The sequence below is a fragment of the Dasypus novemcinctus genome, chromosome 30, assembly GCF_030445035.2.
Source record: "Dasypus novemcinctus isolate mDasNov1 chromosome 30, mDasNov1.1.hap2, whole genome shotgun sequence".
Classification (NCBI taxonomy): Eukaryota; Metazoa; Chordata; class Mammalia; order Cingulata; family Dasypodidae; genus Dasypus; species Dasypus novemcinctus.
This window is the reverse complement of record NC_080702.1, coordinates 17,480,992-17,625,170: the sequence shown is the minus strand read 5'-3', so window position 1 is coordinate 17,625,170 and position 144,179 is coordinate 17,480,992. Positions and strand designations below refer to the sequence as shown.

Below are 144,179 nucleotides of genomic sequence, written 5' to 3'. Positions count from 1 at the left end.
GATTTATGACATGGGTTATATTTAGTAGTATTATTTTTACAATATTTTTCATGGTTTGTGACAAATATTTCACAACAATGCAAGGTGGTGGCAGAGTGAAGTTAGGAATCTGTATGATGATGTGCATGTTTTTTGTAAGTTCACAACTTTTATTAAACACGTATTGCACATATATGTATTTTAAACTTTAATAAAATTTTATTTAAAAATGTCGGTAGGAATAAGAAAGAGAGCACTCTGGGGAGGCCAAGTAAACAGTGGCTGAATAGAAAACAATTCTACCTCTCCTGTTCTCTCGCTAACAGATTATTTTTGTCCCTCCATTTCTTTGCCAACTTTATTTTCCAATAAGAAAATGTCTATGAATGTTTGTGATGAAATTTTGTGAGTAAGTGAGGAAACATGTACTGAAATTCAAATTCAGAACACTACCTGTGAATTTCCTCTGCCTTGGAGTGTAGGAACCAGCATGCTTAGAAAAAAACAGATTGTATTTGAGGAATAATCTAGGTTTAAGGATTTGCCTAACACCCTGATTATACAAGTTTCTAGAAAGTTGGTGCTGAGATGGCCATAATTAGAAGATGTAATTAATGAAGAGCAAAATACACTGATTTTTTCCATCAATGAAAATACATCCAAGTGAAAAGCAAACAGAGGATATGCGTGTGATAGTTTGACACTTAGATCCTTCTGACAACCTGAATTTGTAGCCCATTTGAGCCTAGTTCTACAGACGTCAATGTGGAATTCCTCTCTTAAAGTGGCTTGCTCAGAACAGAATTGTCATTTGAAAATTGATTATACCTTGGAAGATTGAAGTACATCATTGACAAAGATCTTCTAGAGAGGGGGTTGTAGGAGTCATTCTTCTAGGGAAAGTGTTTGCAGAAGAGTAGTGTGTGCTTCCTTCTGGTTCATTCAAAGACTAATCTGCATTAGAAAAAGCTGATTATTCTACAGAAAATTTTATTTACATTTTAAGAAGACTGTAACATGGGGTTTTTCATTGTGCTCTCCCCATTGAGTGTGCATTTCTATGTCCAGTAATCTAGTTTTCCATTTGTAACTGCTATGGTCAAGCAAGATCATTAGATGTTTATGCTGAAAACAAGATCTAATTTTTAACAAATATAATACCAATCCTCAGAAAACCAAGTAAAGGATTTTCCTTAATTTTTAATTCTTTAGAACTTCAATATTATTTACCTTTTTGTATGGTCAGTAGAAGCAGCATATAATCGTCATTATTTCTTGTGAATGCTTTAGTGGGCTTACATTTTGGAAAATGAATATAGTAGTGAGAATCTTACTGCATCAATTTATTTCTGAGATAAATTTCTCAGAGAACTGGATAGCCATATCCAAAAGAAAGTCAGAGGACACCTCTATACACAAATTAACTGAAAAAAGATAAGAAGGACCTAAATATAAAAGCAACAAGCATAAAACTCCTAAGAGAAAATGCAGGAAAACTTTCTTCAAAATCTGTGATAAGTGGGAGCTTCTTAAACCTTGCACCCAAAGCAAGAGCAAAAAAAGAAGAAAACAAATACACATCACCTCCTCAAAATTCAACTTTTACATCTCAAAGGGCTTTGTCAAAAGTATCAAAAGGCAGCCAGCTCCATTGGAGAAAGTAATTGGCAATCATATATCTCGTAAGGGTTTAATATCCATGATATATAAAGAGATCATGCAGCAAAACAATAAAAAGACAAACTACTCCATTAAAACAAGGGCAAAAGATTTGAAAAGACAATTTTCTAAAGAAAAAATACAAATGGCAAAAATTTACACATGAAAAACTGTTCAACATCACTAGATTTTAGGGAAATGCAAAATCAAAACTAAAATGAGATCATTTCATACCTGTTAGACTGGCCATTAGTAAAGAGTCAGGAAATTACAAGTGCTAGAGAGGATGTGGAGAATTAGGAGAGCATTTCACTTTTAGTGAGAAGTAAAATGTTATGGAAACTACAGAGTAATGTTTGGCCATTCCTAAGACGTTGATTATAGACTTGACATGGGATGTAACAATACCACTACTAGGTATATACCCAGAAGAACTAAGAGCAATGACAGGAATAGACATCTGCACACTGATGTTTAGCAGTATTATTAACTATCACCAAATTTAGTAAGCAGCACATGAGTATGAGTTCATCAACCAATAATAGATAAATAAATTCTTTTGCATAGTCACATTGGAATATTATGCAGTGGTAAGAAAATATGAAGCTGTGAAACATATGACAACATGGACGAACTAGGAGGACATTACGTTGAGTGAAGCAAATCGGACACAAAAGAAGAAACCCTATATATAAGAAATATAATGAGAAATGATTTGATATGGTTTGCTAAAAAAGGTCACCTAACCATAAATGTGGGAAAAAATAAGGGAAAAGAAAAGTATAAGGCTCATACTACCTGAAAAGCCAAATGGCATAAAAAATTCTCCATTATCAGTAATTACATTTAATATAAACTCATTAAGATCTCCAACTTGAAGGCAAAGATTGAGTGAATGGGTTAAAAATATCAAATTATATATATATATAAAAGATACAAATAAGTTGAAAGAGAAGGAAATGAAAAATATATTCCATAAAAATAGCAACAAAAAGGGAGTTGAGGTGACTATACAAATATCAGTTAGTTAGACTTAAATCTAGACTTGCTACAAGGAGGACTTCTGGTTGATAAAAATGGGAGTATAAGACAGTCAAGATTCACCTACCTTTGCAGAAACTTTGTCTATTTTAACAAATAGACCAAAAAAAACTGGCAAAACAATATTCCCAAAAATGCTAGAAAATTTTCAAGAGATACAGTAACTGGGGGAATGATATATTGTGAAAATGCAAATTAAAGACAGTAGGAAAAAATTGTGGTGTCATTTCTGGCTCATCCCCACCCCATAAGTGGGACAACATTGTCCTGACTTGCATTCCCACTGTGGATCCCTGACCATGTTGAGTACAGAGAAGAGTATCCCCTGAGCATGTACTGCAGTGTCACCACGTCATTGCATTTCTAACAAGTTTTAGTGTGATAGAATGAACCAGGACATTACTTTCAGGTATCCCTGAAGGCAGAAAGAACTTCCTCTGCTAAAGTATTGTAGGAAACAATGGAATCAAAGAGGTCCAGTGAAAAGAATTACCAGATTTAAGAAATTAGTAGAACAGTGGTGAGGCTATTTCATTGGGAGTAAACTGAGCATTCATATTTCTGATAATGGCAGATTTATTAAGGCCAGTAATGCAAGACTACAAAATGGTTCACTCTCAGAGAAGATGGATAAGATCTTATATTTCATCCCTGGCTATTATTATTTATAAGAGGGCTAAACCCTGAATAAAGAGGACCAGCTAACACAGAGCCAATTTGTACAGGGATTGAATGGTGTTTCTTTTTTTTTTTTTTGCATTAGTTTAATTTGTTAGTTCCTGCCACACAAGTAAATCAATGACATAACAGTTACAGAATACAAACATAAATACCACATATGACAAGAAGTAAATAAGAGTTATAACATTGAAAAATTAAAATGCACACTATGAAACAAAAATTTTCAAGACAAATAAAGAAACAGGCCTATACAAAGACATAAGAAAATTCTTCACAAAGGAGATTAGACTTTAGACAAATGAGATAAAAATTTATTTCAGGCTGTGAAGAAAGAAAACATAAAAATAAACTGAATACAGGACTGATAGGACACCATCAAATAGACAATATTTGCATTATGGAACCTACAGAAAGAGAAAAAAGGGAGAAAGGTGCAGAAGGAATATTAAAAGAAATAAAGGCAGAGAATTTCCAAAATTTAATGAAATGCATGAATGCACCCATTAAAGAAGTGTAACAAGACCCAAAGAGGATAAACTCAAAAAGAACCATGCCCAGATACATGGTAGTCAAACTGTCAAATACCAAAGACAAGGAAAGAATTCTATGAACGTAAGAGTATATTAACATTTTAATATGTTTAATATGTTTAATATGTTTAAAATGTTACATTTAAGGGTGCCCCAGTAAAAATAACCACTGATTTCTCAAAAGAAACAATGGAGGCAAGAAGAAATTGGATAAAATATTTTAAGTGCTGAAAGAAATTGTCAACAGAATATTTATATCAGTTAGATAGTCTTTCGAACATCATTGGTCTGAATGGCGTGTTCAACAAATTTTATTGGGAGAAGTGGATATCCACAGCCAAACAAAGAAAGAGGACTCCTAACTCACACCCTATGTAAAAATTAACTCAAAATGAATCAAAGATGTAAATATAAAATTTACAACCATAAAACTAAAAGAATTACTATTCTATTACAGACTTATTATTCTACCAATGGAAGAACTCATCATTGATATAAATGCAGTGTCAACCAAGGTCTGTGAGGGGAGGGTGATGGAAGAATAGTTGTAATATGGGGGCATTTTAAGGACATTATAGTTGTCCTTCATGACATTGCAATGCCAGGTACAGGTCATTATATATTTTGTTATAACCTACAAAATTGTGTCAGATAGATTGTAAATTATAATTTAAACTATTGCACACAGTAGCAATGCTTCGATATATGTTCATCAATTGTAATAAATGTACCACCACAATGAAGAATGTTGTCAATGGGGAGAATGTGGGAGGAAAAGGGGGTGGGACATAGAGGAATCCCCAATATTTTTATTTAACATTTATATAATCTAAAACTTCTTTTAAAAAAATCACAGAAGAGAGTATAGGGAAACAACTTAAAATCTTATGAAAGGCAGTATTTTCCTAAATCTTACACACAAAGCATGTGCAATGAACAACAACAACAAACAGCAACAGATAAATCGGACCTACTCAAACTTAAACACTTTTTTACTTAAAATGACTTTTCCAAGAAAGTGAAGTGGCAACCTCTTCAACAGGACAAAATATTTAGAAACCAAATATTTGACAAAGTTTTGATATACATAATATGTAAAGAGAGTGTATTATGCAATGAAAAGAGACAAGCTACCCAATTAATAAATGGACTAACAGCTTGAATATACATTTCTTTGAGGAGGAAATACAAATGGCCAAATAGCATAAGAAAAACCATCCCACATCATTAGTTATTAGGGGAATTCAGATCAAAACTACAGTGAAGGTTGTGAGCCAATGCCCATATGAGCAAAATCTATAGGGTGGAAATGTGTAATTGTGTACAGGAGGAGCATGACAGTGGTGCAGTGGACACTATAGGGTTGGGAGGTGTTGGTTTGTCAGAGGGATAGGGTGGGGAGTGAGGGTTGGACTTTCCATGGAACTGGAGGGAGGGCTGGCAAAGGGAGCATGTGAACAAAGGAGACTGGCAGGGACATGGTTGAAACTACAATGTTTGCAATACTCTTTTGGCAATATGGCAACTGAGGGTTACTGGATGAAGGCGAGAGCCGGCGGGCCTCGCTGCAGGCAGGGCCTCGCAGCAGGTAAGACCCATGCGAGGGATACTCACGGAGACTGGCTGATGGCGCAGGTCTGCTTTATTGCGGAAGCGATCAGACTTTTATAGAGGGCAAGGCATCATGGGTGTACGCTATTGGAGGATGGGTTAGGGCATCGCGATTGGTGCGAGTAAGACGTTCATTGGCTCAACTACTAGGAGCTTCTGATTGGTTACCACAGGCGGTTGCTAGGGAAAAGTTTGAATTAGGGGGACGGTCTTTAATGGGCGGCTAGCAGGGTTGGTGAGCTGCGGAGATGGGCAGAAGAAGGCTTGAGGGGAGGCGTTGGCCACCTCGACCCTGATGCCTTCCAAGGGAGACGGTTTCCGGTCTCAAACCTTGGATTCTGCCAGGCTTGCCAGCCACACCTGTGCCTGCCGGGGAGTAAATACTCCCTCAATTGGATTATGGTATTAAATATGGAGAGCATTCAAAACAGGGTGCAGGCTTCTAGTGTGTGTGTGTGTGTTTTTCTTGTCATAGTGTGTTATATCAGTGGATGGAGACCCACATAATGAGAGGCAAGTGGTGGACTCCCATCCTGGGGAGGCCTATAATGTTCTCAAATAGAGGGGCAGGAGTCTCTCAAGTGCATGGATAGTGCCTAGTAGGGGAGGGCAGACCTGTGTGTCAAGCTCTCAGTGTTGTTGCAGGTAATTATGAATCTTGTCCTTCAAGGAGTGAAGTCTGGTGATTACTGTGGGTCCTGGGGGGATGGGGAGGGAGGAGTGGAAGAGACAGGACAGGGGGCATTTGGGGAGTGATGGAAGTATTCTACATGATTTTGTTATGATGGATATGGCCATGTTAAATTTCATGAAAATTTATGTGTATGGCCAGAATGTGCACTGTTATGTAAATTATTAACCATGGTTAGTGGCTAGGGTTCAATATTTGTACATCTTTTAACAAATGTACCATCCATAAATATAAAGTTATTAAAAGGGAAAGGGGGAAAAGGGGGAGGAAGTTGAGTTTATGGAAGTCCCCTGAATTTGGTACATAAATAATTTGTAACCTAAATCTTCTTTGAAGACAAAATGAAAATGTAAGATACTGGGAGAATAAACAGAAGAAAATGTCACCGTACATCAGGGACAACAGATCTAGCAGTGATGAAAGATTAAAAAATAACTCTAAAATATTTTGTCATAAATTTTATTAACCCTATTTGCTTTTATTTTTATCTTTTAAATTTTTAATTACCTTTTTAAAGATATGTAGATCATACAAAATGCTACGTTAAAAATTATAAGAAACCTGAAAATGCCCCCACTTAATTTCTCTTCTTCCCTCTTCCTACCCTCAGCAGCTACCATGGCCACTTCCTCCACATCAATACTATATTTCTTCCATTGCTAATCACAATAGTTCCATAGTAGAATATCAGTAAGTCCATTCTAATTCATACTAATCCAGTGGACCCTGGAATGGTTATGCCCAGTTCCCCTCTATATCAAGAGGGGGCTTAGAATGCCCTTTGTGGGGGCATTTTCAGGTCTTGGAGTTGTCCTGGGGGGTCCCGCAGGGATATATGCTGAGCATCATATGTCCTGCCATGGCTCACTGTGTGGGCAGGGGGAGAGTATAAATTATGATGTAAACTACTATCCATGTGGTGCAGCAGTGCTCCAAAATGTATTCAAAAATGTATTCAAAAATGCAATGAATGTGACATGATGATGAAAGAGGTCATCAATGTGGGAGAAGTGGGATGAGGGGGTGGGGGGTATATGGGGACCTCATATTTTTTAATGTAACATTTTTAAAAAGTAAAGAAGAAAAAAAATTATGAAGGTCCCATATATTCCCAGTCCCCAAACCCCAACTCCTTCCACATCAACATTGTCTTTCAACTGTGTGGCATATTCATTGCATTTGATGAATACATTTTGAGGCACTCATACACAGCATGGGTTATAGTTTACATTGTAGTTTACACTCTCTCACAGTCCATTCAGTGGACTGTCCCTCCAATATCAATTAGGGTAATTCCAAGTCATGAAAATGTTCCCAAAATCACACCTCGTCTTCCCTATCCCTGACCTCAGCAACTACTGTGGTCACTCTCTTCACAACCCTGATACAGTTTCTTCCATTGTTAGCATCACAATAATTCTATAGTAGAATACCAGTAAGTCCACTCTAACCTATATTTTATTCCTCCATCCTGACATCACCTGGGATGATGATGTCCACTCCACCTCTAAATCAAGAGGGGGTTTATATTTCACATGGCTGATGGATGGGATTCTCCTGCTTGCAGTTGTAGATGCTCAGTTCCCTGGTGTAGTAGTTGACCATACTCACCTCCCTGGGTAAGTACAATGAAATGGATTGGAGGTGTTATAATTCTGCTGCAGCTCAGGGCCCAGCTGGCACATGGAAAGCTCAGAGATTCAAGTCTCCTAAGCATATACCAACCCCAGTGCCAAACACACGTTCATTAAAAGTGACAGAAGAGGCATGTGTAGAGAGGTCCAACTCCATCATACTCAGGAACATAAATTTCAAAGTAGGGACCCCTGGTAAGGCACTGAACTCTGAAGACATCTGTCATGACTATAGGACCTGGGTGTCTCTGTAGCCCTCAGAAGAACCACTTCCTGGGATTGTATCTACTTTATTTTTTTTTACACTTTTTAAAATTAAAATTAATAGATCACAAAGAATATTATATTAAAAAACATTATAAAAACAAAAAAACACATGAGGTTCCCATATACATCACTCCCACCCCCACTCCATCATTTTTGCAAATTGTATTTTTTGAAGATATATACACCACAAGTAACATGTTACATTAAAAAATATGAGGTTCCTGTATACCCCCAGCTCCCACCCCACTCCTCCCAGGCACCAACAACCACCCCCATCATTGTGGCACACTCATCACACTCAGTGAACACATTCTGGAGCACTGCTGCACCCCATAGATAATAGTTTACCCTGTAGTTCACACTCTGCTCCAGTACATTCAGTAAGTTGAGGTAGGATATATAAAGTCCATAATCTGACCTTGCAATATCATTTAGGGCAACTCAAAGTCCCCAAAATGCCCCCACATCACATCACTTCTTCCCTCTCCCTGCCCTTGCAACCACTGTGGTCACTTTCTCCTCAATGCTACAATTTCTTCTATTACTAGTCACAATCTTTTTTTTTTTTTTTTTTTGTGTTGCAAAGTGTTTTATTTTTTTTTTAATTTTTTTATTTTTTATTGACTTTGTAATAATATTACATTAAAAATATATATGTGAGGTCCCATTCAACCCCATCCCCCCACCCCCCCTCTCCCCCCCCCCAACAACATTCGTTCCCATCATCATGACACATCCATTGGATTTTGTAAGTACATCTTTGGGCACCTCTGCACCTCATATACATTGGTTCACATCATAGCCTATACTCTCCTCCATTCCATCCAGTGGGCCCTGTGAGGATTTACAATCTTTTTATAGTAGAATATCATTAAGTCCTTTCTAATCCATATTGTATTCCTCCATTCTGTGGACCCTGGGATGGTGATGTCCTCTCCACCTCTAGATCAAGAGGAGGCTTAGAGTCCACATGGATGATGGATGTAATTCCTCTGCATGCAGTTGTTGGCCTGGTGTGGTGTTTAACCATCTTCACCTCCCTGTTACCTAACCTGAGTAAGTCCAATGAACCAGAGCATGAGAGTCACAACTCTGCTGAGGCTCAGGGCCCAGCTAGCACATGGGCAGTCCAGAGATTTAAGTCCCCTGAGTATGCTCCATCCCTAACAACAACCACTGGTTCAGGAAAAGAGACAAGAGGCATGTGTAGGAAGGTCACATCTGAGTCCAGCTCCATCACACTCAGGAGCACAAATTCCAAAGTAGGGTCCACTGACATGGCACAGAACTCCAAATCTATCTGCCATGACCATATACCCTGTGGATCTCCATAGCCTTCAGGAGAACCAGCACCTAGGGTTGTATCTACTTTGGCCCTCTCTGGGGTCCTACTGAGGTCTGCATAAGCATGATCTCTCTGATGACCTCCCGACTCTTTTTGGAAGACTATGTCTCAAAATCTGTACATCAGCTGCAGCAAATATAACATGAACATGTAAAAAAGATCATTGCTGGGGAAAGGGGGAAAGAGTTTGATGTTGGATATATTGTGTATGTGAATTACTGTGATCTAAAAATTTTGAAGACAAAATTAAAAATTAGATAAAAAAAGAAAGGATGTAGACTCTGAGGAAGAAATAAAAGAAAGTGCCTTGCCACTGTACATACAAGGCAACACCTATTACAGTGATGAAAGGCAAAATGTTTGAAACAAAGTTTTACAATATTTTTCATTTTATTAATACATCAATTTATTTTTACTACATTTTAGTATTACTAAATTATTATGTATTCTATTTCTAAACTTCAAACCCATCACTATATTTCAATTTCCTTTTTATTGAATTTGGCAATATATTAGGCTTCATTGTTGAAGTTTTGGGCCACAGAGAGGTTCAACTATGGCAGCGGAGGAACACTGGTGTGGGGTTTTATTGATGCAGGCCACACAAGTGGGGTGGGAGTTCTCCAGGGCATGTAAATAGGGGACAGAAAAATGTTCTGATATATGTCATGTATTTTTTAAAAAGATTTATTTATTTATTTATTTCTCTCCCCTTCCCCCCACCCTGGTTGTCTGTTCTCTGTGTCTACTTGCTGCATTTTCTTTGTCCGCTTCTGTTGTTGTCAGTGGCACGGAATCTGTGTTTCTTTTTGTTGCATCATCTTGTTGTGTCAGCTCTCCATGTGTGCGGCACCATTCCTGGGCAGGCTGCACCTTCTTTCGCACTGGGCGGCTCTCCTTACGGGGCATACTCCTTGCGTGTGGGGCTCCCCTATGCGGGGGACACCCCTGTGTGGCATGGCACTCCTTGCGCACATCAGCACTGTGCATGGGTCAGCTGCACATGGGTCAAGGAGGCCCGGGGTTTGAACTGTGGACGTCCCATGTGGTAGACGGACGCCCTAACCACTGGGCCAAGTCCGCTTCCCATTTTGTGTATTTTTATAGTGATTACAGTTACAAACGTCAACCAAGGGAGTGCTGAATTCCTACCCAGGGGAGCTCTGTCACATTCCCCAATGGAACAACAATAATCCTCCAAGTGCAACAGCAAGACTAGCAAGGAAGGATGGTCCAGTAATGAACCCTTGATAATGATGACTATGCTCATGAGCCTGTGTGCCTGAAATATGAACTAGGCCTAGAGGTGCTGGGTGCCTAAGAGTTACCTCCTGAGACCTTCCACGTTGCTCAAATGTGGTCACTCTCTAAGCCAAACTCAGCATGTAAATGCATTATCTTCCCCCCAGCGTGGGACATGACTCCTGGCAATGAGTCTCCCTAACACTGAGGGATTACTACCAATCACTAACTGGCGATGCAACTAGAAAGAGATCTTGAATAAAACAATCAACTCAGACCAGCAAAATATCTCAGCCTACATATTGGATCAAGTGTTAAAAACTGCTTTTTGATCTTGAATAAAAGTGGGAAATGGCAAAAGCAAATGTATCTACTCTAGCTCTCTCTGAGACCCTTCTGAGATGTGCATAATTGTAACCCCTCTGAAGACCTCCGAAATTATTTTGAAGTCTCTTAGTCATATAAACTCATTAGTCATTACCATTACACCCTTTTATTCAAGGTCTTTCCCAGTTGTATCACCAGCTTGTGCTTGGTAGAAATCCCTTGGTGCCAGGGAGATTAATCCCTGGGAGGGATTTCCCACATTGTGGGGAAGGTAATGCATCTACATGCTGGGTTTTGGCTTAGAGAGTGGCCACATCTTAGCAACATGGAGACTCTCAGGAGGTAACTCTTAGGCACCCTGGAGCTCTAGTCCTAGTTAAAATTCCAAGTATAAAGGCTCATAAGCATAGTTATAAGTATCAAGAACCCATCATTGGACCATCCTTCTTCACTGAACTTTGCCCTTGCACTTGTAGGATTGTTGCTGCTCCAGTGGGGAGTGCGACAGAGTCCCCCAGAATGGGAACTCATCACTTCCTTACTTGTGTGAAATTCAACCCACTATGTCAATACCCAATGAACATCTGAACATACCTACATACCCTATATGCATGACCTCTGGAACTCCCTCCCACCCATGCATCCCCCATCAATGACATCCCACATCAGTGCTCCTCACCAGTCATAGAAGTTTAGATCTGTCATCCAAAACTTCTTCAAAAATGAAGTCTAATATATTGCCAAATTCCATTAATAGGAAAAAGAAATAGTAATGGTGATTTTAAAGAATACATAATAATTTAGAAAAACTAAAATAAAGTGAAAATAAGTTTAGGTATTAAAAAATGAAAAATATCCTTTTTTTTAATATATTGCCTTTCATCCACATAATAGTTATTGCAGTGTATGTACAGGGATGAGGCAATCGCTTCCATTACTTCCTCACTGTTTACATCCTTTTTTAAAAATTAGATCTTCAAAATTTTTTAGGTCACAGTATAGTCACATACAGAATATACAAGTATCCTATATACCCAGCATCAAGCCCTTTTCCCCCTTCCTCAGCAATGATCTTTTTACAAGTGGAAGTTACATTAGCAGCACATCAGATACAGATATTGAAACATAGCTACTAAAAATGGTTCCATTATAGTTTATATTATGTTTTACATTTTAGACTGTACATATTTTAAAGTTTTATTTATTTATTTATTTATTTATTTAGCCACACACACACCATGCAAGAATTTTTATAGCAGCACTACTCCTGATAGCTAACACCAGAAAACAACCCCAATGTCCCTCAGCAATAGAAGAAGTAAGTAATTGTGGTGTTTTCTCAGGATGGAATAGTCTACAGCAGGGACTAGCAAACTTTATCTGTAAAGGGTCAGATGATAGTTTAAGCTTCCAGGCCAGGGAATTCTGTGTTGCATATTCTTGTCTGTCATGTTTTACAACCCTTTACAAATGTAAAAACAGTTCTTGGCAACAAGCCAAACAAAAGCAGATTGAAGCGGGCTGTGGTTCATCAGATACTAATAATAATAAATATACCACGACTATGTGAAGTGAAATGAATGAATTCTACAAACATACTTTTGAGCGAGAGAAGCCTAAGCCACAGAAGAGTGCATTCTTATAATTCTAGGCAAAACCACCATCATGACTTCTGGACTGTATACTTTTATAAATATGGTTACATTATCATTTACACTGTGGTTTACATTTTAGACTATACACTTTCATAAATGTTTGGTGAAATTTAACATGGTCTCTATCCATCATTGCAGGATCATGCAGAACACTTCCATTGCCCCCTCTGCCATCTATTCTAATCCTCTCTCCCTCTCCCCTTGGGGCCCACAGTGACAACCAAACTTCACTGCTTGAAGGACAAAATTCATAGGCACTTGCAACAATGTTGAGGGCATGACACACTAGACTGTCTTCCTTAATTGATTGCCACCCACTTTCTTGAGAGACACCCTCCCCTATGTTTGAGAAAATCAGGCCTCCCCAATTTGGGGGTACACCTTTCTGCTTATTGTATGGGTCTCCACCCACTGATATTACACCCTGTGACAAGATGAGCACTCACACACTCCCTAGAAGCCTGCCCAGGTGCACCTTGAGACAGATGCCCTCTATCAAACACCTTAAACCAGTAACCTTCTTTATTATATTTTCTAGAGAGTTTTCTCAACATTATAGTCTCAAGCAATACTTGACAATCTCCCGTGTTTGCCTGCTACCCAATACCATGGACCATCTGACCCACTCTCCCAACTCTAGCTCCCCTCAAGTCTGCAAAGCCCCACCCAATAGTATCCATATGCACCCATCTTATCCCTTTACTGCACAACTACTTACCTCCACTTTATCATAGATTTCTTCAATGTAGGGTTTGGCTCACAACCTTCCTCTTCTCCCATATTTCCTGTAAGTCTATCTTCCAGTGTCTAGCTCTCTAAGACAGCTTGATTTGCTTAATTCATACCAGAGTGATCATGTAGTATTTGTGCCTTAATGCTTGGCTTGCGTCACTCAAGGTCCTCAAGATTCATGCATGTTCTCCCACGTGTTAGCACTGATTTCCTTGTTACAGTTGAATAGTATTCAATTATATGTATATACCACATTTTATTTATCCATCCGTTGATGGGAATTTGAGTTGATTCCAACTTTTGGCAATAGTGAACAATGCTGCCAAAACAAGCAATATAAAAATGTTTGTGCATAAATCAGTTTGTGTCCCTGTTTCCAGTACTTCTGGGTATATACCCAGCAGTGGAATTGCTTGGTCTTTTGGAATATCTATAGCTAGTTTTTTGAAGAACCACCAAATTATCTTCCTTAATGACTGGAATATTTTACATTCCCACCAGCAGTGGATGAATGTTCACATCCTCTCTAACACTTGTAGTCCCCTGTTTTTTTTAAATAGCCACTAGACTAATTGGTGTATGATGGTATCTCATTGTACTAATGATTTGGCTTTTTCTACTAGTTAGTGATGTTGAGCGTCTTTTCATGTGAATTTTAGCCTTTTGTATTTCTTCTTTGAAGAAGCATCTGTTCAAATCTCTTGTCCATTTTTAAATGGGTTGTTTGTCTTTTTATTTTGATATACAGGATTTCTGTATATATGATGGATATTGTTCTCCTATCAGATATATGTTTACCAAATATTTCTCCCATTGGGTTGCCTATCTTTTCACTTTCTTGATAAACTCCTTTGCTGTGCAAAAGGCTTTAATTTTGAGGAATTCCCATTTATCTATCTTTTCCTTTATAGCCTATGGTTTGTGTGTGAATTTCATGATGCCATTTCCTGTTATAATTTCCTGTATATGCCTCACTACATTGTCTCCCAAGGTCTTTATGGTATTGACTCTTATATTTAGATATTTAATTCATTTGAGTTGATTTTTGTATAAGATGTGAGATGGTGTTCCTCTCTCATTGTTTTACATATGGACATGTAGTTCTTCAGGCACCATTTGTTGAAGAGGCCATTCTCACCCAGTTGAGTGGGCTTGGTGGCCTTGTCAAATATCAGATGATTGTATTTGTGAGGATCTATATCTGAACTCTCAATTTGGTTCCATTGGTCAATATGTCTATCCTTGTGCCAATGCCATGCTATTTTTACCACTATAACTTGGTAGTATGTTTTAAAGTCATGTAGCATGATTCCTCCAATTTCATTTTTCTTTTTCAATGTCTTTGGCTCTTCAGGGCCTCTTTCCCTTCAAAATGAATTTCATAGTTCTTTTTTCCACTTCATTAAAGAATGCTGTGTTAAATTTTATTGGGATTCCATTAAATCTGTAGATCAGTTTGGGTAGGGTAGATACCCTAATGGCATTTATTCTTCCTATCCATGAACAGGGAATATTCTGCCATTTTTTTCTCTCTTTATTTTTTTTAAATGTTACATTAAAAAAATATGAATTAAGTCCTCTTTGTTTTCCTTGAACAGTGTTGTGTAGTTTTCTGTGTAGATCTTTTACATCTTTAGTTAAATTTATTCCTAGACTTTTGATTATTTTTTTATTTACTGTTGGAAATGTGTTGGAAACTGAGGCATAGTGGCCTTGCAAAGAGAGACGTGCTGTTTCCATGGCTATACTTTTAACATAGTAATGCAGCAATTAAGCCTTTCGATTCAACAGGATAGCACTGTCCTGGGCTGGGAGAAATAAGAGCGAACACACTTTGTAGTTTGAAAGGAATACTGAATCTTTGTACTCTGAGATAAGTTCTTTAATTTATGAGTATTGTTAATGTGTAGTTACACTGCTTGTTATCTCAATAGCTTGAGTATATATAATGCCACATGTAGAAAATTAAGTTGTATGAGGAGTCATTACTCGCAGACCCCCTGATCCCAGCTCTCTTGCTCTTTCTTTCTCTTTGTTTCCTTCTCCCTTTTCTCTTTCTTTCATTCCTGATACCTTTGGGTCCAAATCTCCAACAGAAATGGTATTTTATTTCTTGGTTTCATCCTCAGATTGTTCATTATTATTGTACATAAATGTTACTGATTTTTGCCCATTGATCTTATAACCTGTGACTTTACTGAACTCATTTATAAGTTCTAGAAGCTTTGTTGTAGATTTCTCAAGGCTTTCTATGTATAGCATCATGTTGTCTAAAAACAGTGAAATTTTGAATTCTTCCTTTCCAAGCTGGATGCCTTTTATATCTGTTTCTTGCCTTAGTGCTCAAGCATGTACCTCTAACACAATGTTAAATAGAAGAGTTTATTGTGGGTATCCTTGTCTTATTCTTGATCTTAGAGGGAAAAAAATAGGATTTCAAAAATGTAAATGTTGTGAGTTGGGGGGTTTTCATATATCCCCTTTATCATGTTAAAAAAGTTTTCTTCTATTCCTATCTTTTGCAATGTTTTTATCAAGAAAGTGTGCTAATGAAACCATTTTCTGTGTCTATAAAGATGATTATGTGATTTTTAAAATTTCGATCTGATTATGAGTTGTATTGCTTTCCTTGAATTTCTTATGTTGAAACATCCTTGTATACCAGGGATGAAACTGACTGGGCCATGGTGAATAATTCATTTGATGTGTTGTTGAATACAAGGAGCAAGTATTTTGTTGACATTTTTAGCATCTAGGCTCATTAGAGAGATTGGTGTGTAATTTTCCTTTCTTGTGATGTCTTCTTTTGGCTTTAGGGTATTAGGGTAATGTTGGCATGATAGAATGAGTTAGGCAATGTTACTTCTATTTCAACTTTTTGGAAGAATTTATGCAAGATTGGTGTTGGTTCTTACCAGAATGTATGGCAGAATTTACCTGTGAAGCTGTCTGGCCCAAGGCTCTTCTTAAAAAGACAGATTCTATCTTTTTACCTGTGATTTATTTGTTGAGATCATCAATTTCTTTTTTTGTCAGTGTAGGCTGCTTATGTATTTCTAGGAATTTGTCTATTTTCTCTAAACTGTCCTCCTTTTTGGCATATAATTTTTCAAAGTATCCTCTTATGATAGTCTTTATTTCTGCAGGATCAGTAGTGATACCCCCTTCCTCTTTTCTTACTTTGTGTTTTTGTATCTTCTCTATTTTTTTCTTTGTAAGTGTAGCTAAGGGTTTGTCTATCTTACTGACTTTTCAAAGAACCAGCTCTTTGTTTTATTTATTTTTTCTAGGGATATATTATTTTCTATTTCATTTTGTTCTGATCTTTGTTCTTTCTCCTTCCAATGGGGTTAGTTTTTCCTTGTTTTTTTTACTAATTCCTCCAAGTGTGCAGTTAGGTCTTTGATTATAGCTCTTTCTTTTTTATTGATATGAATTTATTGCTATGAATTTTCCTCTCACTACAGCTTTTTTCTGCATCCCATAAGTTTTGATATGTTGTATTTTCATTTTCATTAGTTTCAAGATAGTTACTGAGTTCTTTTGAGATTTCCTCCTTGACCCACTGTTTGTCTAAGACTCTGTTCCTTAACTTATATATCTTTGTGCCTAATCAGGTTCTCTGGTTCTTGCAGATTTCCAGCTATATTCCTCTGTAGTCAGAAAAAATTATTTTGAATGATTTCAATCTTTCTGAATTCATTGAGACTTTGTGGCCTAGGATGTGGTCTATCTTGGAAAATGATCCATGTGCACTTAAAAAGAATGTATATCCTGCTGTATTTGGGTGTAGTGTTCTGTATATGTCTGTTAGTTCCAAATCATTTAATTTATTATTCATAGTCTGTTTCTTTATTGATACTCTGTTGAGATGTTCTGCCTAATGGTGATAATGGTGTATTAAAGTCACCCACTACAATTGTAGAGGCATCTATTTCTCCACATAATTTTTCCAGTGTTAGCGCATTTATTTTGAGGTACCCTGGGTATGTGCATAAATGTTTATCATTGTTCTTTCTTCTTGAATGATTACCCCTTTTACTAATATGTAGTGTCCATCTTTGTCTCTCAAAGTAGTTTTGCATTTAAAGTTGATTTTGTCTGATTTTAGGATTGTTACTCCTGTCCTTTTTTGGTTATTTTTTGCTTTGAAGATTGCTTTCCAGCTCTTTGCTTTCAACCTTCTTGAATCCCTGGGTCTAAGGTCTGTTATTGTAGACAGCATGTAGATGGGTTATATTTCCTTTTCCATTTTGCCAATCTGTGTCTCTTGACTGGTGAGTTTAATCCTTTAGTGTTCAGTGTTACTACTCTCAAGGAATTACTTACATTAGCCATATTTTCTTTGGATTTGTGTATGTCACATGTTGTTTTTATTTCTATTTTGTGTTTTTAGTTGTTCTTACACTCTCCTCCAACTCTGTCTCTCATGTTTTGTTTTGTTTTTTCATTCAACCTGCAGATCTTCCTTCAGTATTCCTTGAAGAGCAGTTTCTTATTGGCATATTCTCTTAGTTTCTGTTTATCTGTGAATATTTTGAACTCTCCATCATTTTTGAATGTCAGCTTTGCTTGATAGAGTATACTTGGCTGGAATTTTTGCTTGTCTTTTATTACCTTGACTGTGTCGTATCTCTTCCTTCTTGCCTCCATGGATTCAGATGAGAAATCAGCACTTAATCTTATTGATCTTACATTGTATGTGATGGTTATCTTTTCTCTTCCTGCCTTCATATTTTCTCTTCGTCTTGAGCATTAGATAATTTGACAAGTATATATTTTGGAGTAAGACTGTTGGAATTTATACTCTTTGGGGTGTGCTATACTTCCTGGACATGTATATCCATTTTCCTCAATAGGTTTGGGAAGTTTTTAGCCATTATTTCCTCCATCACCCCTTCTGTTCCCCTTTCCCTTCTCTTCTTCTGGGATGCCTCGAATGCATATGTTTGTGTTGTTTTGCATTGTAATTCAGATCCCTCTGACCGTGCTGGGTTTTTTCTTTCTTTTTATCTATCAATTCTACTATCTTTTTGATTTCAGATGAACTGTCTTCCACAACATTAATTCTTTTCTCTGCCTGTTAAATCTGCTGTTATTTACTGAGAGTGTATTTTTTATTTCTTGGATTGTGCCATTCATCAACATCATATTCATTATCTTCTTGCATATGTTTTCAATTTCTTCAGTGTGCTCTCCAAGTTGTTTCTTCATATCCTTAATCTCTTCCTTCAATTCTTTAAGTTTGTCTATTACATTTGTTGGACAGCTTTGATTAGTTGTTCAATGTTCTGCCCCTCTTCCTGGTTTATAGTATGTTCATTGGACTGGGCCATATCTTCCTGATTATTGGTATGTTTTGCAATTCTTTGTTGCTGACTGGTCATCATTATTTCTTGATGGGTTTGTTCAGTTGATTAGCTTCATCCTTTACTCTCTGGTTTTATTTAGTTGCTGTTTTTGAGTGTGTGCTGTGTTCTGACACTTTGTTCCTCTTATTCTATTTCCTTGTTATTGTCTAAGTTCTACTGGAGCAAAGAAATTAGGGCCAGGGAAAGCAAAAGAGGTAACAAAATAAATAGTATAATAGTAGTATTGATAGCAAAAGGACCATGTAAGTCCTGGGACAATGAGTATTAAATTCATGTAAGCAATGTAGATTAATAGGAATAAAAAAGTGGAGTATCTACAATGAAAAGGGAAACTGAATATGGAAAAAATATATTATGAATTAAAAGGGCAGCATGATAAGGAGAGAGGAAAAGAAAAAGGAAAGGACAGTAACAGAAAGAGTTAAAGAAAAAGATAGGATACAGAATAGAAGTGTTAGAAATTAAAAAGAAAAAGAAAAATTGGGAGCTAAAGAAAGAAATGTGGAATGTAAGAACAACAGAAGTTGAAAGACAGAAAGTTGTAGGATAGAAAAGAGATAGTGTTGGTAGCCAAAATCAGAACATACAGAAAAGTGGAACTCGAGGAAGAAAAACCACAGCATTCATGAAATAAGTCAGCAGTAAGGTTTTAACTTGAGCTATCACTCATTGTTGCTCTCTCTCCAGATTGATGTCCTGAAGCCTCCTGCTTTGTTGGTTACCAGACATCTCACTTAGGCTAGTATTTTGTCTCCACTCAACAGTTTTTTTGTTAGAGAGATAATGTGGGTGCATTTGCTCTAATACCATCTTACCCTGTTCTTTTTCAGGATGTACTTTTGTTAAGAGTCTTACTGTATGCCACAAATTATTTTACTGTACTTATTTTTATGATTCATTCTAAAATGAATCCTAATTTCCTCTAATTTAGTAGCTACTGGCCAAGTTTTGTTTATCTTGTTGTTGATAGCTTTAACAGTATTCAAACTTCCTTCATGCTATAATATTTTTCTAAACACTTAAAATATACTTTTATTGTGTTTGCAGGATTTTATGGGCATATTGTTATCTTAATAAATTATATTATGATCTTATATAAAACTGAAAATGTATTGAATTACAAGTGACTATGAAACATCTTGTAATCCTTCTTGTTTGTTAAGTTTAGCAACCAAAATATTTGCTAATTTTATTCCTAATAAGCACGATTATATATTTAACTAATCTCAAGAGTATACTGAAAATTTCCATATCAATAATGAGTTGAAAGAATATTGGCTTCTCTAGATGGGGGAAATAACCAGTTCTTTAGGATGACTGAAAGATATGACCCATATGTATTCACACTAAATAAAAATCATGTTTATAGAAAAATCTAGACTGCAGTTGTTCCTATGATTATGGGTAAATGTGAATTTCATGGAGAAGTGGCTCACTGAATCTTAATAAGGGAAGAATGAAACAAGATCACAGATCTAATAAAACCTCTGCAATTGTGAAAAATCAATATTCATAATACAAAAGATGAAAGTGTTACTTCATTTCTCAGGTATGTGTGTATGCTTTAATCAAATAGTATCCCTATGCACCCATCTTATCCCTTCACTGCACAACTACTTACTTTCACTTTATCTTAGATTTTAACCACAAAATCTATTATAGATTTGACTCACAACCTTCCTTTGCTACATTTCCTGCTAAGCTGTACAGGTTTAGCTGCATATAAACATTTAGATGTATTGAGTTTGGTTTGAAAATATTTTTGAAATTAATTTTGATTTATTTTCTGTTCAATGAGATATTCATAATTGTGTTCTTTAATTTTCAAATGTTCATGAATTTCCCAAATTGTTTTCTGCTGTAGTTTCTAATTTTATTACATTGTGGTCTAAAAACATTACAAGTGACTTTACCATTTTGATAATTACAGAAACTAGTTTCATACCATATCGTATTTTCAGTTTTGGAGAATGTTTCCTATGTACTAGAGAAGATTGTGTATTCTGCTTTTTTGGTGTGTTAATTGTATCGATGTCACTTAGGCCAAATTGGTTGCTAGTGTTTTTCAAGTAGTCTATATTAATTGGGTTTTTATCAAGTGTCATATTGTTTATTCACAGCAGACTATTAATACCTCCAATTATTTAAAATTATCCAGTTCTCCCTTATGCCAATTTTTGACTCATACATTTAAGCCTGGGGTATTAGATATACATATATTATAATTTTTATATCTTCTTCATGAATTATCAGGCATCATTATAACAAGCCCCTATTTGTTTCTATTATTTTTTTTTCTTAAAGGCTATTTGAACTAACGTTTTTCCACTCTATTTCTTTTTTTTTTTACTATTTTTTAAAATTTTTTAACAAATAAATTTTATTCATGCATATTAAAAACATATAATTCATCCAAAGTGTACAGTCAATGGTATTTGTTATAATCACATAGTTGTGTATTCATTACTTCAATCATTATTAAATCATCTTCATTATTTCAGTAATACTAATAATGAGCAAAAACCAGATAAACAAGAAAATTCCTCATCTCTCAATCTCTCTATGCTTTCCCCACTGTACATAGCTACTGTGTCTGGCTATACTATCCAAAGTGTAGAGTCAATGGCTTTAATTTATTGTCTTTCTTTCTTTTTTCCCATATAACCTACTCCCCACCTCCCCACCACATCATTTTCATAAATTGAATTTTTTGAAGATATATACATCACATAAAAATGTTGCATTAAAAAATATGAGGTTCCCGTGTACCCCCCAACCCCCACACCAACAACCTCCCCCATCATTGTGGCACATTTATTGCACTCAGTGAACACATTCTGGGGCACTGCTGCACTACATAGATAATATTTTACTCTGTAGTTCACACTCTCCCCCAGTACATTTAGTGGGTTATGGCAGGATAGATAAAGCCCAGCATCTGACCCTGCAAAATCATTTAGGACAACTCAAAATCCCAAAAACGCCCCATGTCACATCTCTTCTTCCCTCTCCCTGCCCTCAGCAACTACTGTGGCCACTTTCTCTACCTTGATGTTAAAATTTCTTCTATTACTCATCACAATAGTTTTATAGTAGAATATCAGTAAGTCCACTCTAGTCCATATTTTATTCTTCCATTCTGTGGACCCTGGGATGGTGATGTCCTCTCCACCTCTAGATCAATAGGGGGCATAGATTCCACATGGATGATGGGTGCAATTCCTCTGCTTGCAGTTGCAGGTGCTTTTGATTCTCTGCTATGGTGGTTGACCATTTTCATCACCCTGTTAGTTGACTAAGACGCCATCTTGCCCCACCGCCTCTCTATTTCTTTTGCAGTTACTATCTTTAGCAGTTTGGTAGTGTTTAGGAATTCCAAAAATAGATATTAGATTGTGTTTGTCAACTGGCCTGTTTCTCTGGGCATATAAGATTATATTACATTCAGACTTTTCACTTTCACTTTATTAAATCAAGATTTGGACTTTTATTTCACCACATTATTAGGGTGATTCGGTTTGATTCCCCACCTCCTTGGTGGGGATTAAACACTCTAAGGCAGAAATATATACAGAGAAGCAGATGTGCAGGAAGAAAGTGCTGCATAGACCTGGTTCTAGGAAGAGAGATAAAATTGATAGTCCACAGCTGACCTTGTGAAGAGAACAGTGCAGTTGAGTCCAGAAAGAAATGAGCCTCAGGGAGAGAGACTAGCCTTATGTCAGGCCACAGCTTAGATTGGAAGAATATGGGACCATGGAACCTTAAGAATAGGGAAGAAGATTGAACGCCCCTTCAAGACATCTTACATCAACACATGGCAACAAACTTTGGTGAGAAATTACCTCTTATGGTACCTTGAGTTGGATTCTTTGGGGCATGGTAACACTTTGCTCTAAATAAATATTCTTGATAAAAGCCATCAGAGTTCTGGTACTTTGCATCAGCACCCCTTTGGCTACCACACTATTTGAATGTTGTATATTTTTCTGTCCTTTTAATTTTAACAAATTTGATCTTCAAATCTAATAAAAGTTGGTCATTATGATTGGAAAAAGATGGTAAGAAGCTATTGTAAGAAACTGTATACCAATGATTTAGGCAATCAAGATGAAATGGACAAGTTCCTAGAAATGCACAACCTACATTGACTATACAAGAAATTCGAGAACTCCAAACAATCACAAATAAAGAAATTAAATCAGTCATAAAAAAAATCTTCCAAAACAGTAAAGTTGTGGATGAGATGGATTCATAGGTAAACTCTACCAAATATTTCTAGAGGAAATAATAAAAAGCCTGTCGCCTCTTCCAAATATTGAATAGAAGGGAAAATTACCAAACATATTTTGTGAAGCCAAAATCACTTCAATAACAAAGCCACATTAAGATACTACAAGAAATGTACAGGCCAAGCTCTCTAATGAACATACATGCAAAAATTTTAATGAAATACTGCCTATCAAGTCCAACAGCATATTATAAGAATTATACACCATGATTGAGTAAGTTTTATTCTTGATATACAAGCATTGCTCAACACAAGGAAAACAGTCAATATAATAGACCACATTGGAAAAGTAAATTAAGAAAACTGAATCATCTAGATGGTTGAAGAAAAGACATTTTACAAAATCTGGCATTTCTCCCTTGATTAAAGCTCTGTGAAATATAAGAATAGAAGTCAATCCTCAACACAATAAATGGCATATATGAAAAACCCACAGTTAACATGATACTCAGTAGGGAAAAATTAAAAGTTTTCAATGTAAGATTGAGAATTGGACAATGATGCCTACTGTCACCATTGCCATTCAACATTGTGCTAGAAATTCTAATTTGAGCAAGGAGGCAAGAAAAAGAAGTAAATTATATCCATATTTCCAAAAAACGCAATATTAAACTCTCACTATTAGCAGATGATGTAATTTTATATTTCAACAAATATATCTTTGTTGCAGATAGAATATCTGCAACAAAGCTATTAGAACTAATAAATGAGTTCTGGAAAATTGTCAGAATATAAGATCAACATGCAAAAAGGAATAGTGTTTCTGTATATTAATAATGAACAATCTGAGCAGGAAATAAAAAAATCCATTTAGTGTAGCAATAAATGACTCAGATATCTAGGAATCAATTTATCCAGGGATGTAAAGGAGCTGTAATCAGAGCATTACAAAATTGCAAAAAGAAGACCTAAATAAATGGAAGGATGTTCTATGCTCGTCGATTGGAAGTCTAAATATCATGAAGATGTAAATTATACCCAAACTGATTTATAGATTCAATGCAATTCCAACCAATATTCCAAATGCCTACTATATAAAAATAAGAAAGCCAATTACGAACTTTATTTGGAAAGTAAAGTTGCCCCAAGTAGGCAAAAACAACCTAAAAGAGAAGAGCAAAGTTAGAGACTTCATGCTTCCTGATGATGAAACAAAGAGGATGGTACTCTCACAAAGATAAATAATCAATGCAGTTAAGTTGATAATTCATATATAGACCCTAACTTCTATCATCAACTTAATATTGATAAGCCTACCAAGTACAATTTACTGGACAGAACAGTTTCTTCAAAAAATGGTTCTGGGTGAACTGGCTATCCATAACCAAAAGGATGAAAGAGGATCTTTATTTAACTCCCTATAAAAGAATCAACTCAGAATAGATCAAAGACCTAAAAATAAAACCAAGACCATAAATTTCTTACATAATAATGTAGGGAAACATCTTTAAGATCTTGTGTTAGGTAGGTGTCTCTTAAACCATACACTCAAAGCATGAGCCACAATAACAACAAAATAAATACACGAGACCTCCCCAAAATTAAATAACTTTGTACCACTAAGGACTTTGTGAAGGTCTAAAGACAATCTACTCACTGTGAGAAAATATATGGATTTGCACATCTGACGAGGGTTTAATATCCACGTTACATAAAGAGATCCTAAAGGTCAACCATAGAAAGACAAATGACCTGATTAAAAACTAGGCAAAAGATCTCAGTAGACATTATTCTAAAGAAGAAAATACAAATGGTGAAAGACCATATTAAGAATATTCAACATCACTGGCTGTTAGAGAAACGAAAATCAAAGCTACAATGAAATATCTTTTCACGCCCACTAGAATGACCACTACTAAAAGAAAAGAAACATATAAACAAAAGCAAAAAACTGTAAGTGTTTTGGAGAGTATGTAGAGAGAGAGGTATTCTTAGTCACTCTGATAATGGAGAAATGTACATGCACAGTGGAAGTCTGTTTGGTGGTTCTAAGGAAGATAAATTTAGTTCTGCCATTTAATCCAACAGTAGCTTTACTAGACGTCTATCCAGAGAAGCTGAAAGCAGGACATCAAAAGTCATCTCCACACAAATTTCATAGTGGCCTTATTCATGATGGCCAAAAGATGGAAACAACTCAGGTGTCCATCAACACATGAAGGGATAAACAAATTGTGGTATATACCCAGTATAGCAGTTTGATACTATTGATGAATTCCAAAAAGAAATATTGGATTATGTTTGTAAACTGGTCTTTTCCTTGGACATATGAGATTATATTGGATTCAGAGGTTTACCTGATTACTTAATATTGATAAGAACTCATTTCAGCTAATCAGGAAAACTATGCTAGTAAACACCAAAGATATCCTGTTCTAAAAGGCAGTGTCAAGAAAGGAAGTCATTGAAGGCTTAATCTAGGGAACCAAGAGAAAATTCCCGTTCATGGACAGTGATAAAAACACAGAGTGTTTATATATACATTTGCGTCAGAGACTACCTCATAAAACTTTCAAAGCACACCTTAAAAAGTTAGATTCTGGGGCAAATAACATTATTTTCACAGTCTCTTGGGGTTGTATTGAGCATAGAAAGGGGAGGATGGCATGTCACCCAGGTTCAGATGTGGATGATATGGAACCAGACCCAAATGCTTGCAGAAAACAGAAGCTAGTCTAGTCCACAAACCCTTCTTCTGGGTATGTGACATATGGATAGAAAGAACCAACAAACCTGAATCCTGGATCAATCTTCTCTGATATTCAGCATCTCTAAGCCAGAGTTTCCTACTCCACAGGACAAGGAGCTGGCACAGATGATAGTCAAGGTCATTTCTCATAAATCTGCTTTTAACTTAAATGTTAAGGCAGAGACCACCAATCTGGTATCATATCTTTGGCCATTTAACTGTTCCTACGTTGACAATTTTTTTTAGTTATGTAGAGGAAAAGTGTTATTCTTTTTCCTGCTCTGACAGAGATAAACAAAGTAATTGGGAATAAGTCATTCTAAAATATAAATTTCCCATTGATGTCATTATATCAGTTTAAAACCAGCTTGTCTACATTGTGACTGCTCTGCCCTCACTCTTTCTTTTCTCCATCCATTGAAGTGAATTGCTCTTCACAAAGTAATTTTTCAAATTTTAAACTAGCACTTATTTTCTTCTCCCAGTGGATTGTGTCTGGGAAGCAAGAATAAGTTATAAGGTAACAAGAACCAATTCTGACTGTGTATTTGGCAGTGGCAGGTTTAGCTTTAGGTTGGATGGTCTGAATATGGAGAAAGACATTAAGTCTGGAGGGAAAGAACTGAATGAAGAAATTGCCTCTGTTTGGAAAGGAAATCAAGAAAAAAATTCTTGGAAGATTGCTTAGAACTGGGAAGAGTAAGTGTAAATTGAGAAAAAAAAAATGAGAGATTTAGAAGCCCACACCTGAGTCCTGATAAATTAATAATTAGTAATGGAGGCAAAGACTTTTCTGCATATCTCTGTGATTAGATTTGAACACTTACTGTGCTCATGTTTGTATGTTCCTGATTTCTAAGCAGGCATTAAGCCCAAGTACAGAAGCCTCTGCCTGTTAGGAGAAGGATGAGCCCTTGAGAAATTCAAGTGATGGTCTTCCCTGTAAATCAGGATTTGATCCTGCTAGTCTCACTTCAGCATTCTGTTTCTTCTTTGAGCACATCTTAAGAATCTTCAAACCCATGGAATGATAAAAAGTTCTTTTATTTCTGGAGTAATATGTGTACTGTAGTACATAGTTGCATTGCTCCTTTATGTTTGTTTATTCCTCCCTCTTGAGGATTTTGGGATGATGCCCACTGTTTCTGATTGAGAGGGGCTTAGAAACCATGGGGCAGATAGATGGAACTGTCTTTCTTGCAGTTGTGGATACTCTCTGATTTGGGGGATGGGTGTTGTTTATCACCATCCTGTTAGTTGTCCTGGGTGAGTCCAATTAACTGGAGGTGGCTGCAACTGCAAAGAGATTCAGGGCTAAACTGGCTTGTGAACAGTCAGAAGACTTAAGCTAAGTATGAGTTCAAATAAAAGGAGCAGAAAAGTCAAGTGTAGGGAAATTATGTATGAATAAAGCTGTTAGAGGTGCTTTAAAACAAAATTTCTTTATTTTCTATTCACAATATATTAGGCAATATTTTAAAATGACCTCTTTTTTAAAAAATAATGATACCTTAAATTTATATGAGTCCTCTTTCACAGTTCTGAAAAGACTTCATGGAGGTGTTTACATTTATTATTTGATTTTTAATTATGGCTATTTTCAAATAAATTCATGATAGAGAGAATAGTATACTGAATCCTTATGAACCTGATATCTGGTTTCAGCAATTATCAGCTCATCTACATCTCCCACACATACTCACATTTCTAGTGTACACTTTGATTAGATTATTATGAAAGAAATCCCAACTAATATATGATTTTATCCATAAATATTTCCATATATGTTCCAAATGATGAGGATTCTAAACAATACGCATACCCCTAAATTCATGTAAAACTGTTCTTTAATGTTATAAGATATCCAGTTAGTATTCAAATTTCCCCAATTGATTTTCTTTTTAAAAAATTAAAAACACTTAGATTATATAAATATTACATAGAAAATGTAGAAGGATGGACTGAGGTAGACTTACAGTTATTCCACTATAGACATGACCTCTTACAGCAAATTGTTTCTCAGATCCTTGTCAGTGTGCTCAAGATTCATCACCTCATTCCAAATAAAAGCAAAAACAAAAGATGAATACTAACATAACAATGAAACACATCCATAGTACACAATTTTTTGTCCAGAATTTCCTTATGGCACTGCGTGGCTTCATCCAGTATGTACAATTTATAAAATGGAATTATATATCATTGTTTTTGTCTTAAAGTCTATTCTGAGAGTCAACAAAAATGATGTTCATCATTGCTACTTATCAGCAATTGTTAAATCCCTTCATATATCATTAGAAAATAAACTGAAATCTCCAAAGCATTTTTGGCTTCTTCACTTCCCAATTATTTACTTTTCATTTGTTTCTTGGTAGGCTCTTCTGGTTGTAGCATCTAGTTATTTGCTAAGCATATATGGATCACTGACAGCCTTTCTGGCATTAGACTAGGAAGGAAGGGAGGCTTTCCAAAAAATCAAACACATTCCCAGATGCCATTGATATTAATTACAAGGCCTTAGGCTGGATGGGAATTAATGAACTAGGCTTTTTTTTTTTAGGTTTTGGGATCTTGGAATTGAACCTGGGACCTCATATATGGGAAGCTGGCATTCAAACACTGAGCCACATCATCCACCCTGAATTGTTTTCTTTTTTTCATTTGTTTTGCTTATGTTTTTTTCTGTTCTTTTTTATAGGAGGCACCAGGAAATGAAACTTGGATCTCCCATGTGGAAAGCAGGCACTCAACTGCTTGATCCACATCTGATCCACAAGTACCTAATTTTTCTTTGGTATCAGAGATTGAATCTTTGATCTCATATGTGGGAAGCTGGTGCTCAACTGAGCTTTTAAAAGCATCATGGCAAAATATTGGCTGAAATATGAATGAAGTTAGCCATGAGTCAGCAAATAATTTAGCAATGAAAATTGTTGCATTACAAGATTTGACATTAGGCAAGGGCTGGAGTTGAAAATGAGAGACAAAAGAAAAGAATTCATGAACATCTGCAGAACTTTTTGCTGATGAAATGAAAAGTCTGGAATTGGGGAGATAATTGTCTTCTTTCACATGCACCATTTGGATAACACTTTTGAGGAACTGGATATATTACATTTTTCTCCACCTTGTAGCTGAGGAGCTTAGGTTGAAATGAAGAGGTAATTTACAAATTATAACTCTGATGCCTTTCAAATTTGGATTGGGCATTCTATTCCCCTTTCAGAATGCCACTTAGTTGCTGGGCATCCTAAAGATAAAGATTTTACATAACTATTTTTTTCCTATTTCTGTTGCTTTCACATGTATTTTAATGAGAATTTTGAAAACTGTGTATCAGTGCTGATTTTATTTATGTTGCCTGTAAAAATCCATGATTATCTATGGTTTGGAGGGTTTAAGATGTTTGAGTGGTTTTCATAACACATTAGTGCTAATGCAGGGAAGCATAGCTTTATAAGATGGATAAATACTGGACACTATTTTAAGACATGTCAGTAGGGGCAGATATTCAAGTTTCTTCAGAGACGTCCCCTGCCCCATTTCTGTGGCATCTAAAATGCTGAGCATCAGCTGTTTTATTAGTGACTCAAGACCTTGATGATATATGCAACTTGTGGTTCTGTATTATAATCTAAAACCTATTAGAGTTGGCTGTGTATAGAAATGTGATATAGTTTAACCATGAGAAAAGACACCTTGGAAAAAGAAGGCCCTTAGAAATAACCTGGGTCCATCAACTAATGAGTAGAAATACAAAATGTGATATATACTTATGTAGCAGTTTGATATTGTTTATGAATCCAAAAATAGATATTGGATTATGTTTGTAAATTAGTCTTTTCTTCTGAGTACATTAGACTGCATTGAAATTGGGGATTTCACTCTTACTTGATTAAATTATGATTAAGGCTAAGATAGGGCCACATCAGTAGGAAATCGAGTCACCATCCACCAAGGAAAAAACAAATGACAAGGCAGGGGAGTTAGTTGGAGTTTTGGATGCTGGAACCCTGGGAAGTAAATACACAGAGAAGCAGATATGTGAGGAAAGACAGAAGGCTCCTTTATGTATGGCAAAAGCTCCTGAAAGGGAAGCAAGCTGTTCACCTGAAAGTTTACAGCTGGCCTTTTGGAGAGAGCAGAGCAGCTGAGCCTTAACAGAAATGAGCCCTGGGAAAGAAATAAGACTTATCACAGCCTTTAGCTGTTATTCGAAGAAGCTGGGACCATGGAGCCTCAAGAGGAAGAGGAAGCCTGAACCCTTGCAGATATCAACAGCCAACTTGCTCGATCACATGGCAACAGACTTTGATGAGGGCAGCAATTTATGCTTTATGATCTAGTAACTGTTAGCTTCCACCCCAAATAAATATCATTTATAAAACCCAACAGATTTCTGGTAATTTGCATCAGCAAATCTTTGACTGACTAATGCAATGTACAATGGAATATTATTTAGCTGTAAGAAATGAAATTGGGATTGATATTACTACATGGATGAACCTTGAGGACATTATGTTGAGTGAAAGAATCTGGACACAAAAGAACAAATATGGTATGGTCTCACTAATATAAACTAAAATGATGTGTAAACTCATGGAAACTATAAGTTACTAGGAAATAGAATTTTGGGTTGAGAATGGGAACTGGTGCTAAATGTACGTAGAATTCTAATAAGGTTTATTGTAAACATTTGGAAATGAATAAACTTGATAGTAATACATTATAGTGAATACACTTAAAACTGCTGATTTATAAATGTGACTGTGGCTGAAAGGAGTAATCTGTTGAAATTATATTTCAATTGAAAGGAAGCTAGAGAATAATATAAGGACTTTATAACATAGTGATTTTGATGGTGGATGAAGATTGTAGTTAATTGTATAAGAAAGTTAAGTGTTAAGTATGGTGATACATGGGAAATTTTCAACTAATGTAGCTTATGTATTATAGTTAACAGTTATATTGTAATATTTTTGCAGCAAAGTCAAAGAAGACATTATATCAATTGCAAGGGAAAACAAAGGGAGAAAAAGAAGGTATGGGATTTTTCCTTTTGGAATAATGAAAATGTTCTAAAATTGACTGATGTGGTGATTGCACAATTCTGTGATGAAAATGAGAGCCACTGAGTATAACTTTGAATGGATTGTTCAAAGCATAGAACTGTGTAACACAATGACTACTGTGCTGGAAATGGACTTTGGTTAATAGAAAAAATGAAGAACATTCTCTCATAAACTATAAGAAGTATATAATAGTAATTCAAATGTCATAAATTGGGTGGTTTGGGGGGGAAATATATCAAATGTAAGATATTAGCTATAGTTAGTAATGTTATGACAATGTTCTTTTATAGTTTGTAGCTATTGTTTCACAAAAATGCAGTGTATTCATGGTGGAGTAAATATAGGAGCCCTGTGTAATGATATGCATGTTTGTTTTATAAGTTCACAACTTATGCTATACACTTATTGTTTGTGGATGTTCACATATGAAAGATAAACTTCAATTTAAAAAGTTTAAAAAATTAATATAGATTGTAAAAATATCCGTTGGGATGAACTATGACTAAATGCAACCACACACACACTCACACCCCACTTGATCACCTTCTTAGAGATAAGCAGAGCAAAGTGTACCTGCTTTTTACTTTCATTTTTAAAGGGGAGTTGTCAGAGAAAGGAAGGAGATTTCAAACATCTGCAAGATAGAGTTCCTTAGTTATCCATGGATGACCAGGGCAGATAGTAACTCTCCGTCCTTCACTAAGCTCCTCTCCCCATGTGGATGAATGGAAATGAAGAGTCCAGGGAGGTCACCCGTGATGGTGCCATCCTGTCTTGTTGCTGGAGTTCTCTTCTTCCATTTTGTCATTTCCCATGCAGACTCAGGTAGGTGGGCACTTTTAATTGGTGAATTGATTCTCAGCATTTTACTCATCTTTGAATCTGGGCATTTATTTTCTTGTTGCTTATCTCTTGTATGATACTTCTGTGTGAACTAGTTTCTATGAGACTGAAATTCAGATGTCTATTAAAAACTTCTGGGGAAATTCAATGTTCAAATATGGGATCCAAGGTTCAGAACTCTGCCCAAATTTCCCCTGATTATGCCTGGAAATACTCTGAACATACTTAGCTTTAAACTATTTTGGCACTTGAGGGCATTTCTAAAGGTTCAGAGGTCTACTGAAAGTGACATTCAACTATGGTGTATTTGTCTCTAGTTTCCGTGATTACCAAATATGAAGGCTGGATTCAGCCTTGAGGAGAGTGAGACAGGCGGAAGGACCACATGTATGTTTTCACTGCAGAGTTGAACAAAATGATTATATCTGACTGCTTCTTTCTTCACCTCAAGGGGCTTTGAAGGAGAGGGTATATGAAAATTTTAAGCATAGGATCAATGTCTTTTGATCTCTGGCATATTCTATCACCAGCACTTCAGTTAAAAACTGTTCAAACTGAAATTTAGTGGGTGGGTATTATTAAAGTTAATCATTGTTTCTTTTATTTCTTTATTTTTTAACCTAACCATTTCACTTTGAGTCCTCAGGCTCTATAGATAGTAGAATCTGTAAATCATTTACTTATACACCCAAGGATATTATATGCACACTAACCGATCAGTCTAATGGTGATAGCTTGGGCAAAGTACAGCTGCTTTTTGGTTTCAGTTTTATTTTTTATTTTTTTTATTTTTATTTTTGTCATTTATTTATTTATTTTTTTAATTGACTTTGTAATAATATACATTAAAAATATATATGTGAGGTCCCATTCAACCCCACCCCCCCACCCCCCCTCTCCCCCCCCCAACAACACTCGTTCCCATCATCATGACACATCCATTGGGTTTGGTAAGTACATCTTTGGGCACCTCTGCACCTCATAGACAATGGTTCACATCATGGCCCATACTCTCCTCCATTCCATCCAGTGGGCCCTGTGAGGATTTACAATGTCCGGTGATTACCTCTGAAGCACCATCCAGGGCAGCTCCATGTCCCAAAGACGCCTCCACCTCTCATCTCTTCCTGCCTTTCCCCATACCCATCGTCCACCATGTCCACTTTTCCCAATCCAATGCCACCTCTTCTATGTGGACATTGGTTTCAGTTTTAAAGGAGTGAGTTGACAGCAGGAAGGAAGGAGGTACATTTAAAAAGCTACTAAGTGGGGTTCCTCATATGGTGCCTTGTGCTAAGTAAGCATTTTTCTGTGTCCTTTGCTATCCTTTTATTTCTTCTTTCCATGATAATAAGCTAAATAGCTGCTGTTAAATACCATGGTAATTGGGTCCTTTAAGTCATAATAATTGGCAAGATTATTTCTTTATTTTTAAGTTGGTTGCTAAAGCACCTTAGAGAAAAGTAAATTACATTAATCCTATGGCAAAGTTGGCATCTCCTGTGTTACTGCAGATAGGTAATTACCCAACTGGCTACCAGTAAACCTTTGGTAAATTTCCAATTTGCTCTTATTATACATTGTCTGGGGTGTGGAATGCACAGAGTGCCAGCAGGTCAGACTAGTATGTCTGGATCCCAGTGGATGGAACGCTTATTTTCAGTAATAGAAACCATGGAATCATTTGATTACTTGGATAAAATGTTCCTTTCCATGTCTTAAGATTTTACATTCATGACTTCTAGTGTTTCTGAAAGAATTGTTTCCATGAGGTGTTTTTTTATGCTATTGCCTTTATGAGTTAGGAAATTAATGATAATACTGGTGGGAGAATATTTAGAATCCAGAATACTCCTGACTTAACATGATGAGTTATACATACTATACATACTATATCTCTGGCTGCCTGCAATAACTTGATATTATGCCATCCACTTCTTTTTCTGAAATAGTAAGGTTATTCTTTTTCCTCTCAGTGAACATTACCTCCTTGGATGTCTATTTCTGTGCCTTATTTTTAAGGCACAGAATCATATGTTTTAAAACTAACATTTTGTGGAGAGGGTGTATCTTAGTGGTTGAGCACTTGCTTTATGTGCACAAGGTTCCACTTTATATACCAGTACCTCCTTTAAAAATTAAAAATAAAACTAACCTCTTTAAACTAATATCAATTCATGTTCAAGCTTTCATTGTATAATTATTTTCTGCCTATGGAGCCTGTCCATTTCTATCTGATACCTATTGACTTATCAATATCTGTCAGATTCTGTAGATAGTTTCAAGTAAAAAAAAAATTGGATTAGTTAAGAGAACTTTTCTTCAACTTAATTATTACAGTGGGAGCTAGCCAGATAGCTCCATAGCGCCATATGCCCTTTATATATTTAGGGATCTTCAGAGAGGATAAAAGAAAAAAAATGATAGCAATATGTGCCATTCCAACATACAGTGAGAAAACTCTTTCTCACCCCCCAGTTTACAGGACTGTGCATGGTAAGGTGCTTCTTAACATGGATTTTTGGAAGTCTCATCCCTGAGGCAGATCATTGCTACCCTAAACTTCTACTCTGTTCCTTCTTCCTCCAACCTGCGGCAATGTGTATGATATACCACATGTTTTACAAAGATTCCAGGCTAATTATGCCACAAATTGCCACTTTTCTAACAGATAAGTGCATTCCTCCACTCTCCAACTATTTCTAAACAGATCCATCTTGTCCAGGCCATGGGATACTAACTGTCAAGGTGTCCAGGCTTCAGTTCTTTAAAGGGCATTATAAGAAAGGGTTTTCATGTAAGAAGCTGAGCAGGGTTGAAAAAAAGGAACATCTCTCAGTGGAGAAATTATTACTGATGGAGTGCTGACAGTCAACACAGGGTAGAACCTGTAGAAAAATAATAGAATATTTCCTGGTCTGAGAGTGATAAGGGTGAGGAAAACTTAAGTTAGGGTTATCTGTAAGTATGGATTCAGGCCCCAGGGAAATTTCTGATATTCACAGTTAATGCTGCTCATTCTGGAACATACCAGCTTTCTCTGGAAGATTCTTTTCTTCCAGGTAACAGCTTGCTTTCATCACCTTCCCTAGGCTGTGCCATGAGGATCCATACTGAGGGTGGCTCAGCACTGAAAATCATGATTTATGATTTTGTTTTAGCAAATGAAATTCTTGCCTACCACTTTATTATATTTTATCTAACTTTATTCATAATTCTCATCAAAATATTCATCTGTATATTTAGAAATTGAACTAGACCATCAGTGCCTAGAAAGGAAGGATATTCTTTTACTACTAGAGTAGAGTCTAACAGAATAAGGATGAAATAGTTGTTTGAATTAATGATCAAGATAGAATTGCATCCTTATATTACTATTTGATCAGAGGCTTTGGTTTGCATCACTGTTCCTTTTTGAAAGCAGTGTATGCCTTATATCTTCATAGAAGGTGTTGGAACCACAGAGTCTGAGGCAGAGAATTTCAATTAGTAGAAGTGGAAAATGCATATCACTTAGTAATTTTCCTGCCATATTTTCAAGAAAAGAATATAAATTTGAGGATTGTGCATTGCAAGTTTAAAAAAAATCTATGTACAGGAATTTTTTGCATGTAAAAACATTATAAAGAAAGTATATATACATTCATAAAGCCTATATTCATACATAACCTACAGATTTGCTTAAGAATATGTATGCTATATACATGGATTTGTATACATTTCCTAAATTGGAAAAATGTTATAACTAGTGTTCTATGTTTTCCTTAACATCAATATAATTTTCAATAGCTTCATATTCTATATCAGTAAATGTTATTCTGTATTGAACAGTGCAATATAGTATACTGTATTTGTTTAAGACAAGGAAATATTTGGTTTCCAATACTATCATTTTCATTTTGTGCTTTTCTATTTACTTATTTTTGATCAAGTTACTAAATTTCTTCCTGATTCAAATTAATCATCTTTAAAATGAGGAAAATAATTTGTCATACATAGAGTTTTTATGACACTTATGTAGAATAATTTATAAGAATTTGAATTCCAATCATAGGCAAGTAAGAAAACACAAAATTATTTATAATTATTACCATGGCTCATTGGAATTGTGTTTTATTTTTTTTTATTTTTTATTTTTTTAATTTTTTTATTTTTTATTGACTTTGTAATAATATTACATTAAAAATATATATGTGAGGTCCCATTCAACCCCACCCCCCCACCCCCCCCTTCCCCCCCCCCAACAACACTCGTTCCCATCATCATGACACATCCATTGGATTTGGTAAGTACATCTTTGGGCACCTCTGCACCTCATATACATTGGTTCACATATTATTAAGACTCATACCAATGCTGTAATTGAGTACATTTATTTTAGATGTATTTACTTATGGCCCAGAGATAATTATTTTAATTAAGTTATTCTAAATCTTCTTTTAATAGGTGTTCACAATACTTCCTGCCATAGTCCTAATGCTGAGCTTATCCTTTTCTTAACTTTCCACTAGGGCAATTCCACGTAATAGGACCAAAAGCACCTGTCACTGTTTTGGTAGGAGAAGAGGTTGTATTGCCCTGCCATCTCAGCCCATTGATGGACGCTCAGGACATGGAGGTGAAATGGTACCGTGACAATCCTTTTGGCCTGGTGCATCAGTATGTACACTTAGAGGATCATATGGAACAGCAGATGCCAGAGTACCAAGGGAGGACTGAGTTCCTGAAAGACAATATCACCACAGGTCATGTAGCCCTGAGGATCCATGACATCCGCCCTTCTGATGCAGGGGAATACAGTTGTTACTTTCAAAGCTCCATGTACTTCCATCAAGCAAACTTTCAAGTGTTAGTCACAGGTGAGTCTCTGGAATGCAATCTTTTGGAAATGTTGGAATATATATTCATGTATGTAGACAGGATAGCTGAGTTTTAAAAAAAAACAGCCACCACCATCTTCAGGTTGTAATAGGAATTTTTTTTCTTGTCAACATTTGTGCTTAAAAGAAGGAGATAGCAGAGAATCTTATATATCTTATATCTAATGTTTCCCAGAATCTCATCAAATCTAGAGCGTTTGGTCCGATATCCAAAAAACAGAAGCAGCAAGGCAGATGCAGGAAATCAGAATCTGAATAGATATCCCTTCTGCTCATGTTTCCTGCACCAACAATCTTGTCCACATTGGATGTACTCATGTTCAGTGAAATTTGGTCTTGCCCACTCTTGTTATGACATCTCTTATTACTCAGGGATTGCTACACATATTTGTCCTTTTATGTACTACTCTTGCCCTCAGTTGTTCCTAGAAACATACATATCCTACCAGAGCGAGTGAGTAAGGAAGGCTTCTAGTTTCAACCATACACTGGGCCTCAATCAATCCTCTCCCTACAAACATAGCAGTGCCTACTACTGAGTGCTCATGATATGCTACTTATGTAATTTTACATCAGAGAAGGACTAAGGAGCTATCCCAAATTTTTGTCACTAACTCAGACTAGATCTCTCACTATCTTTCAAAGATTGGCACTGAATGGGAGGTAGCTTTTTTGCACACAGGTCCAGGGAAACATTTTTACAGCTATTGAAAAGTGATATTATTGAAATCTTATGATGGATTGTGTTGGTTTATCTTGAGTTCCTTTGGAAAAATGATGATACATGTAGGCTGTTCTGTTGTGCCATGTTTTGTTGATTTGAGTGGGCAGTCTTATTTTGGTACCTTCATTCTTTCACATTTTATTTCAGAAATAAAATTACTATGCCGGTTCAGTGTTTATTTCTCCCTCCAGGTGAATGCACCCCAGGTGTTCTTATTTGAGACAGCCTCAGGACAAATGCCTGCTCCTCAGGCAAAGGTCCTTTTCCTCTCTGAAATTATCTTGGTTTGATGTTTCTGGCATGTATTTCCTCCTGAATAAGTGACATTTGATCCACAGTCAGAAATTAATTCCTACTGGAGGAACCTTCAGCAAAGTCAAAGGCAGCTTCATTTGCTACCTCACCCCAGAAAGGAATTGCAAGCATTTATTTATGTGGAGTTAGTAGTAATGTCCACATTTTTGCATCTGATTTTTTATTTGCATTTCTTCTGTTTTTTTCTTTGTCAGTCTAGCGCAGGATTTCCCAATTTTCTTTTTCTTCCCTAAGATCCAACTCTTGGTTTTGTTAATTCAAAGAGAATTTTTGTTGTTGCTATTCTTAAATTTATTTATTTCTGTTCTAATGACTGTAGATGCAAAAATCTTCAATAAAATGCTTGCAAACTGAATCCAAAAGCACATTAAAATAATTAAGCACCACAACCATGTGGGTTTTATCTCAGTTGTGCAAAAGGGGATCAATACAAGTAAATCTATTAGTGTAATAAATCACATTGATAAATTGAAGGAAAAAATCACAAGGATCTTTAAATAAATGCACAATAGTCATTTGAAAAAAAAATCAGCACACTTTCTTGATAAAAATACTCAAAAAGGTAGCAATAGAAGGAAATTTTCTCAATATGATAAAGTGCATATACGAAAAACCTACAGTTTGCATTATACTCAATGGTGAAAGACAGAAACCTTTCCACTGAGATCAGGAACAATGGAAGGATGCTCACTTTCACCATTGTTATTCAATATTGTGCTAGATGTTCTAGCTAGAACAATTAGAGTAGATAAAGAAATAAAAGGCACCCAAATAAGAATGGAAGAAGTAAAACTTTCACTATTCACTGATGATATGTTTATATATGTAGAATCTTATGAAAAATCCACAATGAAGCTATAAGAACTAATGGATGAGTTCAACAAAGTGGTGAGATACAAGATTAATATGCAAAAATCAATTGCATTTCTCTACACTACTGATCTGCAATCTGAGAAGGAAATCAGAAAAAAAATCAGTTTAATAGAAAATAAAAAATGAAATATTTAGGAATTAAATAGGCCAAGGACATAAAGACCTGTGTTCAGATAACTACAAAACATTGCTAAAAGAACCTGAAAAAGACTTAAATAAATGAATGGACACTCAAGGTTCATGGATTGGAAGAATAAATATCATTCAGTTGTTAATTCCACCCAAACTGGTTTACAGATTCAAAACAATCCCAATAAAAATCTCAGCAGCCTATTATGGAAAATAGAAAAACCAATTATCAAATATATTTGGAAGGGTTAATTATGCCCCAAATAACCAAAAATATCTTTAAAAAGAAGGATTAATAACTCCTGAATAACCAAAATATCTTAAAAAAGAAGAGTAATAACCTCCGAATAACTAAAAATACCTTGAAAAAGAAGAACAAAGATGGAGCGTTGTCAGTTTCAGAACTTGAAAGCATATTAGTTAGCTACAGTGGTAAAAAAAAAAACCAAAACAGCATGATACTGACATAAAAACAGATAAAAAATGAAACCAAATAAAAAACTCAAAAATAGACCTTTGTATCTACTGTCAAATAATTTTTGACAAGGTTGTCAAGCCATGCCAGATGTGCCAGAAGAGTCTATTCAAGAAATAGTCCTGGGAGAACTGGACAGCGATATCCAAAAGAAAAAAAGAGGACCTTATCTCACACCTTATACAAAAATTAACTCAAAATGAATCAAGGACTTAAATATAAAAGCAACAAATATAAAACTCCTAGAATAAAATGTAGTAAAATATCCTCAAGATCTTATGGTAAACAGTTGTTCCTTAAAACTTACACCCAATGCATGAACAACAAAAGAGAAAATAGAAAAATAACTTCCTCAAAATTAAACAGTTTTGTACCTCAAAGGAGTTTTCCAAAAGGGTGAAAAGGCAGGTGACTCAACGAGAGAGAACATTTGGCAAAAACATATCTGATAAACATTTTATATCCATATATAAGTGGCCGTGGTAGTTGCTGAGGGCAGGAAGAGGGAAGAAGAGATGTGATGTGGGGGCACTTTTGGGACTCGGAATTGTCCTAAATGATATTTCAGGAACAGATGCTGGACATTATATATCCTGCCATAACCCACTGAATGTACTGGGGGAGAGTGTAAATTACAGTTTAAACTATTATCCACGCAGTGCAGCAGTGCTCCAAAATGTAATCACCAAATGAAATGAAGTGCCACAGTGATGAAAAAGGTCATTGATGTGGGAGGAGTGGGGTCAGGGGAGGTACAGGGTATATGAGAACCTCTTATATTTTTTAATGTAACATTTTTTGTGATCTATGTATCATCAAAAAATACAATTTAAGAATTGATGGGGGTGGGAGGGTGGGGAGTGAGATATATGTGAACTTCTTATGTTTTTTAATGTAATGTTTCATTGATCTATTAACTTTAAAAAAGATAATTTTAAAAAGAGAACATACAACTCAATTATAAAAATGCGAGCTATCCAATTAAAAAGTGAGCAAAAGACTGAAAAGACAATTGTACAAAGAAGAAATTCAAATGGTAAAGAGAACATGAAAAAATGTTCAACATCATTAGTGATTAGGAAATTCAATTCAAAACTAAAATGAAATACCATTTCTTACCTATTAGCCTAGCCACTATTGAAAAGTTCAGAAAACTGTAAATGATGGAGAGGATGTGGATAGATAGGAACACTTATTCACTCTTGATGGGAATATAGAATGGTAGACCTGCTGTGGAGAACTCTTTGCCAGTTCCTACACAAGTTGAATTTAGACTTGCCATTTGATCTTGCAGTACCCCAATGAGGTATATACTAGAGGGACTGAGAGTGTGACATGAACAGATATCTGCTCTCTGAAGTTCTTAGCAGCAGCATTAGGCACAATTTCCAAAAGTAAGAATTGATCTAGGTGTCTATAAACTGATGAATGTTTGAACAAATTGTGTATAAACATGATGGAGTATTATACAGTGGTAAGAAGAAATGAACACATGAAGCATATGACAACATGGATGAACCTGGAAGACATTATGTTGAGTGAAGGACAAATATTTTATGATTGCATTTTTATGAACTAAATTTATGAGGTAAACTCATGGAATTAATAATTAGAATGATTAATTATAAGTCATCAGAAAATAGAAGGAGGGTAGAGAATGGAAAGCTGAATGTTAATCTGTGCAGACTCAGTATAAATGCTGCTTCTAAATATTTGGAAACAAAGAGAAATGGTGAAAGCTCATCACAGTCTTTGTAGCTAGCAGAGCTATTATACATATATGACTGTCATTTTTTTAAATTAATTAATTTATTTATTTATTTCTCTCCCCTTCCCCCCGCCCCACCCTGGTTGTCTGTTCTCTTTGTATATTTGCTGCCTCTTTTTTGTCCGCTTCTGTTGTTGCCAGCGGCTCGGGAATCTGTGTTTCTTTTTTGTTGTGTCATCTTGCTGTGTCAGTTCTCCTTGTCTGCGGCACCATTCCTGGGCAGGCTGCACATTCTTTCCCGCTGGGCAGCTCTCCTTATGGGGCGCACTCCTTGCGTGTGGGGCTCTGCTACGCAGGGGACACCCCTACATGGCATGGCACTCCTTGAGCGCATCAGCACTGCACATGGGCCAGCTCCACACAGGTCAAGGAGACCCGGGGTTTAAACCACGGACCTCCCATTTGGTAGACAGATGCCCTATCCATTGGGCCAAGTCCGCCGCCTATGACTGTCATTGAAATGGAAATTCTTGGGTCATATATATTACTAGAAGGAAAGAGAACAACTGTAACATGGGAATGTATAAGCTAGTAAAAAAAACCACATGCCAAACACAAATATGTGAAGTTTCTATATTCCATTTATCTTGATCCTCTAACATTCACATAGTGTAGACTTAATTTTCACTTTTTTAAAATGTTTTTCCTTTATTAGAAAAGTTGTGTGCTTACAGAAAAATGACACATGAAACATAGGACTCCCATAAGCTACCCTTCTTTTTTTAAATTCTTATCCTGTTATCATGTATGTAATTTAACATTTTCCCTTTTAACAATATTCATATATATTTTTCAGTGCTGTTAATAGCATTTAGAATGTTGTGCTAGAATCACCACCATACAATATCACAAAAGTTCCATCATTCCAGATAGGAACCTAGTGCATTTTAGGCCTTAAATTCCCAATTCCTTCCCCACCCAGTCCCCTGGTAATCTATAATCTACATTCTGACTTAACAAGTTTGCTTATTCCTAATTGTTTCAAATCTGTGAGATAACACATTATTTCTCCTTTTGTTTCAGACTCTTATTTAACAAAATATGATGCCTTCAAGTTTCATCCATGTTGTTCATGCACCAATGCTTCATTTTTTAAAGCTTAATAATATTCTAATGAATATGTATATTATCTTTTATTTATCCATTCATCAGTTGGTGGACACTAGAGTTATTTTCTTATGATTCTGATTTGAATTTCCCAGACTGTTAATGATGTTGGACATCTTTTCATTTTCCCTCTGGCCATTTGTATCTATTATTTGGTGTTATGTCTATTCAAGTCTTTTGCCATTTTTAAATTGGGTTGTTTGTCTTTTGTTAAGTTGAAGGATTTCTTTATAAATTCTGGATATTAAGCCTTTATCAAAAATGTGGTTTCCATATATTTTCTCCCATTTTGTAAGTTGTAGATTTAATACCAGTATAAAATCATTTGATGTGCAAATGTTTTTAATTTTGTTGATTTCTTATTTAACTACTTTTTATTTTGTTCCTTGTGTTTTGAGTGTAAAGTCTAATAAAACATTGCCTAACATAGTACCCAGAAGATGCCTCCCTAGGTTTGTTTCTAGGAGTTTGATAATTCTAAATTTTATATTTAGGTGTTTGATCCATTTGAGTTGATTTTATGTGTGGTATGAGGTAAGGGTGCTCCCACTATTTTTTTGCAAATGGAGATAACAGTTTCTCAGCACCATTTGATGAAGTGACTATCCTTTTGTAATTGAGTCATCTTTGTCATCTTGTAAAAATCAGTTGGCCATAAATGTAAGGGTTGATTTCTGAATACTCAATTCCATTCTATTGTGTATATGTCTGCCCTTGTGCAAGTACTATAACGTTTCGATAACTATGTTTGTGTTTGGAATAAGTATTAAGATTTTGAAGTGTGAGTGTCCCAATTTATCTTCTTTTTTAAGTTGGCTTCTGCTCTTTTGGCCTCCTTACTCTCCCATAAACTTTGATGATTGGATTTTCCATTTCTGCAAGTTGGAATTTTGATTGGGACTGCATTGAATCTGTAAATTGCTTTGGGTAGGATTGGCAGCTTAACAACATTTAGTATTCCAATCCATGAACATGAATATACTTTCATGTATTCATGTCTGCTTTGACTTACTTTAACAATGTTTCTAGTTTTCTGTGTACGATGCCTTTACATCCTTGGTTAGAATTATTCCTAGATATGTGATTCTTTTAGTTGCAACTGTGAATGTATTTTTTTCTGGATTTCTTCTTCTGATTCTTCATTTCTTTTGTATAGCATTTCTATTATTTAGGGTGCAGCTATTTTACCCCAACGTTCTATATATTCATTCATTATCTCTAGCAGATTTGTTGTGGATTTTTCAGTATTTTCTGTATATGGGACCATATCATCTCAAACAGGGAAAGTTTTACCTCTATTTACAAATTGGATGTTATTTATTTTTCTTGCTTATTTGTTCTGACAAAATCTTCTAGTACAATGTTGAATAACAGTGTTGATAGTGAGACACATTGTCTTCGTGGAAGCTTTCATCTTTCACAGTTAGCTGTGGACTTTAAATATATGCCTTTTATAATGTTGAGGAAGGGTCTTTCTACTCCCAGTGTTCTAAGTGTTTTTATCAAGAATGAAATGCTGCATTTTGTCAAATCCCTTTATTGCATCAATTGAGATGATCCTGTAATTTTTCCCCTTCATTCTATTAATGTGCTATATCACATTATTTGGTTACATTATTTGAACCAAAATTGCAAACCAGGAATAAATCACACTTGATCATTAGTGTGAAGTACTTTCAATATTCTCTTGAGTTTGATTTGCTAGTATTTTGTTGAGAAATTTTGCATCTGTATCCCTAAGAGGTATTGGTTTGTAGTTTTCTTTTATTGTGTCATCTTTATCTTGTTTTGTTATGAGGGTAATTATAGATTCATAAAATAAAGTATGGAATGTTCCTTCTTTTTCAAACTTTGAAAAAGTTTGAGCTGAATTGCAGTTACTTCTCTCTGGAATGGTTGGTATGATTCCCCTAGAAGTCATCAGATCCTGGGGTTTTCCTTGTTGCAAGGTTGTTGTTTACTGATTCAATCTCTTTACTACGAATTAGTCTGTTGAGATCTTTTATTTCTTCTTGAATCAATGTAAGTAGTTTGTGTGTCTCTAAGAATCAATTTCATCTAGATTATATCATTTATTGTTGTACATAGTATTTTTTATTTCAGCAGTATTGGTAGTAAAGCCCCCTTTTTCATTTCTGATTTTTTATTTGTATCTTATCTTTTTATTTCTTTAGCAGTCTTCCTAAGATTGATGAACATTATAGATATACTTAAAGAACCAATTTTTGGTTTTGTTGATTCAATGTATTTTTTGTGTTTTTTTTGTGTGTGTGTGTGTTTAAAATAAAATAAACAGACAAGTTTATTGAACTCAGGTTGCATTAATGTAGGAGCAGCACCAAAAGAGGTTTCTGTTTAAAGGGTTGAGCTGGGGGAGCAACTTATATGGTTGCTCGAAAAAATGGATGGTGTTGGGGAATGGGGAGGAAGAAGTGAGATATCAATTATGGATAGAATGTAAGCTCTAAGTGCTATGAGGATGATGTGAACTACAATGACTATGGGGGCGGTGGACTGTCCAGGTAATGTGTCCTTGTGGCCAGTTCATCAATTAGTAAGCAGAATTCTGGTGTAAGAATGTGGCTATGAGGTGAAGATGAGCAGACTTTGCTATTGTCAGCTTGTTCTTTTTGTTAGTTTTCTCTTCAAGAAAGGAACAGGGATTTTTTCAGCACTGCAAAGCATCATTGGTATATTAGTCTACTTCAGTTAACCTCTATTTCTTCATAGTAACCCCATGGACAAAATAGATACTCAAGCAAATCAAAATGGTTAGTAAAATCATTTATCATTCCAATTTCAAATACCTCCTTTAGGCTGAGGGAGTCATTTAACTCCCCAAAGACCAAGTATGACTAGTTTGAGACTCTACAGACTGATACTTTAAAGCAACAGGGAATACGAGACTTTGGTGGCTTTGAGGGACTGTGCAATGAAGCTGGTGAAGATGAAGATGAATACAGTCCCAAGGAGAAGAATGTTGATTAGCATGATTGGTGGTGATATTGGGGAATATAATCAAGATGTGTTAGGCACGAACACCTTAATTGATTCCCATATGTTTCTTAGTTGCTTGTTTATGGTATGAAACCATTTGGATTATTTGAAGAATTCCTGGGTCTTTGTTTCAACTTCTCTGGTATCATGGATCCAAGTATGACAGGATGTGCTGGCAACAAAACAGATACCTACTTTTTCTGCCAGTAGGTAATCTAAAGTTAATTGGTTATCCAAGGTTAAGGCTTTGAGGAAATTGAGGGGAGTATTAGTCCTCGCATTCCTTCCCTGTTTCTTGAGCTACAACTTTAAGGGTGGCACTAAGGTTATGGATGATGTTTTCTTGGTATTCAAAACCTTTCTAGGAGGCTAACTGTTGGAGTTTGAGCTCTAATTTAGTATGAATTAAACAAATAACCCATTTATTTCTCATGAGAAAAGTAAAGTTACAAGGATTGAAGTTGGGGTCTACTACAAAGCTAAATGTACATTGCCTACTTCACTCTGGACAGGTCAGTGAGAAAGCCAGGAAATGCTATAGGCATAGAGTGGTATTGTATAGGAAGGCACAACCTGAGGGGACATAGCAATGCTTTTGGTTCTTGAAAGAATCTGAAAAGTTAAGGAAGGTCAGGTTGAATTTTGGTGAGTATGCTTGAGCAAGTTTTGGATGAGTTTGAGAGTGCTAAGGGAGCACCTTCTGGTCTAGGGAAGCCTTTTTGACTTGGACATTGTCAATAGTTTGACCTTCTCAATTGGTTGGTGCAGATAAAAACTTTCATACAGTAAATAAACAGAGGAAGGGTTTGGTGGGATAGAGGTGGAGTGAGACTCTGAAGGAAGGTGAAGCCTGATATATCATGGGAAGACAATTCAATTGCTGGATCATACTAGAGACTCCCACTGGGAAAGAATCATGCTGGAAATATTAGAGAGGTGTATTCCATGAAGGGAGGATTGGGCTGCTTGTATTTTTGTTATGGCAGACCCAGTAGTTTGAGAGATTAAACCCAGAGGTGATAAATTGATACATGTTAAGTATAAGGCTCTTTTTCCAGTTGTAGGTGAAGTGGGGAGACAGGGAAACAAAAGAATTGTGTAGGGGTCATGGGGCTAGGGAATTCTATATTTGCTACAATCTAGATAAAGGCAATGGAGCTTACTGCAGCAAATAGAAGAAAGCAGAGTTAATAAGAGTTCCTGGGGAGGGAAAATTAGGGTATTCTTGCTCTCAGGGGAGAATTACGCATTACTCAAAAAAATAACCAAGAGTAATTTTTAAAGTATACTCAACCCAAGTTGAGAGTCTTGGGAGACTTGTTTGTGGCAGATGTTGGCTGTTTCTGGACCCACTGAGGCCAAATTGTCAGATCTCTGATACTTTCTGTAGTCCATTTGGGGAATAGGACTGGTTTTAGATGTGAAAGGTGAATCCAAGAGTTGATTTCTTAAAACTTTGTGGCATTAGGGGTGTTAAGGAAGACTTGAAAGGGTCTTTTCCACTGGGGCTTTAGTCCATGCTTCTGAAGATGCCATTTTCAATACGCCTGAACTATTGGATGTACAAGTGGTATCGATTTGGGGATATCTGTAGATTCAAAAGCACTTTTTGAGAGTTCAGAGTCTGTGAGAGTTTTTGGCAGGAGGTAGCCAGTAAGGAGGTAATGTCATCAATTTGTGAGCAGGGAAATAAGGATCTGGGTCTGCCATTAACTATTTCATAAGGGGAAAGATGGTAAAGACCTAAAGGACATCTCTGTAAGCTTCATGAGGACTAGGGGAGAACTTTAACACAAGCAAGGGAAAATCATTCAGTAACTTTCCCTTTTTTGTTTTGTTAGACCACAGATGCTTTCAACAAGCCCTGCTGATTGGGGGTAGTAGGAACAGTGAAGGTGATGCAGAGGGGGTGAAATTGATTGAAGTTTAGAAAGGAGTTGTCCTATACAGTGTATGCACATTCACTATGGATTTCTCAAGGAACTCCCTACCAGCTGATGATTTTTCCTAATAGAATTTTGGCTTTTAATGTGGTAGATATTTACAGGAAAGATATTTACTCACTGAGAGAACTTACGGACTAAAACAAGGCAATCCTTATATTATAGACAGGTAGGGAGTTGGATCAAGCTGATTTGCCAAATCTCAAAAAACCTTGAGGTGGTGGTAACATTCCAGGGGCAAGTAAAAGAAATATATATTGAGCCAGGTTGCATTGAGGGCAGAGGCTGTAGCTTGCAGCTCTTTCTTTTTTTTTTTTATTCTTCTTTTCAAAAAATATTACATTCAAAAAATATGAAGTCCCATTCAACCCCACTGCCCCCACAACCTACTCCCCCCACAGCAAAACTCTCTCCCATCATCATGACACATCCATTGCATTTGGTAAGTACATCTCTGGGCATCGCTGCACCTCATGGTCAATGGTGCACATCATAGCCCACACTCTCCCACATTCCATCCATGGGCCCTGGGGGGATCTACAATGTCCCGTAATTGTCCATGAAGCCCCACCCAGGACAACTCCAAGTCCCAAAAACGCCTCTGCATCTCATCTCTTCCTCCCATTCCCCACACCCAGCAGCCACCATGGCCACCCTTCCCACACCAGTGCCACATTTTTTCTGTGGACATTGGATTGGTTGTGTCCATTGCATATCTATGTCAAGAGGGGGCTTAGCTTCCACATGGATACTGGATGCAATCCTCCTGCTTTCTGTTGTAGGGACCCTAGGCTCCATGGTGTGGTGGTTGACATTCTTTAACTCCATGTTAGTTGAGTGGGGTAAGTCCAATAAATCAGAGTGTAGGATTTGAAGTCTGTTGAGGTTCAGGGCATGGCTATCATATTGTCAGTCCAGAGATTCAAATCCCCTAGATATATCTTAAACCCCAGCACCAACTACAATTCCAGCAAAGTAGCATGAAAGGCTTGTGAAAAGAGATCCCATCTGAGTCCAGTTCTATCACGCAGAAACACCAGCTCCAAAGAAGGGCCAACTGACATGGTAGTGAACCCCATCTGCCATGACCATAGAATCCGTGGGTCTCTTTAGCCCTCAAAAGAACCAATACCTGGGGTTGTATCTACTTTATCTTTCTCTGAGACTCTGCTCAGGTGTGCATAAGGGCAATCCTTCTGACAACCTCCAGACTATTTTTTAGAGACTCATAGTCATATAAACTCATTTCTCCTTTCCATTTCTCCCTTACATTAGGTCAAACAGCACTTTAAAGTCCTGTTATTATATGTAGACAGGGATATTCTGCTGATCCGCATTGAACCTTTAATTTAAGGTCATTTTCTAGTTGCATCATCAGCTGGTATTTGGTAGTGATCCCTCGGTGCCAGGGAGGCTCATCCCGGGGTGTCATGTCCCACGCTGGGGGAATGCACTGCTTCTACATGCTGAGTTTGGCTTTGAGACTGGCCACATTTGAGTAACATGAAATGCAGCTCTTCTTGATTTTCAGATTTAAAATTTCCCCACCAGTACATTCTGGAAAGATTTTCAAGCTTACTGGTAGTCCAGTGGGTGTGAGTGTGAAGGTGAGTAATCATTGGGTGAGTGATGATATCTGGAAGGATGAGTAGACGATAGGGGCTGACACAAAGTCCACTCTGGGATATTTATGCCCCACTTGGCCTTCCAAATTTTTAAGATCTGGGGCACATATAGTCTCCTGAGCTTCTACAATATCATTTAAGGACATCTCTTACGGTCCATTGCACCAGTGCAGAGGGAGAAGGCAAGGTTGCTTGGTAAGTTCCAATAGTTCACTTGGTGTTTCATACTTGTACCTCATCCAGGGCCAGTGTCCACTAGCACATTTCCTTTGGCTTCTTCTGAGTCAGTTCTGCCATGCACTTTACACTGTTGCTATTGCTTTGGGGAGAAAAAGACTGAGGAAATTCACTTACCCAAACCTTGTTTTTGATGGACTGGCCAAAGGAAGTAAGGAAACCTCGGTGTTTCCAGAGGTATAGTGACTGTATAAATGGTAACTGCTTTACTTTTGCCAAGCAGCAGGCCAGCGTAACCACTGTGAGTTAAGACTGTTGAGCTGAGGAAGCCACATGGGGGGGACATGTTCTAAATTTCAGAAGTGTCTTATTCTGTATCCTGCAACTAGATGCCCTTTTTCATCATGATAGCATATATCTGTAAACAAGACATTTTCAGGTTTTTTTCAGTGGGGTATCTGTGAGGTCTGGCATTGACTCAGAGCAGAATCAAGAAGAGTAAGTCTGTTTTGGGACTCAGAGCCATATCTGGTGAGCAAGTTGGGGAGGAAAGTGTCAAAGTTGAGAAACAATAAAGTTTATTGTGAAATATTAGTGTTGTTTAACACAGAGGCTTCTGGGTCTGAAAGCTAGCATGCAGAGAAAAGCTGGATATGATGGCTTTTTAACAGAGGCTCCACAGTATGGTACATAAAAATTGATGAAAGCCAAAATTTCAGTGACTGCCTGAAACAAAATCCAGTGACAATGACTGTGCATAGGCAGGAGGGGAGATTCTTAGTTACTGCATCCAAAGTCTGACTGTAATAGCGGATGGGGTGATAATAATCAGCACAATTTAGGGTTTGTTCACCACATGGATTCTCTCCTTTTTCAGTTACAAACAGCTGGAAGGGGAGGGAGTAATTAGGAAGCCCTAGAGAAGAGGGTTCTAAGAGCCCTTGCTTCAGAGAGAAGAATGCTGAAAGGATAGGATCCAAGAGTGAGAAAGTTATAGGTTAGGAGATTTTGAGGAAAGTTTAAAAGGCGAGGCAATGGAAGTAAAGCAGGGGACCCACAAAAATCAATATCCATGGAGCCCAAGAAAGACAAGGTGTTGTCATTTGGTCATGCATTCTGGAAAGTTAAGGATGGCATCGAAGGAAGAGTGGTCTAGTGAGAGTTATTGAAGGAAGCAATATGACCAAGGAACTTAGCATAGGGTTGAGCAAACTGAAGTTTTTCCTTAGAAGATTCATGCATTTTATCTTCGAAGCACAGATTTTTCTTAATTTGGCCTTTAAGGAAAACTGAGGGATTTTTGTCTAAAGAAATATACTCAAGCTCTTTTCCTTAATTAAAAAAATAAGCATTCTATATACTTTACATGTATAAGTTACTAAAATTATTTTGCGAACTATCTCTAAACATTTTATATCATACAACTACTACCCAAAATAAACTTATCAGAATAATGACATAATTTAGTTAAAATCAAACATAATTTTCCTTTTTCCTATTAAACAGTAGGTGAAACATTAGCTTTTTTGATCAATAAATCTGTATACATTTAGCGAGAACATACTTAAGTAAAGCAAAATTGTCAGAATTGTTGCTTGTTCTGTTTATTATTTTATCAGTATTTCAGTGAAAAAACATCTATGGAATATCTATTAGAACAAATTTTTGAAACACCTTTTTGGAAGGTATGGGGTCTGGTTTTTTTTTGCGCTAAGCCATGGCTTAATTGCATGCATAAAAAAGGAGTCAGGGAAGCAGATTTGGCCCAACAGATAGCGCATCCACCTACCACATGGGTGGTCCAAGGTTCAAACCCAGGGCCCCCTGACCCATTTGATGAGCTGGCCCACATGCAGTACTGATGCATGCAAGGAGTGGAATGCCACACAGGGGAGTCCATAGGGTAGGCCCATGTGCAAGGAGTGCACCCTGTAAGGAGAGCCACCCAGTGCGAAAAAAGTACAGACTGCCCAGGAATAACACCACACACATGGAGAGCTGAATCAGCAAGATGATGCAACAAAAAAAATTCAAGGCAGATTCCAGGTGCCACTGACAAGAATACAAATGGACACCGAAGAACACACAGCAAATGGACACAGAGAGCAGACAACTGGGGGGGACAGGGAAGGGGAGAGAAATAAATAAAAAATAAATCTTAAAATAAATAAATAAATAAATAAATAAAGTTTCCTATTAAAAAAGCAGTCAGCATTTTTGTTTTCTTTTTATAAAATTAATCAGTACAAAAGTTACTGAACTTTACCAGCACTAGTTCTATTAATGTGGCTCTCCAGCTTTAAGTACAGTTAACAAGGAAACATAACGGAAAACATTAATGTTAAGTGTTTTACTATTATTCCTTGTTTTTTTTCTAAATAATGTAGGGAAACTATACAAATGAATCTTTGAAAACACATTTTGTACTGGCAGATTTGTTGAAATACTTAAAAACTTTATTAATGCAATTTAAAACATCTTCATGTACTTTAAAAATGTAATATACAATTTTAACAAGGATTAATTAAACATATAGGTATTATACTGTTTATAAGAAAATAATGTTAATACATACAATTTAACTTTATATACATTTTTGAAACTTTTAAAATTATTTTGTATTTAAATTTTGTGAAATCCTTTGAAATTATATATAAATCTATATATACACATACAAAATTAGTATATAAAGAACTTAGAAGTTTTTTTTCCTTAAATGAATAACGTTTATTTAGAGGCCATATATAGTAAGCATTCAAATATTTATTTTACGGAAGTGGACTTGGCCCAGTGGATTGGGCATCCGTCTACCACATGGGAGGTCTGCAGTTCAAACCCCGGGCCTCCCTGACCTGTGTGGAGCTGGCCCATGCACAGTGCTGATGCGCACAAGGAGTGCTGTGCCACGCAGGGGAGTCCCCTGTGTAGGGGAGCCACACGCGCAAGGAGTGTGCCCCTTAAGGAGAGCCGCACCTAGTGCGAAAGAAAGTGCAGCCTGCCCAAGAATGGCACCACACACACAGAGAGCTGATACAAGATGACACAACAAAAAGAAACACAGATTCCCGTGCTGCTGACAATAACAGAAGCAGACAAAAAGAATATGCAGCAAAATGGACACAGTGAACAGACAACTGGGGCGGGGGGCAGGGAGAAGGAGAGAGAAATAAATAAAATAAATTTTTAAAAAAGATTTATTTTAGATTATACTGTATTTTTACATATGATTGTCAGACAGCAGTGTATTGAAAAGAATCTTTGCTTTGTTTATTAAGTACTTTTGTTTATGTAAAATTTTTACATGACTTTTACCAGCATTCTGTAAATTAATTACCAAAGGTTTGAGCATTCAGCCTTATAAATATGAATAGCAAAATCAAATTCTTTACAAGTCCCTCTGAATCATCATTAGTATTTGTGAAATATTGTTATAGAAATGTAGTTAAACCAGGATAGAACCCAGAGGGAGAATAAAAAAATGATTACCATACATATAAAAATTTATTATTGAAATTGAAACTTAACCTATTATTATAGGTTGCTTAGGAATTGCCACCTGAGAGCATCCTTGTTGCTCAAATATGGCTTTTCTCCAAGCTGAACTCAACATATAAATACATTACCGTCCCCCCAGCATGGAACATGACTCCCAGGGATAAGCTTTCATGGCACCGATGGAATAATAACAAATACAAACTAGCGATGCACCTGGAAAAGGACCTTGACCAAAAGGTGAAAAAGGAAAGACAAATGAGTTTGTATGGCTAAGAAACTTCAAAGTGAGTTGGGAGGTCAATTCAAAGGTTATACTTATTTTTTTTTTTGAGTTTTTTGCATAATTTAATTTATTTCCTATGCAGAACAGTAGAACAGGATTAGAGAATTAAGAGTTCTTGATTCTATAATATTAGGAGATCTTCTGGAGACTGAGAAAACAAATAAAAATATCAAGTACTTCCTCCCTGCTGAGCACTGTTCCATGGACTCCACAGCTCATCATTCAGCTCCTTTTTATTTTTTTTTGTTTTTTTTTTGTTTTTTTTTATTGACTTTGTAATAATATTACATTAAAAATATATATGTGAGGTCCCATTCAACCCCACCCCCCCACCCCCCCTCTCCCCCCCCCCCCAACAACACTCATTCCCATCATCATGACACATCCATTGGATTTGGTAAGTACATCTTTGGGCACCTCTGCACCTCATAGACAATGGTCCACATCATGGCCCATACTCTCCTCCATTCCATCCAGTGGGCCCTGTGAGGATTTACAATGTCCGGTGATTACCTCTGAAGCACCATCCAGGGCAGCTCCATGTCCCAAAGACGCCTCCACCTCTCATCTCTTCCTGCCTTTCCCCATACCCATCGTCCACCATGTCCACTTTTCCCAATCCAATGCCACCTCTTCTATGTGGACATTGGATTGGTTGTGTCCATTGCACCTCTATGTCAAGAGGAGGCTCAGATTCCACATGGATGCTGGATGCAATCCTCCCATTTTCAGTTGTAATCACTCTAGGCTCCATGGTGTGGTGGTTGTCCTTCTTCAACTCCATCTTAGCTGAGTGTGGTAAGTCCAATAAATCAGATTGTAGGTGCTGGAGTCTGTTGAGGCTCAGGACCTGGCTATCACATTGTCAGTCCAGAGATTCAAATCCCCTAAATATATCTTAAACCCCAACATTAACTGCACCTCCAGCACATTAGCATGAAAGTCTTATGAAGGGAGATCCCATCTGAGTCCAGATTCATCACACATAAACACCATTTCCAAAGAGGGGCCATCTGCCCTGGTAGTTAACCCCATCAGCCATGACCATAACTCCCATGGGTCTCTTTAGCCTTCAAAGGAACCAATATCTGGGGGTTGGTTCTTGATTACGTTGGTTTCTGCCTTGGTCTTTACCATTTTTTTCCCTTCACTTCGGTTTGGGATTAGTTTGCTGTTCTTTTTCTAGTTCTTCCAGGTGTGCATTTAGATCTTCAATTTTATTTCTTTCTTCTTTTTTTAGTGTAAGAATCGAGAACTATATATTTCCCTCTCAGTACTGCCTTTGTGGTGTCCCATATGTTTTGATATGCTGTGTTCTCATTTTCATTGAAGGTATTTGATGACTTACCTTATGATTTCTTCTTTGACTCACTGATTGTTTAAGAGTGTGATGTTTAATCTCTATATATTAATTGATTTCCCTTTTTCTGTCCATTATTGGATCCCCGTTTCATATGTTAATGATCAGAGAAAGTATTTTGTATAATTTCAGTCTTTTTAACTTTATTGAGACTTGTCGTCTGAGGCAACATGTGTTTTACCTTGGAAAGGGATCCATAAGCACTTGAAAAGAATGAATATCCTACTGTTCTGGGGTGCAGTGCTATCTAGATATTTGTTAGGTCTAGTTCATTTAACATAATATTCAAGATTTCTGTTTCTTTATTTATCCTCTCTCCAGATGTTCTGTCCAATACTGAGAGTGGTGTATTGAAGTCTTCAAATTTTACTGTAGAGACATCTATTTCTCCCTTCAACTTTGCCAGTGTGTGCCTCATGTATCTCTGTGCACTGAAGTTAGGGACATACATATTTAGAATAGTTATTTCCTCTTTTTGAGTTGTGCAGTTTAGTAATAAATAATGACCTTCTTCATTCTTTATAACAGTTTTGCACTTAAAATCTATTTTGTCCAATATTAGTATTCCTAATCCAGATCTTTTTGTTACTGTTTACATGGAATATCTTTTCCCAACCTTTCCCTTTTCCCCTGTTTGTGTTCATATGTCTGAGTGAGTCTCTTGAAGACATGATATGAATGGGTCGTGTTCTTATTTTTGTGTCTTTTTATTGGTGAGTTCAATTCATTAACATTCATTGTTGTTATTATAAAAACATTACTTATTTCTATTTTGAACTTTGACTTTTAGTCACTGTGTCATACTATAGTCTATTTTTTTAACCTATCTAATATTCTTCATTTCTACACTCTTCTCTAAGTTTCTTGCCCTTGTTTATTTTTTTTTCCTTTCAGACTGTAGCACTCCTTTTATCATTTCTTGTAGTTCTGTTATATTGGTAACATATTCTATCAGTATCTTTTTGTGTGTGTGTCTATGAAGGCTTCTTTGAATTCACCCTCATATTTGAAGGACAGCTTTGTCAGATGCAGTTCTCAGCTGGCAGTTTTTCTCTTTCAATGCCTTCATTATATTATAACACTTTCTTCTCTCCATTGTTTCTGATGAGAGGGCAGCACTTAATCTTATTGAGTTAAGCTTGTATGTGTTGTTTTGCTTTTCTCTTGCTGCTTTCAAAATCTTGTCTTTATCTCTGATATTTGTTATTCTGAATAGTAGGTGTCAGGGTAGGTCTATTTGTGTTTATTCTGTTTGAGTTGTTTTGTCTTTCTTGCATATTATTTATGTCTTTCATAAGGCTAGGGAAGTTTTCAGTCATTATTTCCTCAAATATTCTTTCTGTCCCTTTTCCATTCTCTTCTCCTTCTGGGATGCCTATAACATGTATATTTTTTTTGCAATTTGCCTTGTCATTCAATTCCCTGAGACCTTGTTCCAATTTTCCTTTCTCTTCTCTTTCTGTTCTCCTGTCTTCTCCAATTGAGCTGTTCTGTCTTCAAAATCACTAAATCTGTCTTCAAGCATTTCAACTGTGCTCTTATATGCCTCTAATGTATTTTTAATCTCATCCATCATGCCTTTCTTTCCCATAAGTTCACTTACTTTGCTTTGCATACTTTCACATTTTTCTTTATGCTTACCCTTTGTCTTCTTGATATCCTTTCTGTCTTTTGTCATATTTATTTTTTGTTTCTTTAAGATGACTTATGAGAGTTGTGTGATTATCACAGTTTAATTGATACAAATCCTTAATCTCTTCAGGATATTTGGTTTGTTCCTTTGCCTAACCCATCTCTTTCTGTCTCCTAGTACGGCTTATAGTTTTTTCTGATGTCTAGACATTTGATATGTTGATGAATTTCCTCTGATAACCAATTTCTCTCTCATGCCTCTTGTTATTATTTTTCACAGCTCTTTGATAGTTGATTCTATTTATACTAATTCTTTAAAATAGCCCAGATTAAGTTATTCAAAAATTGTGCCCAGTACTCACCAATGGGAACCAGGCTTTTTTCCAGGGGTTGCATAAAGAGTTCTGAAAGCAGTTTCTGTCCATGTAAATTCCTGATAGCACTTTTTAGTGCACGTTTCCAGAGACATATATCTCTCTCAGTGTTTTCATCTGGCCAGATCTAAGATTCAAAGTAAGCTTTACTGACTGAATTCACTGAAAAACAAAAAGTCCCCTGAATCTTCCTTCTTTTTTCCTTGTATCAACTGGCAGGAAGGAAGATGTCTTGTCTCCTCTCAATCAGCTTCAATGCTCCATGGGCTTTACTGCCACTGAATATCTCAGGGGTGGAGGGGGGGAGTCCTTCCTGGTGGCCGTGAGGTTTAGTAACTTAACATTTGTAGTTTCAACTTCTTCATCTCTGTCCCTCAACCTCCTGTGGGTTGTAAAGTGTGGTCCTGGTCTGCTGAGCCCCAAAGCAGGTCCCTGTGAAGCAGGTCCCTCTGGCAGCTTTAGACTTTTTCTCCATCGTTTTGGTGACAGTGTTGAGCCTTATCTGCTAGCCAACACCATGTTCCCACAATTCCCTTTGGTAAATGCTTTTTGTTCATAATTAGCCAATCTCTACCTTTTGATTGGTTACTTTAAACATTTGCATTGACCACAGTGGCTGCTGATGGAAGGGAGACAGAAGAAGAGATATGGTGTGGGGGCATTTTCAGGATTTGAGGTTGTCCTGGGTGGTGCTGCAGGGACGGATGCTGGACATTGTGTGTCCTGCTGTGACCTACTGGGTAGACTGGGGGAGAGTGTGGACTACAATGTGGACCACTGTCCATGTGGTGCAGCAGTGCTCCAGAATGTATTTACCAGGTGCAGTGGATGTGCCACAATGATGGGAGAGGTTGTTAATGTGGGAGGGGTGGGGGGGTATATGTGGACCTCATTTTTTAAATGTAACATTTAAAAGAAAATAAAGAAGAGAAAATAAATAAATAAATAAATAAATAAATAAATAAATAAATAAATAAATTATAGGAGGGCACCTGGTATCCCTCACCAGGGGAAAAGTGTTCAGGAAGCATTTATTCATATTATGCACATAATGCCCCAAATTAGAAACAACACAACTGTCTGCAAAGGTATTAATGAATAAAATGTATTATATTTATAAAATGGAAGAGTAAAACACTAAAAATGATCAAGTTAATGATACATTCAACAAGGTGAATGAAACTCAAAAATATGCTATGTGAACTAGAAAAAAATAAAATAAAAGCACTACTGATAATAGTGGACTTTCTTCTGATATTTGAATATTTTTTCCTTTTTAGATCTTATACATTTTTAGTTCCTAACTTCCATTAATGTTTGATTTTATATTCATTTGATCTTCCTTATTATAGTGCTTTTTCTTTTTTTAAAAATTTATTGAAGTGTATCACTCATACATAAACATATATAAACAATTAGTGTATAGTAATAGTTATGAATTTACAAAACAAAGATATGTAACATCATACAGGACTCTCATGACTCACACTTGCATTGTTAAACATCTTTAAGCAATGATTAGAGAGCTTTGGCAAAATATTACTATTAACCAAAATATTTTCCCCAACCCACCCTATTATTATTATCTTTATATCATTTATATATGAACATACATAAACAATAAGTGTATAGTAAAAGTTGTGAACTTACAAAACAAAGATGCATAACATCATACAGGGATCCCACACATCAACCCTCCACCAACACCCTGCATTGTCATGAGATGTTTGGTACAAATTATGAAAGAATAGTTTTAAAATCTTACTATTAATTATATTCCTAATCTTACATGTGGTGTATTTTTCCCCACCCCACCCCACCATTTAAATATATTTTTAAGACAGAATTTGTAAACTTAAAAAACAATTATGCCCATGTGCAGAATTTCCAAACAACACCCCTCTATCAACACACCACACTGTGGTGGAACATTTGTTACAGATAAAATAATGCCATCTAATTGTTACTATGTGCATAGTGTACATTGTAAATGTTATAGCATCTTGATTGCCTTCTCATATCTATCTGTATATATTTTCCATCTATTTTCTTAGTGGTTACCATGGGGATAAAATCCTAAATGCGAAACAATTATATTTGTTTGAAACCAAATTAAATCTAATAGCAGGAATACAAACTTTTCCTCTACCCCTCTGCCCCTGCCATTTTCTTACTTCTTACCACCTATATCTTTGTACATTTTATGTCCCCCCAAAAAGAATTATCATTACATTTTATACTTTTCATTTTGTCTCCTGTATCAAGGTAGATTTTGATTTACAAACCAAACAATACACTACAAAAATACTTGTATTTATAAATAATCAAATGGATACCTTTATTACATTTCATTATTTTTAAAATTATTTAATTATTTCTATAGACTCATCTCTTTATTGTTTTTAAAGTCAATTTTATTGGAATGTGTTCACAAACCATACAATCCATCCAAAGTGCAAAATCAATGGTTTTATGTACTATCACAAAATTATACATTCATCTTTGCAATCCACAACAGAACATTTCCATTACTCCAAAAAGAAAAATTCTACCATTTACTAGTCACCTCACAATCCCTCTATCTTTCCCTTGCTATACATAACTGTTAAAGTATTTCTATCTCTAAAATTTATTTTTATTTAATTTTCTATAAATTGAGTCAAATTATCTTAGTATCTTGTGCCTGGTTCCTTCACTCAGCATAATTCCCTTTTTCACCCTTTATGGGAGGATATTAATATAAACTAGTGTCCGTAGTTTCCTTTGTATTTTGACCCAAATTACACCCTATTATTAACATCTTGTAACATTTCTGTACTTTTGCTGTTTTAGAGAAAGCTATTCTTACATATGCACTATTAACCGTACTCATTGTTCATAACAGCGTTCTCTCTGCTAAGCTATTACATTTTTTTGGCCTTGTGCTTTCCTTATAGTATTACACATGATCTCATTATTTCCCTTTCAATGACTATCATATCCATATGTTAATGTTGCTAATTTTTTACAGTCAATATATGGGCTATCATCACCTCTATCCATTTGTAAATATTAACAATCTTAGTGCAAATTCTGGGCAAATTGTTTATTTACTTTTTCTATACTCATTATATCTTTTGGTAACTCCATGAGTTTTCTCATTATATTGAGTTCATATTATTGAAATCATTCAATATTTGTCCTCATGTCTGGCTTGCTTCATTCAACATATTGTCCACAAGGTTCATCAATGTTGCATATGCCTTATAACTTCACTTTTTCTTACAGCTGAAAAAATATTCCACTCTATACCAAAATTTGTTTATCCATTCATTGTTTGTTTCCATATTTTAGCATTGTGAATAATGTTGCTGTGAAGATCAGTGTGCAGACGTCAGTTCATGTCCTTGCTCTCAGTTCTTCTGGTTATATACATTTTAGTGAAATAGTTGATTCAAATTGCAAATCCATATTTAACTTCCTTAGGAACCAAAAACAGTCTTCCACAGAGGCTGCACTTTCTACATTCAAACCAAAAAGAATGTGTTCCTATTGCTCTACATTCTCTTCAACACTTGTAGCTTTCTGATTTTTTAAATAGCGTTCATTCTACTAGGAATGAAAAGATATCTCATTGTAGTTTTGATTTTCATTTCCCAAAAGTTAGTGCTACTGAACTTCTTCTCATGTGATTTTTCCCCATGTGTATTTCCTCTTGGGAAAATTATCTATTCAATTAATTTGCCCATTTTCTAATTGAGTAATTTGGGTTTTTTAATTGATTTATAGGAAGTCTTTATTTTTCAGGGGTACTAAACCCTCATTGATTATGTGGTTTACAAATATTTTTCACATTGAGAAGGCTGACTTTTCACCCTCTTGAGAATGTTCTTTGAGGAGCAAATGTGTTCATTTTTGAGGACTTCCCATTTGTCTATTTTATATTTTGTTGTTCATGCTTTGGGTGTGAAGCCTAAGAACCCACCTCCTACCTCCAAATCTTGAAGATGCTTGCCTACATCATATTCTAGGAGTTTAATGGTCCTTCCTTTTATGTTTAGGTTTTTTTGTCTATTTTGAGTTGATTCTTATATAAGAAGTGGGGTAGGGTCCCTCTTGCCCTCTTTCATTCTTTGGATTTGGATATCCAGTTCTCCCAGTGTTATTTGTTGAAGATACTCTTCTGTCACATTTGAGTGGACTTTGTAGCATTGTGATAAATCAGATGACCATAGAAGTGAGGGTCTAATTCTGAACTCTCAATTCAATTCCATGGAACAATGTATATATACTTATGCCAAAACCATGCTGTTTTGATAACTGTAACTATGTAATATTCTTTAAGGTCAAGAAGTGTGAGTCCTCCATCTTCACTCTTCATTTTTAGGGTGTTTTTAACCATTTAAAGCCCCTTTCTTTTCCAAACAATTTTAGTAATTAATACCTCTACCTATTCGAAGTTTACTATTGGAATATCATTGGAATTCTTTTGAATCTGTAAAATCAATTTGAGTAGAATTGGTATCTTAAAGGCATTTAATCTTGTAAATAAAGAACACAGAATGTCCTTCCATTTGTTTAAGTCTTCTTGGATTTCTTTTATGAATTTTTTGTAGTTTTCTGAGTATAGGTCTTTTATTTCCCTGGTTATGTTAATTCCTAGATATCTGAGTAATTTTATTTGTATTGTAAATGGATTTTTTCCCTTCATTTCCTCTTTCCTCCTTAGACTGCTCATTATTTGTGGAGCTTTTTCTTAGATACTTTAAGATATTCTATATTTAGGTTTATTGCATCTGTGAATAGTGAGAGTATTCTTTTTTCTGAATTGGGTGTCTTTATTTCTTTTTCTTTTTTTCCTAATTGTTTTAGCTAGAACTTCTTGCACAATATTGAATAACAGGTGTGAAATCATTTACTTGTTATAGATCTTGGAAGGCTTTCAAATTTTCCTCATGGAGTAGAATTTTAGATGTGGGTTTTTCATATATGCCCTGTATTATTTTGAGAGATTCTCCTATTTCCATCTTTTGAAGTGTTTAATCAAAACGTGGGAGAGTGTGGACTATGATGTGGACCATTGACCATGAGGTGCAGCGATGCTCAGAGATGTATTCACCAAATGCAATGAATGTCTCATGATGATGGAGGAGAATGTTGCTATGGGGGGAGTAGTGGGGTGAGGGGGGTGGGGGATATATGGGGACCTCATATTTTTTTAATGTAATATTTTAAAAATGAATAAAGACAAATAAAATAAAATAGATTTGTTAAAAAATAAATAAAGTTTATGTGGAGAAGTAAAAAAAATGCATGCTCAATTTTATCAAATGCTTTTTCTATAACAGTTGAGATGATCAGGTGTTTTTTTCTCCTTCACTTTTTAATGTGGTGTATTATATGAATTGATTTTCATGTGTTGAATCACGCTTGCATACCAGGAATTAAAAATCAACAACTTTATTGTGTTTTCCATTTTATTATGCTGTTGAAATTTGTTTGCACATATTTTATTGAGAATATTTGCATCTATTTTCACTTGACTGATGGGTCTATAATTTTTTTTTCTTTTGGTATCCTTTATCTGGCTTTGGCATTAAGATTATGTTGGCTTCATAAAATGAGTTGGGTAATTTTCTTTATTGCTCAATTTTTTGAAATGTTTGAGAATTGGTCATAATTCTTTCTGAAATTGTTGGTAAAAATCACCTGTGAAGTCATCTGGTTCTGTGTTTTCTTTGTGGGGGTTTTTGATGACTGAATCAATCTCTTTATTAGTGATTAGTTTGTTGATGTCTTTCTTCTAGTGTCCATGTAGTTTGTTCATGCAATTCTAGAAAGTTTTCCATTTCATCTAGTTTGTCTAATTTATTGGCATACAGTTTTTCTTAGTAGCCTTTTATGACCTTTTTTTCTTTGAGTTCAGGAGTAATGTCCCCCTTTTCATTCCTGATTTTATTTTCCTCTTCTCTCCTTTTTCTTTGTTAGTCTATCTAAGGGTCTGTCAATTTTATAAATTGTCTCAAAAACCAGCTTCTTATTTTGTTAGTTTCCTCTATTACATTTTGTTCTCAATTTCAGTTATTTCTCTTCTAATCTTTGTTTACTTCTTTCATTTTGATTGTTATGAGATTAGTTTGGTTTAATTTTTCTAGTTAGTCAAGGTATTCAGTAAGAACTTTTTAGGTGTTCACTGTTCTTTTGGTGGATTTATTTAATTTTTATATCAATGTTAGAAGTCACTCCATCATACAAGATAATAACTAGAATAACTATAAATCTTTTTTAGTTCACGGTTACATTCTCCCCCTTATTTTTCTTCATTCCTCAATCATAAGGTATTTTGCACAATGTCCACTATGACTGCTTCATGTTGAGGAAGGATGTGGATATTAGGGATAGGGAAAAGGAATTGTTTTGCTTGCCATTGATGGTACACCTTGTTTGGTGGATGACACTGGTCCTTTATCATGATTTTGTTAGTTTTCCAAGCCAAAACCTTAACTGGAAAATAATAATTGCACACAAACTGTTGGGTTTCAGGGCTCGTACAGGATATGAACAATCTGAACATGTAATTCTTTAAGAAATATACTTAACAGGTGCATTGAAATTATAGGTTCAAATAAAGGGAGTAGGAGAACTATGATTAGGAGGATTGTAAATGAGCCTAATATGTTATATTGATGAAATAGATTTTCATATATTTCCAGTTAGTTTCCACCAAGGGGTTGTTGATTTTATGAGGTCATGTGACTTGCCTATGTTGCCTGGATTCCCTAGCTCCCTAAGGAGCACTTTTGTTTGACCCTTTGTTTACTCTGTCAGTTTGTGAAATGTCAGAAACCTGTATAAGCTTAACTTCCAGAGTGTTCTCTTCACTCACTTTGAAATCTCTTTGACTTAAAAGTTCTGTTTTATTTAATATTTCCCCCTTTTGGTCAAGTCATTTCCAAATGCAGTGCTGATTAATGCATGGTAATAATCCCTTAGTGTCAGAAGTCACCTTTATATAGACTAAGAAAATAGAGAGGGAAGACGCAAATTAATATATCAGTAATGAGGGATGGGACATAACCAATAATCTCAGAGTAAAATAAAGCATCATAAAAGAATAATATGAAAAACACTTTGCCAAATAGGTGCACTATGAAACATGAATTTCCAGAAACATGTGAACAACCTACATGGACAAAAGAAGAAAGAGGTATTCTTGATCTCTATGTACAAATCACAAGTAGTGAGATTAAACCATTCATCAAAAACCTCCCAAGTACAAAAAGCCCAGGACTAGATAGTTTCACAGGTGAATTCTAATAATTCTGAATAGAATGAATCCAAATCATAATCTCTTGCAAAAATTGAAGAGGGGGAAACATTATATAACTAATTCTATGAACCCAACATTACCCTAACACCAAAGCCAGCTAAAGATGCTATAATAAAATAAACTTACAGGCTAATCTCTCTAATGAACATGAATGCAAAAATCCTCAAAAAATTACTTACAAATCAAATCCAACAACACAATAAATTATACACCATGATCAATTGGGCTTCTCCCAGGTATGCAAGGATGGTACAACATAAGAAATACAATTAATGTAATAGATCACATAAGCAGCTCTAGGAGAAAAATCACGTTTACCTCTATCTATGCAGCGAAGTCATTATACAAAATTAGACATCTTTTATGGATATAAACACTTTTAAAGACAGAAATAGAAGGAAACTCCCTCAATATGATAAAGGGTATATATGGAAAACACAGAGCTAACTTCATACTCAATGTGAAAGACTGAAAGCTTACCTCTAAGATCCCAAGAAATTCAAGTATGCCCACTGCCACTACTCTTATTTAACATTGTGTTTGAAGTTCTTGCTGGAGCAATTAGGCAAGTAAAAGAAATAAAAGGCACACAAATTGGAAAATAAAAGTAAAACTTTCCCTATTTACAGAAGTCATGATCCTATATATTTAAAGTCCAGAAAAACCTACAACAAAGTTGATAGAACTAATAAAGCAGTTCAAGGTATTTGCGAGATATAAGATCCATATGCAAAACTCAATAGTGTTTCTATATACTAAGTATTAGCAATCTGAGGAGGAAATCAGAGCAGTAATTCCATTTGCAATAGCAACAAAAGAATCAAATAATCAGAAATAAATTTAATTTAAGGATGTGAGCAGTTGTAAACAGAAAATTACACAACATTGCTAAGTGAAATCAAGAAGAACTAAGTAAATATAAGGACACTTCCACATTCATGGATTGGAAGACTAAATATCATGAACATGTCAGTTCTACCAATTGATTTATAGATTAAATACAATCCCAATAAAAATTCCTGCAGTCTTTTTTATAGAAATGGAAAATCCAATTATCTTATTTATTTGGGTCTGTAATGAGTCTTAAATATCCAAAAACATCTTGAAAATGAAGAATGAAGTTAGACGACATGCACTTTTATATTGTAAATCATATTACAAAGCTACAGTGGTTTAAACTATATTTTTAGGGCAGAAGAATAAACGTACTGGTCAATGGAATGAAATCAAGAGTTCAGAAATAAACCTGCATATCATTAGCCAACTGATATTTGACAAGGTTGCCAAAGATATTTAAATGGGACAAATTAATGTCTTCAGCAAATGGTGTTGGGAGAAATGGATACCCATATACAAAAGAGTGAAAGGATATTTTTCTCATGCCCTACACAAAACTAAAATCAATATGTGCCAAAGACCAATACATGAGAGCTAGGACCATAAAAGTTAAATGAGAAGAATAGGATCAGGAGATAATGTGTGAAGCATATACAAGATCTTGTGGTAGATGATGTTTTCATAAAATTTACAGTCATTAATGTCTTTGAGTTTAACACCTTATTCCTTTTCAACATAGGTTTAGATCTATAAATTTTTCATGTCATCAGAACCTTCTCGAATTCCCTTAAGTTTTTATGACTACATTTTCATTTTCATTTTCATTTTCATTTTCATCAGTTTTGAGTATTTACTAATTTCTCTTGAAAATTTTACTTTGACCCACTGATTGTTTAAGAATGTGTTTGTTTAGCTCCATACGTTTGTGAATTTTCTAAATGCCTAACTAATATATATTTCCAACTTCATTCCATTATGAAAAGAGAAGTTGCTTTGTATAATTTCCATCATTTAAATTTTATTGAGACCTTTTTTGTGACCCAACGTGTTGTTTATCCTGGAGAACCACCCATAAGCACTCAAGAAGAATGTATGCTCTGCAGTTTTGGGGTGCAAAGTTCTGTATAGGTCTGTTAAGTCTATCTCATTTATCATATTGTCCAAATTTTCTGTTTCCTTTTTGATCCTCAGTCTAGTTGTTTTCTCTATTAATGTTGAGTAGTGTATTGTAGTCTTCACCTATTATTGGAGAGATGTCTATTTCTCCCTTCAGTATTACTATAGTTTGCCTCATGTATTTTTGGGCACCTTGATTAGGTGTAAAGATATTCATCATTGTTATTTATTCCTAGAAGATTGCTCCTTTTATTTATTTTTTTAAAGATTTATTTATTTATTTATTTCTCTCCCCTTCCTTCCTTCCTTCCTCCACTCCAGTTGTGTCTATTTGCTGCATGTTCTTCTTTGTCCGCTTCTGTTGTTGTCAGCGACACAGGAACGTGTGTTTCTTTTTGTCGCATCATCTTGTTGTGTCAGCTCTCCATGTGAGCGGCACCATTCCTGGGCAGGCTGCACCCTCTTTTGCGCTGGGTGGCTCTCCTTATGGGGCACATTCCTTGCACGTAGGGCTCCCCTATGTGGGGACACCCCTGTGTGGCACAGCACTCCTTGCGCGCACCAGGACTGCGCATGGGCCAGCTCCACACCGGTCATGGAGGCCCAGGGTTTGAACCACAGACCTCCCATGTGGTAGACGGATGCCCTAACCACTGGACCAAGTCCGCTTCCCTCCTTTTATTGAAATATAATGGCTTTCTGCATCTTTTGTAACATTTTTGTATTTAAAGTCTGATTTGTCTGATGATAGTATAGCTACTTCTACTCTACTTAGGTTACTGTTCATGTGGAATATCTTTTTCCACCTTTCACTTTCAATCTACATCGATTCTTAGGTCTAAGGTGAGTCTTTTGTAAACAGCATATGGAGGGCTCATAATTGTATCCATTATTCCAAACTCTGTCTTTTGATTGGACAGTTTAACCCCTTAGTGTTCAATGTTACTAATATAAGGGCTTTACTTGCTTCAACAATGTTGTCCTTGGGCTTTCCTATGTCATATTCCATTTTTGCCTTTTTATACGTTTTCTATTATCCTTTCTGATAATCTTCATTTCTACATTCTTCTCTGAAGCTCTCTTTCCTGTCTTTTCCTTTCAAGCTGCAGATCTCCCTTTAGTTTGTTTGTTTGTTTGTTTGTTTGCTGAGTGGGCTTCTTGTTTACAAACAAATAAAGGGCCTTTATTTCTTTTTATTTATGAGTATGCTAAACTCACCCTTATTTTTGAAGGATAATTTTCCAGAGAATTATTTGCTGGAAGTTTTCTTTCTCTCAATACCATTAAAAATATATCAAATCACTGCCCTCTCATGAACATGATTTCTGGTGAGAAATTAGCACTTAGTCTTATTGTAGTTCTCTTTCATGTGATGAGTCACTTTTCTCTTGCTGCTTTCAGAAATCTCTCTTTATCACTGGCATTTGGCAAACTGATAAGTATTTTGCGTAGAGTGTGTCTATTTAGATTTATTCATTTGGAGTGCACTGGCATTCTTGGTCACATATGCTCATGTATTTTATCAGGTTTGAGAAATTTTTGATGATTTTTTCCTGAAATATTCTTTATGTCTCTTTTGCCTTCTCATTTTCTTCAGAAACTATCATAACATAGTATTTATTCTTGGTGTATACTGGTTTGCTTAATGCTATTATTCAATTCCCAGACCCTACCCAATGTTTTCCATTCTTATTCTACTCAGTCTTTTCCATTCTTATTTCTAATTTTTCTTCTCTCTTTTAAATTTTAGATGTTCCATTCTCTAATTTGCTGCTTCTTTATTCTGCTATTTCAAATCTCTTATTATATGCATCCAATGTAATTTTACCCTCATCCAATGTCTTTCATTCTTATAAGATCATTTATTTTTCTATTTCTTTGAAATTCTTCTTTGCCCACTATGTATTTTTATCAATATATTTTTTATTTTTAAAAAAGTTTTAGATCATATAAATGTTACATAAAAATATAAGTGGTTCCCATATGCTTCACTCCCTTGTCCTTCCACACTTTCCCATTTTAACTACATCCTTCATTTTTGTGGTACATTTCTCACATTTGATGAAAACATTGACGCATTGCTACTAATCATGGACTGCAGTTTACTTCATAAATTACAGTTTGTTCTGAACATTTTTACAAGATATTACAAAGTATACATTGGCCTGTATCCATTCTTGCAATGTTATGCAGGACTAATCCAATGTCCTAAAATTACTACCACAGTACACCTATTCTGAAACTCTGGTGGCCACTGCTTTATGTCAATGATTAAATGTTTTCCATTGCTAGAATAATAATAAATCTATTGTCGAATAATAAAAAGTCTACTTTAGTCCATTGTTCATTCCCCAATCTTGAGGATTCTGGGACTATAAAGCCTAGTCTGTTTCTAGTTGAGAGGGGGTAGATCCCATGGCACAGGTGAATGGAGCTATCTTGCAGTTGAAGACACTCTCTGTTTCTTAGGATGGGCATTGTCTGTTATCATCTTCTTGTTTGCTGTCCAAGGTGAGTCCATGAACTGGAGAATAGGTGTTGCAACTCTGCTGAGATTCAGGGCTCAACTGGCACATGTAAAGACCAAATATTTAAGTCTTGGGAACATATATTTTTCAAGTATGGAGCTAATTATGTGTTCAAACAAAAGGGGCAGGAGAGCCATATGTAAAGAACCTATCAAGGAATTTAACTCTGTTATACTGGAGAGCATAATTTCCAAAGTAAAACCCACTGACAGGGTGCCAAATTCCTGAGCTTTCTGCCTTTCTTATAGTTTCTGGATATTTCTAGTGCCCTCAGGAACCCTGCTATTTGAGGCACTGTTTGCTTTGGCAATCAATGAGATCCTGCTGAGACATGCATAAGTGTAACCTCTGGAATGACCTCCTGACTCACTTTGAAATCTCTTAGCCATAAAAACTCAATTGTGTTTACCATTTCCCCCTTATGTCAAGGTCTTTTTCTAGATGCATTGCTAGTTTGTGCTTGGTAATAATCCTTGGTGCCAAGGAGACTCATACCCTTGACTCACACTGGGAGGAAGGAGTGCATTTATATGCTGAGATTGGCTTAGAGAGAGGCCACATTTCAACAAGGAGTCTTTCTGGAGGCAACTCTCAGGCAGTATATAATACTAGGACAAGTTTCAATTTCACAAGAAGACGTTCATTAATACAGCATCAATGTCAAGGGCCTGGAATAATGGTATGTCTTCTTTCACCTGACATTACCTTGAACTCAGGTGAATCTTGCTGTCCTATTACAGAATGTAAAAGACTCACCAGGTTGGGAATTCAAAATCCTTCTGGTTATTGTATTGTTCTCCACCCATCAAAACAATATCCTATAAACACTTGAATATATTCATATGTCTCAGAGGCATGCCACATGTGAACACCTTCCTGGACATGACTGACATTCCAAACAAGTGATCCTCCCCCACCACCGCTCTGACCCTTCTCTGAACCAAGTCCTCTCTAAAAATGAAGCAATCAAAATAAATGAATAAGATTAATAAGAAAGTGAATAACAATTAAAAATAACCAAAGTCCTTTTTGCCTTTAACCATAATTTTCTTTAAATCCTTGAATTTTTTAAGAGATTTGTTTGAAGATCATTGATTAGCTGTTTATAATCCTGTTCATTATTGGTAACTTTGATTAGTTCTTTTGACTAGGGCATATTTTCCTGTTTCTTAGTATGCCTTGTAATTTTTTAAATGTCTAAGCATCTCATTATGATGGTGTGTTTAGATTGATGGTCAGTTCTCTTACCTATGATTTTATTCTTGACTGATTTTGCTATGGTACTTCTTTGATTCAACTTCTATGTCTTTAATATTACCTTTTTCTAAATGATTAAAACATGGCCAGTGACACACTAATTTTGTGCAGGCCAATTTCCAATATCCTTGGAGATGGGCATAGCAAAGGTGCCAAAATCCTCTCTCCTTTCCTTCCTTCCTTCCTTCCTTCCTTCCTTCCTTCCTTCCTTCCTTCCTTCCTTCCTTCCTTCCTTCCTTCACTTACTTATTTTTCCTCACTGAAGTGCTCTTTCCTGGGCTGCCAGGAGATGGCTGCCTTCAACAAAGCTTTCCTTTAAATCATACAGGCAGTATGGGTTCATTGAGACCCTCAAAGGGTCTTCTCAGTGGATATAATACCCTGGAGAGTACCCCTTCTGGGCCTGTTATTACAACCAGGTTTCACATTTCATGCTCACCAATCAGATGCCACTCAAATATTTAGCCTCCACCCCATTTACCCAGGTCAGTAGAACTCATCACTCCCATATGCTTTAGCAGTAGCCAGTCCAGGTCAGTAAGGAGGGTGTTTGAGAAGGCAGGATAATTTTAGATCTCTGCTGGCTTGCAAGTGGACAGTAGTTTGGCAGTGCCCAGACAAGACAGGTGGCAACCATGGGTTTCCATAGTCCAAATTTGCCAGGCAAGAGCTGGATCAGCTGTGGATGTGACCCTTACTCTTACTTTCCAGAGGTTGTGGACCGATGTGACTTTCTTAGGCCACAGACTCATGCCAGGGGCAAAATGACCTAAAACTGTCTGTCCCATGAGTAAGGGTTGGGTGCCAGCAGCAACAGGGACTGAGCTACTCACAGAAATCGACTGCAGTCTGTCTGCCTTTGTCCCTCTCCTAGGTTTTATCTAGCACTCCCCTGGACTCTAGAGGCCTAGAGCAGTTATTCTGGACAATTTCTGTCTGTCTTCTAGATTTTTTTCTGGGACAGAAGTGAGCCCTGCAACACAATAATCCTCCAAAGGTCTTTATGTCTTTATGCCACTTTGAGCCACTGTCTAGTATCCATTCTTTTTATTCTGAAGAGCTCCCTGTAGTAATGCTTTTAGGGACGATCAAGTATTGATGAAGTCCCTCAGCCTTTGTTTAACTAAGAATATCCTAATTTCTCATTTTTGAGAAAATGTCTTGCCTCGTATAAATTTCTTGGCAAGCAATTGTTTTCTTATAGCATCTTAAGTGAGAAATCATCCCATTGATTTCTTTTTTTCCCATGATTTCTGCTTAAAAATTGGCACTCAGTCTTATTAGGACTTCTTGTATGTAGATGTAACTTTCTCCTTGCAGCTTTTCAGACCTCTTTGTTCTTTGCAGTTGAGGGTTCAATCAATATATGACAGGTTGCATTTTTCTTCATTTTTACCATTTTTTCCCCTCTGGGATTCTTAGATGTGCATATTCACACATTTTGCTGGGTGTGGGAAGTTCTTTATCATTATTTCTTTGACTATTACTTTTGTCCATTTCAAGCATTTTATCTCCTTCTGGGATTACCATAAAGCATATATTGGTGTACTTGGTGTCCCAGAGCTGTATTAGGCTATTTTTGTTTTTAATATTTCTGTTTCCTTTCTGTTCCTCAGACTGAGTCATCTCAAGTGTTCCCTTTTCACATTCATTTTTCTTTTCTTCCCCACCTCCAATTTGCTATGGAAATTGTTCTGGGCCTTTTTTTTTTTTTTGCTTCATTTATTGTGGTCTTCAACGCCAGTTGTTCTGCTTGATTCATTTAAAAATATATATCTTTACTAAGACTGTCATATTGCTCATTCATTGTTTTCCCAATATCCATTAGTTCCTTCTCTGTAGTTTTCTTCAACTCATTAAGCATTTTTAAGGTATGTTTAAAAGGCTATGTTAGGTAGGTCCACATCCTTGTCTTCCTCCTTGATGTCTTCTTGATTTTTATGCTTCTTTTGGATGTTCCATAATTTCCTGTTTGTCTTGTACTATTCTGCTGAACACTGTACATTTTAATATTTTTAAATGTTAATTCTGGAATTTATTCCCTGACATGTCTGCTTCTTGAATTTGTAACAACCTGGTGATTACAGAAATTTTCTTGAGCTTCAGCCCTCCTATCAGGAAAGTGTGCCCATGTTGAATGCAGTGTGCAGAGTTTTCCCTTTCTTTCTGGGCTTTTGCTTGTTAGCTGTTTTGGAGTTCCCCTTTCTACAGGAGTTTGTTTGTCCCCTCTGTTTCCCCTGGAGATGGACCTCCCTCTCCAAGATATTTAAAATTAAAGGCTTTCTTCACAGATTGTCTGCCTCTGTCAATATTTCCCAACAAAAATGGAGCCAGGGTGACCAAATCAGGGCACAGACTGGTTCCAAAGTGCCCTCAGGAGGGATCAGAAAGGGAGTGAAGAGTCACTAAAGTGGCTTCCCACAAGCTAAGCTTTCTTGACCTGCTTAGCAAATGTAGCCCTTCAGATAACTGTCCCCCACATTCCAGAGGAAGCACTATATTTAAACATATCCACCAAAATCACCCCTTTCCAGTGAGGGTTAAACAAATGGTGTGACACCAACTTCATCCAGAGTGAGTTGATGCAATACCTGCCCTCAGAATCTGAATACCCTAATTGAAACTAGGATCAGTGGTCAGTCATGTCCACCTCTGCCCATAGGGAAGAAGGTTTTTAAGTCTCTGTCAGCAACAGCTAGCCAGGGACTGGACCCCAAGAGAGAAAGCCATACGAGTGGGGGATGGACGTTGATAGATGCTGTGTGGAGAGAACAATTTACTGTTCTTTACAGCAATTTCTCAACCTCTTCCTCCCTGTCTTTCCTGAGTGCTATATTATATTCTTCTGTCCTTAAGAGTTCCAAAATAGTTGTATCAGGCTCTTCCTGCCTATTTAATAGTTAGTTTTGGAGGAAGGACTGAATCCTGCAGCTGCCTCATCCAACACCTTCCTGATAATGCCCTTCAGTCTTCACATTGAAAAACAAATTTCTGCCACACCTGAGTTCCAGTCACTAAGTAGGTGAAAGAGTGGAGAAGAATGCATGCCTCTTTCTTTTAAAATTTGATTTTTATTATTTAAATTTATTTTTAAAGAAACTTTAGATTGCCTAGTGTTACAGGAAAAAATAGGGAAATCTCTTATTCCCCACCCTAGCCTACTCCCATAATTTCTCACATTAACATCATCTTATTTTCCCCTCCCTTTCCTTCTCAACCTCCTTACTCTAGCACCCACCAATCCCCCTATCCATGTTCTCTCAATTTTCTTTTAACTATGTTTTTCTCTTTGGTCCCTCAAGACTTAACCCTAATATTTCCCTTTTCAGTATGTCCTCACCATTCTAGTCAGTGTGAAATGTCCCTTTCTTTATGCTTACATTATATTCAGTGTATGTTTCAATATTTTTCCAAGTAGTATTTTATCCCTTTGAGGACAGTGCATCTTACTTCTTTTAATCCTCATTACTTAACATAAAATTTAGTCCAAAATTTATTTTTGCAGAATGGATAAATAAAAGAACATTGCACGAATTTTACTAACAAGTACAGTGTTATTTCTTGTGTGTTTCAGTTTTGAAAGCCACACTTAATTAAAATAATTAAAAGGAAAATTTAAGTTTTAATGTGAGAAGAGAAAAGCTCATGTCCTAAAATTATTATTTTTTTATTTTTATGAAATCCTTAGAAAGATAAAGAGGAAGAAAAATAACCAAAGACTACTAATAATATTTTTATAGTTAAGAAAGAAGTTAAGGTACATTTAAAACATGATGATTATGAAATGAGAAAGGAACAAGAACTGAGAAAGGAAAAAATGAATGTTCTCAAGTCATCATAAGAGAAATCTCTTGAAAACCTGGATGCTGAAGATTAACTGTGAAATTTTTAAAAGTGTTTCTTCATATTTATATAATTAGACACAAATTCAGATGATTTAATTAAAAATTAGTTGACTTATTTGCAACCATATTATTGAAGTTTTGAATGAAGTTAATCCCTGAATGATAGTGCCTTGGTAGCTCTTTTGAACCTGCATGAATCAATAGAACAATATTGACACCATTGCATTATTACTGATTTAAGTTACTAATCATGAGTTGGGCATCTTGAAAAGGTTTGAGTAAACTAGAACTTTGTCCCTGGGTGCTACACCATGAGGTTGGTTTGGCTTATCAATCCAAATCCTTACAATCTCTCATTGATATTACACATAACCGATTTTATTGTCACTCATCTACATATTGGCTCAAATAGTAGAAAGTAAGTGGATAGGAATTCTACATGTCAACATGAGGTTAGGGACATAATAAGAGATAGAAAGAAAATTTATGGAAGTGGTGCCTTTAATACATTTGCAGCATTTTATTATAAAAATTTATGTTAACAGATATAATGATGTTAGCATTTATAAAGTCTGGATGGTAAATACATGGGTTTCTGTTATACTACTTTTATAAGTTTTGCCTAATTAAAATCTTTGTAATTTCAAAAATTTTTATCCTGTATTTCTGAACATTGGGAATAAGCAGGGATACAAGAAATTCTTCAGGATTCTTGAATCTGAATTCATTAGAATTTCAGTGAAGCTTGATTAGGAATGGTCCCTAATAATATCTCATAGGACAAAACATCTGGGGATTAATAATTAATAGCTAAGTCACCTGTTGTCAAACTGAATCTCATAAGAGATAATCCCTGTCTTTCAGATGCCTTGATCCCCAGGTTTTCACTCTGGCATGTGATAGTGCCTGTGACTGTGGGTCTGCTGGTCATCACTGGGATCATCTATGTTCTTCTACTAATGCGCGCTAGAAAATCAAAAGGTAACTTTGGGTCTAGCATCATTTATGAGGGAATCAGAGGATAACTCATTTGAATAAGAAAATCAGACATGGTCCTCAAGTTATCTTTAGAATTTGAAAACGAGAAAAAAAAACTTATTAATAATAAAATTATTCAACCTGTATATACTTGGCTCTACATCTTTGTGAGATAATAAAGTTTGCAAGGTCAAGGTCATCTATCTCATAAAAAAATAATTCTTGGTTCATAATTTGATCAATTCCAGTGGGAAAAATAGCTATTGTAATGACCAATACATTATGTGCAAACATCTCCTTTTTGTTTTAAGGCAGAAATACAGTATTTGGCTACTAAAGCAAAGCATAGTAACATGTAAGGACTAGAGCAGTAGCATAAAAAGACAAGAATGGGGATTTTTTTGAATTGACCAAATGAGCTAATATTTAGAAAATTGGCCAGTCTAATATAACCCCCCATCATACATCATACACAATCAATTCATTTAACCATTTTTGCCTTTAAGTTTATATTATTTTATCTTTATTCCCCAACTTATTAGCCTGAGCTGACAACATAGAAGAACTGCCTAAACAGTTGGGAATAAACTACTAACACATATATATGTATGTATATGACCAAATTGTTAGTAATATAAAGACAAATTTATTTATCGTGGAATAACATTTTTCTCTTAAGGCTGATTGTTTTGGGTCCACATATAAGAGTCTTTCTACTAACATCAAATTAATTCCACAAGTTTATATAATAGATTAAAGGATTAATTTAGCAAAGAAAAAGTTCTATACTTTATAGTAAAGAACATGCTTATATATCATTTATAGAGCAGGTACAATGTACCAGGATCTCTGCTAGGTTGCCAGCTGCTAGGGTTGTAGCAGGTACAATATATTTGTGGTTCCTGTTCATTTGACTAAAGAGAATATATTTTGTTCATTTTAAATATTCTCTAGCATCTTAGGATAGTCTTCAGTGCATAGATGCCTTGTAATCCAGATCTTGACATTAAACGAGATATTCATTGTTTTACACCTAAAATGAATTTGATAAGTGCATATCCTTTTCTAACATTCCACCTTACCCTCCAAAAAATGTGTCAATTCTGTTGAAAATATATGATAAAAACATAGAAATAATGTTGACTGTTGTCTCAATATGTGTTTTGACTCTGAAATAAAAACAAAAACTCTTGTCTTACCTGAATATAAACTCTCAAGGGTATTCCACTTGATGCATATTATATTATAAGGAAGATTAGCATTTTAAAGTTATATTCCTCTGTAATGATTGCTTTGAAGATAAAATAACCAATTGGTGGATAAATTCTGGACCACTGGTTTAAATCCTAGCTTTTTTTTTTTTTAATTTTACTTTATATTCCTTTCCTCTATTCTGTGTCTTAAGGTTGGGAAGAGTGTACATGTAGGTAAACTCTTCATAGCCCCTTCAATGGACAAACCCAGAACCTGACTTTTCAAATGGGATCTACAGGGTATCATTTTTGTGAGCCAAAATGTCACTCAGTCAGACATCAGATGAGCCTTAACCATGCATCCTTTTTTGTGTGTTTGTTTTAGGTCGACTCATGAAGCAATATGGTGAGTTGGTTTATTTTGAACTCAAGAGAACTTCACTCTATCATTTACAAGGTAATTTCACAGATGCAAGGAGAGCATGACAAAGATGGATGGAATTCTTCAGAAAGGGTTACATGAATTGTGTTTGCTTGAAAAGTTTCTACAGAGCTCCCCTTATCCACATTAAAGCAGAAAAATAAGAGTTCAAGCTTAAGTAAAGTTTAATGAAACATTCAGCTCATAATGTATCAACATCACTGAGGTGTAGCTGTATTTGATAAATTTCAGCAATCTGGAGAAGAAACACTATTTCACACTGTTCCTTACACTATTTCTAAGTCTCCTTAGAGAAGTGGTTTTCACACTTGAACATACATCAATATCACTTGGAGTTTTAGTTAAAATTCAGGGAGCAGATGTGGCTCAAGTGGTTGCGTACTTACTTCCCACATGGGAGGTCCTGATTCAGTCCCTGATGCTTTCTAAAAACAAACAAGGTTAGTAGCTATGTTTCAAAATCTATACGTCAGCTGTAGCAAATATAACAATCCACAGGTAAAAAAATCATTGTTGGAGGAGGGAGAAAAGGGTTTGATGTTGGATATATGGTAGTTCCCTATATTGTAGATGTGACTACTGTGATCTAAAACTTTTTTGAATACAAAATTAAAATTAAAAAAAAAATTAAAAAAAAATAAATAAATAAAAACAAACAAATAAACAAGCACACAAACCAAAAACCCACCTCAGAGGATCTGTTGTGGCTCAGTGTTTGAGCAACAGCTTCCCACATATGAGGTCCTGGGTTCAATCCCTAGCCCCCATTACCTCCAAAAAAATTCACAGAAGGCTATGTCCAAATTTTTGATTCAGTAAGTCTGGCCTGGGACCCAAGAATTTGCATTTATAAAAAATTCCTTCATGATCTTTATACTATTGGTCCAAAGACCACGTTTTAACAACCACTGCAATTTACTTGATGGTTTAGAAAATATTAAGAATATTTAAATATTAGAATTCTTAGGGTAAGTATATTGCTCAGGCGATAGAAGGAATACAAAATGTAAATGCCTGGGAGTATATCAAATACAGTAAAAGTCATGCAGGTTTCCAGGATGCATAGACCTAAAACCTAGGTTTCAGTTACAAATTGATAATAATATGTAAGAAATCTTAGAGTAGACCAAGGGTCCATCTAAGGGAATTAGTATTGTCTCCTTTATCATTTAAAAATGTAAATGTCAGTTAAAGATGAAATGACGTATTCTAAAATGTCAATCATCTAAAAGCACTTGGGCCCTTTTGAAAACTCAGAGTCATTCATTGGATCAAAAGCAAGTAAAAGGCAGACATCTTCATGGAGAACTGCAGTGGTTTCCTGCTTCAACAGGGCTTGAAAGGAACAGATTTGACTCAACTGACAGAGAGTCTGCCTACCATATAAGAGGTCCAGGGTTCAAACCCAGGGCCTCCTAACCCATGTGGTGAGCTGGCCCATGCGCAGGGCTGATGTGTGTAAGGAGTGCTGCGCCACACAGGGGTGCCCCCCTCATAGGGGAGCTCCATGTGCAAGGAGAGCACCCCGCAAGGCAAGCTGCCCTGCATGAAAAAAGCACAGCCTGACAAGGAGTGCCACTGCACACACAGAGAGCTGATGCAGCAAGATGATGCAACAAAAAGAGACCCAGATTCCTTGTGCCACTGACAAGAATGCAAGCACACACAGAAGAACACACAGTGAATGAACACAGGGAGCAGACAATGGTGGGGCGGGAAAGGGGAAAGAAATAAAAAAAAAGGACTCTGGCACTCCTCCCCGTCGGCTAGGTCAGCCAATCCCAGCCACCTTCCACCATCCTTCCAGTGTCATGCAGACACGACCCCAGCTCCTCAACCACCCACTATGATGACCACATCCCCATGGCTGGTATGCCAGAAGTACAACCTGGACTCAGAGGCTGCCATTAACTGCCAGATCAACATGAATCTCTAAGCCTTTTATGTCTACCTGTTGATGTCTTACTACTTTGATCATTATGATATAACTTTGAAGAACTTTGCCAAATATTTTCTTCACCAATCTCATAAGGGGAGGGAACAAGCTGAGAAACTGGCGAAGCTGCAGAATGAATGAGGCACTCAAATCTTTCTTCAGGATATCAAGAAACCAGAATGAGATGATGGGGGGAGTGGGCTGAATGCAATGGAGTGTGCATTACAATTGGGAAAAAAGGATGTATCAGTCACTACTGGAACTGCACAAAAGGGCCAATGACAAAAATGTCCCCCACTTGTGTGATATCATTGAGAACCATTATCTGAATGAGCAGGTGAAGTCCATCAAAGAACAGGGTGACTATGTAAACAACTTGAACAAGATGGGAGCCCCAGATTCTGGCTTGGCAGAGTATCCCTTTGACAAGCACACTCTGAAGCAGTGATGATGAGAGCTAAACCTTATGTTGGCTTCTTCAGAGCCACAGGGTAGGTAGTGCATGTGTATTGGGTTTACCTTTTTTTAAAGTTGTACCAATGTTCATCCACCAAATTTTTTCATTTATACCATTCCTTCAAAGTAATTTGGTACCAAAAAAATTTTTTTTAAGTAGGGCACGCTTATTGAATGAAACATCTGTTTAAGAGTGGTTAACAAAAATTTAATATGTATAGTAGACCAATCTTATTCTTTTAGTCTATTTGGTCTATTATCCAAGGTATGGACAATGGGCACAATGCAGCAAGCTGGAGATAAAGAACTTTCTCCTATGTTGATCCCTAAATTTCCCCTAACAGAGGGGACTTTGGATCCTAAGGGAGTCAGAGCACCAGGGAGCTGAAGGGTCAATGCAACCCTGGGAATATTAGAAAATGAAAGCCTCTCAAGTTCTTGAAAGCAGGTTCTTCAATATAAAGACAACTCTTGCTGAGTAAATGAGGATAAAAAAACATAAACTTCTTGCTCTTTCCTGAGCTTAGAAAGATGATTTTGGAGCTAAATACATTTCTATCATTCTCTTCACCTTATTTCAACTCCTTTTCAGCTGCCCAATCCATAATTAAAAATATTAGATTTTTATTTACACAGTTAAAATTATTTTAATGGAAGCTATCTAATGCTTGGTAACTGTTTACTTTTCAGAATATGTGAATAGAGGGCAAATCATATTTACCAAATATTAATCTCAAAATTCACACAGAAATCTTACAGAAAAATTCTCTGGCCCAAGTAGTGGAGAGTATCCTTTGAGAAAACACAGACCGATTTTTCTGAATCATAGTATAGTTTTCAAAAGTCTGCCAAGAATCAACAGTCTCCTGCTGTGCAGTTGTCACCTCTTTCTGTTTGTACACAAGTGTTGCAGCCCTTGATAGTTTCCATTCATATAAGACTGTACTGTCTTCATGGAGGAATATACTGTTAGAATTTGCAGATATTTACCCTCTAAATACTTTTTGTATTTGTTTTCAAAGGTGAGCTCCAGAAACTATATGGTAAGTCATTCACTCCCCACCCATCTGTTTAAAGAATTGGTAACAATTAAAAATGCCCAGGCACTTTTATAGATTTGATAGATAATCTGATTCAACAACAAAAGACCTTACCATATAAAGAAATAAAATCTTATACATTTCAATTTTGGGAATTCTAAGTTGCTTCCTTAGTTTGCCATAACTGGCTTGTCCATGCCTCCCTGATCTTTGTTGGACCATTAGCCATATAATGTCTTCAAATTTGTAATCTGTTTGATTCAATAGAGAGGAGAATCTGGTTAGTTGATGGGCAGTGTGCCAAAGGATGCCCTAGCACAACCCCAAATGACAAGAAAATCCAACAAAGGCACACTATTCTTCCTTTAATGCAAAGCACAGTGTCTGACCAATAATAAAAAGCTCTATTAATGGTAGTATTTTTTTATTTGGGGGGATTTACTTTTTTCTGACCCACTTTCACTGAAATTGAGAATAAGAATCTTGTGTAAAGTGTACCTGGAAAATATTTTTTTCTCCGTGGAATTTGAAATATTTAGTTTTAATTGGAGGTCTCTTTTTGAATCCATTCTGACTTCTAAGATTTTGGAAGACTTGACGACATACAACAAATATTAAAATTGGGTTGTTATTTATATTACTGTTGGATTATGTTTCCTAATGAACTGGGTTTCTTCTTGGGCAGTTAAAGCTGGTTGATTGTTTCTGGTTGATCGTAACTCCACAGACACTACACTGCCCAAGGCTCACTTACCCTGTCCCTATACCTCAGTGCTCAGACCCTGTAGATGAATTCTTTTTCATGAATATCCTGTGGTGAACCTCACACAATCAGCATGATTATGTAAGGGCTGATTCAATGAGTGAGGCATAAAAACTCCAGATGATCGTGCTATGGGCACAGTTTATAATCCTGAGGATACCCCTAGAAACCACTCAGCTAAAGTGATGAACAAAATCCTTTTTCTCTATTTCTTCTCTCCTTTTCATCTCAAGGCTATTTTAGTAATCCAAATCTGGAAAGATTCCTGAGTTAGGATGGCTTCTATGGCAATTTCCTCAGAAAAATTTTGGTGGTTATGGATTTCTTATTGTCTATTATTTATCTTCACATTTTTTTTACACAGTTGTTAATTGAAGAGAAAAATGGGGAGTATTTTTTCATATCTTTGGAGGCAAGTATATCAAAGAATATATTTTCATATATTCAAAGAAGATATTTTCATATCTTTAGAGGCAAATATATCAAAGAATAATATATTCACTATTCAAAGATTATATTAGCAATTGAGTTGCATACAATATCTAACAATTCTTTCAAAATATATATATGCCTATGATTAGTTTCTAGGAGAAATGACAATGATTGGCTTATTTTTTATAAATCATTTCCTTTTAAGACAGTCACATTTAGGCATTTGTATTGAAATTTAACCCAGTTTTTAAATATGTTTTTGTTTTTAAAGGCCATATAAAATATTTAATATTGTTTTATGTTTTCCTCTATTTCAATCAAGTTCAAAAGCAGTTGACTCATTTGCCTCTTAATATTTAATACTAATGTATATTATTTTGCTATAGTGTATGTGGACCAAACAAGTAGATATATCACATCAAATTATCAGTTTTTAAATACTTTACAACTTCATGTATGATATATTTTAGATTGTTCGATATAATATGCCTGTCTATGAGTAATATATCCTCATACCTTCATGTGATCTTACGTTTAGACACATTATCATCTATCAAAATTACCAATCTCAAACTAAGTTTTAATATGTTTGGTTGCTTATTAGTACAGATTAAAATTATGTTGTCAATGTACAAGAGAATAAATCTGAATAACACTTTATCAGAGTAACATTCAAGAAATAAAATTATTTGGAAAAATTTGTATTTTCAAAGGAAACAGTTACTCTACTATTACAAAATATTTTACCCTTCCACATTTATTCAAGCTTTTGTTTCTCTTAATTATTGCTTTTAGTTTTCTTTAAAGTTCATGTTTTATGCTTGAATATTTTTCAAGTTAGTTCCTATTTGTTACAATCCAACTCCTGAAGTGTATGAGTTGGTGAAACTGTGAGACAAAAGAATACACCTGGCATTTAGACAGGCATAGCTTTATTGGGACTTATGGAGAACATCTTGGACAGTGACAGGTCAAAGAATGAATGAAGTTATTGCTCCACATGAGATAAGAAAATGAGGGGTGATATAGAAGGGTTTTGTTTTTGTCAGTCAAAGGGGTGCTGATGCAAAACAATCAGTTTAAAAAGATTCATTTTGTCTTACGGCAAAATGCCATCTTCTATAGACATTTGAAACTTACAAAACAAGTTATCTGCTTCCAATACAAAAATGGACAGCAAAGTTTAAAGATTTTCATTACAATAAGGAGAAATTAGTAGGGAAAAATGAGTTATGGGTCCAGAAAAGTTCAGCAAACCTATAAGACATCCTCCATTTGATTTCAAAATATGAGAGTCATTCTTAAGATGATAATTTCTTCTCCTTGGTGCCTCATGAAAACCCACCTTTTCCACAGGCTTGCTCAGTGGCCATTTTCTTGCTTCCTCCCTCATCAATAATCTGCATTGCTGATCAAACTCTAGACCTCACCAACTGGGAGCACTGGGGTGATTGCCACATGATACCCAACGATTGGGTTATAGTCCTAACCCCCCTAGTACAATGAGGTACAGGCAAAATCTTCCCTAACCTTTGGCATACAGGTTCAACCCTCTCAGAGCAGCAAGTTGACCTCCTGGTCTTCTCTAATCAATGGGGTACAGGTCCACCTCCCTCAGACCTATGTGGTGCTGACCTTAACCACCCTAATCCTTGAGGAATGTGCTCCAACTTCTGTGTGCCCTGGGGTGGTAAAATTCTCTCCAAACACAAAGCCATAATCATAATTTAATTATTCTGAGGTACAGACCAGTTTACAATTATATTCCAATATTTATTTTTGTAATTTATAAAACATATCAAACTGTTACATGGATTTAGAACAAGAAAATTCCATAGGGTATGAGAAGAGTGTTTCTGCTAGGGTCATGTGAAGCATTATCGTGGGGTGAGGTGATGATTTGACTACATCTCATAGGAAGGATGTTTACCAAGAATGCTTACTGCTTTGGGAAGATTACAGTTTATGATACTATATAAACATTTTCTCCCCTCTGGGGAGGGTTGTTAACATTTAGTTTATGTCTAGCTACAAGCTGAAAATTTAGGGGGCCTGGTCCCCGAAATCTACCCCCACATTGTGACCTACATTGACCATAGGACAAGCATTGCATCCATATTCCTCAACAACAATATAAAAGAAAACTGCTAAAACTTTTATGCAATTTTCAGTGACAATTGCAACACCACCTGGCAAAAAAATGGCCAATAGTTACAACCACCAGGGGGCATGTTTTACTCTATATCTAGCCTTGATTGTAAAATTTCACACCTCAGGGTAACCACCTCACAGCACAGATTCCCTCTTGTTCTATGCAGAGAGGAGGGATGTGATCTATGGTGACACACTCAGTTGTTAACTATCCTAAACCTTCATATACAACATATCCTAATAAAGATCTGGGCTTTTTTCATCTGCTGTTCCCTTACAAGGTAAAATATTTATTTACGGCTCTCATTGAAAGACAGCAGTTAAATCTAAGTCTTAAATGAGATGATTTTGTTTCAAAATTTTCAATGAGTCATATTCTGTCATGCCAGCAATGTGTTCACTGCTGTCAAATGCGCAGGAGTTATGGCCCAAGGAAGGCCAGTAGTACCTAAGGATGGTAAGTGGAAATGGGTTACTGCTGAAGCCCGCTCTAAAGAGGTATTGGCTAGGGAGCTATGGGCAAAAAGAAAGATGTTTATGGGGAGCAGGAAGGGGCAAATTGTTCTTGTCTAAAAGGGTGCAAGCAACATGTCCATTAGTAGATAAGAAAGCAGCCTGGAACTTTGAACTTGGGCCTTATCATCAGGGTCTTTGGCAGGCTTTATTCTGACCATACAACTTCCCTCATTCTATACTAACCTGCCTCAACTGCCCCCTCAGAGAGTTCACACCATTATTTTTAAGAGGGGGACTGAAGTTGATGGCCATTCTTCTATAGCTGCTTCCTATTGGTTAGGGATAGAAGACCCTACCTGAAGAGGTGTGAAACTCTCTGGCTATTCTATTGACATGGAGGCAAAGTGAATCCAGCACCATCGCTGGAATGGGATGAAATCCCCAAATGACTAATACCTTGTTCTGGAAGGCATTGATTCTGGAAGAACTTAGAATTTTGAAGATACATGTGGTTATGCCTGGGACAGCTAGGAGAAGAATGAGGACAGACACTGCCCTAGACATAAACTCACCAAGATAATATAGGCATCAACAAGATAAACATGGGGCAAGCCAAATAAAGACAATACTTAAGAGAGTCATTTTTTATCTTGTATGCACATTCATTAATTACTTAGAAATGAATTAAGCTTACAAAGACATTTAATATATTAAATATCATTCTGCATATGATCTAGAATAGATGTTACCATATTCATGAGGTATATATTTACAGCACTTAATATTCATCAATGCACAAGTTCCTCCTTGAGCTGCAGTAAATAGATCTAAGCTCCAGGTTTTCAATATCATACATGTTGTCTCCCTATGACAGCAGATCATAATGCCAATTGTGATTTTTTTAAGTGCTACTCACATCATTCTGGTAATTTTTGTTCCACTTGGTATGTCCTTCACACAACCAGCATGCTGCAGCACCACTGGCCCATGGAGGGAAGTTCCAGTGTTTCCCTGACCTGATGCATAGCACTATTTGGTGCTACAAAAAGAGCCAGTTTAGAGGCAATGTCCATTGTAAATTTGGCCATATTGAGCCATTTCCAGTAGCTGCAGGAGTATCTGAAACTGAAACATTCTCTCCATTTACTTTAGGATCATAAACAGAAAAGTGGCAGATACCTTTATTCTTTTAAGGATCAGTGATCAACCTAGCCAATAACTCAAATGCAGAGAAATCATGCAGGGTACTGAATACTTGGTTTGAATGTACAAGAGAATTTGATAATGTTGACGTGTATTTATTTTATTTTTCATACATTTTCTAAATACTTCCAATGAAGTTTATAATATAGCAAATGAACTTGATGTTATGTGCTTTAATTTTACCTTTTACACCTTTACCTGATACATTAACAAGCATTTTATTTTAAAAGTAAGGGAAACATTACTTTCTCCATTATTTTATTAAAACCTAAGATTACCAATGGAATCAAGGTTATATTCCCCCACCACCACTTTAATATGCAGATCAAGGTGGCCTCTGACAAGTATCCATATTATGAAGTCACTTTTTGTTATCAATATCAGTTCAGGGTTCTCTTTAAGAATTGACTATTTAAATATTCCAGTTGAAAAAATACTTGTGCAAACTTTCTATAACCAAATGTAACCACATAAACTAGTTATTTCATCTCAACAAAAATTTCCCTTTTACAAAACACATTATCTTACTTAAAATTACCTTCTACAATAACTTCTACAACTTTATATATTCATTCATGACTTGTCTTACGTATTTCCACCCAATTTTATGAAGACCAGTCATCTTATCTTAGAACAAAACACATTCTCTTAAACTTATCAAATTTTAGTCAGGATTGATTATGAATTAACTTTCACAAATCTTTTACTTCATTCAATAACCATTTCATTCTCACATCCCTCATTCTAGTCTGTGAAGAAAAAAATTCATTTCAATTTAGGCAGAAACAATTTTTTAAAAAACTTTTGTAGTAATTTCATTAGTCAAAAACTTACAGTTTTCATCATCTTAAAGATTTAATACATGTAATGTTAATTCGTTGTATTAGTATCCTATACTCCTAGGGAGACCAAATCCAAATTAGATGAAATTGAAAACATTATAGTTTAGGCAAGAAAGTTTTTTTTCCTTCTGTCCTCCACGGGAGGTTAAAACCTTTTTTTTTCTTTAATAAAATTCTAAAATTGTGAATAACTTTAAAAGTATACTGACTGCCAGGTTCTGGGATTTATTTGTTAATCTCCTTAATTTGTTAATCATAATTTAGAAAAATCTTTCCATAGCTTTCAAGTTTTTCTTTATTTACTGAAATTTGGCCAATTAGATTTTTACCATCATCTCAAACTATTTAAATGTAAAAGGTAATTACAGGGGAGACCACACTAAACAAGTTTTATTCTGTAATATTCCCTCTATCCCTATCATTTAATTTCCAGTCCTAGTTGTCAGAATTCTAGGCTAAGCTTTCACCTTCCTTATCTTTTCACAACAAGCTCACCCCCTTATTTTCCTCAACTGGTTTTACTGGAATACAGTCAAGGTTAGGAAACGACCCTGGGTGTAGGAAGGCTATAGAATGATTACGAAGAATTCAGCAAAAACATTTTAGTTTCTTTCTCTAAATTGTTTCTTTATTCAGATTTTATGTGACTTTATATTGTTTTGGTTTTCTAATTTGTGCTTGAGGGGTACTCATTTACCAGTTTCAGCAATTATTTAATTTTTGGCCATTTGCATAGAGCTCTTTTAAGAATTTTCATTTATTAATTCAATATTACCATCCGAATACATGAAAATATACACTGAATAAGCAGACAAACACAAAAAGTGTTAGACACGTCAACAGGAACATAAATTCCACAAATTTGATTGATAATTCTCATTCCTTCGGTATGGCTGTCCCCAAGCTCTCCATTATTTCATGTATCTGACTTTCACTGCATTTAAGATGTCCTCTGGAATCAGTGAGGCCTGTAATATGCAAACTCATTCTTTGAAACACTTTTATTAATAAACAGCAACCAGGTTAGGAATACTTGAGCAGTATAAATGCAGTGAAGCTATAATTTAGCAGTTTAGACAGATAGACATTTAGCTCATATATTTGGGATTACTCTTCAGGAGTAAACTTAGACAGACTTGAGTCCAGGAGTAAGGTATTGTTTCAAAACTGACAGTACTTTTCAACAACTTGATAAAAATTTTGAATAAAATAAAATGTGCAAACATTGTCGAAGTAACATACCATTTCAGCTGTTTCACAGTTTATACAAGTATTATGAACTTTCATTTTTGTAATATATTTTTAACGGCAGGATTACAATAGCTGCTAGCATTTTTTTCCTTTTTCTTTTTTTTTCATAGAGATATCTGATTCAAATTTAATAAAATTTAACAGCACCAATTTTATGAATGTGGCTATCCATATCTGATTAGAATCAACAAGAAAGCAGAACAGAGAATACTAATGTAACTAATATTTCCTACTTTTCCAACAGCTAAACTAATTTTATCAGCCACCACTATTCCACAGTTGTACCATCCAGGCAACAGGAGAGTTGCAGTGTTGCTGCCAGATAGTTTTCTCTAACTTAGCTAAATTTTGTCTCCATCAGGAATTTTGGGGCATCACTGTACTAACATGGAGTTCAAAAACAGTTAAGAGTAGATGATCCCATATGCTCTCAGAGATCCCCACTGCCCAAGTGGGCAGCCACTCCCCCAAACACGGACATTATAAACCAGCCCAGGATTTCTCATGGATTTTTCTTAGACTGAGCTCTTGCCCCCAACTACCAGTGGTCCTTCTGTCTCATGGTCCACCAAATCTTATAAACCAACTCCTGAAGGCATGCAATAGTGAGGCCTTGAGACAACAGACCACACCTGGCATTTAGTCAGTCATAAGCATTATGGGGGCTTATGGAGAGGGAAGAGGGAAGAATCTTAGCCAGTGACCAGAGAAAAAGTGAAGGTAGCATTCCACAAGAAGATGAGAAAATGAGAGGTGATATGTAAGTGGTTTCAGAACAAGGACATTCCATAAGGTAGGGGAACTGGGTTCCAGTTGGTGTTAACATGAAGTTTACACATGGAGTGTGGAGAAGTTTCTACTGCATTCCTAGGGAAAATTATACTTTATAACATCTATGCATTCTTTCCCTTCTAGGGAACGTTATAAAGCTTTAACGTCTGCCTAGGTTATGAAGACTCCTATGTGCTGAGGACCTAGGGGGACAGTGTCTACCACACTATTACATAAACACTGTAAGAGGGAAATTTTCTTACAATTCATCATGAATATGGGCATTCCTTAGTATATATATGAAATGATATTGACAACTTTTATTTTTTAAGATGTACTTGCAGCTGATTTTCTTGTTTTTATAAAAATATGTAACATTTGGTTTGGATAATTTGCAGGAAGCATATGGGACACTTCCTAATGTAATTTGGTTTTGATTTTTTGTTTCTCTTTATTCAGAGGAAACAAAAGAAAAGAATGGTAAGTGATATTTCTTTGGTCTTTAGAGAGTACTTGAACTTTCACAATGAAAAAAATACCCCATAATTGAACTTTAAAATTATTATAACAAAAATATATCTCAGTTAATGAAATGCTTATTGATGTTCTAAGTAATGCTGAGAGGCAACTCAAATATGTTTGTCTACTTGTAAAATTCTAAATGTAAGTTTCTCAACATTGAGATAGAATGGTTAAGCAATGGATTTAAAGAGCTGCTACCAGATTGATTTTGCTGTCTTTGTTAACTGCTACTCCGAACAGGGTTTTTGGGGCATTTTCATATAAATGCGGAGTTCCATGACAGTCAATTGAGGAGGTGATGCCATATTTTCTTGGTGGTCGCCTCCTGCCCATGAGGGCAACTAACCCTTCAAACATGGACATTACCAGCCAAGCCAGGATTCCCCCCTGTGGATTTTCCTTTGTGTGAACATATTCCCCAACTGCCCGTGGATGTACTGTCTCCTGATTCATGGCTTTCCAGTTGTTCCAAACCAATTCCTGAAGGGCATGAGATGGTGAGGCCATGAGAACAAAGAACACAGCTGGCATTTAGTCAGGTACAAGATTTCTGGGCCTTGTGGACAGGGAAGAACTTTGACAGTGGCAGGTCTAGGAATAAGTGAATTTAACACCCATAAAGGAGTGGACACAACCATTCTAAGGTACACAGGATGGAGGAATAGAGTATGGATTAGATTGGACTTACTGATATTCTATTCATGAACTATTGTGATTAGTAATCGAAGAAAACATGGCATTGGTGTGGAGAAAGTAGCCATGGTGGCTGCTGGGAGTAAGGAGTGGGAGGAAGAGATGTGATGTGGGGGCGTTTTGGGGACCTGGAGTAGTCCTGGGTGGTGCTGCAGGGACAGTTACCAGACATAGTATGTCTTCCCATGGCCCACTGGGTGGACTGTGGGAGAGTGTGGGCTATGATGTGGACCATTGACCATGAGGCACAGTAGTGCTCAGAGATGTATTCACCAAATGCAATGAATGTCTCATGATGATGGAGGAGGATGTTGTTATGAGGGGGTAGGAGTGGGGTGAGGAGGGTGGGGGGTATATGGGGACCTCATATTTTTTTAATGTAACATTAAAAGAATCAAGATAAAAAAAAATACCTATGGCAGAAATAGCCATGGGAGAAAAAAAAAAACTCTCTACAAAGAGATGAGAAAATAAAAGTTGACATATAAGTGGTTTCAGGAAAAGGACATTTTACAGGGTGGGAGAACAGAGTTCCTATTAGAGTCACATGGAGCTTACAAATGGGGTTGGAGATGATTTTAATGCATTCTTAACAAGGATGTTTACAAAGGACCATAACAGCTTTGGGAAGATTATAGTTTATGATACATCCTATACATTATTTCCCTTGTGGGAAAGATTATTAAATTTTACCTTGCATATAGGTCATTCTGGAACCTAAATGCTGAGTTCTTAGGAGGACCTGGGTCACCCACACAATTACTTTCATATCGTAAGCAGGAATTTTTTTACAATTCATCATTAAATTGGCCATTTCTTAGTATGTATGTGAAATGATGTTGACAACTTGTATTTTTGAATGAGGTATTTATAGCTGATTTACTTAGTTTTATATCAAAATGTATAACGTTTGGTCTGGATTCTCTGCAGGAATTGTATGGGAACACTTTCTAACATAATTTTCTTTTTATCTTTATTTTACTTCATTCAGTGAAATTATTAAGAGAGAATGGTGAGTGATATAAAATTTTGTCAAAGATAATATTTTAACCCTCAAAATCCAATAACTTTGGAAAAATGAGTTTTATTTATTTATTTATTACAGCAAATTCAAAACCCACAGCTAATGAAATATTTATTGGTGTTCTAAAATAGTACTGAGAGGCAACTAAACTATCATTTGTCTAATTGTAAAATTCTAAATGTAAATTTCTCAGCATAGAGATAGTGGTTAAGCTTAAATGGTAGTCAACCTACGCCAGCTTGTGCTATGTGAGGACCGGGTCTCTGAGTTCTTCCATCTTCCTATTCAAGTAAGTTCACTGATTTCTTATTCATGTAGAAATCAACTGTCTACTATCAGGTTGGCATTTTTAAAAAATAATAATGTAAACCAAAATAAAAAAGTGTTTGGATGCCAACTTGCACTGCGAGTTTTCTTATTGAATAGTATAATTATACGGACAGAATAAATGCCAATTTAATATTCTAATAAGTACCATGAACGGGGAACTTGGTCAAATAATAATATACACTGGAAGTCTTGGTTCCTATATGAGATCAGAGCTTCCCTGAAGCAGTGCTAGTGGAGCTGAGATCAGCAGTAATGAATGCCATAGTTAGGTCAATGAGAGCCCACCATGGGGAGGGCAGGGAGGAGGGGGCATACCACACTCTGGGCTGAGCAAACATACGATTTTTTCAGAGCTGGCATATATTGACCAGGGGATTCTTGTGGAGAAAAAATCAAGACTAAAAGGTCCATATGCAAAGATCAAGAAATGCAAAGTTTTTTGGGGCATGTTAATAGTTTGAACATTGCAGAAAAAGGAGCAACATTAATAAATTCACATTTTAAAATGTCATTATTATTGAGTGAAAGAAAGGATTACTTGTTTATAGTTAAAAGATTGCAGAGAGAAAAGTTAAAGGGAATTATCTGAGGAGATACACTCATATAAAAAATACATTCAAACATCCAATTAATATTAACTACTTTAATATTCAATATTTGTTTTTCAAAGTCACAAATTGTTTTTATTTTATAGTCATTATGCAAATCCCTTAGTCTATTATCTATTTAATGAAAAATTTTCCAGTGAAGAGAGAACTCCCATATAACTCTGCTTCATTTATTTGTTTGTTTAATTTTTAAACTTTTTAAGAAAAATTTACATTTATATTTAAGAGAAATTACACAAAATATAGGGAATTCCCATATAACCCCCTCCCTTGCACCAAAATAAGGTTACTCTTTTTGTTGACCTCTTAGATTAATGTGGTATATTTGGTACAGATGAGAACTACTATGGTCCAGTGTTTGAGCTTGCCCTAGACAATGAACAAAATGATGACGATGGACAGGACTGATTAAAATATTGGGAGTGTTTCTATCTACATAGATTAATCCCTTCCATCTGCTCTGTGGTGTATGGATTACCTCTCACCCTTAGATTCTCTGTTTCTTTTTAAGATTTATTTATTCATTCATTTAATCATTTTTTCATTCATTCATTCACTAATTCCTTCCCTCTTTCATTTTGGCTTTCCTCATGGCAGAGAAAAGTAAATGATTATTAGATAAACTTTTCAGAGAAGTAGGCCCTAGAGCCATATAGTTTGGGTTAAATTCCAGCTCTAATTCTTAGAATCTTCATGATTTTGCAAAGGATTTTTGACCTCCAAAGGCATGTGTTTTGTTTTGTTTTGTTTTGTTTTCATTTATAAAGTCTATAATAATGGTGTTCATGACCTAGGGCTATACTCATTATTAAAAAGTCCATCCATTGAAAAATCTTGAAACCCATTGGGCTATTAATAGTAGTGGTAATAGCCGGAACAATAATAGCTTTCATGGATTTAGTTACTGGACAGGGAAAAGACAAGATGGATTTAAGGCAATATTCAACGCTCTTTGAAAACAAAATGTGTCAACTGTAAGTATTTAGTTTTGACTTAATTCTTTCTGTGAATTTATAAATGGGAAGATTTAAATTATAATGGAGGAAATATATTTATCATCAGGTTGAATTATTCTATTCGAGATTTTTGTTTCTTTTGTACTTATATTGATGTATATACAGCCTGGTCCTCACTAATAAAAAATCTTGATGGTTATAACACCAAAAAAATCTTAACTTGTACATATAGAGCTAAGAAAGAATTGCTTGATATCATTTGCAATCTTATTTTCACTATTATGAACTAATTTTGATTTGATTTTTATCAGATGAACTCTCCAATAAATGTGCACAGTTTTAATTTAGTATTTTATATTTACTTGTTTAAACCCTTTAAAGAAGAGAATTACATAAAGAAAATAAATAATGAAATTCAGCCTCTGTCCAAGACACGCTCATGGACTAAACTTACTCTACCTTGATCAATCAGTTTTACTTGGTCCAGTCTCAAAACAGCACAGGTGCTGGAACAAAAATACTTAGACCTTCAGAGTTCACCATCCACCCTAAAATAAAACTGACCAAGACATGAAGACAGAAATCAAAGTGCACATGCCATTAGGTTTTCCCAATACATGGGCAAAGGGATGCCTCCTTTATTGGCTCTTAAATAACATAGAGAGGGAAGCAGACTTGGCCCAATGGATAGGGCTTCCCTCTACCTCAGGGGAGGTCCGTGGTTCAAACCCCATGCCTCCTTGACCTGTGTGGAGCTGGCCCACGTGCAGTGCTGATGAGCGCAAGGAGTGCCGTGCCACTCAGGGGTGTCTCCCGGGTAGGGGAGCCCCAAATGCAAGGAGTGTGCCCTGTAAGGAGAGCTGCCTAGTGCAAAAGAAAGTTCGGCCTGCCCAGGAATGGTGCCTGCCCCACACAAGGAAAGCTGATGCAGCAAGATGATACAACAAAAAGAGACAGATTTCCCGTGCCTCTGATAACAGAGGCGGACAAAAGAACAAGCAGCGAATGAGCACAGAGAACAGACAACTGGGGCGGGGAGAAGGGGAAAGAAATAAATAAATCTTTAAAAAAAATAACAATAGAGAACTATCACATTGAACAAAGTATCAGTTCTCAAATGTGTAAAACCATGAAGGGGAAAGCAACATTTTTAAAGAGCTACTGCCAGATTGTATTTGTTATCTTTGTTAACTGTTACTCTGATCAGATTTTTTGGGGCATCCTCAAACAAATGTTGAGTTCCATGACTGTCATTTAGGGAGGTGATGCCGTATTCTCTTGGTGGTCCTGTCCTGCCCCAAAGGGCAACTAACCCTTCAAACATGGACATTACCAGCCAAGCCAGGATTCCCCACTGTGGATTTTCCTTTGTGTGAACACATTCCCCAACTGCCCGTGGATGTACTGTCTCCTGATTCATGGTTTTCCAGTTGTTCCAAACCAATTCCTGAAGGGCATGAGATGGTGAAGCCATGAGAACAAAGAACACAGCTGGCATTTAGTCAGGTACAAGATTTCTTGGGCCTTGTGGACAGGGAAGAACTTTGACAGTGGCAGGTCTAGGAATAAGTGAATTTAACACTCCACAAAGAGACGAGAAAATAAAAGTTGACGTATAAGTGGTTTCAGGAAAAGGACATTTTACAGGGTGGGAGAACAGAGTTTCTGTTAGAGTCACATGGAGCTTACACATGGGGTTGGAGATGCACTCCTAACAAGGATGTTTACTAAGGACCATAACAACTTTGGGAAGATTATAGTTTATGATACATCCTATACATTATTTCCCTTGTGGGAAAGATTATTAAATTTTACCTTGCATATAGGTCATTCTGGAACCTAAATGCTGAGTTCTTAGGAGGACCTGGGTCACCCACACAATTACTTTCATATCGTAAGCAGGAATTTTTTTTTACAATTCATCATTAAATTGGCCATTTCTTAGTATGTATGTGAAATGATGTTGACAGCTTTTATTTTTGAATGAGGTATTTATAGCTGATTTACTTAGTTATTCTCAAAATGTATAATATCTGGTCTGGATTATCTGTAGGAATTGTGTGGGAACATTTTCTAACATAGTTTTCTTTTTATCTTTATTTTTCTTCATTCAGAGAAATTAATAAAAGAGAATGGTGAGTGACATAAAATTTTGTCAGAGACAGTATTTTAACCCTCAAAATCCAATAATATTCCAAAATTGTGTTTAAAATTATTACAGCAAAATCAGAACTCACAGTTAATGAAATGCTTATTGGTGTTCTAAAATAGTGTTGAGAGGCAACTAAACTATCATTTGTCTAATTGTAAAATTCTAAATGTAAAATTCTCAGCATAGAGATAGTGCTTAAGCTTAAATGGTGGTTAACCTATGCCAGCTTGTGCTATGTGAGGACTGGGACTCTGAGTTCTTCCATCTTCCTATTCAGGTAAGTTCACCGATTTCTTATACATATAGAAATCAACTGTCTACTGTCAGGTTGGCATTTATAATGTAAACCAAAATAAAAAAAAGTTTGGATCCCAACTTGGACTGTGGTTTTCTTATGGAATTGTACAATTATATGGACAGAATAAATGCCAAATTAATATTCTAATAAGTGCCATTAAAGGGGAACTTGGTCAAATAAGAATATATACTGGATGGCTTTGACTTTTGTGTGAGATCAAAGCTTCCCTGAAGCAGTGATGGTTGAGTGGAGATCAGCAGTAATGAATACCATTGTTAGGTCAATGAGAGCCCACCATGGGCAGGGCAGGGAGTGGGGGTACTCTGCATCTGGGTTGAGCAAACATAAGATTTTTTAGGGCTGGCATATGTTGTCCAGAGGATTCTGGTACAGAAAAAATCAAGACTAAAAGGTACATATGCAACGACCAAGAAATGCAATGTTTCTTTGGGTATACTAAGAGTTTTTACCATTGCAAACAGTGGAGGGCCATGCATAGATTTATATGTTAAATGCCATTTTTATTGAATGTAAAGAATGGATTAGATGATTGCAATTAAATGGTTACTGAAGGAAAAGTTAAATGGAATCCCCTTGTGAGATACCCTCATGTGAATAAATAGTTTCAAAATGTCAATTCGTATTATCTTACTAATATTCAGTATTTCTTCTTCAAATTCACAATTTTTTCTTTAGTCATTATGCAAATCCCTTAGTCTTTTATCTATTGAAAATTTTAGCAGTGATGAAAGAACTCCCATGGAATAGTTCTTAAATTCTATAATTACTTATTTAAATTTTACACTTTATTTTTAGAGAAATTTTAAAATTATATTCAAGAAAATATTCACGAAATGTATAGGGAATTCCTATATAACCCCATCCTTTACACCCACACACAGTCACTCTTTGTTGTGACCTCTTAGATTGTGTGGTATATTTGGTACAGGTGACACCTCTTACCATCCAGTTCTTTGATGTTGCCCTAAACAACTAACAAAATGAAGGTGATTTACAGCCCCCACCCCAAAAAAGAAAGAGTGTTTGTGTCTGTAATCATAATAATTTCTCCCATCTGATGTGGTATATGGGTTCCCTCTCATCCTGATGCTCTGTTTTCTTTTAAAATTTATTTATTTAAGTAATTAATTATTCATCCATTCATTCTTTCATTCTTTCATTCAGAGAAAGTAACTGATTATTAGATTAATTTTTAGAAGTGTAGGCTCTAGAGTCAGTCTGGGTGTTAATTCCAATTCTATTACTAAGAAGCGTGATGATTTTACAGAAGATTTTTAATCTTCTAAGTTATTTTTTTAAGATTATAATAATGCTATTTATGGCATAGGCTTATACACAGTATTAAAATTTCATATATCTGAAATTCTTGACAGATGTTGGGTCAAGAATAGTAATGGTAGTATTAATAATAATTTTCATGATTTTTGTTATTGTACTTGGAAAAGACAATATGGTTTTAAAGGCAATATTCAGGACATCATGAAAACAACATGGAACTGTAACTATTGAGTTTCCCCTCAACATTTTCTGTGAATTTGTAAATTCAACAATTTAAATTATCACGTAGGAAATATAATTTATGATCAGACTGAGTTTGTCTATCCCACATATTTTTGTAGTTATATTGACCTAAATACATTCTGTTACTGAATAGTCATATAAAGCTAATTGTCGTAACACCAAAAATCATTAACTTGTTTATATAAAGCTATGAAAGTTTTTATATTAATCACAGTTTTTTCACTAATATGTTAATTTTCATTTATTTTTTTTTACCAACTGAACCCCCAATTAAATGTGCTAAATTTTAATTTAGTATTTTATATTCACGTGGTAATTCACTTTACAGAAGACAATTCCATGGGGAAAATGAATAAAACAATATAGCCTGTCTCCAAGACATTAATATGGACTAAATTTACACTAACTGATGAATCAGTTTTAGTTGGTCCGTCCACTCTCCATACAAAAGTGTTACTGGAGCAAAAATATTTTGACTTTCAAAGTCCACAATCCACCCCAAAATAAAACTGACCAGAGCATGAAGACAGAAATAGAGTGCACATACCATTTGATTTCCCAGTACATGTGGAAGGGAAAGCCTCCCTTTATTGCCTCTTAAGTAACAATGGAGAACTACCACATTACACACAAGATCACTTCTAACATGTGATACTCCAGGAAGGGAATCAATGATAGGTTTGCAGAGTTGCTGCCAGATTGTTTTTGCTATCTAAGTGAACTGCTGCTCTCATCAGGGCTTTTCAGGCATCCACATATGCATGTGGACATCCAGAATAGTCTATCAAGTAAATGATGCCATATACTCTCAGTGGTGCCCACCTGCCTGAGAGGGCAGCCACCCTTTGCCACATGGTCTTTACAAAAGACCAACCCAGGATTTCTCCATTGCCTGAACACGTGCCCCCACATGCCAGTTTTCATTCTGTCTCCTGTCTCATGGCTTGGCAGTTGTGACAACCCAATTCCTGAAGGGCACCAGATGCTGAGGCCATGAGACCAGAGAACACAGCTGGCATTTAGTCAGGCATAAGCATTATGGGACTTGTGGACAGGGAAGAATTTTTGATAGTGGAAGCCCAAAGAATAAGTGAACTTAGCTCCGCACATAAAGAAGAGAGAAAAAGAGTGGTGAATTATAACTGGTTTCAGGACAAGGACATTCCATAGAGTAAGAGAACAGAGTTGTTTTAGGGTCATCTGAAGCTTACACATGAGGTGTGGAGATATTTTTACTGTTCTCCTGGGTAGGATGTTTGCAAATGACATTAGCAGCATTGGGAAAATTATAGTTTATGATTCCTTCTATGCATTCTGTCCCTTATGGGGAGGGTTATTAATCTTTGACTTATGTCTAGTCATAGAGGCCCCTATGTGCAAGGACTTAAGGGGAACAGGGTCCCCAAACTATTGCATTCATATAGTAAGCAGGGATTTTTTTTATAATTCATCATGAAAATGAACATTGCTTAGTATATATGTGAAATGATATTGATGACTTTTATTTTTAAAAAGGTATTTATAACTGATTTTCTTGTTTTTGTAAAAATGGGTAACATTTGGTCTGGATTATCTGCAGGTAGCTTATGGGAAGCCTTTCTAACAAAATTTTGGTTTTATCTTTATTTATCTTTATTCAGAGAACGGAATGAAAAAGAATGGTGAGTGATTTTTATTTTTGTCTCAGGCATTATTTGAACATTCAATAATCCAATAATATCCCAAAATTGTTTTTAAATTATTATAGTAAAATCAAAGCTCACTGCTAATAAATTGATTACTGATGTTGTAAAATAATTCTGAGAGGCAACTAAAATATCTTTTGTCTACTTGTAAAACTCTAAATGTATGTTTCTCAACATGGAGATAGATGTTAGGCTTAAATGGAGGTTAAGATGTGCCAGATTGTGCTGTATGAGGACTGGGACTCTGCGTTCTTTCATTAGCTTCATTCAGATGAATTCAGTGAATTCGTTTAACAAATAACTAATAACTAATATGTGATGGGTGCTTGAAATAAATGGAAAAAGGAAAAAATCAGAGTGGATCTCAATTTGCATTGAGATTTCTTTTATGAAACAGATGTACATTTACATGTACAGAATAAAAGTCAAGTCAAATTTATATTTTAATGAGTACTATGAGAAAGGAATTTGGTGCAAAAAGAATATATACCAGAAGCATTTTGCCTATATATGATGTGATAGATTTCTTGAAGAAATGCTAATGGAGTTGAGATCAGTGGTAAAGAATTGAATAGATATGTCAAAGAGAGCCCAGCATGTGCAGGGCAGGGAGCAGAGAGCACACTACACCCTGGGTTGAGTAAACATGATTCTATATGGGTTGACACATATTGACTAGGGGATTCAGCTGCAAAATACACTGTCAATAATACATGGGTGGCAAACTTGGTCCAGTGGTTAGGGCATCTGTCTACCACATGGGATGTCCATGGTTCAAACCCCGGGCCTTGACCCATGTGGAGCTGGCCCACCCGCAGCGCTGATGCGTGCAAGGAGTGCCCTACCACGCAGGGATGTCCCCCACGTAGGTGAGCCCCATGCTCAAGGAGTGCACCCCGTAAGGAGAGCCACTCAGCGCGAAAGAAAGTGCAGCCTGCCCAGAATGGCGCTGCACACACGGAGAGCTGATGCAGCAAGATGACGCAACAAAAAGAAACACAGATTCCCTTGCCGCTGACAACAGAAGCAGACAAAGAAGATGCAGCAAATAGACACAGAGAACAGACAACTGGGGTGGGGTGGGGTGGGGAGGGGAAAGAAAGAAAGAAAGAAAGAAAGAAAGAAAGAAAGAAAGAAAGAAAGAAAGAAAGAAAGAAAGAAAGAAAGAAAGAAAGAAAGAAAGAAAGAAAGAAAGAAAGAAAGAAAGAAAGAAAGAAAGAAAGAAAGAAAGAAAGAAAGAAAGAAAGAAAGAAAGAAAGAAAGAAAGAAAGAAAGAAAGAAAGAAAGAAAGAAAGAAATCTTAAAAAAAAAAATACATGGTACGTAGCAAAGTCCAGGAAATGCAGTGTTTCTTTGGGTATGCTGAGAGTTTTGTACATTGCAGAAAGAGAAGCATCATGAATAGATTCATATTTTAAAAAGTCATTTTTATTGAGTGTAAAGAATGGATTAGATGATTACAGTTGAAAGGTTGCAGACTGAAAAGATTAATAGAATCCCCTTGGGAGATACAGTCATAAATAAGTAGGTCCAAAAATTAAATTCATATTGACTTATTTAACATTAAAAAATTGTTCTTCAAAGTCACAAAATATTTTTATTACTTAATCATTACATAAATCCCTTAGTCTATTTCCATTTAATGAAAATTTTCCTGTGCAGAGAAAACTACCATGTAACACTTTGTTTATTTGTTTGATTCCTTAATTTGTAGAGTTATTTTTAGAGAAATTTTAGATTTATATTGAAAAAATAAACAAAAAGCATAGAGAATTCACATATAACCCTGCTCTCTTGCACCCACACAGTTTACATTCCTAGTGACCTCCAAGATTGGTGTGGTATATTAGCTATGGAAGACTACACCTACTGTCAAGTTCTTTGACCTTGCCCCAGGCAACCAACAAAATTGTGAAGATGGACAGCTCACACCCCCCAAAAAAGGAGTGTGTGTGCTGCAGAAAGGATAATTTCTTTCTTCTGTCCGTGGACTCTGTTTGCCCTCTCATCCTGGGACTCTCTTTTTCCTTAAAACCTATATATTCACACAAGTATGTATATATTTATTCATTCATTGCTTTATTCATTCACTTATTAATTAATTTATCTATGTCTTTATAACTTTATTTATTCCTCAGTTCATTCATTCCCTCATTCATTTTGGTTTATCTCAAGGCAGAGAAAAGTATGTGATTATTAGATTCATTTTTTAGAACAGTAGGCTCTACAGTCAGTCTGGGTTTAAATTCTGGCTCTATTACATAAAAGCTTCATTACTTTGCAAAAGGTTTTTAACCACATAAGGCAAGCTTTTTTTTCTCTTAAGACAATAATAATGGTATTAATGACATAAGGTTATGCACAGTATTAAAATTTCCATGTTCCTAAATATCTTGACACATAATAGGTTATCAAGAGTAATGGTAGTAGATGTAGCAATAATAGCTTTCATGATTTTAGGTCTTGAACCTGTAAAAGAAAAACACCTTTAAGGAAGAAAATTCTATCAAGTAAATAAATAATACAATTCAGTTTCTGTCCAGGACATGGTTATGGACTAAATTTACACTACCCTGATGAATCAGGTTTATTTGGTCTAATCTCCATACACCAACAACACTGGGACAAAAATATTTTGAACTTCAAAGTCCACAACCACTCCAAGATAAATCTGACCAGGGCATGGAGACAGAATCCAAAGAGCACATACCATTTAGTATTCCAAATATGTGGGGAAGGGGAAGACACCTTTTTCTGGCTCTGAAAAGACACTGCCCATGCACATAGTATTAGTCCTAAGATTTGATACACTGTGAAGGAAGTCAGCAGTCAGTTTGCAGACTTGCTTTCAGATTGTTTTCCCTATCTTATTTAACTGCTAATGTCATCAGTTTTTTGGGAAATTCCCATAGTGACGTGGAGTTCCACAACTGTCAAGCAAGTAGGTGACTCCATATTCTCTCAATGGTCCCCACCTGCCCAAGAGGGCAGCCTCGCCCCGTCATGTTATATGGACCTTACAAGTGAACCCAGGGTCTCCCTCTGGATTCTCTCTGGCCTGAGCATATGCCCATGGTTGCCCATGGTCATTCTCTCTCCTGGCTCATGAATCACAGGTTGTTACAACCCAACTCACGAAGGGCATGGGAAGGTGAGGCCATGAGAACAATTAAGACACTGGGCATTTAGTTAGGCATAATATTTAATGGAACTAGCAGAAGGGAAGAATATTTGACAATGGAAGGCCAAAGAATAAGTGAACTTCACTCTCCCCATAAAGAAGTGAAAAAGAGAGGTGATTTATAAGTGGTTTCAGGACAAGGACATTCCATAGTGTAGGAGAGCAGAGTTCCTTTTAAGATCACCTGAAGCTTACTCATGGATTATGGTAGTGTTTTCACTGCTTTCCTAGGATGGATGTTTACAAATGATATTAATTGCTTGAGAAAGATTATAGTTTATGATAACCTCTATTCTTTCCCTTCTGGGCAGACTTATTCAACTTTATTTTTTATTTTTTTATTTTATTTTATTTTTTAAAAAAATATTACATTCAAAAAATTAGAGATCCATTCAACCCCACCGCCCCCACCCCCCACTCCCCCCACAGCAACACTCTCTCCCATTATCATGACATAGCCATTGCACCTGGTAAGTACATCTATGAGCATTACTGCACCCCATAGTCAATGGTCCACATCATAGCCCACACTCTCCCACGTTCCATCCAGTGGGCCCTGGGGGGATCTACAATGTCCCCTAATTGACCATGAAGCACCACCCAGGACAACTCCACATTCCGAAAACGCCTCCCCATCTCATCTCTTCCTCCCATTCCCCGCACCCAGCAGCTACCATGGCCACCCTTCCCACGCCCATGCCACATTTTCTCTGTGGACATTGGATTGGTTGTGTCCATTGCACATCTATGTCAAGTGGGGGCTTGGATTCCACATGGATACTGGATGCACCCTTCCTGCTTTCAGTTGTAGACACTCTAGGCTCCATGGTGTGGTGGTTGACCTTCTTCAACTCCATGTTAGCTGAGTGGGGTAAGTCCAATAAATCAGAGTGTAGAAGCTAAAGTCTGTTGAGGCTCTGGGCCCGGGCATCATACTGTCAGTCCAGAGATTCAAATCCCCCAAATATATCTCAAACCCTAGCACCACCTCTGTGTAGGTCATGCAGGCACGTAGGGGACCTGGATCACCCACACTATTGCATTCATATTGTAAGCAGGAATTTTTCTTATACTTCATCATGAAATTGGTCATTGCCTAATATGTATGTGAAATGATATTGACCACTTTTATTTTTTAAGACATATTTAAAGATGATTTTCATGTTTTTATAGAAATATAAAACATTTGGTCTGCCTAATCTTAAGGGAGTGTATGGGGACACTTTCTAACACACTTTTATTTTTGTCTTTCATTTCTCTTTATTTAGATGAAATAATAAATAAAAATTGTGAATGATATTTAATTTTGCCTTATACAGTATTTAAACCTTCAATATCCAATAATATCCCAAAATTGTTTTAAGTTACCATAGCAAAATCAGAACTCACAGTTAATGAAATGCTTACTGATATTCTAAAATAGTGCTGAGTGGCAACAAAAATATCTTTGGACTAATTGTAAAATTCTAAATATAAGTTTCTCAACATGGAGATAATTGTTAGGTTTAAATGGAAGTTAAGATATGCCAGCTTGGGCTATGTGAAGACTGTGATTCTCATTCTGTTCATCTGCTTCATTTAGATAACTTCAGTGATTTCTTGTGCATTTAGAAATCAACTAATATGTGATTTGAATGGAAAATATAATGGGAGAAAATGGATTTGGGATCCACACTTCCATTGATATTTTAATTATGGGATAGATGTACAATTACACATACAGAATAAATGCCTTATTAATATTCTAATGAGTGTCATGAAGAGGAACCTGGGGCAATAATATATACTACATAGATTTGGCCTATTTATGGGGTCAAAGATTCCCTGAAGATATGCTACTGGAGTAGAGGTCCTCAGTAATGAATGGAATAGGTAGGTAAATGATAGCTCAGCATGTGCAGGTCAGGGAGCAGAGTTTACACTACACTCTGGGTTGAGCAAGCCCATGATTCTATTGGGGTTGATTCTGGTGCAGAAAACCCAATCAAAACTGCAAGGTTCATATGCAAAGACCAGTAAATGCAACATTTCTTTGGGCATATTAAGAGTTTTGAATGTTGCAGACAGTAGAGGGTCATGAATAGATTTGTACTCTAAAATGTCATTTATATTGAGTGCAAAGAATGGATTAGATGATTATGGTTAAAAGGCTGCTGTCAGAAAATCTAAATAGAATCATCTTTGGAGATATAAACATATAAATAAGAGGTCCAAAAAGTCAATTTCTATTAACTTATTCAGTATTCAATATTTGTTCTTCAAAGTCACAAATTGTTTTTATTCTTAAGACATTATGCAAATCCCTTAGCCTGTTGCCTATTTTTTGAAATTTTCCCAGTAAATAGAGAAATTCCATGTAACTCCTCTTCATTTATTTATTTGTTTAAATTTAAATGTTATTTTTAAAGAAATTTTAGTTTTATATTCAAGATAAAATACACACAAGATAGGGAATTCCCATATAACCCCCATCCCTTACACACACACACAGTTAACCTTATTAGTGACATCCTAAACTTGTGTGGTATATTTAGTACAGTTACAATATCTACTGTCCAGTTCTTTGAATTTGCCCATATAACCAACAAAATAATGATGATGGACAGCTTCCATCCCCAAAACGGTGTGTATTTGCAGACAACATAATTCCTTCCATCTGTACTGTGGAATCTGGTTCCCCTCTCATCCTGGTTCTCTATTTCTTTTTATTTTTTAAAAGATTTATTTATCAACTACCCCCCGCCTTGCGGCTTGTTCCATTCCTTGCTGACTATTCTCTGTGTCCATTTGCTGTGTATATTTTCTGTATCTGCTTGTCTCCCTTTGCTACATCATCTTGCTGCTCCAGCTCTCCGCGTTGCACGGGCTGTGAGCTCTTTGTGACGCATGGGCCACCTTGCCTTCACAAGGAGGCCCTGGGATGCAAACCCAGGACCTCCCATAGAGTAGATGGGAGCCCAACTAGTTGAGCCACAACTGTTTCCCTCTCTGTTTCCTTTTAATGTCAATTAATAATTAAATTAATTTATTTATCTCTTTATTGATTCACCCATTCATTATTCACTCATTCATTCATTCACTTTCTCTTTCAATTTGATTTATCTCAAGGCAGAAAAAGTAAGTGATCATTAGATTAATAATTTAGAAGAGTAGGCTCTAGGGTCAGATGGTCTGGGGGTAAATTTGAGCTGTTACTTAGATATGTCATGATTTTACAAAAGATTTTTAACCTTTCAGTCATTTTTTATTATTATTTTTAAAAGACTATAATAATGGTATTTATGACTTAGGATTTTATACAGCATAAAAATTTCATATATCTAAAATTCATGACATATTGTTATTAATAGCAGTGGTAGTAGTAGTAAAAATAACAATTTTCAGGGTTTTAGTTATTGAACCTGCAAAAGACAAGATGGTTTTAAGACCATATTCAGGATACCATGAAAACAAGATGGATCACCTCTAACTACTGAGTTCCCCTCTCTGCTTTCTGTGAATTTGTAAATTGGAGAAGTTAAATTATCATGTAGGAAATATCATTTGGCATCAGACTGAATTAGTCTATTCCACATGTGTTGGGTAGTAATATTGACCTAAATATAGCCTGATCCTAACAAATCATAAAATGCTATTGCCATAACATCAGAAATCATTAACTTGTTCATGTAGACTTATGAAGGTAATTTTTTATATTAGTTGCAGTTCTGTTTACACTATTATTTGCAAATTTTCAGAAACTTTTTCACCAGCTTAGCTCTCAAAAGAAATAAGCTAAGTTATAATTGAGTACTTTATCTTATCTCAGAATTCCCTTTAAGAGAGGCTATTTCTTATAGAAAATAAATAACACAATTCAGTGTCTGTCAATTACATGGTCATGGAATAATTTACACTACCCTGATGAAACAGTTTTATTTGGTCCACTCTCCACACATGAATGTTATTGGCATGAAAATATTTTGACTCTCAAAGTCCACACTCGAACCCAAAATAAAACTGAACAGGGCATGGAGACAGAAACAAAAATGTACATATCATTTGGTTTTCCCAAATCAAAACCTCCCTTTATTGAATCTTAAATGACACTGAGGAACTGCTACATTGTACATGCTACCACTGCTAACATGTGCTACACCACACAGGAAGGGAGCTGTGTGTATGCAGAGAAGTTTCCAGATTGTTTTCCTTATCTTAGTTAATGACTACTCCCATCAGTGTTTTTGGGACATCCCAGTACTCAGGTGGGGTTCCACAGCTGTCAAGCAAATAGGTGACTTGATATTCTCTAAGTGGTCTCCATGTACCCAAAAGGGCATCCACACCTCCTCACAAGGGTATTACAAGCCAATTCAGGATTTACCCAATGGATTGGTCTTTGACCACATTCCCATGACTGACAGTGGTCATTCTGTCTCCTGGCTCATGGCTTGCCAGTTGTTACAACCCAACTCCTGGAGGTCATGAAATTGTGAGACCCTGAGACCAAAGAATATGCCAACATTTAGTCAGGCATGATCTTTAATGGAACTAGCAGACAGGGAAGAATCTTTCATAGTGGCTGACCAAAGATTAAGCAAAGATAGTGCTCACAAAAAGAAGAGAAAAAGATAGGTGTTGTATAAGTGCTTTCAGAACAAGGACATTCCGTAGCGTAGGAGAGCAGAGTTCTGGTAAGGTCACATGAAGCATGCACATGGGGTGCGGAGATGTTTTTACTGCTCTCCTAGGAAGGATGTTTACAAAGGACATTAACAGCTTTGGGAAGATTGTAATTTATGATACCATATATGCATTCTTTCACTTCTGGGTAACTTCCACTTTTATATAGGTCACGCTGGCATCTAATTACTGAGGAAACAAGGGGATCTGATGCCCAAAAAATTATATTCATACAGTAAGCAGGAATTTTCCTTACAATTCGTAATGAAATTGGCCATTACTTATTATGTATGTGACATGATATTGACAGTTTTAGTTTTAAAGAGGTATTTATAGCTAACTTTCTTGTTTTTATAAAAATATATAACGTTTGATCTTAAATAACTGCAGGTAGCATACAAGGAACTTTCTAACATATATTTGTTTACATTTTTTATTTCTCTTTATTCAGACAAAGGAATAAAAAGGAATGGTCAGTGGTATTTGTTTTTGTCTTAGACAGTATTTGCACCTTCAAAAAACAATAATATCCAAAAATTGAGTTTCAAAATTATTATAGCAAAATCAAAACTCACATTTAATGAAATACATACTGGTTTTCTAAAATAGTGTTGAGAGGCAACTAAAATATCTTTTTCCTACTTGAAAAATTCTCAATGTATTTCTTATCATGAAGTTAGTTTTTATGGTTAAATGGAGGTTAAGATATGCCAGCTTGTACTATGTGTGGCCTGGAACTCTGAGGTCTTTCATCTTCCTCATTCAGATAAGTTCACTGATTTCTTATTCATGTAGAAATCAACTAATATGTGATTGGTGTTTGGCAAACATTAATGGAAAAAATACAAAAATGGATGGCAATGTGCATTGAGGTTTCTTTTCTGGTATAGATATACATTACATGTACAGAATAAATGCCAATTTAATATTCTAATAAGCATGATAAAGAGAGAACTTGGTCCAATCCAAATGTACACTAGAGGGATTTGTCTTATATATGAGGTCATAGCTTTTTTAAGAAGTGCTAGTGGAGTTGAGATCGGCAGTAATGAATGGGATGGATATTTCAATGATAGCGCAGCATGTGCAGGGCAGGGAGCAGAGAGTGCGCTCCATTCTGGGTTGAGCAAATACATTATTATACCAGGATTGATATATATTAACCAGGGTATTCTGGTGCAGAAAACACAGTCAGGACTACACAGTGTGTAGGCAAAGATCAGGAAATGCAGTGTTTCTTTGGGCAAGCTAGAGATTAGATCATTGCAGACAAAGGATCATCATGAATTGATGTATATTTTATAATGTCATTTTTACTGTGGGTAAATAATTAAGTAGAATATTACTGTGATAAGGTTGCAGAGAGAAAATTTATATGGAATCCACTTTTGAGATACACTCATATAAATAAATGGGTCTAAAAAGTCAATTAATATTAACTTATTTGATAGTCAATATTTATTCTTTGAAGTCACGAATTGTTTTTAGTCTTTAGTCACTATGCAAATCCCTTAGTCTGGTATCTATTTAATGAGAAATTTTCAGGTGAAGAAAGGACTCCCATGTAACTCTTCTTCATTTATTTATTTAATCATTTAAATTTAAACTTTATATTTAGATTATTTTCTGATTTATATTTTAGAACAAATACACCAAAGTATAAAAAATTCCCAATAATACACATCCCTTACACAGTGTAAACCCTATTATTGAACTTCTAAGTTAGTGTGGTATATGTAGAAATGGAATAGCTTATAATGTAGAATTCTGTAAGTTTGCCCTATAAAACCAGCAAAATGATGATTATGATCAGCTCTCATCCCCCAAAATGGAGAGTGTTTGTAAGAGCAGACAGGATAATTCTTTCTCTCTGCTCTGTGGCAACCTGTTGCCTTTTAATATATATATGTATTTATTTGCTTATTCTTTGGTTTATTTATTCACTCATCCATTCACTCATTCCCTGATTCACTCATTCATTCCTCCACTCATTTGTATCTCAAGGCAGAGAAAAGTAAATGATTATTAGATTAATTTTTAGAAGTGTATGCTCTAGTTTCAGATGGTCTGTGTTTAAATTCCAGTTCTTTACTTAGAATGTTTATGATTTTGCAAAAGATTTTTAATATCTTAAGGCATTTTTAAATTTTAAGTCTATAATGATGGGATTTATTACATAGGGTTATACTTAATATTAAAAAATTCATATATCTGAAAATAGTGACACATATTTGGTTATTAATTGCAGTGGTAATAGTAGCAGTAATAGTTGCTTTCAAAGTTTTAATTATTGAACCTGGTTTTAAGGCAATACTCAGGACACAATGAACACAAAATCAATCGAATCTATTTTGTTTTCCTTCAGTTCTTTTTGTGAGTTTAAATGTTGGACAAATTAAATTATCACATAGGAAATATAATTTATAATCAGACTGAATTATTCAGCTCAACAATTTTTTGTAGTTATATTGGCCTAGATACATCCTGATCCAAACTAACCATAAAATGTTGATTGTCATAACACCAAAAATCATTATTCATTTAGATCTATGAAAGAATTTTTTGATATTAAATACATTACTATATTAAGGATAATCTGCTAATTATCATTTATTTTTTATCAGTAGAACTATCAAAGAAATGTGCTGATTTATATTAGTATTTTATATTTACCTTATAATCCCCTTTCAAGAAGACAATTGCATAATGACAATAAAAAACACACTTTGGCCTCTATCCAGGATGTGGTTATGGACTAAATTTACACTACCCTGATGAACCAATTTTTCTTGGTACACTCTCCACACACCAATGTTCCTGGAACAAAAATATGTTGACCTTCATAGTGTGCACCTCACTCCAAATTAAAACAAACCTGGGCATACAGACAGAAACCTAAGTGCACATACAGTTTAGTTTTCTCAATACATGGGGAAGGGGAAGCCACTCTTCATTGGTTCTGAAATGACGCTGGAGAACAGCCCCATTGAAACATTACCACTCCTAACACCTGGTACACCAGGAAGGTAGTCAGCAGTGGAACTGCAGAGTGCCTGCCAGATTGTTTTCCCTATTTAGTTAATTGCTGTTTCCATTAATTTTTTGGCATACCACCATACTCACTCGGAGGTTCACAACTTTAAAGAAAGTAGGTGACTCCGTGTTCTTTCAGTGGTCCTGATTAGCCAAAGAAGGCAGTTCCCTGCCTGACATGGACATTAAAAGCCAACCCAGGATTTCACCTCTGGATTCTCCTTTGCCTGAGCACATGCTTACAATAACAAGTGGACATCATGACTCTTGGTTTCTGGCTCATCAGTTGTTAAAACCCAGTTCCTGAAGGGCATGAGATAGTGAAGTCATTAGAACAGAGAAAAACCTGGGCATTTAATCAGGCATAAGCCTTATTTGGACTTGTGGACAGGGAAAAATCTTTGATAGTTCAAGCCAAAGAATAAATAAGTTAGTGTTCCACAAAGATGTGAGAAAAGGAGAGATGATTTGTAAGTGGTTTTAGAACAAGAACATTCCGTAAGAAGAGGAAAAGATTTCCCTTAGGGTCACATGAAGCCTACCAATCTAGTGTGGAAATGTTTCACTCTGCTCCAAGGAGGGATGTGTACAGAGGGCACTAACAGATTTGGCAAGATTATAGTTTATGATATCATCTATGCATTCTTACCCTTCTGGGGAGAATTATTAAAGTTTAACTTATGTCTGGGTTCATGCTGGCCCCGAAGTCCTGAGCAATTAGTGGGACCTTGGGGACACTCACTATTACATTAATAATGTAAGCAAGAAACTTGCTTACAATGCATCACGAAATTGGCCACTGCTCAGCATGTATGTGAAATGGTATGGAAAACTATTATTTTTTTAAAGTGGTATTTATAGCTGACTTTCTTATTTTAATAAATACATATAGCATCTGGTCTAGAATATTTGCAAGTAGTGTTTGGAAATACTATCTAACACAATTTTGTTTTTATCTTTATTCAGAAGAAAAAATAAAATGGAATGGTAAGTGATAATTATTTTTGGCTTTAACAGTACATGAACCTGCAAAATACAGTAATATCTGCAAATTGAATTTTAAAGGTATTAAAGTGAAATCAAAACTAAGGGTCCATGAAATGCTTATTGATGTTGTAAAATAGTGTTGTATTTCAGCTAAAATATCTTTTGCCTATTTTTAAATTAGTAAATGTAAATTTCTCAACACAGAGATAGTTGTTCAGGTTAAATATAGATTATGATGTGGCAGCCTGAGCTATGTGATTACTGTGACTCTGAATTCCTTCATCTGTCTCATTTTTTCAAGTTCAGTGGTTCCTTGTCATGTGGAAAATAAACACTCTAATATGTTTTTGGTGCTTGAGAAACATTTTTGGAAAAAAAGAAAAAAAAAGAGAGAAAGATCCCAAATGCATTGAGATTTCTGTTGCGGTACAGATGCACAATTGCCTTAAGAAAATAAAACCCAAAATGATATTATAATCACTTCCATAAAGAAGGAACTTGGTGCAAAAAGAATATACACTAGAGGGATATGGACTATATAGGAGGCCATAGATTTCCTGACGAAATGTTCATGTAGTCGAGATCAGTGGTAAACAATGGAATAGATAGGTCAATAGTACACAACAGGTGCAGGGCAGAGAGAGCACATTACACTCTGGGTTGAGCAAACACAGGATTCTATGAGGGCTGGCACATATTGACCAGGGGATTCTGGTGCAGAAAACCCAGCCAAGACTACTAGGTACCTAGGCAAAACCCAGAAAATAGAATTTATCATTGGGCATGTTAAGAGTTTTGAAGATTGGAGGCAAAGGAGCATCATGAATAGATTTACATATTAAAATGCCATTTTTACTGAGCATAAAGAATTGATTAGACGATTACAGTGAAATGATTACAGAGAGAATAATTAAATGTAATCCCCTTGGGAATGAATTCAGCATATGAATAAATAGGTCCAAAATCCAATTCATAAGAACTTAATTTATATTTCATATTTGTTGCTAAAAGTCACCATTGTTTTTATATTTTAGCTATTATGCAAATCCATTTGTTGCATGTCCATTTAATGAAAAATTTTCCAGTAAAGAAAGAACTCACATCTATCCCTTCCTCATTTATTAATTATTTGTTTAAATAATTTTTAAACTTTATTTTTAAGGAAATATTAGATTTATATTTAAGAAAATATATACAAAATATATTGGGAGTACACATAAAACCACCTCCCTTACACCTGCAAACAGTTACACATATTAGTGAACCCTTAATCATTATTGTGGTATATTTGATACATGTGAAAACTTGTATTGTCCAGTTCTTTGTGAGCTTGCATTGGCAACCAACAAGATGATGATGGGCACTGTCCATCTCCCAAAACAGAGAGTGTTTCCAGATGCAGACAGGAAAATTTCTTCCAAGTGCTCTGTGGTATCTGGTTCCCCTCTCATTCCAGTGCTCTCTATTTCCTTTTAAGCTTTATATATGTAGCAATTATTTATTTATTCATTCATTCATTCATCCCTTCATTCATCCAATTATTTAATTATTTAAATCTTTCATTGATTTATTCATTCATTGATCCATTCATGTTTTCCTTCGTTTATACATTTATGCATTTGTTCCCTCATTTAATTTGTTTTTTCCAAGGCAGAGAAAAGTAAGTGATTAGTAATATTTTATAACGGTAGGCTCTAGAGTCAGATGGTCTGGGCATATATTACAGCTATATTACTTAGAAGGCTCTTGATTTTGCAAAAGTTATTTTAATCTCCAAAGGCATTTTTTTTAAGAAATTCAATTTTATTCAACATAGTAGTAAAACACAAATCCATGCATGCATACAATTAATGGTACTAAGTGCAACACATAGTTGTTCATTCATCACTTCAATCATTTTTAAAGTTTTTATTATTCCAATTATAATAATAATATAAAAATAACAAAGAAGGACATTAACAGCTTTGGGAAGATTATAGGTTATGATATCACCTATGCTTTCTTTCATTCTGAGGAGGGTTAGTAAAATTTTACATATGTCTAGGTCATGTGGGAACCTAAGTGATGAGAAATTAGGGGGATCTGGGGAACCTACACTATGGCATTGATATTGTAAGAAGGAATTTTTCTTACAATTGATCATGAAATTGGCCATTGCTTTCTGTGAACCTTAGAGCATATTGAAAACTTTTAATTTGAAAGAGGTATTTAGAGCTGATTGTCTTCTTTTCACAAAATATCTAATTTCTGGTCTGGGTTATCAGTAGGTAGCATATGGGGTCACTTTATAGTACAATTACATTTTGATTTTATATTTCTATTCATGCAGAGGGAATGCAAGAAAAGAAAGGTGAGTGAATTTCTTTCTGTCTTAGGCTGTACTTGAACGTTCAAAGTCCATTAATATCCCTTAAATGAATTTTAAAATTATCATAGCAAAATCAGAACTTCCAGGTAAAGAAATGCTTACTGGTCTTGTAAAACCGTGCTGAACAGAATATGCAGAGTGTTTGTAGCTACCGACAGAATAATTGCTTCCATCTTCTCTGTAGTACCTGCGTTCACTCTCCTCCTCGTGCTCTGTGATTCCTTTCTCAAATTATTCATGTATTTGTGACAATGTTTATTTCTTCATTTGTTCATCCATTCATTCATTCAATCATTCATTCCTTCATTCATTTTTCTTTTATCTCAAGGCACAGAAAGAGAAGTGGTCATTTGATTAACATTTTAAAGAAGTGGGCTCTAGACACAGACGATCTTGGTTCAAGTCTAGCTTATTTCTTAGAACCTTTGTGATTTTGTGAAAGCTTTTTCACCTCGTTAGGCATGATTCTTCTGAATTTGAAAGAAGACTCTAATGATGGTACTTGTGTTATTAGAAAGTTCATGCATCTAAAGCTCTAAATATCTTATTAGTAGAAGCAATAGTAGTTTTAGTAAAAATAGCTTTCATGGATTTATTTATTGAACCTGGAAAACACAAGATGGATTTAAGGAAATACACAATGCTCCTTGCAAACAAAATGGAACAACTCAACCTAACTACTTTTCACGCAGGTTTTCTTCTGTAGTTGCTTGCTTTCTGATATCCTATTTTAAAGATGCATTGATCCAACAAAATGTTACATTACAAAATAAAAGAGGGATCCATATACCCCAGTCAACCCAGTGCCCAATTCTCCCACAACATCTTTTATTAGTGTGGTACATTCATTGCATCTAATGAAAACATTTTGGAGCACTGCTACGCTGCATGGATTATCATTTACATTGTAGTTTGCACTCTCCCTCAGTCCATTCAGTGGATTATGGCAGGATAAATAATGTCCAGCATCTGACCCTGCAATGTCATTCAGGACAAATCCAAGTCCTTAAAGTGCCCCCATATCACAACTCTTCTAACTTCTTCCTGCCCTCAGTAACTCTGTGGCCACCGTATCCACATTTGTGAATTTTTAAATTGGACAATTTAAAGTGTAAATAGGAAATGTAATTCATCATCAGATTAAATTGTTCTACCACATGTGTTTTTGGAGTTATATTGACATTGTTATTGCCTGCTCCTAACTAATCATAAAATGATTTCATAACACCAAAAATCATTAAATTGTTCATGTAGAGCTAGGAAAGGAATTGTTGATGTTATTTACATTTTGACTTTCATTTATCTGCTGTTACCAATTAATTTTTTGTCAGCTGAACTATCAAAGGCAAATATGAAGTTTTAATTCAATATTTCATATTCACCTATTATATCCCTTTGAGGAAGACAATTCCATAGAGAAAAATAATAACACAATTCAGGCTGTGTGCAGGACAGGGTTAAGTTCTAAGGTTACAACCCTGATGTATCAGAGTTACCTGATATAGTCTTGACACAACAAAGTAATTTCCAAAAAATATTTTCAATTTCAAAGACCACACTCCTCCCCTAGATTAAGCTGACTAGGCCATGGAAACAGAAACCAAAGTACATTATCTGATATTGTTTTCCCAATATATGGGAAAGGTAAGTGTCTGTTTATTAGCTCTGAAATAACTCTGGAGAACTGCCCCATTGTACACACTGCCTGTCCTACGATGTGGTAACACAAAAACGGAGTCAGCAGTGGGTTTGCAGACTTGCTTTCAGATTGTTTTCCCTATCTTATTTTACTGGTACTCACATCAGGGTTTTGGGGATATCTCAACACTCACATGGAGTTTGACAAAAATCAACTCATTAGGTGACTTCCTATTTTCTCAGTGTCTCCCAACTGCCCAAAAGAGCAGCTGCCCCTCCCCACATGGACATTACAAGTCAACAGTCCATTTCCCCCCTGCACTTTCCATTGCCTTAACACGTGCCCACAAAGACCAGTGGACATTCTGTCTCTCGGCTCATAGCTCACCTGTTCTTACAACCCTATTCAAGAACGGCATGACACGGTAAAACCATGAAAACAGAGGAAACCTGAGCTTTGAGTCAGGCCCAAGCTTTATTTGGACTTGTAGAAAGGGAAGAATCTTTGACCATGGCAGGCCAAAGAATGAGTAAGTAAGTGCTCCTCAAAGATATCCGAACATGAAAGGTGATGAATAAGTGGTTTCAGACAAGGACATTCCATAAAGAGAGGAAAAGTTTTCACTTAGGGTCATAAGTAAGCTTGCAAAACCTTGTGTAGAGATGTTTGGATTTTGCTCTTGGAAGGATGTTTACAAAGGACACTAATGGATTTGGGAAGATTATAGTTGATGCTATCATCTATGCACTCTTACCCTTCTGAGGAGGATTATTAAATTTTAATTTATGTCTGGGTTGATGCTGGCACATAAGTGCTGAGGAATTAGTGGGAACTTGGGGACCCTCACTATTACATTGACAATGTAAGCAAGAAAGTTGCTTGCAATATAAGGTGAAATTGACCATTGCTTAGTATGTATGTGAAATGATATGGAAAACTATTATTTTTTAACTTTTTTAAATTGAAATATATCACTCATACAGAACCATACATAAACAATAAATGTATAGCAGTTGTGAACTTAAAAAACAAATATACAACATCAAACATATAAAACATCTCACCCAACCATCAATAACTTGCATTATTTTTAAACACTTTAAATTAATGATTAAAGAACATTGTCAAAATATTACAACTAACAAATTTTTCCCCTAACCAATCCAATTATTATTATCTTTATATCATTTGTATATGAACACTCATAAACGATTAAGTGTATAAAAAAAGTTGTGAGCTTACAAAGTAAATATGCATACCATCATACAGGGTCACATACATCAACTTTTTAAGAGATATTTATAGGTGAATTTCCTCTTTTTTAATAAAAATATGCAACGTCTGGTTTAGATTATTTGCAAGCAGTGTATGGGAATACTTTCTAACGCAATTTTGTTTTTACCTCTATTCAGGGGAAACAGTGAAAGAGAATGGTGAGTGTATTTATTTTTGTCTAAGATAGTATTTGAACCATCAAACCCAATAATCACAAATTGACTTTTAAAGTTATTAAAGTGAAATCAAAACACGGGGTTCATGAAAAGCTTATTGATGTTGTAAAATAGTGTTTTGTGGCAGCTGAAATATCTTTCGCCTATGTGTAAAAGTATAAATGTAAATTTCTCAACACAAAGATGTTGTTCAGGTTAAATATAGGTTAAGATGTGTCAGCCTGAGCTGCGTGATTACTGTGACTCTGAGTTCTTTAAACTGCCTCATTTTTTCAAGTTCAGCAATTCCTTGTCATGGTGAAATAAACTATGTAATTTGTTTCTGATGCTTGAGAAACATTTTGGAAATAGAAAACAAATGAGAAATATTCCGAATGCATTGAGATTTCGATTGTGGTATAGAGGCACAATTGCATTACAAAATAAAATCCAAATTAATATTTCAGCGATTTCCATGAAGAAGGCACTTGGTGCGTTAAGAATATACACTTGAGGGTTTTAGCCTATATATGATGTCATAGCCTTCATGAGGAAGTGCTGATGGAGTTGAGATCAGCGGTAATGAATGGAATAGGTAGGTCAATGGGAGCCCAGCAGGCGCAGGGCAGGGAGCAGAGAGCACACTACACTGTGGGTTGAGTAAGCACATGATTCTATCAGAATTGACATGTATTGACCAGGCTCTTCTGGAGAGGAAATCCCAGTCAGGACTACAAGGTAAGTAGGCAAAACCCAGAAAATAGAATGTTCCATTGGGCATGCTCAGAGTATTGAAGATTGCTGCCAAGGAGCATCATGAATCGATCTATATTTCAAAATGTCATTTTTATTGAGTGTAAAGAAATAATTAGATCATTACAGAGAAGTGGTTACGGAGAAAAGTTAGATGGAATCCCCTTGGGAGATTCACTCACTCATATAAATAAATAGGTAATTAAGTCAATTCATGCTAACTTAGTATTCAATAGTTGTTCTTCAAATTCACAAACTGTTCTAATTCTTTAGTCCTTATGCAAACCCCTTACTCAATTATCAATTGAATGAAAATTTTTCTAGTGAAGGAAGAACTCCTATACAACACTTCTTCATTTATTTATTTGATTATTTAATTTTTAAACTTTATCTTTAGGTAAGTTTTAGATTTATATTTAAGAAAATACACACAAAATATACTAGGAATTCCCATAAACCCACCTCACTTAAACCTACACACTGTTACACGTATTAGTGAACTCCTAAATTATTGTGGTATATTTGATGCCTGTGACAACTTGTACTGCCCATTTCCCTGACCTTACACTAGACAACCATCAAAATGATGATGATGGACAGCGTTCAACCCCCAAAACAGAGAGTTTTTGTAGTTGTGGACAGGATGATTCCTTTCACTTGCTCTGTGGTATCCAGGTCCCATCTCATCCTGATGCTCTCTGTTTCCTGTTAAGATTTCTTTTGTGGTAATTATTTATTTATTCATTCATTCAGCCCTTCATTTATCCATTCATTAATTCATTTGTTCATCCTTTTCTAACATTCTTCGTTCATTCTCTCATGTCCTTTGTGTTTTTTCATTGCAGAGGAAAGTGATTATTAGCATAATTGTTTAGAAGAGTAGGGTCTAGAGCCACATTGTTTGGTTTTATATTCCAGCTATATTACTGAAAAGCTTCATGGTTTTGCAAAGGATTTTTAAGCACATAAGGCATGAGATTTTATTCTTAAAAATACTATAATTAGGATATTTATTATATAGTGTTAAAATTAGTATTACAAATTTCACATGTATATAAAGTTTAACATATATTGGAAAATTAATAGTTGTGGTAGTAGTAGTAATAATAGCTTTCCTCATTTTAGCAATTAATCCTGGCCAAGACAAGATGCCTTTAGGGCAATATTCAGGACACTATGGAGACAAAATGCAGCAACACAAATATTGACGTTTACCTCAGCTATTACTGTGAATTTATACAATGGACAATTTCAGTTATTATGTAGAAAATACAAATTGTGATCACAGTGAATTATTGCACTGCACATTTTTTGTAGTTATATTGACTGAATGGGAACTTAGACTCAAACTAATCATAAAACATTCATTTCTGTAACACCAAAAATCAGGAACATGTTCGAGTAGGGTTATGAAAGGAAATTGTGATGAATTTACAGTTCTGTTTTCACTATTATCTAAATTTTTTTTAATCAGCAGAGCTTTCACAAATGTGCTAAGTTTTCATATAATAATATATAGTTACCTCATACTTCACTTTAAGGAACACAACTCCATAAGGAAAATTATTAACACATTTGAGCTTCTGTCCAGGACATGGTAAAGGAAAAAATAAACAATACCCTGAAGAATGATTTCCACTTGGTCAGCCATAACACAACAATGATAGTTGAAAAGAAAAAAATGTTGACAATCAAAGCCCACACTTCAACTCTAAACAAAATTGACCAAAAAATGGAGACAGAAATCAAAGTGCACATACTGTTGCATTATTCCAGTCCATGGGAAAGGGATACCTACATTTACTGACTCCAAAATGACAAGAGAGAAGAGCCCTATACACACATTACCCATCCTAAGAGGAGATACACCGAAACAGAGTCAGAAGTGGGTTTGCAGACTTGCTTTCAGATTGTTTTCGCTATAATATTTAAGTGATACTCACATTAGGGAATTTAAGCTATCGCCATATTCACTTGGAGTTCAAAAGAAATGATGCAAAATGGTGATGTCATGTTCTCTCAGTGGTCCCCACCTAGTCAAGAGGGCAGCAGCCCCTCCCCACATTGGCATTGCAAGTCAACCGTGGTTTTCCGTATGGATTCTCCTTTGCCTGAGCACATGAGACGTGCAACCCATTCACATAAGTAAATAGATCCATAAGTCAAGCAGTCATAACTTAATAGTCAACATTTGATTTTTCCAGTTCTCAGATGGTTCTTATTCTTTAGGCATTGAGCAAATCCCTTGCTCAGTTTTCTATTTAATGGAAATTTTCCTGGTGAGGAAAGGACTCCCATGCAACACTTCCTCATTCATCTATTTGTTTATTTAATTTTTAAACTTTCCTTTTCGGATATTTTAGATTTATATTTAAGAAAATTCACACAAAATATTTTCGCAATTCCCATAGAACCACCTCCCTTACACCTGCACACTGTTGCACGTATTAGTGAACTCCTAAATCATTGTGGCATATTTGCAGCCTGTGACAACTCGTACTGCCCATTTCCCGGACCTTGCACAAGGCAACCATCAAAAAGATGATGACGGACAGCTTCCAACCCCCAAAACAGAGAGTGTTTAGAGATGCTGACAAGAGAATTCCTTTCACTTGCTCTGTGGTATCCAGGTCCCATCTCATCCTGGTGCTGTTTCCTGTTAAGATTTACTTTGTGGTAATTATTTATATATTCATTCATTAAGCCGTTCATTTATCCATTCATTCATTAATTCATTTGTTCACCCTTTTCTAGCTTTCTTTGTGCATTCCCTCATTTGCTTTGTATGTTTTGCTTCAGAGAAAAGTAAATGATTATTAGCTTAAATGTTTAGGAGAGTAGGGTCCAGAGCCAGATTGTCTGGCTTTATATTCCAGCTATTTTACTCAAAACCTCCATGATTTTGCAAAAGATTTTTAGCCTCTTATGACATGCAATATTTTCTCAAAGTACTCTAACTGGGATGTTTATTGTTAGTGTTAATATTAGTACTAACAGGTTCACATATCTAAAAAAATTTGCCATATATTGGATAATTAGTAGAAGTGGTAGCAGTGTTAAGAATAGCTTTCCTCATTTTAGCAAATAAGCTGGCCAAGACAAGATGGTTTTAGGGTGATATGCTGGAATATGGAAACAAAATGGGGAAACTCAACTCTTTAGGTTATCGGCAGTTATTTATACATTGGACACTTTCAGGTACCGTGTAGAAAATATAAGTTCTCATCAAAGTGAATTATTGCACTGAACATGATTTTTGTCGTTATATTGACCTTATAGAGCCTAGACCCTACCAAATCATGAAATGTTGATTTCCATCACACCAGAAATCAGGAACATGTTCGAGTAGCCTTATGAAAGTAATTCTTGAATATGTACATTTTATTTTCACTATGACTTGTTTTTCATCAGCAGAAATCTCAAAAACGGGCTGAGTTTTAATTTAACAACATATATTTACCTCATTATTCACTTTAACGAGGACAATATAACCAGCAAAATTAATAACACTTTGCAACTTCTACCCAGGACATGGTAAAGGAATAAATATACACTGCCATGAAGAGTCAGTTTCCCTTGGTCAGCCGTAACACAGAAATGTTACTGGGGAAAAACTCTTGGGTTTTTTCCAGTACAGGGCAAAGGGAAACCTGCATTTATTGACTCTCAAATGACAACAGAATAGAGCCCAATATGAACAATACACTTCCTAAGATGGCATACAACAAAACAGAGTTAGCAGTGGTTTGCAGACTTGCTTTCAGAATATTTTCCCTGTATTATGTAAGTGGAACTCACAGTAGGGATTTTAGGCTATCCCCATATTCACGTGGAGTTCAACAAAAATAATTGAAATGTTGAATTCATCTTCTCTCACTGTTCCCCTAGGGAAGAGGGCAGCAACCCCTCCCCACATTGACATTGCAAGTCACCGTGGTTTTCCCGTATGGATTCCCCTTTGCCTGAGCACATGCCCGTGCACCCCATGCACATTCTGTCTCCTGGCTCAGGGCTCAACAGTTGTCATAACCCAATTCTTGAAGGGCATGAGATGGTGAGGACATGAGACTGATGAACACCCCTGTCCTTGGTCAGACAGATGATTTAATTGGCTTTGTGTACAGAGAATAATTTTTGACAGTGGCAGGACAAAGAGCAAGTTCGTTCCCCACAGAGAAATCGGAAATTGAGAGGTGAGTACTAAGTGGTTTCAGTACTAAGGCATATAGGGAGAAGAACATGCCATGCTTTGAGTGTCACATGGAGCTTACAAATCTAATGAAGAATTGTTTATACTGTGGCCCCGAGAAGAATGTGGACAAAGGACATTAATATCTTTGGGAAGATTATAGGTTATGATATCATCTACGTTCTGAGGAACGTACACTATGGCATTGCTATTGTAAGCAGGAATTTTTCTTACAATTGACTATGAAATTGGCCATTGCTTCCTGCGAACCTGCGAACATACTGAAAACTTTTAATTTGAAAGACGTATTTAGAGCTGATTGTCTTCTTTTCACAAAATATCTAACTTCTGGTCTGGGTTATCAGCAGGGAACATATGGGGTCACTTTCCAGTTTAATTACATTTTGATTTTGTGTTTCTCTTCATGCAGAGGGAATACAAGAAAAGAAAGGTGAGTGATATCTCTTTCTATCTTAGGCTATACTTGATCGTTCAAAATCCATTAATATCCCTTAAATGAATTTTAGAGTCATCTTAGGAAAATCAGAACTCTCAGGTAAAGAAATGCTCACTGGTGTTGTAAAACCCTGCTGAACAGAACATGCTGAGTGTTTATAGCTACTGACAGAATATTTGTTTCCATCTTCTCTGTTGTACCTGTGTTCCCTCTCCTCCTGATGCTCTGTGCTTCATTTCTCAAATTACCTAATTGTGACAATGATTTCTTCATTTATTCACCCATTCATCCATTCACTCATTCATTCCTTCATTCATTTATCTTTTATCTCAAAGGCAGAGAAAGAGAAGTGATCATTAGATTAACATTTTAAAGAAGTGGGGTCTAGACACAGACGGTCTTGGTCCAGTCTAGCTTATTTCTTAGAACCTTCATGATCTTGTGAAAGCTTTTTCACCTCGTTAGGCATGATTCTTCTGAATTTGAAAGAAGCCTCTAATGATGGCATTTGTGTTATTAGAAAGTTCACGCATCTAAAGCTCTCAATATCTTGAGTTATTAATGGAAGCAGTAGCAGTTTTAGTAAAAATAGCTTTCATGGATAGGTATTGAACATGCAAAACCCAAGAATTATTTAAGGAAATACACAAGACTCCTTGCATACAAAATGGAACAACTCAGCCTATCTAGTTTTCACCCTGGTCTTCTTCTGTAATTGCTTTTGTTTCTGTTATCCTATTTTGAAGATATCATAGCAAAATCAGAACTCCCAGGTAAAGAAATGCTTACTGCTCTTGTAAAATCCTGCTGAACAGAACAGGCAGAATGTTTGTTGGTAGCTACCAAAGGTAATCGCTTCCATCTTCTCCGTAGTACCTGCGTTCCCTCTCTTCCTGATGCTCTGTGCTTCATTTCTCAAATTATCTATTTGTGACGATGTTGATTTCTTCATTTGTTCATCCATTCATTCATTCATTCACTCATTCAATCATTCATTCCTTGATTCATTTTTCTTTTAACTCAAGGCACAGAAAGAGAAGTGGTCATTTGATTAACATTTTAAAGAAGTGGGCTCTAGACACAGATGGTCTTGGTTCAAGTCTACCTTATTTCTTAGAACCTTTGTGATTTTGTGAAAGCTTTTTCACCTCGTTAGGCATGATTCTTCTGAATTTGAAAGAAGACTCTAATGATGGTATTTGTGTTATTAGAAAGTTCTGGCATCTCAAGCTCTCAATATCTTGAGTTATTAATGGAAGCAGTAGGAGTTTTAGTGAAAATAGCTTTCATGGATTTAGTTATTGAACCTGCCAAACCCAAGACTGATTTAAGGAAATATGCAATAGTGCTTGCCTACAAAATGGAACAACTCAACCATTCTAGTTTTCATCCAGGTCTTCTTCTGTAATTGCTTTTGTTTCTGTTATCCTATATTAAACATGCCTAGATCCCACTAAACCTTACATTACAAAATAAAAGAGGTATCCATATGTCCCAGGCCGCCCAGTGCCCAATTCTCCCAGAACATCTTTTCTTAGCGTCGTACATATGTTGCATTTAATGAAAACATTTTGGAGCACTGCTATGCTGCATGGATTGTAGTTTACATTGTGGTTTGCACTCTCCCTCAGTCCATTCAGTGGGTTCGAGCAGGATATATAATGTCCAGCATCTGTCCCTGCGATATCACTCAAGACAACTGCAAGTCTTAAGGTCTCCCCATATCACAACTCTTCTTCCCTCTTCCCACCCTCAGTAACTCTGTGGCCACTACATCCACATCGTCTGTGAATTTTTTAATTGGACACTTTCAAGTATAACGTAAGAAATATAATTCCTCATCAGACTGAATTTTTCTACTACATATGGTATCAGAGTTATATTGACGTTCATATTGCCTGCTCCTAACTAAACATAATAAGTTGTCATAACACCAAAAGTCATTAACTTGTTCCCGGAGATCCAGGAATGGAATTGTTGATAATTTTTACTTTTTGACTTTCATTTATCTGCTAATATCAATTAATTTTTTACAAGCTGAACTAATCCAAGACAAGTGTGAATTTTTAATTGAACATTTCATATTCATCTCATATTTCCCTTTGTGGAAGACAATTCCTTAGAGAAATATGATAACATATTTCAGGCTGTGTACAGGACAGGATTATGGGCTAAGTTTACAACCTTGGTGAATCAGTGTTACCTGATACAGTCTCCACACAACAAAGTAATTTGAACAAAAATATTTTCAGTTTCAAAGACCACACTCCACCCCTAGTTTAAGCTCACTAGTGCATGGACACAGAAACTGAAACGCACATCCGACTTGGTTTTCCAATACATGGGAAAGGTAAGTGTCCATTTAATGGCTCTGAAATAACACTGGAGAACTGCCCCATTGTACACACTACCTGTCCTATGATGTGATGTCAGAAAAACGGAGTCAGCAGTGGAGTTGCAGACTTGCTTTCAGATAGTTTTCCTATCGTATTTAAATGCTTCTTACATCAGAATTTTTGGGGTATCCCATATCCAAGTGGAGTTTGACCAAAGCAATTGAGTAGGTGAATTTATATTCTCTCAAGTGGTCCCCAGGAGCCACCCCTTCACACATGAGTATTACAGGTCAATTCTGGTTTTCCCCTACGGATTCTCCTTTGACTGAACACATGTCCTCAGTGAGCAGTGCCTATGCTGTGTCTGGGCTCAGGGCTCGCCAGCTGTTACACCCCAATTCTTAGTGGGCATGGGATGGAGAGGATATGACACTGAAGAACACACCTGGTATTTAGTCAGGCATAAAATTTATTTGGACTTCTGTTCAAGTAAGGATCTTTGACAGTTGCAGGCCAAAGAATTAGTATGTTAATGCTTCACAAATATTTCAAAATGTGATGTGATTTATAAGTGGATTCAGAGCAAGCATATTCCATGGGGAGAAAAGAGTTCCTTTTAGGGACACACGAAGGTTAGAAAGTCGTGTGGACATGTTTTTACTGAGCCCCTAGGAAAGAGGTTGACAGAGGACATTATTAGAGAGGGGAAGATTATACTTTTTGATGTCATCTATGCATTCTTGCCCTTCTCGGTAGGATAATTAAATTAAACGTACGCCTGGGTCACGATGGCTCCTAAGTGCTGAGGAGCTAGCCGGACCTTGGGAACCTCACTAATACGTTGATAATGTAAACAGAAAATTTTCTTGCAATTCATCTTGAAATTGTCCATTGCTTAGAAAGTATGGGAAATTTTAGTCTCCACATTCCCTTTTAAGGAGTCATTTATAGTTAATCCTGATTTTACTAAAAATATATTATTTCTGGTCTAGAATACCTGCAAGTAGTATATGGAGACACATGCTAACACATTTTTGTTTTTACCTTTTTCTTTCCTCTACGCAGATGAATTGAAAAAAGAGAAAGGTGAGTGATATTTATTTTGGTTTTACACTGTATTTGGTCTTTCAAAATCCAATACAAACCACAAATGGAGTTTTAAATTTACCAAAGGAAAAGTCAAACCTCAGTGTTCAGGAAATGCTGTTTGATGCCGTGTAATAGTGTTGTGTGGTAAGTAAAATAACTTTGGCTCTTTGTAAAATTGTAAATGTGAATTTCATCAGAGAGATAGTTGTTGGGGTAAAATGTAGGTTGAGATGTGTCAGTTTGAGCAATATGAGGACTGGGATGCTGAGTTCTTTCATCTACCTCATCTTTCTGATTTCAGTGATTCCTTGTGCATTTAGATATAAAGAGTCTAGTATGTTTTTGGGGCTTGAGAAACATTACAAGGAAAAAGGGAAAAAATTCCATGAAATGCCACATAGCTTTAGACATGCAAAGAGTTTTGAACTTCATAGGAAGTGTACACAAGTATTATACTGAATTCACACATAAATCCCCTCATTTCACCTACACAAAGTTACCCTATTATTGATCTCTCCGACCAGTGTGGAATATCTTGTACAGGTGACAAATCCTACTAACCTTTTCGTATTTCTGCCCCTCCCTCTCCCCCCTACCCTGTTGTTTTTGGTTTCTGTGTCCATTCGTTCCTTGATCTTCTGTATCTATTTCTCTTTGTGTGTTCTCTTCTTGGTTTTCTCCTCTAGGATTCCTCATTCTATCCTGGGGACCTCTGATGTGGAGAGAGATTCCCTGTCACTTGTACCTCCTCAGTGCCTGCTCTGGGCTGGGCTTCACCTGAACTCTCCTCTTCATCTCTCTTTTGTTGCCTTATCCTTTTGCTGCATGACTCCCCTGCACTGGCACTTGGTTACCACGCAGGCACTCAGCTCACGGGGGGCACTTGCACAGGCACTCACTCAGCTCACCATGTATGGAGTTGGTTCACACTGTCCAGTTCTTTGAGCTGGCCCTAGACAACTAAAAAATTAATGATGATAGATCTTTTCCCCCCAAAATGCAGGAAGTGTATGCAGTTACTGACAGGATAATCCCTTCCATCTGCGCTTTCATATCTGGGTCCCTTATTCTCTAGGGATCCTCATGTTTTTCTTTAAAGTTTTATTTATTCATTCATTCATCCATTCCCACATGCTTTCCCTCATTGATTTTTGTTAATCTCAAGATGTAGAAAATTTGTTATAATATTAACTTTGTAGAGGAGTAGACTGTAGGTTCGGATTGCCTGAGTTTAAATTTCAGCTCTGATGATTAGAAGCTTCATAATTTCCTAAACGTTTTTATCTTTTTGGAAATTAAAAGAAATTTTAAAGAGTGTAATAATGGTATTTATGACATGGACTTATAATCAGTATTAAATTTTCGTATATCTGAAAATCTTGAGTCTTGTTGTGTCATTAGTATGAGTGGCAAAAACAGTGGCAATAATAGCTTTCGTTGGTTTAGTTGCTGAACCTGGAAAAGACAAGTTTTTTTAGGCAATATTCAGGAATCCATGAAAACAAAACAGATCAATGCTACATATACAGTGTTCATTTAGGTCCTTCTGTGAATTTATACATGGGACATCTACATGGTTTTGTTATTATATCTATGTAGACACAGCCTGGTCCTAACTAAGAGTGAAATATTGATTGTCACAACCAGAAAAATCGTCTCCATGGAGAGCTCGATTTATGAAATGCCTTTTGATATTAAATACTGTTCTGTATTCACTCTTATCCACTAATTTCCACTTCTTTTTTTATCAGCTGTGCGCTCCCTGGTAAAGAAATTAGGTAAGCATTCATTTGGTGTTTTATATTTACCTGGATGATTCCTTTTAAGGAAGACAATTTTATAGTGCGAGTGAATAATAACACAATTCCACATCTGTCCAAGATTTGGTTGTGGTCTAAACTTATACTAGCCGTTATGTGAAGGTTTCAGTTTTACTTGGTTGAGTGTCCACACACCAACCTTACTGAAACAAAAATATTTTGAACTTCAAAGTCCACACTCCAGCCTCAAGTACAACCACCTAGGCCATGGAGTCAGGAACCAAAGTGCGCATTCCATTTGGTGCTCCCAATACGTGGGGAAAGTGAGGCCACCCTTTATTGCCTCTGGAACAAAAAAGGAGAGCTGGCCCCTTGCACAAAATACATCCCTTAGAATTTGATAAAGAACAAAGGCAGGCTAGCAGGGGTTTTGCCGAGTTGCTGTTAGATTGTTTTGTTTATCTTCCTTAACTGCTCCTCCCAGCAGAGTTTGTGCAGCATCCAAATACTCAGGTAAAGTTCCACAACTGTCAATCGTGTAGGTGACCCTATGCTCTCTCCATGGTCCCCACCACCTCAAGAAGACAGCCACCACTTCCCACTTGGATAAACAAGTCAACCCTGGATTTCCACTGTGGACTCGCCTTTGCATGAGCACATGCCCACAATGACAGAGCGGTCATGCTGTCTCCTGGCTCAAGGCTTGCCAATGTTTTAAAACCCACTCCCGAAGGGCATAAGATGTTGAGGCTATGGGAACAAAGGACATACATGGCCTCTGGTCAGGCCATAGCTTCTTTGGTATTTGTGAACAAGGCACTGTGTTTCACAGTGGCTAGTCAAAGAATGAACAAATTTGCAACTGCCCAAAGAGAGGAGAAAATGAGACGGGTATTTAAGTGTTTTCAGAACAAGAGCACTCCATCGGGTAAGAGAAAATGAGTTCTTGATATTGTCATGTGAAGCTTACACATGGGGTGGGAGATGTTTTTACAGCACTCTTAGGAAGGATGTTTACACGGGACATTAACTGCATTTGGAAGATTATAGTTTCTACCATCCATGCATTTTCCCCTTCTGTGGAGTGTTATTAAACTTTAACTTATATCTAAGGTCAAGCAGGCACCTATGTGCTGAAGACTTAGGAGGACCTGAGCCACTCACACTAATACATTCCTAATGTAAGCAGGAATGTTTATTACGATGGACCATGAAATTGGCCATTGCTTGCTACGTATGTGAAATTATGTTGACTACATTTTGTCATAAAGATGTAGTAGTTGGTAGTTTTCTTCTTTTTATTAAAACATGAAACTGTTCTAGACTATCGGGAGGTAGCCTATGGGGATGTTTTTTTTTAAACTTATTTTTCTACTTTATTTTAAATATTACATTTAAAAAATACGAGATCCCCATATACCTCCCTCTCCCTCTCTAACATAATTTTTGATAAATTTTTCTTTTTTTGTAGACAATAGAAAAGAATGATGATACTATTTGTTTTTGTCTTACACAGTATTTGAACTTCAAAATCCAATATTACCTATATTTGAGGTTTAAATTAACTACAGAAAAATCAGTCCTCACCGTAAATGAAGTGCTTATTGATGTTCTAAAATTGTGTTGAGTGTGAAGATAATATCTTTCATCTACTTGTAAAATTGTAAAAGAAAGTTTCTCAAGATAAAAATAGTTTTTAGTTTCTAATGAAGGTTAAGATGTGTCAGCTTGTCCTCTGCGAGGATTGGGACTCTGAGTTCTTTCATCTGCCTCATTCTAGAAAGTTCAATCATTCCTTGTGCATCACTTTTCAAGTATGTGGTTGTGCTTGAGAAACATTGATGGAACATAAAAAGGGAAGGAACCCCCTGTGCAGTGAAGTTTCTATTATGGAATAGATATAAAATTACACATACGAAATAAATGTCAAAATAATATTCTAATGAGGGTCATGAAGAGGGAATTTGGTGTAACAAGAATACACACTGGCGGGATTTGGCCTGTACATCAGGTCATAGATTTTCTGAAGAAATGCTAATGCAACTGAGATCAGTGTTAATGAATAAAACAGGAAGGTCAATGATAGCCCATCACGTGCAGGGCAAGGGGTATAAAGCACACTACACTCTGGGTTGAGCAAACACATGTTTCTATCAGGTTGACATATATTGTCCAGGGAGTTCTGCTGCAGAAAACACAGTCAAGACTGAAATGATTGTAGTCAAAGTCCAGGAAATGCAAAGTTTCTTTGGGTATGCTAAGAGTTTTGAGGACTGCAGGCAAAGGAACATCATGAATAGGTTTATATTTTACAATGCCATTTGTATCGAGTACCGGGAATGGATTAGATGATTACAGTGATATGGTTGCAGAGGGAAAAGTTAAATGGAATCCCCTTGGGAGATATACTCATAAAATAAATAGGTCCAAAGGGCAATTCATGTTAACACTTAATATTCAATGTAAGTTTTTGAGAGTCACAAACTGCATTTATTATTTGGTCATTATGCAAATCCTTCAGTCAGCTACATTTTTCCAGTGAAGAATGAATTCTCTCTAACTCTTCTTTATTTTTTTTAGTTAGCTGTTTATTTATATTTTAAACATAACTTTTAGAGAATTTTAGGTTTACATTTGAGAAAAAATGCACAAAAAATATAGGGAATATACATATAGCCCCCTCCATTACAACCACACACAATTACTTGTATTATTTAACTCCTAAATTAATGCAGTGTATTTCAGACAGGTGACAATTCCTACTGTCCAGTTTTATAGGATCCTGTTAGAAAACTGAAAAAATGATGATGATGGACTGCTCCTGTTCCTAAAATGGGGACTATTTGTAGCTGAAAAATGTATAATTCCTTCTACCTGCTTTGCGGTATCTTGGTCCTCTCTCATCCTGGGTCCCTCTCTTAACTTTTAACATTAATTTAATTATTTATGAATTTATTTACTCGTGTTTATTCATCCTTTCCTTCATTTCCTCATTCATTTCAGTTTATCTCAAGGCAGAGAAGAGATTACTAGATATGATTTTTAGGTCAGTAGGCTGCAGATTCAGAATATCTGGGTTCAGATTGCAGCTCTATTACTTAGAAGGATCATGATTACGCAAAAAAAATTTAAATTCCTATGGCATATATTTTATTTTAAAAAGACTATAATAATGGTATTTATGAATACAGTTATACTCAATATTAAAAATTTCATATATCCAGACGGTTGACATATATTGAGTTATGAATGGTACTGGTAGAAGAAGTAGTAATAATAGACTTGATGATTTCAGTTATTTAGCTAAGAAAGTCAAGGTGGTTTCAAGGCAATATTCAGCAACTAGGAAAAAAAGAATGGATGAACTCTAACTATCGGGTTTTCCCTCAGGTCTTTCTGTGAATTGATCAATTGGACAAATTAAAATATCATGTAGGAAATATCATTTATCATCAGACTAAATTATTCAACTCCACAATTTCTTTTCAGTTATATTGAACAAGACACAGCCTGGTCCTAATTTATCATAAAATGTTGATTTCTGTAGCACCAAAACACATTACCTGTTCAAGAAGATCTATGAAAGGAATTTATGATATTAGTTCCATTTCTATTTCCACTATTACCTGCTAAGTTTCATTCAGTTTTTCAATCAGCTGAACTCTCAAAGGAATGTGTTAAGTTTTAATTTAGTGTTTTATATTGACCTGGTAAATCCCTTAAGGACGACGATTTCACAGAGAAAACAAACACAATTCTGGTCTGAGCAGGAAATTGTTAAGAAATAATTTGCACTACTCTGATGAATAGGTTTTACTTGATCCATTCTCCACAAACCAAAGTTTCTGGAATGAAATTATTTTGATGTTCAAAGTCCCAACTACACCCCAAAATTAAACTTAACCAGGCCGTGGAAAACAAAAACAAAAACAAAATACACATGCCATTTAGTTTCACCAGTACATGGGCAATGGGAGCCACCTATTATTGGCTCTGAGATGACACTGGGGAATGCCCCTCCTTGCACACACTATAATTCCTAATATGCGATACACCATGAATGGAGTGAACAAGGCTTGCAGATTGCTTCCAGACTATTTTCCCTGATTCGGTTAATGGCGACTCCCATTTTGGATTTTTGAGGGCATCCCCATACTCACGTGGAAGTGCACCACTGTCAATTACGTAGGTGACCCCATACTCTCTAAGTGGTCCCAATTGTCCAAGAGGGCACTCACCCCTTCCTGCATGGACATTGCAAGTCAGCCATGGATTTCCGCAATGGATTCTCCTTTGCCTGAGCATATGCCCACAATTGACAGGATTCATTCTGTCTTCTAGCTCGTGGATCACCAGGGCCACAGAAAGAGATGAGAAAATGAGAGGTGACGGATAAGTGGTTTCAGAACAAGGGCATTCCATGGGAAGGAGAACAGAGTTCCCTTGAGGGTGACATGAAGATTACAATTCAGATGTGGAAATGTTTTTAATGCACTCCAAGGAAGGTGGTTTTGAAAGGACATTAACAGCTTTAGGATGATTATCGTTTGTGATATCTATATTTTCTCCCATTCTGAGGAGGGTTAATAAAATTTTACATATGTGTAGGTCATGTGGGAATCTAAGTGAGGAGAAATTAGGGGAATCTGGGGAACCTACACTATTACATTGATATTGTAAGCAGGAATTTTTCTTAGAATTGGTCTTGAAATTGTCCATTGCATCCTATGAACCTTAAAGCATATTCACAACTTTTAATTTGAAAGAGGTATTTAAAGCTGATGATCTTGTTTTCACAAAATATCTAATCTCTGGTCTGGCTCATCAGCAGATAGCAAATAGGGTCACTTTCTAGTATAATTACATTTTGATTTTATATTTCTATTCATGCAGAAGGAACAGAAGAAAAGAATGGTGAGTGATATTTCTTTCTATCTTAGGCTGTATTGGAGCTTTCAAAATCCATTAACATCTCTTAAATGAATTTTAAAATTATCATAGCAAAACCAGAACTTACAGAAAACGAAATGCTTATTGATCTTGTAAAACAGTGCTGAACAGAAAATGCAGAGTGTTTGTAGCTACTGACAGAATGATTGTTTCCATCTTCTCTGTAGTCCCCGGATTCCCTCCCCTCCTGGTGCTCTGTGATTCCTTTCTCAAATTATTTATTTAGTTGTGACTATGCTTATTTCTTTATTTGTTCATCCATCCATCCATTCATTCACTCATTCAATCATTCATCCTCAAGACAGAGAAAAGTAAGTGATTATCAGATTCACTTTTGAAGGAAGTGGGCTCTAGCCTCAGATGGCATTGGTAGAATTCTAGCTTATTTATTAGAAGTTTCACTATTTTGTGAAAGATTTTTCACCACATAAGTTATGATATTTCTGAATTTGGAGACTATAATGATAGAATTTATGTTATTAGAAAGTTCATACATCTAAATCTCCACATCTCTTGAGTTATTATTAGAAGCAGTATTAGTTGAAGTACAGGTAGGTTTCCTGATTTTAGTTATTGAACCTGGAAAACACAAGATGGATTTAAGAAAATATGCAATTCTAGTTGCCGACAAACTGGAACAAGTCTAACTATCTAGTTTTCACCCAGTTCTTTTTTCTTTAATTCTTTTTTTTTTTTTTTGGTTATCTTTTTAAAAAGATACATAGATCACACAAGAAATTGCATTAAAAATATAACTGGTATCCATACACCCCACTCCCCCACGGCAACCAATTTCCCCACAACATCTTTTATTAGTGTTGTACATTTTTTTCATTTGATGAATATATTTGGGAGCACAGCCACACAGCATGGATTATAGTTTACACTGTAGCTTACACTCTCTCTCAGTTCATTCAGCGGGTTATGGCAGGATACAAATGTCTAGCATCTGACCGTGACATATAATTCAGGACAACTGCAAGTCCTTAAAGTGCCCCCATATCATGACTCTTCTTCCGTCTTTCTGCGCTCACTAAACCTCTGGCCACTGTATCCACGTCTTCCGTGATTTTTAAAATTGAACAATATTAAGTTTAATGTAGGAAGTGTAATTCCTCATCAGATTGAATTATTCTACTGCATTTGTTTTTGGAGTCATATTGTCATTGACATTGCCTCCTCCTAACTAATCATAAAATGGTGTCATGACACCAACAATCATTAACTTGTTCTGGAGAGCTAGGAAAGGAATTGTTGATATAATATACCTTTTGACTTTCATTTATCTCCTAATGTCTATTAATTTTTATCAGCTGAATTATCAAAGACAAGTATGAGGTTTTAATTTAATATTTCACATTCACCTCCTATTTCCCTTTGAGGAAGTCAATGCCATAGAGAAAAATGATAGCACCATTCAGGCTGGGTACAGGACAGGGTACACCGCTAAGTTTACAACGGTGATGAATCACGGGTACCTGATACAGTTTTGACACAAAAAAGTAATTTCAAGAAAATATTTTCAATTTCAAACACCACACTCCCGGTTCCCTAGATTAAGCTGAATAGGGCATGGAGACAGAAACCAAAGTACACATTCGATCTTGTCTTCCCAGTACATGGGAAAGGTAAGTGCCCATTTCTTGGCTCTAAAATAACACTGGAGCAACGGTCCCATTGGAAGCACTCCCTGTCCTAAGATGTGATACCTCGGAAACGGAGCCAGCAGTGGGTTTGCAGACTTGCATTCAGATTGTTTCCCTATTGGATGTAACCGGTACTCACATCAGGGTTTGGAGAATATCTCCACATTCATGGGGAGTCTGGCAAAAACCAATTCATGAGGTGACTTCCTGTTTCCTCAGGGACTCTCACCGGCCAAAGAGGGCAACCGCCCCTCCCCACATGGACATTCCAAGACAACAGTGCATTTCCCCCCTGCACTCTCCTTTGCCTTAACACCTGGCCACAAGGCCCAGGGGACATTCTGTCTCTCGGCTCATGGCTCACCTGTTCCTTCTTACACCCCAATCCAAGAAGGGCATGAGACAGTGCCCCCAAGAGAACAGAGAAAACCAGAGCTTTCAGTAAGAATGAGGCAGTAAGTGCTCCACAAAGATATCCGAAAATGAGAGGTGAAGAGGAAGGGGGTTCAAACAAGGACATTCCATAAGGAGAGGAATATGTTTCCCTTAGGGGCATAGTAAACGCTTGCAAAACTTGTGTGGAGAAGTTCTTACTGTGCTCTTGGAGGGATGTTTACAAAGGAAACTAACAGATTTGGGAAGATTATGCTTTAGGATATCATCTATGCATTCCTACCCTTCTGGGGAGCATTATTAAATTTTAACGTCTCTGTGGGTTGATGCTGGCACAAAACTGCTGATGAAACCGTGGGATCTTGGGGACTCTCACTATGACACTGATAATGTAAGTAAGAACCTCCCTTACAAGACAAGGTGAAAGAGACCATTGCTTAAGATTTCGGTGAAATGGTATGGAAAACTAGAATTTTTCAGGGGTCTTTATAGCCCATTTTCTTATTTTAATAAAAAGAAGTAACATCGGGTCTTCATTACTTGCAAGTAGAGTATGGGAATACTTTCTAACGCAATTCTGTTTTTATCTTCATTCAGAGAAAACAGAAAAGAAAGACAATGGTGAGTGATATTTATTTTTTGTCTGAGATAGTACTTGAACCTTCAAAACCCAAGAATCTTCACAAATTGAGCTTTAAAGATGGTAAAAGTTAATCAAAACTCAGGGATCATAAAGTGCTTTCCGATATTGGAAAATAGGGTTTTGTGGCAGCTGAAATAACGTTGGCCTATTTGTAAACTTGTAGAAGTAAATTTCTCAACACTGAGTTACTGTTTGGGTTAAGTAGAGGTTTAGATGAGTCAGTCTGTGCTATGCCATTACCAGGGCTCTGAGTTCTTTCATCTGCCTCATTTTTTTCAAGTTCTGTGATTCCTTGTCATGTGGAAATAAACTCACTGATCTGTTTTGGGAGTTTGAGAAACATTTTTGGAAAGAGAAAACAAAGGAGAAATATCCCGAATGCACTGAGATTTCGATTGTGGTAGAGAGGCACAATTGCACTTACAAAATCAAATCCAACTTCATATTCTAGCGATTTCCATGAAGAAGGCACTTGGTGCAGTAAAAATACACAACTGAGGGATTTGGCCTATACACCAGGTAATGGATTTCCTGAAGATGTGCTAATGGAGTTGAGATCAGCAGTGATGAATGGAATGGGTAGGTCAATGAGAGCCCAGCAGGCGCAGGGCAGGGAGCAGAGAGCACACTACACTCTGGGTTGAATTATCCCACGTTTCTATCAAGACTGACATGTATTGACCAGGCTCTTCTAGAGCCGAAATCCCAGTCAAGACCACAAGGTAGGTAGGCAAAACCCAGAAAATAGAATGTTCCATTGGGCATGCTCAGAGTATCGAAGACTGCCGCCAAGGAGCATTAAGAATAGACCTATATTTCCGAACGTCGTTTTTAATGAATGCAAAGAAATAGTAAGATGATTACAGGGAACTGGTTACGGAGAGAAAAGTGGAATGGAATCCACTTGGGAGATCCGCTCATTCATATAAGTAGATAGATCCATATGTCAAGCCTTCATAACTTAATAGTCAACATTTGATATTTCCAGTTCTCAGATTGTTCTTATTCTTTAGTCATTGAGCAAATCCCTCGTTCAGTTTTCTATTTAATGAAAATTTTCCTGGTGTGGAAAGGACTCCCATGCAACACTTCTTCATTCATCTATTTGTTTATTTAATTTTTAAACGTTCCTTTTGGGACATTTTAGATTCATATTAAAGAAAATTCACGCAAAATGTATTCGCAATTCCCATACAACCACCTCCCTTACCCCTGCACACTGTTGCACGTATTAGCAAACTCCTAAATCATTGTGGCATATTTGCAGCCTGTGACAACCAGTACTGCCCATTTCCCGGACCTTGCACTAGGCAACCATCAAAAAGATGATGATGTACAGCGTCCAACCCCCAAAACAGAGAGTGTTTAGAGATGCTGACAGAATTTCTTTCACTTGCTCTGTGGTATCTGGGTCCCATCTCATCCTGGTGCTCTCTGTTTCCTGTTAAGATTTATTTTGTGGTAATTATTTATTCATTCATTCAGCCCTTCATTTATCCATTCATTCATTAATTCATTTGTTTACCTTTTCTAGCTTTCTTTGTGCATTCCCTCATTTACTTTGTATGTTTTCCTTGCAGAGAAAAGTAAATGTTTTTTGGCTTAAATGTTTAGGGGAGTAGGGTCTAGAGCCAGATTGTCTGGCTTTATATTCCAGCTATTTTACTCAAAACCTCCATGATTTTGCAAAAGATTTTTAACCTCTTAGGCACGCATTATTTTCTCAAAATACTGTAATTGGGATGTTTATTGTTAGTGTTAAGATTACTAATAACAAGTTCATATATCTAAAAAACTTGCCATATATTGGATAGTTAGTAGTAGTGGTAGCATTTTTAAGAATAGCTTTCCTCATTTTAGCAAATAAGCCTGACCAAGACCAGATGGCGTTAGGGTAATATTCAGGACTCTATGGAAACAAAATGGGGCAACTCAACTAGTTAGGTTTTCCACAGTTATTCCTGTGAATTTATACATTGGACACTTTCAGGTATCTGTAGAAAATGTAAGTTCCCATCACAGTGAATTATTGCACTGAACATGATTTTTGTCGTTATATTGACGTGATAGTGCCTGTACCCTAACTAATCAGGAAATGTTGATATCCATCACACCAGAAATCAGGAACATGTTCGAGTAGCATTATGAAAAGAATTTTTGATATATTTACAATTCTATTTTCAGTATGATTTATTTTTTAATCAGCAGAAGTCTCAAAAATGGGTTACGTTTTAATTTAACAATATATGTTTACTTCATTATTCACTTTAAGGAAGACAACCGAACCAGCCAAAATTAATAACACTTGGCAGCTTCTGCCCAGGACATGGTAAAGGAGTAAATCTACACTGCCCTGATGAGTCAGTTTGCCTTGGTCAGCCGTAACACACCAAAGTTACTGGGGAGAAAATCTTGCCAACTCTAAATAAAATTGACAAGGAAATGGAGACAGATACCAAAACGCACATAGTGTTGGGTTTTTCCAGTACATGGGAAAGGGAATCCTGCCTTTATTGACTCTCAAATGAAAACAGAAAAGAGCTCTGTATGAACAGTACCCTTCCTAAGATGTGTTACACCAAAACAGAGTCAGCAGTGGTTTGCAGACTTGCTTTGAGAATGTTTTCCCTGTAGTATTTCAGTGGTTCTCACAGTAGGGATTTTAGGCTATTCCCATATTCACGTGTTGTGCGTCAAAAATCAATCGAAATGTTGAATTAAGCTTCTCTCCATGGTCCCCACCTAGCCAAGAGGGCAGCAGCCCCTCCCCACATTGACACTGCAAGTCAACCGTGGTTTTCCCGTATCGATTCTCCTTTGCCTGAGCACATACCCGTTCAACCCATGCACATGCTGTCTCCTGGCTCAGGGCTCAAGAGGTGTCATAACCCAATTCTTGAAGGGCATTAGATGATGAGGATATGAGACTGATGAACACCCCTGTCCTTAGTCAGGCAGAAGACTTAATTGGCTTTGTGTACACAGAATAATTTTGACTGTGACAGGACAAAGAATAAGTAAGTTCATGCTCCACAAAGAGATCAGAAATTGAGAGGTGAGTTATAAGTGGTTTTAGTACTAAGGCATATAGGAAGAAGAACATGCCACGCTTTGAGTGTCACATGCAGCTTACAAATCTAATGTAGACTTGTTTATACTGTTCCCCTGGGAAGAAGGTGGACAAAGGACATTAACATCTTTGATAGGTTATGATATCAACTATGCCTTCTTTCTTTCTGTGGAGGCTTAGTAAATTTTACATATGTCTCGGTCACGCGGGATCCTAAGTGATGAGAAATTAGGTTGACCTGGGGAACCTACACTATGGCTTTGATATTGTAAGCAGGAATCTTTCCTACAATTGCTCATGAAATGGGCCGTTGCTTCCTGCGAACCTGTAATCATCCTGGCAACTTTTAATTTGAAAGAGGTATTTAGAGCTGATTGGCTTCTTTTCACAAATATCTAATTTCTGGTCGGGGTTATCAGCAGGTAGCATATGGGGTCACTTTCTAGTTTAATAACGTTTTGTTTTTATGTTTCTCTTCATGCAGAGGGAATACAAGAAAAGAAAGGTGAGTGACATATCTTTCTATCTTAGCCTGTACCTGATCGTTCAAAGTCCATTAATATCCCTTAAAGGAATTTTGAAGTTATCATAGTAAAATCAGAACTCCCAGGTAAAGAAATGCTTACTGCTCTTGTAAAAGCCTGCTGAACAGAGCAGGCAGAGTGTTTGTTGGTAGCTACCGACAGGTAATCGCTTCCATCTTCTCCATAGTACCTGTGTTCCTGCTCCTCCTGATGCTCTGTGCTTCATTTCTCAAATTACCTATTTGTGACGACGTTGATTTCTTCATTTGTTCATCCATTCGTTCATTCAGTCACTCATTCAATCATTCATTCCTTCATTCATTTTTCTTTTATCTCAAGGCACAGAAAGAGAAGTGGTCATTTGATTAACATTTTAAAGAAGTGGGTTGTAGACACAGATGGTCTTGGTTCAAGTCTAGCTTATTGCTTAGAACCTTCGTGATTTTGTGAAAGCTTTTTCACCTCATTAGGCATGATACTTCTGAATTTGTAAGAAGCCTGTAATGATGGTATTTGTGTTATTGGAAAGTTCTGGCATCTAAAGCTCTCAATATCATGAGTTATTAATGGAAGCAGTAGGAGTTTTAGTGAAAATAGCTTTCATGGATTTAGTTATCGAACCTGCCAAACCCGAGACTGATTTAAGGAAATATGCAACAGTGCTTGCCTACAAATTGGAAAAACTCAACCTATCTATTTTTCACCCAGGTCTTCTTCTGTAATGGCTTTTGTTTCTGTTATCCTATTTTAAACATGCCTAGACCCCACAAACCTCAATTACAAAATAAAAGAGGTATCCATATGTCCCAGGCCTCCATGTGCCCAATTCCCCACAACATCTTCTCTTAGTGTGGTACATTCATTGCATTTAATGAAAAAGTTTTGGAGCACTGCTATGCTGCATGAATTGTCATTTACATTGTAGTTTGCACTATCCCTCAGTCCATTCAGTGGTTTAGAGCAGGATATATAATGCCCAGCATCTGACCCTTCCATATCGCTCAGGATATCTCTGAGTCCTTAAAGTCCCCCCATATCACAACTCTTCTTCCCTCGTCCCGCACTCAGTAACTCTGTGGCCACTGTATCCATGTCTTCCGGGAATTTTTTAATGGGACACATTAAAGTGTCAGTAGGAAGTATAATTCATCATCACATGGAATTATTCTACTACTGAGATTTTTGGAGTCATATTGTCCTTGACATTGCCTCCTCCTAACTAATCATAAAATGGTGTCATGACACCAACAATCATTAACTTGTTCTGGAGAGCTAGGAAAGGAATTGTTGATATTATTTACCTTTTGACTTTCATTTATCTGATAATGTCAATTAATTATTTATCAGCTGAACTATCAAAGAAAAGTATGAGGTTTTAATTTAATATTTCACATTCACCTCCTATTTCCCTTTGAGGAAGACAATGCCATGCAGAAAAATGATAGCACCATTCAGGCTGCGTACAGGACAGGGTTCACCCCTAAGTTTACAACGGTGATGAATCACGGGTACCTGATACAGTTACGACACAACAAAGTGATTTCAAGAAAAATATTTTCAATTTCAAAGACCACAGTCCCCGCCACCTAGATTAAGCTGAGTAGGGCATGGAGACAGAAAACAAAGTGCACATCCGATCTTGTCTTCCCAGTACATGGGAAAGGTAAGTGCCCATTGCTTGGCTCTGAAATAACACTGGAGCAATGGCCCCATTGCACCCACTCCCTGTCCTAAGATGTGATACCACGGAAACGGAGTCAGCAATGGCTTTGCAGACTTGCTCTCAGATTGTTTCCCTGTCAGATGTAACCGGTACTCACATCAGGGTTTGGGGAATATCTCCATATTCACGTGGAGTCTGGCAAAAACCAATTCAGGAGGTGACTTCCTGTTTCCTCAGGGGCTCCCACCAGCACAAGAGGGCAACCGCCCCTCTGCACATGGACATTCCAAGACAACAGTCCATTTTCCCCCTGCACTCTCCTTTGCCTTAACATGGGCCCACAAGGCCCAGGGGACATTCTGTCTCTCGGCCAATGGCTCACCTGTTCCTTCTTACAACCCAATCCAAGAAGGGCACGAGACAGTGCCGCCATGAAAACAGAGAAAACCAGAGCTTTCTGTCAGGCATAAGCTTTATTTGGACTTGTAGACAGGGAAGCAAGAATCTTTGACCATGGCAGGCCAAAGAATGAGGCAGTAAGTGCTCCACAAAGATATCCGAAAATGAGAGGTGAGGTGCAAGGGGGTTCAAACAAGGACATTCCATAAGGAGAGGAATATGTTGCCCTTAGGGGCATAGTAAACACTTGCAAAATTTGTGTGGAGAAGTTCTTACTGTGCTCTTGGAGGGCTGTTTACAAAGGAAACTAACAGATTTGGGAAGATTATGCTTTAGGATATCATCTATGCATTCTTACCCTTCTGGGGAGCATTATTAAATTTTAACTTCTGTGCGGGTTGATGCTGGCACATAAGTGCTGAGGAACCGTGGGACCTTGGGGACTCTCACTATGACATTGATAATGTAAGTAAGAAACTTCCTTACAAGTCAAGGTGAAAGAGAAGATTGCTTAAGATTTCGATGAAATGGTATGGAAAACTAGAATTTTTCCGGGGTCTTTATAGCCCATTTTCTTATTTTAATAAAAAGAGGTAACATCGGGTCGTTATTATTTGCAAGTAGTGTATAGGAATACTTTCTAACGCAATTCTGTTTTTATCTTCATTCAGAGAAAACAGAAAAGAAAGACAATGGTGAGTGATATTTTTTTTGTCTGAGATAGTACTTAAACATTCAAAACCCAGGAATCTTCGCAAATTGAACTTTAAAGATGGTAAAGGGAAATCAAAACTCAGGGATCATGCAGTGCTTTCCGATGTTGTAAAATAGGGTTTTGTAGCAGCTGAAATAACGTTGGCCTATTTGTAACCTTGTAGATGTAAATTTCTCAACACTGAGTTACTGTTCGGGTTAAGTAGAGGTTAAGATGAGGCAGCCTGCGCTATGCCATTACCGGGACTCTGAGTTCTTTCATCTGCCTCATTGTTTTCAAGTTCCGTGATTCCTTGTAATGTGGAAATAAACTCGCTGATTTGTGTTTGGAGTTTGAGAAACATTTTTGGAAAGAGAAAACAAAGGAGAAGTATCCCGAATGCACTGAGATTTCGATTGCGGTATAGAGGCACGATTGCATTTACAAAATCAAATCCAACTTCATATTCTAGCGATTTCCATGAAGATGGCACTTGCTGCGATAAGAATACACAACTGAGGTATTTGGCCTATACACCAGGTCGTAGATTTCCTGAAGATGTGGTAATGGAGTTGAGAGCAGCGGTGATGAATGGAATGGGTAGGTCAATGAGAGCCCAGCAGGTGCAGGGCAGGGAGCAGAGAGGACACTACACTCTAGGTTGAATTAACCCACGATTCTATCAGGACTGACATGTATTGGCCAGGCTCTTCTGGAGCTGAAATCCCAGTCAAGACCAAAAGGTAGGTAGGCAAAACCCAGAAAATAGAATGTTCCATTGGGCATGCTCCGAGTATCGAAGACTGCCAACAAGGAGCATCAAGAATAGACCTACCACACCATGGAGCCTAGAGTGTCTACAACTGAAAGCAGGAGGAGTGCAACCAGTATCCATGTGGAATCTAAGCCCCCACTTGACATAGATATGCAATGGACACAACCAATCCAATGTCCACAGAGAAAATGCGGAGTGGGTGTGGGAAGGGTAGCCATGGTGGCTGCTGGGTTTGGGGAATGGGAGGAAGAGATGAGATGTGGAGGCATTTTCGGGACGTCCTGGGTGGTGCTTCACGGACAATTACGGGACATTTTAGATCCCCCCAGGGCCCACTGGATGGAACGTGGGAGAGTGTGGGCTATGATGTGGACCATTGACTAGGGGTGCAGTGATGCTCAGAGATGTACTTACCAGGTGCAATGGATGTGTCACGATGATGGGAGAGAGTGTTGCTGTGGGGGGAGTGGGGGGTGGGGGCGGTGGGGTGGAATGGGAACTCATATTTTTTTAATGTAATTTTTAAAAATAAATAAATAATTTTTTTAGAAAAACCATTAAAAAAAAAAAAAGAAGTCAGAAGTCAATGGAACCCAGAGGAGCCAAGAGAGGCCACTATGTGCCATATGATCAAAAAGGCAAGGATCAAGGATTGCCAGCACTCAATCCCAGAGCATCACATGGCTTTGATGATGTTTTTCTTTGATTTTGGACTTCTAGCCTCAAAACTGTGAACCAATAAATTCCTATTTTTTAAGTCAACCCATTGCATGATGTTTTATCAGCTGAGAAAGAAAAACAGAATGTCCTCACTGCCAATCTAGATTTTGAAAGACAACATCATATTAGCTCTAATTTATGAAAGTAATTATGGAAATTACTGAATGATTAAAAAAAAAATCTCGTAACTGAAAAAAAAAAAATAGACCTATATTTCCGAACGTCGTTTTTACTGAGTGTAAAGAAATAGTAAGATGATTACAGGGAAGTGGTTATGGAGAGAAAAGTGGAATGGAATCCACTTGGGAGATCCGCTCATTCATATAGGTAGATACATCCATAAGCTCAAGGCTTCATAACTATATTCAGCATTAGATTTTACTGGATTCAGGTTGTTCTTATTCTTTAGACATTAAGCAAAACCCTCACTCAGTTTTCTATTTAATGACAACTTTCCTGGTGATGAAAGGACTCCCATGCAACACTTCTTCATTCATCTATTTGTTTATGTAATTTTTAAATTATCTTTTTGGGATATTTAAATTTGTATTTAAGAAAATTCACACAAAATATATTCGCAATTCCCAGAGAACCACCTCCCTTACACCTGCACACTGTTGCACGTATTAGCGAACTCCTAAATCATTGTGGCATATTTGCAGCCTGTGACAACTCGTGCCCACTTCCTGGACCTTGCACTAGGCAACCATCAAAAAGATGATGACGGACAGCGTCCAACCACCAATACAGAGAGTGTTTAGTGATGCTGACAAGAGAATTCCTTTCACTTGCTCTTGGTATCCGGGTCCAATCTCATCCTGGTGCTCTCTGTTTCCTGTTAAGATTTATTTTGTGGTAATTATTTATTTATTCATTCATTCTGCCCTTCATTTACCCATTCATTCATTAATTCATTTGTTTACCTTTTCTAGCTTTCTTTGTGCATTCCCTCGTTTACTTTGTATGTTTTCCTTGCAGAGAAAAGTAAATGATTATTACCTTAATTGTTTAGGAGAGTAGGGTCCAGAGCCAGATTATCTGGCTTTATATTCCAGCTATTTTACTCAAAACCTCCATGATTTTGAAAAAGATTTTTAACCTCATATGGCACGCATTATTTTCTCAAAGTACTCTAACTGGGATGTTTATTGTTAGTGTTAAGATTAGTACTAACAAGTTCACATATCTAAGAAAACTTGTCATATATTGGATAATTAGTAGAAGTGGTAGCAGTGTTAAGAATAGCTTTCCTCATTTTAGCAAATAAGCCTGGCCAAGACAAGATGGTGTTAGGGTAATATTCAGGACTCTATGGAAACAAAATGGGGCAACTCAACTGGTCAGGTTTTCCGCAGTTATTCCTGTGAATTTATACATTGGACACTTTCAGCTATCGTGTAGAAAATGTCAGTTCTCATCACAGTGAATATTTGCACTGAACATGATTTTTGTCGTTAACACTGACCTGATAGAGCCTGGACCCTAAGTCATTATGAAATGTTGATTTCCATCACACCAGAAATCAGGAACCTGTTTGAGTAGCATTATGAAAGGAATTCTTGAAATATGTACATTTCTGTTTTCACTATGACTTGTTTTTCATCAGCGGAAATCTCAAAAATGGGCTGAGTTTTAATTTAACAACATATATTTACCTCATTATTCACTTTAACGAGGACAATCTAACCAGTAAAATTAATAACACTTTGCAACTTCTACCCAGGACATGGTAAAGGAGTAAATATACACTGCCATGAAGAGTCAGTTTCCCTGGGTCAGCCGTAACACAGAAATGTTAGTGGCGAAAAACTCTTGGGTTTTCCAGTACATGGCAAAGGGAAACCTGCCTTTATTGACTCTCAAATGACAACAGAATAGAGCCCAATACGAACAACACACTTCCTAAGATGGCATACACCAAAACAGAGGTAGCAGTGGTTTGCAGACTTGCTTTCAGAATATTTTCCCTATATTATTTAAGTGGAACTCACAGTAGGGATTTTAGGCTATCCCCATATTCACGTGGAGTTCAACAAAAATAATTGAAATGTTGAATTCATCTTCTCTCAGGGGTACCCACCTAGGGAAGAGGGCAGCAACCCCTCCCCACATTGACATTGCAAGTCAACCGTGGTTTTCCCCTATGGATTCTCCTTTGCCTGAGCACATGCCCGTGGGCCCCACGCACATTCTGTCTCCTGGCTCAGGGCTTAACAGCTGTCATAACCCAATTCTTGAAGGGCATGAGATGGTGAGGACATGAGAATGATGAACACCCCTGTCCTTAGTCAGGCAGAAGATTTAATTGACTTTGTGTACAGAGAATAATTTTTGACAGTTTCACGACAAAGAATAAGTAAGTTCGTGCTCCACAAAGAGATCGGTAATTGAGAGGGAGTTATAAATGGTTTTAGTACTAGAGGGAGAAGAACATGCCATGCTTTGAGTGTCACATGGAGCTTACAAATCTAATGTAGAGTTGTTTATACTGTGCCCCTGGGAAGAATGTGGACAAAGGACATTAACATCTTTGGGATGATTATAAGTTATGATATCATCTACGCTTCCTTTCATTCTGAGGAGGGTTAGTAAATTTTTACATGTCTCGGTCACGAGACATTTTATTTTACTAATTTTACTAAAAACCGAAGTGATGAGAAATTAGAAACATACGTTCTGGGGACGTACACTATGGCATTGCTATTGTAAGCAGGAATTTTTTTTACAATTGACTATGAAATTGGCCATTGCTTCCCGCTAACCTGCGAACATACTGAAAACTTTTAATTTGAAAGACGTATTTAGAGCTGATTGTGTTCTTTTCACAAAATATCTAACTTCTGGTCTGGGTTATCAGCAGGTAACATATGGGGTCACATTCCAGTTTAATTATGTTTTGATTTTGTGTTTCTCTTCATGCAGAGGGAATACAAGAAAAGAAAGGTGAGTGATATCTCTTCCTATCTTAGGCTATACTTGATCGTTCAAAATCCATTAATATCCTTTAAATGAATTTTGGATTCATCATAGGAAAATCAGAACTTTCACGTAAAGAAATGCTCACTGCTGTTGTAAAGCCCTGCTGAACAGAACATGCTGAGTGTTTATAGCTATGACAGAATAATTGTTTCCATCTTCTCTGTTGTACCTGTGTTCCCTCTCGTCCTGATACTCTCTGCTTCATTTCTCAAATTATCTATTTGTGACGATGATTTCTTCATTTGTTCATTCATTCATTCAATCATTCATTCCTTCATTCATGTGTCTTTTATCTCAAAGGCAGAGAGAGAGATGTTATCGTTAGATTAACATTTTAAAGAAGTGGGCTCTAGACACAGACCGTCTCGGTTCAGGGTCTAGCTTATTTCTTAGAACTTTCATGATCTTGTGAAGCTTTTTCACCTCGTTAGGCATGATTCTTCTCCATTTGAAGAAACCTCTAATGATGGCATTTCGTTTTTAGAAAGTTCATGCATCTAAAGCTCTCAATGTCTTGAGTTATTAATGGAAGCAGTAGCAGTTTTAGTAAAAGTAGCTTTCATGGATTTAGTTATTGAACCTGGAAAACCCAAGATTGATTTAAGGAAATATATAAGACTGCTTGCATAGAAAATGGAACAACTCAACCTATCTAGTTTTCACCCTGGTCTTCTTCTGTACTTGCTTTTGTTTCTGTTATCCTATATTAAACATGCCTAGATCCCACTAAACCTTACATTACAAAATAAAACAGATATCCATATGTCCCAGGCCGATCAGTGCCCAATTCTCCCACAACATCTTTTCTTAGCGTCGTACATATGTTGCATTTAATGAAAACATTTTGGATCACTGCTATGCTGCATGGATTGTAGTTTACATTGTGGATTGCACTCTCCCTCAGTCCATTCAGTGGGTTCGAGCAGGATATACAATGTCCAGCATCTGTCCCTGCGATATCACTCAAGAGAACTCCAAGTCTTAAGGTCTCCCCTTACCACAACTCTTCTTCCCTCTTCCCACCCTCAGTAACTCTGTGGCCACGATATCCACATCTTCTGTGAATTTTTTAATTGGACACTTTCAAGTATAACCTAAGAAATATAATTCCTCATCTGACTGAATTGTTCTACTACATATGGCATCAGAGTTTTATTGACGTTTATATTGCCTGCTCCTAACTAAACATAATAAGTTGTCATAACACCAAAAATCATTAACTTATTCCCGGAGATCCAGGAATGGAATTGTTGATAATTTTTACCTTTGACTTCATTTATCTGCTAATATCAATTAATTTTTTACAAGCTGAACAAATCCAAGAAGAGTGTGAATTTTTAATTGAACATTTCATATTCATTTCATATTTCCCTTTGTGGAAAACAATTCCTTGGAGAAATATGAT

At 36.3% G+C, this 144,179-nt stretch overlaps 1 protein-coding gene and 1 long non-coding RNA gene across 2 annotated transcripts in view; both read left to right on the top strand.

Moving 5' to 3' along the window:
- Nucleotides 1–31,423: 31,423 nt before the first annotated feature.
- On the top strand, nucleotides 31,424–131,936 carry LOC139437861 (myelin-oligodendrocyte glycoprotein-like). Its single transcript, XM_071212732.1, has 17 exons — nucleotides 31,424–31,643; nucleotides 36,173–36,520; nucleotides 73,575–73,691; nucleotides 75,267–75,287; nucleotides 78,738–78,758; nucleotides 87,084–87,104; nucleotides 88,831–88,851; nucleotides 92,872–92,892; nucleotides 96,390–96,410; nucleotides 108,277–108,297; nucleotides 110,627–110,647; nucleotides 113,717–113,737; nucleotides 119,107–119,127; nucleotides 122,535–122,555; nucleotides 124,310–124,336; nucleotides 129,212–129,232; nucleotides 131,905–131,936. The coding sequence occupies exons 1-17, from the start codon at nucleotides 31,544–31,546 to the stop codon at nucleotides 131,934–131,936; spliced, it is 876 nt and encodes a 291-aa protein (XP_071068833.1). The 5' UTR covers nucleotides 31,424–31,543.
- Nucleotides 131,937–142,716: 10,780 nt separating this feature from the next.
- LOC131276734 (uncharacterized) overlaps nucleotides 142,717–144,179 on the top strand; it is a 12,150-nt gene continuing 10,687 nt past the window's right edge. Inside the window, exon 1 of the long non-coding RNA XR_009184125.2 lies at nucleotides 142,717–142,738. This is a non-coding gene — a long non-coding RNA (uncharacterized lncRNA). The remainder of the gene's footprint in view (nucleotides 142,739–144,179) is intronic.

What these genes read in the sequence shown, in the direction of transcription:
- LOC139437861 (XM_071212732.1), top strand. Translation starts at nt 31,544, where the DNA reads ATGGAAATGAAGAGTCCAGGGAGGTCACCCGTGATGGTGCCATCCTGT. An exon ending in TGAGCTCCAGAAACTATATG is followed by an intron (nt 78,759 to 87,083) that starts GTAAGTCATTCA and finishes CTCTTTATTCAG; the next exon opens with AGGAAACAAAAGAAAAGAAT. An exon ending in GGAAACAGTGAAAGAGAATG is followed by an intron (nt 113,738 to 119,106) that starts GTGAGTGTATTT and finishes CTCTTCATGCAG; the next exon opens with AGGGAATACAAGAAAAGAAA.